The sequence below is a fragment of the Mesocricetus auratus genome, unplaced genomic scaffold (assembly GCF_017639785.1).
Source record: "Mesocricetus auratus isolate SY011 unplaced genomic scaffold, BCM_Maur_2.0 Super-Scaffold_100001, whole genome shotgun sequence".
NCBI lineage: Eukaryota > Metazoa > Chordata > Mammalia > Rodentia > Cricetidae > Mesocricetus > Mesocricetus auratus.
The window spans coordinates 5,374,786-5,518,274 of record NW_024429187.1 but is presented as its reverse complement, the minus strand read 5'-3'; the positions used below and the strand labels follow the sequence as shown (position 1 = coordinate 5,518,274).

General features: G+C 45.8%; 6 protein-coding genes and 1 long non-coding RNA gene across 12 annotated transcripts in view; 4 read left to right on the top strand and 3 right to left on the bottom strand.

Moving 5' to 3' along the window:
* The window catches only part of CUNH12orf60 (chromosome unknown C12orf60 homolog), a 21,785-nt gene extending 6,637 nt beyond the window's left edge, over positions 1-15,148 (bottom strand). Inside the window, exons 1-2 of one of the 4 annotated variants that reach the window (XM_040743438.1) lie at positions 14,529-15,148; positions 3,235-3,378 (exon numbers count right to left, since the gene is read on the bottom strand). The gene's annotated coding sequence lies outside the window, so the exon portion shown is untranslated. Of the gene's footprint in view, positions 1-3,234; positions 3,379-5,527; positions 5,547-14,528 lie in introns of those variants that run through there. The other 3 variants (XM_040743440.1, XM_040743439.1, XM_040743437.1) reach the window with 3 other exon arrangements.
* Positions 6,601-13,449, top strand: Smco3 (single-pass membrane protein with coiled-coil domains 3). 3 transcript variants are annotated; one of them, XM_040743442.1, is made up of 3 exons: positions 6,601-6,743; positions 7,055-7,231; positions 12,232-13,449. In XM_040743442.1, exon 3 carries the CDS (start codon positions 12,248-12,250, stop codon positions 12,923-12,925), a length of 678 nt encoding a protein of 225 aa, XP_040599376.1. In that variant the 5' UTR covers positions 6,601-6,743; positions 7,055-7,231; positions 12,232-12,247; the 3' UTR covers positions 12,926-13,449. The 3 variants fall into 3 exon arrangements, with proteins under 3 accessions (XP_040599376.1, XP_005072951.1, XP_021084518.1); XM_005072894.4 differs by lacking the exon at positions 7,055-7,231 and having other exon boundaries at positions 6,604-6,743; XM_021228859.2 differs by lacking the exon at positions 6,601-6,743 and having other exon boundaries at positions 6,753-7,231.
* A 148-nt stretch (positions 15,149-15,296) lies between the features above and the next one.
* Positions 15,297-28,476, top strand: Wbp11 (WW domain binding protein 11). Its single transcript, XM_013115530.3, is given in 14 exon segments — positions 15,297-15,436; positions 16,003-16,156; positions 17,069-17,180; positions 17,690-17,721; positions 18,842-18,935; positions 19,843-20,039; positions 20,826-20,959; positions 21,142-21,341; positions 21,790-21,981; positions 24,152-24,253; positions 25,248-25,538; positions 26,069-26,202; positions 26,204-26,252; positions 27,506-28,476. Coding segments are annotated over 12 exon segments (1,920 nt in total). The 5' UTR covers positions 15,297-15,436; positions 16,003-16,156; positions 17,069-17,116; the 3' UTR covers positions 27,937-28,476.
* Positions 28,477-32,885: 4,409 nt separating this feature from the next.
* Positions 32,886-33,437, bottom strand: LOC101826184 (histone H2A.J). The gene has a single exon (XM_005072892.4). It carries the CDS (start codon positions 33,331-33,333, stop codon positions 32,944-32,946), a length of 390 nt encoding a protein of 129 aa, XP_005072949.1. The 5' UTR covers positions 33,334-33,437; the 3' UTR covers positions 32,886-32,943.
* A 2,983-nt stretch (positions 33,438-36,420) lies between these two features.
* Positions 36,421-38,423, top strand: LOC101825928 (histone H4). The gene has a single exon (XM_040743436.1). It carries the CDS (start codon positions 36,471-36,473, stop codon positions 36,780-36,782), a length of 312 nt encoding a protein of 103 aa, XP_040599370.1. The 5' UTR covers positions 36,421-36,470; the 3' UTR covers positions 36,783-38,423.
* Positions 38,424-60,475: 22,052 nt separating this feature from the next.
* On the top strand, positions 60,476-141,527 carry Gucy2c (guanylate cyclase 2C). The gene is made up of 27 exons (XM_005072889.4): positions 60,476-60,901; positions 72,250-72,362; positions 76,690-76,754; positions 87,908-88,123; positions 89,373-89,494; positions 91,789-91,885; positions 94,049-94,166; positions 96,614-96,749; positions 98,793-98,878; positions 99,151-99,262; positions 103,680-103,761; positions 107,081-107,186; positions 109,878-109,940; positions 110,729-110,800; positions 111,221-111,325; positions 115,983-116,069; positions 117,246-117,378; positions 118,740-118,877; positions 120,609-120,697; positions 122,730-122,821; positions 126,079-126,237; positions 128,898-129,090; positions 130,307-130,481; positions 134,215-134,313; positions 135,744-135,838; positions 138,276-138,352; positions 140,801-141,527. The coding sequence occupies exons 1-27, from the start codon at positions 60,685-60,687 to the stop codon at positions 140,973-140,975; spliced, it is 3,222 nt and encodes a 1,073-aa protein (XP_005072946.1). The 5' UTR covers positions 60,476-60,684; the 3' UTR covers positions 140,976-141,527.
* Positions 134,665-135,810, bottom strand: LOC121139682. The gene is made up of 2 exons (XR_005876579.1): positions 135,727-135,810; positions 134,665-135,214 (listed from the first exon to the last, which is right to left on the bottom strand). It is a non-coding gene; the product is annotated as an uncharacterized LOC121139682 (long non-coding RNA).
* Positions 141,528-143,489: the final 1,962 nt, after the last annotated feature.

The window sequence follows — 143,489 nt, the reverse complement described above, 5'->3', positions numbered from 1 at the left end:
GCTACAATTACCTTGGTACCTAAGCCACACAAAAACACAATTAAGAAAGAGAACTACAGACCAATTTCCCTCATGAACATTGATACAAAAATACTCAATAAAATACTAACAAATCGAATCCAAGAACACATCAGAAAAATCATCCACCGTGATCACATAGGCTTCATCCCAGGGATGCAGGGATGGTTCAACATACGAAAATCTATCAAAATCCACCATATAAACAAACTACAAAGGAAAAACCACATGATCACCTCACTAGATGCTGAAAAAGCCTTTGACAAAATCCAACACTCCTTCACGATAAAGGTCTTAGAGAGATCAGGGATAACAGGAACATACCTGAACATAATAAAAGCAAAATGCAATAAACCAACAGCTAACATCAAACTAAATGGAGAGAATCTCAACGCAATCTCTCTAAAATCAGGAACAAGACAAGGCTGTCCACTCTCTCCATATCTCTTCAATATTGTACTTGAAGTTCTAGCAAGAGCAATAAGACAACAAAAAGAGATCAAGAGGATACAAATTGGAAAGAAAGAAGTCAAACTTTCACTATTTGCAGATGATATGATAGCTTACAAAGTGACTGGAAAAACTCTGCAAGGGAACTCCTACAGCTGATAAACACCTTCAGCAAAGTGGCAGGATACAAGGTTAACTCAAAAATGTCAGTAGCCTTATTATACATAGATGATAAATGGCTGAGAAAGAAATCAGAGAAACATCACTCTTTACAATAGCCACAAACAGCATTAAATATCTGGGGATAATGCTAACCAAACAAGTGAAAGACCTATATAGCAAGAACTTTGAGTCTCTAAAGAAAGAAATTAAAGATACCAGAAAATGGAAAGATCTCCCACGCTCTTTGATTGGTAGGATCAACATAATAAAAATGACAATCTTGCCAAAATCAATCTACAGATTCAATGCAATCCCCATCAAAATACTGGCACAATTATTCACAGACCTTGAAAGAACAATAATCAACCTTATATGGAAAAACAAAAGACCCAGGATAGCCAAAACAACCCTGTACAATAAAGGAACTTCCAGAGGCATCACCATCCCTGACTTCAAGCCCTATTATCGAGCTATTGTCCTGAAAACAGTCTGGTGTTGGCACAAAATTAGACAGGTAGACTAATGGAATCGAATTGAAAACCCTATTTTAACCCACACACCTATGAACAATTGATTTTTTACAAAGAAGCTAAAATTATACAATGGAAAAAAGAAAACATCTTCAACAAATGGTGATGGCATAACTGGATGCTGGCATGCAGAAGACTGCAGATAGATCTATGTCTATTGCCATGCACAAAACTTATGTCCAAATGAATCAAAGACCTCAACATAAATCCAGCCACACTGAAACATTTAGAAGAGAAAGTGGGAGTTACCCTTGAACTAATTGATACAGGAGACTGCTTCCTGAACATAACACCAGTGGCACAGGCACTGACATCCACAATTAACAAATGGGACCTCCTGAAACTAAGAAGCTTCTGTAAGGCAAAGGACACAGTCAACAAGACAAAAAAGGCAGCCCACAGAATGGGAAAAGATGTCACTAACCCCATATCTGACAGAGGGCTGATCTCCAAAATTTACAAAGAACTCAAGAAGCAAGTCTCCAAAACACCAAAGGATTCAATTAAAACTTGAGGTACAGAATTAAATAGAGAATTCTCAATAGAGGAGTCTAAAATGACTGAGAGACACTTGAGAAAGTGCTCAACATCCTTAGCCATCAGGGAAATGCAAATTACAACAACTCTGAGTTACCATCTTACTCCTCTCAGAATGACTAAAATCAAAAACACTAATGACAATTTATGCTGGAGAGGATTTGGAGAAAGGGGAACACTCCTCCACTGCTGGTGGGAGTGCCAACTCATACACCCACTTTGGAAATCAGTATGGAGATTCCTCAGAAAAATGGGACTAAGTCTACCATAAGACCCACCAATTCCACTCTTAGGCATATATCCAAAAGATGCAAATTCATACAACAAGAACATCTGTTCCACTATGTTCATAGTAGCATTATTTGTAATAGCCAGAACTTGGAACCAACATAGATGCCCCTCAACTGAAGAGTGGATAGAGAAAATGTGGTACATTTACACAATGGAGTACTACTCAGCAGAAAAAAAAACAATGGAATCTTGAAATTTGCAGGCAAATGGACAGCACTAGAAGAAACCATCCTGACTGAAGTAACCCAGTCACAAAAAGACAAATACGGATTTTGGAAATGGATCAGGGGAGTGCCAGCCTACAGCTCCACTGACATGGGGAACAGGAAAGAACCTAAGAGAGATATGCATGGTACCCCAGAGATGAAGAATGAGCCATGATCTCCTGAGCAGATTGGGAGCAGGGTGGGGGACAGGAGCAGGAGCGGGGGGGAAAAAGAGAGAGGGAGAAGAGGAAGAAAGAGGAGGTAATGGGGGAGCAAGAAGATTGAGTTGGGGGAAGAATAGGGGAGAACAGGATGAGAATAATAGAGGGAGTCATTATACGTTTGAAGAGAGATCTGGCACCAGTGAGATCTCTAGTGATCTACAAGGATGACAACAACTGGCAAACTAAGCAATAGTGGAGAGAGTATCTTAAATGCCCATCCCTGATAATGAGTTTGACAATTACTTTATATGCCATCCTAGAACCTTCATTCAGTGACTGATGGAAGCAGAGGCTAACACCCACAGCTAAACACTGAACTGAACCCCTGGAACCCAGTGACAGAGAGGGAGGAGTGATGAGCAAATGGGTAAAGAATGGGCTGGTGAAACCAGCAGAAACAGCTGACCTGAACAAGAGGGACCTCTTGGACCCCAGACTGACAGAATGGGAATGATCCAGGCCCCCTGAATGTGAGTGTCAGTGAGGAGGCCTGGACCACCTATGGGGCCCTAGGCAGTGGATCAGTGTTTATCCCTGGCATACAATGGACTTTGTGTGTCCATAACACAGAGAGGGATGCTCTGTCAGCCTGGACTCTTGGGGGAGGGCCAGGACCCTGCCCTGAACAAAACAATGGGCTCTGGAGATCCCCTGTGTAGAAGGGAGTGGGGATAGAGTGAGAAGCTGGGGGGGGGGCGGATGGTGGAGGGGTGCAGGAGGAGGGGAGGGAGCTGGGATTGACACGTGAAGCAAGCTTTTTTTCTAAAAAATGTAATAAAATATAATGAAAAAATAATATAAATTATAAAGACGTACTATTGTCCTTTCCTTAAGGAGTTGATCCAGTTGAGTTTATTGATCACTGGTGACCTCAGTTTGATCCCGGGTCTCTGGTGGAAGGAGAGAAGGGACCCCTGAGAGGTCTCCCATGTGCACCTATAGCGAGTGCATGCCTCCACACTACCAACAATGAAAATAACGGTGAAAATAAAAATCACCTTTTAAAATGAGAAAGTTGTGAAAGGAATATTTGGTATTTATTGATAATATATGCTACTATAAGGTTTGCAGACCTTTATTATCAAACCTGAGTTGTACCTCAGAATGTGTAACTTTTCTTTTCCTACTTTCTCTTCCCTTGTTCTGAATACTGACAACAAACCCTAGTCCTGCTTGCCTTGACACTCCAGTCCCTCCCTCCCTCCCTCCCTCCCTCCCACCCTCCCTCCCTCCCTCTCCCTCCACTCCCCCTCCCAATACAAATGCTCACAAACTTATTTCTAACTCAAAAGCGGGATTCTCTCTCTTCTTCCTACCCATCTTCCCTATCTTAGCTCCTTCCTGTTGATGTGGTGCAATTTCTGGGACAGAGGACTTGTCTTAGCTCTGTGGACAGGCTGTCAGTGTGGAGATGTCACAGAAGCAGGAGCTCCAGACAAGCAGAGCACAAGCTTGTACTCAGTTCACTCTCTCCACTCTTACACAGTCCAGGATCTAGGGCATGGTGCCACTCACAGTGGGTCTTCCCTCCTTTGTATCTCTGGTGATCCTAGATTCTGCCAAGTTGACAGCATTCAACACAACATCCCTTCTCCTGGAAGCTGTCAAGATTTACAACTTGTCCTCTCTCCTCTCTCTCTCTCTCTCTCTCTCTCTCTCTCTCTCTCTCTCTCTCTCTCTAATTAAATTGTTCTCAACTTTTCTTCTGGCTTCCTTTTTTAAATTATTTTATCTCTGAGACTAAGAAGCCACAAAACAGTCCCACCACACTCTTTGGTAACATACACAATCAACTATCATGTAGTGTCCCAAATACAAATTCACTTGGAGCTGGAGGGCAGAACCCCACAGGAGCCCCAACAGTCCAGAGACTATCAGTCTATGCCACCTCTTTCCTCTTCATTCCTGTCTGGCTTACAGTGCCTTGTGGGTGTGCCGGATAGTGTGCCTAGATCCCCTCCCCTGCCATGCAGGACAAGGACAATGCAACACAGAGACCAGTGGGTACTACACAAGTCCTTTGATTAGACCAGGAGGTAACTCCCAGACAAGTCCTGCACTTAAGGCAGAACGTGACTGATCTACAGTTGCTGAGTCAAACCATAACAAGCCTGCAAGATGCACGAATTTGCAGTCCTGATGGGGACTCATGCATCATTGGTAATGTGGAGCTGCCCAACCACTACCAGCCAGGGGCAACCATGTAGGTAAACAAGATGGTGGTACCCACATGGGCATAGGCATGGTGGTGCTAATGATGATAACGATGCTTATGTGGCTGTCTCGGATCTACACTTCATGCAGCCACTGGCTCCTGTAGGACCATCATACTCTCTCTCTCTCTCTATATATATATATATCTGGATCTACACTTCATGCAGCCACTGGCTCCTCTAGGACCATCATACTCTCTCTCTCTCTCTCTATATATATATATATATATATATATATATATATATATATATATCTGGATCTACACTTCATGCAGCCACTGGCTCCTCTAGGACCATCATACTCTCTCTCTCTCTCTCTCTCTCTCTATATATATATATATATATATATATATATATATATATATCTGGATCTACACTTTATCCAGCCACTGGCTCCTCTAGGATCATCATACTCCATGTTTACCTACACAAACATCTGCTCACCCATCCCTACACTCTTACCTTCCTCATTTCCTCCCTTTTTACTTCTTGCACCTTCCTGAAGTCCCACTAGGACAATGGAAACAGCAGACCAGACATCACAGGCTTGGACACAGAGACTGCCATAGCTGTGATGGCAACTACTGCCTGTGTCTTCACACTCAAGACAATCTCCCCACAGACCAGCAGGGTCCCCACACCTGAATGCTTATCTTACCTATCCTAAAGGGCCAATCCCTTCTGTGAGTGGGGCTTTGAAATATGGGGCACAGATGCCAAAAAGCAAGATGTGGCAGAAGGGGCAGTCTGGGGGCAGGGTCAAGCTGAATACTGTCCAGAGTCTAAATGCCTGAGACCTTACTGGGCAACAAGGAACACCAGCATGCTGTGTGTTGGGGAGGGAGGGGCCTCTCCCTTTCAAGTCTCCTGGTTAAGTTTGTTCTGTGCTTTCTTACCTTGGCACTGACTCCCTTCTCTTTCATCACACTCTAATGCTATCATCAAGGCCTCTCAATCCAGTCCCTTGAGTAATAACACTTTTCCTTGGGCATGAGGTCCGAAGTAGTGTGGGAAGTACTGCCCACCTTCAATTTTAGCCTACAAATACAACGTCAATAGGCACACTGGGTTAGAGAGATGCTCAGTGCTTAAGAGCATCAGGTGCTCTTCCAAAGGATCTGGGTTCAGTTAGCAGTACCTACATGGCAGTTTATATCTGCCCGTAACTCCACTCCCATGGGGTCCAATGCCCTCTTCTGACCTCTGCTGCCTCCTGCACACGCTGTGCTCATGAACACACAGGCTCGCATGTACACACATATACGTAAAATAAAAAAAGAATGTTGAGAACTGATATGAGAAGAAATACTATTCCCCAGGAATGAGCCACCTGACTATCCAATACCAATTGTTACGGACTGAAATCATATACATACAAGCAACACTAAATGGAGTAGCAGGTTGTATTTATATATTTAGAGGTGTGTGTGTGTGTACATGTAGCAATTGCAGCCCAAGAAACAGAAGCCATGATTTCAAGAGGGATCAAAGGGGACTGCAAGGGAGGGAGTACAGGGAGGGAAGGGACATCCAGTCACTGAATCTTCAGGACCAGTGTACCTCTGTTAAGAAGATATCAAGTGACGAAGAGCAGAACTCCTAGCCCGGAGAATACAAGCTCCTGTATACATTTTTGGATGTATCTGGTTTTGTACGTCCTGAGAATCTGAACAAAGACACCAGCAACAAACAAAAAGGCTTAAATGCAGCAGAAGTCAAAGAAAATAGATCAGGAAGAGTTGATAAGATGGACTCTCAGAGCTACAACCAAAGAGTCATCATCTCTACTGAACTGGTTTTGTAGCAATGTTTAATAAAAAGAAAAACTCACTAAAGAACAGAAAATAGACAAGCAAATTCTGCCAATTTATTAATCTCTCAAATTACATTGCTTATGACATCAGCAGATTGTATTGTAGGAAACTGAAGGATTCTAGGAACTAAGCCAGGCAGATGTGGCTATAAACCAGACAGGCATAGGGACCCAGCAGAGACTAGCAAAGCCTGAAGTCATCACATTCCACCAGAAGCTTCCAGATGAAACCACATGGAAAAGCCCTTCAACAATACTCCAAAACAACAGAGGTTCACAGACTCAGGAACGCCAACAAGGTAAGGGACACGGAAAGTCCTACGAGCATTATAACCCTGAGTGCCAAGGGTGAAGGGCTCTGGAATATGCCAGTTGTGAGCAGCCACACACAGGGCCAGCTTTGTTTTGAGAGGCTCATAGGGCATGCATTGGCGATTACATCCTTGAAGACACCAGGGAAGGCAGACTTTTACCGAAAGAAGAGTGAGGCTCTGAGGGAGAGAAGCAAAGAAGACACTAGTTTCAGGGCGGCTGGGGATGTCATCCACATGTGTGAAAGTGTGTTGCTTGGGTGGATGATGATAGGTACTTTCTATGTCACGGATATCAGAGTCACAACCCGGATTTGAAAGAATGAAGGTGAGCTCTTGCTTTAGCTAATGCACAGCACTTGCTTGTCCTCCACGAGGTCAACCGCACTAAGATACACCATGTGCCTCTGAACAGCCTTTGACGGGGAAGAGCACCATTTTCTCAGAAATGTCTCAAGTGCACAATGGAACCTTTGGTAAGTGGAATGGGTAAACTTGATAGCCTGCTTTCTGCATGAAATCACTAGTGAATTTTGTTCAAGGTATTTCTCAGAGGAATTGGTATCAGAAAAGTATCATCGCATCACAATGAACTTAAAAATTGAACACCAGGGCTTTGATTTGAAGGGAGGTTCAGGACTAGAGAGCAGCTGCTCTTTCCTTCTGCAAGGCTCTGGCCTTATTTTTATGTTGTCTCCACTCACAAGTGGACAGTGAGGAGCTGGGACAGCAGTGCATACTGAGAAAACACTAGTAACAACATTGGAGCCTTGGCCCTACCTCCTGTCTGTCTGTGTGTGTGTGTGTGTGTGTGTGTGTGTGAGAGAGAGAGAGAGAGAGAGAGGAGAGAGAGAGAGAGAGAGAGAGAGGGGGGGGCACGATGTAACACATAATTACTATGGACAAAGTCCAGATCTACACAGCGGTGATTGCGCTGGCATAATGAGTTTGCATGTACTATCCTTCAACCTTCAAGCCAGCTGTAGAAAGACAGAACAAGGCCCATCTTATTTTTTCTATGACCCTGCCCTACTATTTCTTCCAGTTTAGTGACAAATAAACCCAGGGGTCTTATCACTTCATCTTAAATGTCCTAAATGTATTCCTAAAGGGAGAACTCTTTCTGAAATGTATCCTATGTCCTCCAAGTCAATACCATTTCAAAAAGACCACCTTGGGGAGAGATCAGTATCATGGCATAAAAATTTACTTTGGGTGTCAGCATAAAAGCTTCAGAAATGCAATTTGAATATGTATCAAAGGCAATAAAAAATTAGGATCAATAAGATGAAAAGCAAAAGTGTGTGTTTCCAAGCCTGACAGCCTGAGTTTGACCCCAGAACCTACGAGGTGGAAGGAGAGGATTGACTTTTACTTCCGCGTGAAAATAATTCCTAGTATGTCATTTTCCTACCTATTTTTTTAAAGATTTATTTATTACATATACAGTGTTCTGTCTACATGCCAGAAGAGGGCACCAGATCTCATTACAGATGGTTGTGAGCCACCATGTGGTTGCTGGGAATTGAACTCAGGACCTCTGGAAGAGCAGTCAGTGCTCCTAACCTCTGAGCCATCTCTCCAGCCCTTTCTACCTATTTATTACAAGAAAATAACACAGCTGATGGAGGAAAAATAAACTATCCATATAAACATTACAAGTGACATAATTTGAGATTTAATGAATTACGATAAAGATTTGGAATAGTTTATGTAGTAAAGTGCTTATAAAATTAGAAGTATAGGAAAATGAGCTAAAATAGGAATTTTATTATTACTACAATTTTACTGTTACTATAACTTTGTAAAGATTCTTATGCCCATAGATAATTTTTAGAAATAACAAAGATTGCAGATATCTTTTTTGTATAAAAGTTCATAGATTAGCATAATGGTTTTATATGTAAAATATTCTATCAGTTACTATTTTTAATTTCTCAGCATTATAATCTGGGCATCTAACAAAACACAAATCATATGAGGCTTTCTCTGTGAAGTTTACTACAGTCAGTGCCCTTAATCTTAATTTCTCTCTTTAAATTCTTGTAGCTCCTGGCAGACAATGTACTGGCATTGTTCATAAAGTACCCTAAAAAGTTTTATTTGAAAATGTGTCAGCAAGAAGCGACAGAACAGTGAGGGAGGGGTGAATAAGTGGAGTGGCATCTTGTTCCTCCAACAGACTTGAGGTACATGCCTTAGGGTGTGGCTTCAGTGTGCGGACATGATCCCTTTTATAAGAGGGGCCTTGATCTCTCTCTTGGGTGGTGGTCTGAGCATCCTGCCTGGCAGTGTCGTGTGCCTCCAAGGGCAGAAGACGGCTATTTATTCACTCCCCAAATAAATATCTAAGAGTGAAGCATAATGAGATGTATGTATAAAATGTCATAATGAAGACCATTACTTTGAATGCTAACTTTAAATTTTAATTTAAATTGGTATTTTAAAGCACAATAAATCTGGAGTGGTGGCTCATGCCTTTAATCCTACCACATAGAAGGCAAAAACAAGAGGATCTCTACGAGTTCAAAGCCAACCTGGCTTACATCAAGAGTTCCATGCCAGCCAGAGATATTAAAACTAATAAAAACCCTGACAGTTAGAACCCTTTCTCTTGTAATGTGGTTCTTTTCCAGCAAAACTAAACCACTTGCATATCATGAAATTAACTCTTTCATATTTCTGCCCCACCCTGTCCCCTTTTAGACAGTCTCAGATAACCCAGGTTGGCCTTGAACTCACTGTAATTGAGTCTGCCCTTGAACTCCTGATCCTCCTGCCCCTGCCTTTTAAATTCTATGATTTTAGTTAGCTATGCACACCTACTCTTGGACTCAAAATCCTGTTTTTACCACCAAACACTCACATCAAACAAAATCTTACCCCCTACAGCTCAAATGGAGACCAAGCAAAGCAAAATTGCATCAGCAAAGGCTGGGAGTAGATGGGACTCCCAGGAGCCACGAGCTCCACCTGCTGGCTAGCAAGTCCCCAGCAGGCTGCTGCAGGACTCTTCACAACTTGACTACTTGGGGTGACATCAGGCTGTAGAACTGGAGAGTGACTCCCCAAACATAACTTTTTCACTGGCAGGAAGCACTGGCTATGTGATAACTAAGATTTTATGAAAGTCCAAATCTGCCATACAGAGGTGTATGTGTGTGAACTGTGTCCAACTCACCTCTGAGGAGTCTACAGGCATTTCAAAATGTAATAAAAGTGTCAAAAATGTAATTAAGTGTTAGCAAATCTATGGCCCAGAATGCCTCTTGGGCATAGCAGCGTGTCATCGGTGGGCATCAGTGACCTTTAAGACGTTCGACTGATTGCAGGGCTTCTGTTCTGCCGAGTAGAGCAATCAGATTGCGATTTGGAAGCAAACAGTTGAAAACCAGACCGGAAGCACAACACAGTACAACTCTCAGTCCTCCATGCAGCGCCGAGTCTCCCCTTAACTATCAAATGCACATGTAAAGGGACAATTCAAAGGCCCATGAGTGTGACTCTCCCTGAGTGACCCGCTGTCTCCACCTGGGGCAATGTTAAAACAGAGTAATAAAAGGTGTGACTTGTTTAAAAATCGACTTCACACAAGTCAAACGCAAATCTTGTATAACCATTTTTTTCAATTTGACATCGTAGTTATAAATGTCTTCACTTGCTAATCTGATTAGAAATGCCAAGAAAGCAGGGCATCACCAACTGTTTCTTCTTTGTGTGTCAGAGTCAAAGAAAAGCGCTCTTGTAAATTGTGCCAAACACAAACTACAAAAGCAGTTCAAAGATGTTAACCAGCTTCAGTTTCAGTGTTAGGATAGACAACATCACATTCTTTTAAGTGTGTTCTGAAGCACTGGACACAAGGTAATTGTTCTTTAAACAGAAAAGGATGGAAGCAAGAAGAAACAAGATGGGAATACAGGTTGGTCAGGTCATTTACTTATCTTGTAAAACAGAAACAGGAAGACAGACTTATAACACAGACAGCAGAGAAATGATTGTTTGGTAAACCTCATATACAGTGTGTGTGTGTGTGTGTGTGTGTGTGTGTGTGTGTGTGTGTGTGTGTGTTAGAGAGATGGCTCTGAGGTTAAGAGCACTGGATGCTCTTTCCAAAGGACCCAGCTCAGTTACCAGCACCCACACAGAGGTTCATAACTGTCTCTAACTAAGTTCTAAGGGAACCAGTGTCTTCTTCTGGCCTTAGAGGGCACTAGGCACACACAGGATGCACAGACATACATATATGCAGGCAAAACACTCACGCCTGAAAATAAAAATAATTATAAAACTAACCATTGCAGAGTTTAACAGGAAAGTCAAAGTGCTGGCCGGGCACACAGAAAGATGATTTAAAGTGTGCACATACAGTAGTTCTCTCTTTTTCTGTGCTCAGTTTTTCAGTAAAATAAATGCAGAAAAGTATGGTTGTTTCCTCTCAAGAAGTCCTGTCCCAGTTAGCTCTACTATTTCCAGTGTGCTTTTGCTACTTCCCAAGGCTTTTGTGAGATGCTGTTAGCCTCTTCTGGATACTCAATCTAGCCTCTTTTTTTGTTGTTGTTGTTTTGTTTTTTTGTTTGTTTTTTTGAGACAGGGTTTCTCTGTATCGTTTTGGAGGCTGTCCTGGAACTTGCTCTGTAGACCAGGCTGGCCTCAAACTCATAGAGATCTGCCTGCCTCTGCCTCCCAAGAGACCTTTAATCCAGGACTTTTTTAGGATTCTAGTATCACATGGGTGTTGTTTTTGGGTAGTCTTTGCTTTAAAAGCAATATGCCCATAGAGATATAAAACATTGTATTCCCCTTTTTAAAATTTTAAAACTATTTATTGGGGAGGGGTGAGGTAGTGATGGGTGAGCATGTGAATGCCACCTTAGGTGTGTAACTCAAAGGACATCTTACAAGAGTCAGATCTCTCACTATCATGTGGGTCCCAGGGACCAAACTCAGGTTTTCAGGTTTGTAAAGCAAGCACTGGTGCCAACGAAGCCATCTCGCCAACCCTGGTGTGGAATATTCTAAATTATCAAACACATGCATACTAGATTTATATCAGGGTTGCTGTAAACCAGAGATCTTTATACTACTAACCTGAGAAATATACCTGGTAGACACATTTAGAGCAGTGGCTAGGGACTGGAGGGAGAAGTAATGGTCGTCCGGAGCTAACCCCTGACGGTGAGGACTTAACTCAGTTTGTGGAATGCTTGTGCTGAATTCATCAAGCTCTGGGTTTGGTCCCCAGCACCGAATACACCAGGCGGGGAGGGGGGGGGCACAGGCCTGTAATCAGCTCATGGGAGGCTAGGCTGGAAGGTCAGAATTCAGACCTACTGTGGGCTACATGAGATCCTGTCTCAAACAAACACATCAACCCTGATGAGTTCTCAGAGAAAGCCTTTAGCTGTGGCTACTTTGAAGGCCTCCTGAGTAGAGTCATCAGGTACTCTGTGACAATTTCCTTTTGATTTTTCAGACACTGTAGCTGAAATATGGCTCAGAGTGACTTCCTCTACCCAGAAAACCCAAGGAGGCGGCAGGAAGTGAACCGCCTTCACCAGCAGCTCCTGGACTGTTTGTCTGACAGCTTCCAGGTCACCAACAAGCTGACAGGGGTTCTGAACACCCACTTGGGCTGTAGGCTGGCCTTCATTGAAATGAAAAGAGATGGGACCATCAAAGAAAACTGTGACATCATCATCCAAGCCGTGATGAAAATCCAAGAGGAACTACAAAAGGTGGACACAGCACTGAAAGACAGACTGGAGCCAACCCTTTACAGGAGGCTCCAGGACATCAAGGAAAGGGAGACCGAGAAGATCGCCATTGTGCAAAGGGTCATTTCTGTCATCCTGGGGGAGGCAACATCCGCAGCCAGTGCCGTGGCTGTTAAACTCGTGGGCTCCGACGTCACAAGCGGCATAATGAACAAGCTGGTCACTGTGCTAGCTCGCATCGGGACTTCTCTCCTTGGCAGCATTGGCGTTGCTGTGCTTGGCCTTGGCATAGATATAATCATTCATGCCATCTTGGGAGCAGTGGAGAGGACACAGCTTCAAGCAGCCATCAAAAGTTATGAGAAGCATCTGGTGGAGTTCAAGGCAGCCTCAGAAAGGTACCACGACGCCATCACTGAAGTCACCAGGGCCGTGAAGTGCCAGATAAGATGAAGTCTCGAGTCCACCACTGGGATAGCTCTGTGCTTCTTTCTTTAGTTTCCTGCCATATGCCTCTGATGCGGACAGGGACACGGTAAAAGATATGGAATGCTTGGGCTCTGTGACCCTCAGTTGTACTGGACCCTCGAGGGATAAGTTTCTGTCTGGAGTTTTCTTCCCCTGCTGTCATAACCATGTCGTAGAAAGACATCACAGAGCAGCAGGTACAGAATTGTTTTCTTGTTCCCAATCAATGTCCTCAAACATCCTGTATAAATGCAGAGACCATTCCTATTGCTTGTTTCAAGCATCACTTAATTCGGACATACACCTATGGCCTTCAAATGAACCAGAAATACTTCCATATTTTTACCGCTAAGTAAAATCCAATTGTCTGTAAACTGGAAATGACTGGTAACAACAACATTTTCTTCAAGAATAAAAGGAGGCAATGGATCTGTGAGCTTCTACTAATTACTAAGTGTGAATGGGTGGATTTGGAAAAGGATAAAATAAAACTTGTTTCTATAATGCAATTAACATTGACCAAATGTTGTCTATCACTTCAGCAGTAGAACACTCTGGAACATTAAAAAACACACACACACACACACACACACGCACGCGCGCGCGCACACACACACACACACGCACGCGCGCGCGCACACACACACACACACGCACGCACGCACGCACACACACACGCACACACGCACGCACGCACGCACACACACACACACACGCACACACGCACACACGCACGCACGCACGCACACACGCAATAAACCCCAGATGTCCATGCATAGAACATATCCGGGTGAGGAAGAAGAGTGTACCTTTTAGGAATTTGTTATTTACTATCCAATTCCAGAGGCTAATGGAGACCTATGGATACAACTTAATTTCTGTAGATACAGCATTTGTTTTCTAAATCCTTCAACTAACAACTCCCATTGAGCCATTTTCAGGGTCTACTTTGAAAATTAATATACTGTTAATGCTGAAATAAAATACTCTGTATCTCTCAAAAATCTCTTACAAGTAGATGAAAATTTTTAACTGGCCATATGACTTTCAAATATATTTTTTTCTGCGTTATCACTGCTTTTATAAATTAGTTTCAACTTACCACAATTTGGGTCACCTTCAGGGTTTTTCGTTATTATTATTACCTGGTTTGTAAGTTTTGAACGACCAGATCTTGCTATTGCTGACACAGAGTAATCAAATTTAGTAGGCCACCAAGCGTTTAATAAGACACCCAGGCACGGTGGCTCATGCCTGTAACTTCATCAGTCAAGACAACGAGGCAGAAGGATGGGGAGGTGGAGGTCTACTTACTGAATACGCAAGTCTGGGCTTCACACGGATCCTATCTCGAAATTTAGTTTTTCTTTCTACTACAGCAAAGCTTAGCCTAAGTATGCGACTTGATATTACTGTTCGGGGACACACCCAAAACATTCTAGACATTAACATACATCTCTATCAATAAGTTATGAAATACCTGGTACCAAAAATTCCCTTACAACCCTCTTCTGTGAAGGATACTCAGGTGAAGCTGAAAAAAACCACCAAGCGAGCGCTTTACCAAGATTTCATTTTCAATGCTTACCTTTAAGGGGGGAAAGGGTGGGGAGGAGTCTTAAGGAACGGGGGTGTGGGAGGGAAGGAAAAGACGAAGATGAGAAAGAATTCCGAGTGTGTAATGACATCATAAAGGACTCCGGGCTGATGAAAAAACGGATCGGAAGGGGAGCGTTATGTGCCAACTCCTCTGGAAAAATCTAAAGCGCAACCCTGCTTCTCTTTTAAACTATCTCTCTCTCTCTCTCTCTCTCTCTCTGTGTGTGTGTGTGTGTGTGTGTGTATTGTAACTTCGTGAGTTTCGCTAGGAAATGACTTTTTCGCTCAGGTCTACACACTGTGGGTGTTCGGGGCCCCTGCTGGCGCCCGCTGAGCACTTTAAACTCGGCGCCAGTGTCACTGGGGATCTCGTCTTCACACGGAGGCAATCGCTGAGGCCAGCACCCCTGACACCCAACACAACCTGTGGCAAAAAACCAACGCACGACCCTGCCCGGCGGACGCGCCGCTACCCGGCGTCTCAACGCAACGAGCTTCCGGGAACGACGTCAGAATTCCGAGCGGTAAAGCAATCGGCCAATCAAAGAGCGGCTCCCTCCTTTTCTTCTTACGGGGCGACAAACGTGTCAATCTACAATGCTCCAGAGCGAGGCGGGTTCTTGGCCGACAGCCAACCAATCGGATGTGGGGTTGAGAGCGGAAGCAACTCTGGCCCCGACGTTATTGTGTCCTCTCGATGGTCCCGGGCCTCGGCAACGCGGGGAGAGCGTCGGCCGCGGGTGCCGGAAGTGACGCGGGGATGGCGGAGGGGCGCGAGGTTTCAAGATGGCGGTGGCTGGGTGGCTGACCGAGAGGCGGAGGTGAAGGCCCGGTCGCGGAAAGCGCGGTGGGGCCGCCCGCTACCCGGCCTCGCCGACCCGGGAGCCCCGCAGTGGCGTAAGTGTGCGCGGTCGCGGCGCTCCGTGTCCCGCGGCCGCCTCCGGGGCCTGCGCAGCCGCCTCAGACGCCGGGCCCCGGGGGCCGCGCTCTGCCTCCACTGGGCCGGGAGTCGCTGCCGCTGCGGGCTGGAGACGGGCTCCGGGGCCCGGAGTGGTGCGGCGGCCGACGGCCGAGCCCGCCCGGTGCGCCGGGTGCGCTTCCTGGGCGCGGCGGGCGGCTTGGGTTGACGCGCAGCCGCTCGAGTCGGGGTCAACCGTCGCCATGGTTTCGGCAGTTGCGCCTGAGGCCGGCCGCCTGCCGTGGACCTGGGCCGGGCGGGCGTGCGGGCGGGCGGCGCTCGTGCTGTCCGGGTCCCCACGGCCCGTAGCCCCGTTCTCTCCCCGATGCACGTAGGACAGTCGCTCTTGTAGACGAAGGCCTGGCGGTCCTGTAAAAACTCCCAGGGCCCCGTGGCTGCCGCGTTTTCGGTTGTGGAAGGGGGCGAGGAAAGGTCAGAGCACGAACCTGAAGGACGACCAACGCAGCTACTCTATATCCGTGCTTTTTTTTTCTTTCTTTCCTAGTTCTCCGTCATCAGTGCCCTCCTCTTCCCTTCCTCCCGTCAGCCTGCCCCTCTTGTTTTCGGATAGCGAAACATCTTCCATTGAAAGAATAGTCGCCACCGAACGGTTCCGAACCACCTAGGAAGTACAGAGTAGCCGGGCAGTCGATCACTTGGTGAGAGAAGCATTAACTAAAAGAGACAACCAAAAAACCCCCTACGAAGTCTAAACAGAGGAGCCAAGGGAATTGCAGTTGTGGGGTCTCTTAAGTTTATCTCAGGATCTGCCCCTTCCCTACCATTAGAGGTGTCTCCTCAAGAAAGAAGGTAGATTAGTGTGCAAAGGGGATATCCACATGGTTTCAGCGGGAAACATTTGTTACTTTATTATTGGAAAGGTTAAATTTTAAGGTTAACAGTCATTCATTTTCAATAGAAGAGGAAGAATTGACACTAACAAAAACTTTGAGATTATTTTTCTACTGTGACTGCCAGTTTTAATTACCTTTTTTTTTACTTGAGAGTCGTGAATCATATTCGACTTGGTATTAAGTCTAAATTAAATATGTTTAAATTAATTACCTTTTATCGTCTGTGGGGTGTTGAATAAACAGTACATATGCCAAGGAGAAAAGTAGAGAACATTGTCTTTGAGCCCAGAGCTGTTGTCTCTACTTGTGTTTGACTTCACCTTATGTATAAAGGGGAAAGGACTATTGACTGCTTATACCCATGGTTTGTATCATATTATTAAAACATTTTCTGGTTAGTTCTTTTTGTTTTGTTTTGAGATAGCCTTATGGCTCAGTCCACATTCCAAGTGCAGACTCCTGGTTGATTTTTTTAGTTGACAGTGCTACATAATCCATAGCAGAGTGTTATATTGGTGAGTTAATGGTATCTCATTGCCTTGACTAATACAGATGCTAGCTTTTCTGGGGTGAAGAAAGGCAAAAAGTTCAAAACTAAAGAGCAAGTTCTTACAAAATTAGTAATCAGAGGGTTATTTCCAGAAATTGATGAAAACTCTGAAAAGGAAGACATGTTAAACATACAGGAAGACTGAGTTTGTTTGTTTTTTATTTCAGGTTTTGTTTTCTTTTTTAATGAAGAAGTAAGTCATACAAATTGTCACCATGGGACGGAGATCGACATCCTCCACCAAGAGTGGGAAGTTTATGAACCCCACAGACCAAGCTCGTAAGTGCCATCGGTGTGAAATGGTAACACAGGAGAGTTAAAGGTGGCAAAGATAGTTCCCATGCTTAAGCAAGTTCAGATTGGTAGAAGTGACTTGTGTGAGGTCATGTTGAATTTAATTAAAATTAATTCACATGACAAAAATGTTGAGAGTATAAGTCAGTTAAAACCATGTTGTTTGTCAAACTTTGCTGGCTTGCAGGATAAAATTGGTTTGTTTTTCGTTTTGTGTTGGAACTTTTAAACAAATGAGTTTTTAAGTGCTAGTTTGGTATTTGAGAATCTCTTTTTCTCATTGGTTCATTTATTTTTCTGTGAAAAGAAACAATTTAGCATTTGGAGTTGTAAGGATTAGAGGTGCCACAGTTGTCTGTAGGTCAAAGCCACCGATGCCAGTGCATATCCCTGTGTTGCATAGGAGAGCCTCAGAAGAAAAATGTGTGTGTGTTGTCTTATGGTGATGTCAATGTTGAAGATCTGAGGTGTATGGTCTCTTTCCCTCTCTTTAGGAAAGGAAGCCCGGAAAAGAGAATTGAAAAAGGTATGAATTCAGATGCATTCTGTGTACTGAGATTTGTGAATGGAAAACATTTAAATTATATGCTAGAAAAAATGCTTTATACTTCTAATGAAAACCAGTTTACTATGTTTAAAAACTGATATGACTAATAGAACCTTGGAGATTCAATTCATGGTGGCTTGTATGACGTTGTTTGATTCTCCTATCCCATAAGTTAAAAAAAGAAAATTCGTTGGGGGCTGGAGTAATGCCTCAGTAGAGGACAGCATTGTGTACTGCTTTACAGAGGATCTGAGTTCCATCCCCGGCATTCAAGTTGGGTAGCTCATAGCCATTGTTCCTCAATCTCCCAGGAATCCAACACCCTCTTCTGATCTCCACAAGAACTCATAAGCACATGATTGCACATTCACACAAAATAAAATTGTTTTTAAATGCCTTTGGATCACACAAAATAAAATTGTTTTTAAATGCCTTTGGAAATAGTTCTTAAGATGATTGCGGTAGCACATGCATGCCTGTAATCCCAGCACTTGGGATGTGGAGATCAGAGTTAAGAGTGTCAGGAGTTCAAGGCGGGTCTGGTCTAGATCAGACCCGGTCTTGAGAAAGTAATTATTTTTACCACTTATCAAAATGTGGCTGCTTTGTTAAAAACTATTGGATGAATGCCAATAAATGTGTTACTGGATATCTTTGTATATCTCATTAGCTATTGAATTTTGACAGTAATTAAAGGGATAAATATTTGGTATCACTCTTCAATGCATTCAGGGGTTTTACAATTAGTCTCTGGTATGCTCTTGAATCTTTCAGAAATGTCCCTATCCAGTATCGTATTTCTTTCTTTTTTTTTTTTTTTCATTTAACTGCAGCCCTTGTTTTTTGTTTTTAAAAAAGTTGTTCCTGTGGTAGTTGCTAACAGTCTAACTGGGCTGAAAGAAGTACTTCCTAAGAAAGCACACCTTCTTAGTAATGTCCACACATTGTTGAGAACAAGAATCTCAGCTCTTCCTGGTGGTGTAAACACATGATTAGAAACAAAGGAAAATGTGAAATTATTTAGATTCTTGATGCAAATTGAAGTGAAAATGTCCTGAGAATCCAGCCTCTCAGTAGTCTTCCCTTTTGTTTTTCTAAGAACAAAAAACAACGAATGATGGTCCGAGCTGCAGTGTTGAAGATGAAAGATCCCAAACAGATTATCCGGGACATGGAGAAGTTAGATGAAATGGGTAAGAGTGTATGAAAAGACCAGATCTATTAACAGCTATAATAGTGTGTCGTACCCAGCGGCAAGCAGCATAGGCCTGAGAAAACAAAGCAACCCGATGGCATTGGACATGACATTTTGTTTTAATGTTTGGAAATAAAGTGAAGAGATAAGATCTATTGCAAGCTGGAGATCACATATCCGAGAAGAGAGAAACCGTCATTCAGTTGAAATCACTTACTGTTATTAGGTAACAAAGGCTGAGTCTGACCAGCTCACTTTATAATTGTTCAGATTTAATTATATTTTCCCTTTGCCGTTATAAGTTAGCAGAATTTTAAAAAAAGGTATGCGCTCAAATTCTTAGTTACTAGGAATGATGCAATAATATATCTTCTAGATTTGAGTGAATCGGTTAATAGGAAGATTCAGGGAAAGACTTTAATTCAACTGGTACTTGAAGAAAAGGGGGGGGGAGTCTTAATCATCAGGGCCCTAGTTCATTTATAAAAATCTGAACTAATTAAAATAGAAAGGTGTGCCTTGGCTTCCATAACTGAGACATCCCTAGAAAGTTGTCTGTAGGAGGAAGCCCAGAAATTCTCCCCAGGACTGTTGTCTGTCTGCTCTCCTGCACAGCTGTGGTGAGCAGCTGCATGGGGCAGAAAGTGGAGGTGTGTGTGCACTTGGTGGTGGCGGGAGAAAGGCCGCGGCGTCTCAGCAGACTGGGGAAGCTTTCGTTTGCAGTCCCAGGGAGGGCTAGGAATGCAGCTCAGCAGACAGCATGCTTGTGAGTCTGATCTTTGGAGGAAGATGTGACTGCCTGGGAGTCTATCCCCGTGAGCACAGAGGACTCAGAAATGAAATGTGGAGGTTGTTATGATGAAGCAGCTCTTCATTTACCGTTCTATTATCTGCTTTTCTCCCAGAGTTTAACCCAGTGCAACAACCACAGTTAAATGAGAAAGTACTGAAAGACAAGCGTAAAAAGCTGCGGGAAACCTTTGAACGAATTCTACGACTTTATGAAAAAGAAAACCCAGATATTTACAAAGAATTGAGAAAGCTAGAGGTAGAATATGAGCAGAAGAGGGCCCAACTGAGCCAGTATTTTGACGCTGTTAAGGTAAGCTGCTCTTGAGAGGGGCCACATGTGTTGTAGTCGGCTCTTAAAGTTGACGGGGGATTGATGGCTCCCAGGCTCTTCTTTTTTGCAGTTGTTGTTTAAATTAAGTGTGCACCTTATGCTCTAGCAGAAATTATTTGTACAGTAAATCTATTGATAATACAGAGAAACAGCACATGATGAAAATTAGTAGTGTGAGCCAACCATGGTGATGCCCACCTTTAATCTTGCCTGGGATTGAAGACTCTTTCAAAGAACATGGGTGAGGCAAAAACAGGTCTGTTAACACTGACTGACTATAAGGCATCAAAGGTTGATTGCGGAGTAGGATATGTCCACTTGTGTGAGCTTTTATAGTTTATTACAAATTTTCCTTTACTGGGGCAGAACATCAAAAACCCAAATAGAATGATTTGGTGAAGTAGATGGCTTGTTTCTAACAGCTCAGGACAGATTCCCGAGAAAGGCATGTGGGTTTAGAGACTGTGCTCTTTGTCAACAGATGTGTTACTGCCCAGAGTATTGCAGTAGCCCTGCCCCTTTGAACAGTTGGATTTCTTTAAAACCGAGGCTTTTTCAAATCATACTGAAAAGAAATGAGCTGGTTATAGGGATTTTGAAAGAAAGTATAAGCTGTATTTGGATTCGGGTTTCTTTCATTCCCTGGGCAGTTTTGGCCTGAGGCGTTCGACTGTTTCCCATGGTCTCTCTGTTAGTTGGAAAACAAATGCAGGGTGTCCGCAGGGGGCGGGTCCGCAGGGGCTGTACAGCTGGTCTCTGTTGCAGAACGCTCAGCATGTGGAAGTGGACAGCATCCCTCTGCCAGACATGCCGCACGCTCCCTCCAACATCTTGATCCAGGACATTCCGCTTCCGGGTGCCCAGCCGCCTTCCATCCTTAAGAAAACCTCGGCATATGGGTAAGGAAGCCTGTCGTAACGGCAGCTTTTGACTGAGGTACCACAGCGAGCACATTGAAGGCCGTGAGGGTGTAATTAGTGTGAGATGCAGTGAGATGTGAAAGCGAGCATTGAAACTGCAGGGAATCATGCGTTCTCGTTGCACTGTAGACATAGGTAACTCAGTCAAGTTCTCTTTACAGGCCTCCAACTCGGGCTGTTTCTATCCTTCCGCTCCTCGGACATGGTGTTCCTCGTTTGCCCCCTGGCAGAAAACCACCGGGCCCTCCACCTGGCCCACCTCCCCCTCAGGTTCTGCAGATGTATGGCCGTAAAGTGGGTTTTGCTCTAGATCTTCCACCTCGTAGACGAGATGAAGACATGATGTATAGTCCAGAACTAGGTATGAAGGGGCAGGGTTTTTTACTTTTGTCCTTCTCAGGATTGTGTCTATGTTGGTCATACTTAGCGAGCACAAGAATGAGGACACCATGTACTTACTGTGTGTGTCCCCATGGGTAATTGACCAGATCTGCCTGGTGAGAGCATGTTGCTTACATAGAGATGTCACTACAGATCCCTATTCAATTGATTGAATTGCTCTTCCTAGTTGTATTTTCAACTGACTAGAATTACTGATTATGCATAATTGCTTCTAATACAGTGTGTTTGGACTTCTTACAGGAAAGCAAAACAGTACTTAAGACAACCCAGTGAAATTATCGTAGTACGTGATAGCTGACATTGCATACAGAATTTTTTCTACGTTTTATAGAGTTAAAATAGCATAAGTTTGTGTTTCTGGTTACTGTGAAGGCCACATACTATTGTTCCTTGTTCTCTGTCATCAGCTCAACGAGGTCATGATGAAGACGTGTCCAGTACCAGCGAAGACGATGGCTACCCTGAGGACATGGATCAGGACAAGCACGAGGACAGTACTGATGACAGTGACACCGACAGATCTGATGCAGAGAGTGAGGGGGATGAGTTTGGGCACCGCGACGACGGTGAGCGAGACAACCCTGAGGAGAAGAAGTCAGGTGCGTGCAGGGTGCTGTGCGTGGTGCGGTCAGCACACAGCCGAGCGAGCCCGAGGAGAGTCAGTCATGGCGAGCGAGCGCCTCTGCTGTGCAATTTGAGGTGGTGTCTGTGGTTTACTGTTGTTATTACGTGTGTCTTGTGTATGCATGTGTTTGTGTGCATTCTTGAATGTGTGTATATGCCAGGGCACATATGTGGAAGTCACGGTTGGTTCTCTCAGTCGACCATATTTGTCTGGCAATTCAGCGTGGGAAGTTTGTTTGATGACAAACACCCTTATCTCCTGAGCCAATCAGGACCAGCTTTTAATCCCAGTTTGATTTGGTTTGGTTTGCTTTTGAGACAAGTGTCACTGACCTCTGCTTCATCCTCCCACATTTGGGAATTACAAATGTAAGCCCCCGTGCCTAGCCATTTGTCTTAATAGTTTGGAAAGTTTTGATGCATTATTCTACAGATATTTGTGAGGTTTAAGGAAAAATCTACACTGGAAGCCTTTTAGATTTTCTATTTTTAATGGTGTCTTATAAAAGCCAGGTTCATAACTGCAGTTCAGGTGTATCTATAATTTAGAATCATGGCCTATCTTTTTCTTTTAAAAATGTTTATTAGCCTTGGTGCCATGTCTTGGTTGAGCAAAGCACCTGTTTAGCAAACACACATGGAAAGCAAACCTTTCTCCAGATGAGCTGTGAAGCCTCTTTCAGAAAGGTTTGTGTGTGCGCTTCTGGGGAGTAAACTAGGACTTTGTGTGTGCAAAATACATCCTGCTGCGCTGAGTCCCCAGTTTTATGCAAACAGTGTGTTATGTTTTGTCAGAATTGAATGCATTGTGTTTAAAGGGCACACTGGCTCTATCAAAGCCCAGGAGTTGGGAGGCTTTGGGCACTGTTGGTGTGGTCTGCAGTGTGGTGTCTGTATACTGTATTTGTATTTAGGAATACAGCAGATGTTTGTCCTAGCTTTCTTTTTTTTAAGGTGCGTGTGTGTGCTTGTCAGCCTCTACATGGGTGTGTGGATGAATGTGTCAGGGTGCTCCAGTAGGCCAGAAGATGACATTAGGTCTCTGGGAGCTGGGTTTTCCAGGCCCCTCAGGGTTACACAGTGGCTCTTAACCACTGAACCATCTTTAGCTCTTTCCTAGTGTTTCTTAATCATGATTACAAATGAAATAAAATCTGTCACAAATAGTAACAGGATGAGCCTGTGTTATAAAATATAGAAGACTATTACAGAGGAACTGATCTTATACAGCAGAGAGGAGCTAGAGCCCCATGAACTGCATTTTCCTGAAAAGCTACCTGGTCTCTCCTTTTCTGCTGCCAGCTGTTGTTTGGGTTTTTGTGGGTAGGGAGGGGCGGGGTCTATCTGTAGTTGGCTAGCACAGGACTCACTGAACCAGGCTGGCCTGCACTCTGGAAGAAAGATGGTGCCACTAGCTTGTTTTTTCTTGTATGTTCAGCAGCATGCATGTTCCTCAGATGGCTGTCCCAGCGTCTCATTTTTCATCAGACATTTATTGCATGTACCGTATTCAAGCCATTTTTCTGGGTACTGAACCTGCAAGATAAACTACAGTTTGTCCCACATAGAAAATGTGGTGTTTGACTGTCTCCAGTAGGTAGTCTGTCAGTGGAAGAAGTCTATTTCTAGTTTGCTAAGAGATTTTTTTTTTCTGGTGGAACTGGGGGTACTAGGGAGTAATCATAGTTTTTAAGTGCCTGATAGGGTATTACTAAGATTTTCCCATCTTTTAGGTGGCCTATTGTTGTAGATTACATTGCTGATTTTCTAGTGCTAAACCACCTTGCACGTTTGGTGCACCCTGCATGCTTATGAAGTATTTTCCTTTTACAGCACTGTTGGGCTCAGTTTTCTTTGAGTTAGTGAGATGGTGTTTCATGAGTGGGACAGCTTTCGTCTTTCCTATGACTTATGTTTGACTGAACTGCTAAAGAAAATTGTTGCTTTGAGGCACATGTATCATAACGTTTTCAAAATTTGTAAGTTTTAAACCATCATAGTATATATGCCACCAATTAACACAGCACTGATTATCTAATATGTCTCTCCTGCACTTCTCTTCTGTCATGGGTTGTGGTCATACCTAGTATTTATAGTGTCTGCATTGTAGTGAACATTATCTCATTTCCTTCTTTGGCCGTTTAGGTCTGAGTGTCCGATTTGCTGATATGCCTGGAAAATCAAGGAAGAAGAAGAAGAGCATGAAGGAGCTGACACCTCTTCAAGCCATGATGCTTCGAATGGCAGGTCAGAAGCGAGAATGAATGACTGTTTCCTTGGGCCACTTGCTTAGCATACATTCTTCCATAAAGTCAGCAGCTCTGAAGTAAGTCCAGCTCTGCCTTCTATAAAACTGAAGGTGTGCTGCCTTTGGGCTGCCCAGAGTTTCACTGCCAGGGAGCTGTGGAAACTAGTTTTGGGTGCCCGTATGTTCTCAAGCTGGTGTGTAGAGGTAGGAGGACAACTTGGGGGAGTCTGGCTCTCTGCGGCCACTGATGGATCCCATAAATTGAACTCTGATTATCGGGCGTAGGGGCAAGCCATCTTGCCAGCCCTGAATGACATCTAATTCCAAATCTATCTTTTTCTAACAGCCTGGGCTTATTATATTGCCACACTAGTTACAGATGAACAGAATACTACTTGATTGTTGTGTATTCATATAGTAGGAAAAAGGCTTTTAGGTTGGTGGCTTTTAAGAATTAAGTATTCTTATTTTTATGTATTATACTTAACTTGGTTTGGAGAGACAGGGTCTGTCTATGTAGCTTTGCCCATCCTAGAACTCACTCTGTAGACGAAGCTGACCAAAGTCAGAGATCAGCTTGCTATTGCCTCCCAAGTGCTGGGATCAAGGACATGTGCCACCACACCCAGCTATAGTGTATTCTCAGTCACTGTTCTCCAAGCTATAAAGCCACAAGTCTGTATCTGTAGCTGGTCTTTCTCTGTCTTGCCAGCCAGCTCCCAAATCATGACATGGGGACTTATTATTAATTATGAAAGCTTGGCCGGTAGCTTGGACTTGTTTCTAACTAGACCTTATGACTTAAATTAACCCATTTCTATTCTCCATGTCCTGCACTCTGCATGTGGCTGGCAACTCCACCCTTCTTCCAGTGTTGTCTTTTCATAGCTATTGCCATTGATCTTTTTACTAACTAATCTGAGTAGCACATCCTCACAGTGTACAAAAAGACACAAGTCACCTCTGTTTCCCTGTTTTACAACATTCTTCCAGGTCAGGAAATCCCTGAGGAAGGACGGGAAGTGGAGGAGTTTTCAGAGGAGGACGATGACGACGAGTCTGATGACTCGGAAGCAGAAAAGCAGTCGCAGAAGCAGCATAAGGAGGACTCCCACGCTGACGGCACATCCGCCACTTCTCAGCAGCAGGCACCTCCACAGTCTGTGCCCTCTTCCCAGATACAGGCGCCTCCCATGCCAGGACCACCGCCTCTTGGACCTCCGCCTGCCCCACCCTTACGGCCTCCTGGGCCACCTACCGGCCTCCCTCCTGGGCCACCTCCAGGTAAGCTCCCCCAGAATGAGGGGTAGGCATTTTGTTTCAGTGAAGCCAGTGTGAAATTATTCCCCCAAAACAGCATGTGTCATCAGTACTGGTGTGTTCTGTTTCCTCCTGATTACAACTCTAAGCTATCAAGGATTCCTGAAGAGGGGATGAAAAGCGCCCCCTTCTGTGAGCATGGCAGCTACGAGTTGTGACAGCTGCCTGTTTTGTCCAGAGCTCTCTGTTAGGGTCTTTATCGCTGATTATGTAAGCCGGATGCCTGAACAGATTGTGCTTCCTTTCGTACTTTAAAGTGACAGTGCAGGCCAGTCTGCGTTGGTGTCAGGGAATGCCTTCTCATGGGTTAGAGCCGGGAACTAAAGGGATAGATCAGTAACAGATCTGATGCCCTTTGTCTAGTGCTCAAATGTGCTGAATGAATTTATAGCACACTTTTGTGTATAAAAAGTGATCTGGATTCTGAATGCAATGGTTATGTGAATTGCTTTTATACCACCATTATTTGTTTGACGTTTTTTTTCTCCTTTCAGGGGCTCCTCCATTCCTGAGACCACCTGGAATGCCAGGAATCCGAGGGCCTTTACCAAGGCTTTTACCTCCAGGACCACCACCAGGCCGACCCCCTGGCCCTCCCCCAGGTCCGCCTCCAGGCCTTCCCCCTGGCCCCCCCTCCTCGAGGACCCCCACCAAGGCTACCTCCTCCTGCACCTCCAGGTAAAATTTTCCGTTTGTATAGCGGAAACCAGCCTGGTTTGTACTGTAGGGTGTGTTGTGTCTGAGGGAATCTGAGAGCCCTTCCAGCGGGTCACACGGAATGTGTTCGTCAGTAGGCTTTTACACTTTTTTCTCTCATCACTTGCCTTCCCCAAGCAAATCAACACTTTACAAAGGCTCTAGTTTTGCTGAGTACAGGTACAGTTGTGCCCCATGGGTCCTCAAAATTACCATCTTCAAGCTTCAGTCACAAGGGAGGCTCCCTCCTCTCCCCATTGTCCAACTTAGACACACAGATTCCATTATGGGCTTTTAGCGTGGCCACACTGTTCTTTACCACATTGAGTGTTCTGTTTTAATGTGAAGGTTTCTTTTAAAACTCAGCAGCTGACGCCTTGTCTTTGTCTTGGTGTAAGGAGTAACTGAGTGTATAGTCAGCACTTTAGATTTGATGCAGTTTGCTACTTTAAATTCACTCTTAAGTGACTTTTGAAGAAAGTAAAAATCTGTGGGGCTGGAGAGATGGCACAGCGGTTAAGAGCACTGATGGCTCTTCCAAAAGACCCAGGTTCAATATCAGCATCCACATGGCAGCTCATAATTCTGTAACTCCAAAATCTGATACCTTCACACAGACCCACATGCAGGCAAAACACCAATGCACATAAAATAAAAATAAATTATTTTTTAAAAAAAGGTGTGTGCCTCAAGATCCAGCTGTTTAATTAAAAGGAAAGTAGAAATCTGATGTGAGGTATGTGTGTGTCGTAGCTGTCAGAAGTGGTGAACTTTAAAAAGACAGAGCATAGTTAGTCTCCTTCCATTACCAGTTAATGAGCCAGGACCAAGACTATTCCTTGTTCACTGTGTGAGAGTGGTAGAAGCTGTTACTAGTGCAGGGGAATCAACCCCACCCTTGGCCTTAATAACATCACACTAGGTAGCCAGGGTAGCATCCTAGGACAGCCAGAGTGGAGATGTGTGTGAAACCGGTGTGTCAGCTTGATGTTACGCTTTTCATGTAAGACAGTATTTGGAGGGAGAAAACCTTGTGAGCACGGTACTACAGACTAGAAGTGAACATTACTTTATAGTATCCTACTCCTGTCTATCAGAGTATATGCCTAACTTAGCAGGTTCTGTAAATTCATCTTATTTCCTGTAAATTACCTGCTTAAAAGACAGTATCAGCCTGTGTTTAAACATCCTTAGTGGCAGTTAAGTGGCATTAATTAGTTCTGTCCACCTCTTAGGTATCCCTCCTCCTCGTCCTGGCATGATGCGCCCACCCTTGGTGCCTCCCCTCGGACCTGCCCCACCTGGGCTTTTCCCACCAGCTCCCTTGCCCAACCCAGGGGTGTTGAGTGCCCCGCCCAGTCTCATTCAGCGGCCGAAGGCGGATGATGCCAGTGCGGCCACCATCGAGAAGAAAGCCACAGCGACTATCAGTGCCAAGCCCCAGATTACCAACCCCAAGGCAGAGGTCACGCGGTTTGTGCCTACCGCACTGAGAGTGCGCAGGGAGAATAAGGGGGCTACTGCTGTTCCCCAAAGAAGGTCAGAGGATGACTCGGCTGTGCCTGTCGCCAAAGCGGCCCCCAGATCTGGCCCTGTTCCTGTCTCGGTACAAACCAAGGACGATGTTTATGAAGCGTTTATGAAGGAGATGGAAGGGCTGCTGTGACAGGCTCGTGCTGCCTCAGGCTTCTGTTGAGCACTGGTTTGTGGAACAAGAGGCTCCGGTTAAACTTAGGCAAGAGCGCCGTCCCCTGTCGGTGTTTCCCACGCCCAGTTCCGGGAGCCTCCTAACACTTGCCTTGCTGGGATTCCTGCACGGGGTGTTTCTTTAGTAGACCAGGATGGAAGCACTGCTGCAAACGCCCGTTCCCTTGATGACGCCACCTCAGCCCTTCCTAACCTTCTCCATTTGGGATTGTATCAGAGAAGTCCTAGTTATTTGTTTGACTCGTGCTATGGGCACTGGAGTAGAGATTTCTGGGGGGGGGAAAGGTTTATTTCATCTTGACTTTTGTGTTTGAGTTATTTTTAATATTTTCCTGTAAATATTTTGTAATATTTTACTTATAGCGAAATGGATTACAATGTCATTTCCTATTTCAAAGCAGGATATGTGGGAAGAAAATGTACAATTCTTGGATTAAAATTATTTCCCACGACCTAAACTCTTGAGTGTTTGATGGAGAAATAAAATGTTCCATACCAAGATACCGTCTCTGTTTCATGGTGATGTGTAAACTTCTGGTTTGTGGACGGAAACAAAGCACGGGTTTACCGCATTGCTTCTCAGGAACTGCCCTACCTCATGCATGTGGGAATGAATTTTATTAGAAACACAAAAAGTAACTGAAATCTAAAGGGATAAAGAGGAAGAATTCCTTCAAGATTATATTGGCTTCCCAGGAATTCAGAGGTATGAACAGTGTCTCCCCTTTGCTTAGATGGGGCTCCAAAGAAACCTTAGAGCTGTGGTTGTGGTGGTCAAGTAAGAATGGCCCTCAGAGGCTCATGTACTTGGACACTTTTTCCCCGGTTCTTGGCGCTATGGGGCAGGCCTTGTTGGAGGAACTTTGTCTTGGAGGCAGGCTAAGATTCCCCTTCCAGATGCTCTTTCTGCTTTGTACTTGGTTTCAAGATGTGAACTCACAGCTTGTTGCTCCTGCTGCCATGCTGACACTGTAAACCTAAATACACACTACCGTAAGTTGCCCTGGTCATGGTGCTTTGCCACAGCAACAGAAAACATCTAATAGCACAACGTTGACTCTAGTGCAGAAACAGTGCTCACGTGACTCCACGGCAGGCACACCTTCGGTGCCCACTGCATGTCCTGCAAATCTACAGCGAGCGGTAAAGAGAAGATTTCTACGGTGCTGTGCTAAGGTTCATGCTCCGAGTTGAGTTCACTGCATTTCAGGGTTGGATTCTGAAGTTTGGTGTGACTGGCACTGTTGTTTGACAGGTTAAGACAAATCCTGACAAAGTAATAGTTTTCCATTGGGGGTTTTAGTGTACTTAAGAAAAGCCAGCAGTGAATTTGACCACTTCAATGCCAGGATGAAGCAGTTTATTATCCAGTTAGCATGGTAAGCACATTTCTGCATAAATAGAATTGCTCTCCAGAATATGGTCAGAGTCAATGATTATATAAGAAAGTTTTTGATTGCCAAAACATTTTTAGATGTGTTGCTAATTTTATATGAAAATTGTAGTTATACAGCCTGACGCTGAATACATGAGCTCCATCTGCAGCAGAGGGAGAAGGCCGACAATTGGATTTGGTTTCTTTTCATGGTCATAACTGGTGTTGCGGATTCCCAGAGATAGCACTGGCTGCTGTCAAGTTGATTAAAGAAAGCCTCCTGAGTCCTGTCAGTCCCCTTAGCTACCTCAGTCTCTTGAGCTTGCTTCAGTCCTTCCTGCTTCCCTTCACAGAAAGCAAAGCCATTTAGTGGCTTTAAATGAGCCTTAGTTGGTGCAGAATTTCCAAACCAGGCAGCTGAGGAACATTCCGATTGGAATGACAATAGCCCCCACAGGCTCAAATTTTTAAATGCTTGGTGTCTGGTTGGCAGGAATGTGTCTGGGAAGGACGCATTAGGTGTGGCCTTATTGGAGGTGTGTCACTTGGGATTTGAAATCTCAAAATCCCCACTCCAGGCCCAGCCTGTCTCTGCCTCCTGCTAGTGGATCAGTTGTAAGCTCTCTGCTACTGAGCCATCACCATGCCAGTGGCTGCCATGGTCATGGAGTCGCCCTTTGAAACTGTAAGCAAGCCCCCAATTAGATGCTTTTTAAGTTGCCTTGGTCATGGTGTCTCAGAGATAGAGAAGTACCTGTGCCAGAGCCTCATCTTAATCACCATAACGTTTGCCCTTTGGCTTTGTGGGTTCACATTTAGCATGGCCAGTCAATGCCAACCACAGCATGGGCTAGACCTTTTCATTCCAGAAGTACAAAACTGAACAGACCAGTTTTCTGGGATCCAAAATCAAAACTGGCTTTGTAGGGAAGCAGCAAACAAACCCTGGCCACACTGCACCTGTGCCACTGAACGGCATTTCTCTGCAGGAAAAGTGGCAGCATGCCAGTAAAACCAAGCAACGTATGCAATCCCATCTGACTTGAGGCCATAGGGAAAGGTGCTAGGCTGTCTTCATCCAGTCTCGCACTTGAAACATTGACCTTTTAAATCAGCCTTAAGAACTTGATCCAGGGTCACAAGCTGGATGGTTCTACAGAATTGTTTGTCAATAAACCATTCCGGCTTATAAAAGCTCTCATCAGAAATGATGAAGTGCAGAAGTATTTGGAAGGAGCCGGGCGTTGGTGGCACACGCCTTTAATCCCAGCACTCGGGAGGCAGAGGCAGGTGGATCTCTGTGAGTTCAAGGCCAGGCTGGACCGACAGCCTCCAAAACAATACAGAGAAACCCTGTCTCATAAAAAAGAAGTATTTGGAAGGCTCCTGCATATTTCTGGAGCAGTGGCAGTGCTTAGGTGGAAACGGCAGTCACCATCTTGTATCTTGTTTATCTTGCTCTCCCGGTAACATTTCTCACGTTGGGAATCACGAGAAAAAGAGATGGGTTAGGCTTTGCCACCTTTGTCCTTTTGGAAGTCCCAGGTGTCTCATCTCTAGAAAATGAGACTCAAGCATCAAACCAGCACTTAAAACCTAGATATGTTTGAGTCTGTAAATATGGAACTCATGGATATACAAGCGTGGCTGAATGTATATTGGCTCCAAGTGATCACTCAACTAATTCTAACAAGTGACTTACTGTTTTGAGACAGTCTCCCTGTGCAGCCTTATCTTTCCTGGAACATGTAGCTGAGACAGGCCTTTGAATTCAGGGTCTTCCCTCAGTCTCCCAAGTGGTGGAATTAGAATTGTAAGCCACACTTGGCTAGTTTTTCAAAACTGCACAAGACAGGACCCACTAACTTTGTCCCAAGTCCCCCCACTTCCTTAGCCTCCCCAGGATTTAGTTACTATTTTCTTCAATGGTATAGCCTCCAGTGTCGCCTTATACTTTAAGGAGTGAGCCCTAATTAAACTCACTGGTTCACCAAGCTACCTTGGGTGATATTTCTATTCCTGCCATCCGTGCCCCACAGGCTGAGTGGCTATATGTACACATTAATACCTACTCCTGTTTATTAAGTCACAGGGCAAACCCTTAGTTCTTGTAGATGGCATATGTCAATGTACCTAGTGCTAATATACGGCACTAAAACCATCTTAGTCCTCCAAACAGGTATTATGGAGTTTACTTCCAGAAATTGCCCATAATGCCACTGGAGTCTGTTCTCAGGTGTTAGAGGAAGCAATCTGCCTCTTTATGAGAGAGGCGTGTGTGACCTGATCCTTGTACTTCTTTCAAGGGGACCAAGAAGACTAATTCCCACATCCATTCAACAGCAGAGACGCAAATACAGACACTCATTTGTAATGCATTATTTATTTGTCCTTTTTCCTGTCTTCAGGAACCATGAAAAAAAAATGTGGGTTTCAGGGCAGTGGCAACCTAGGGGGCCGACTCTCCCGATGTACTCTTCTCCACACTAATGCACGAGCTGAGGCCAGTCAACACTGGGGGTGGGGGAATGGGCCAGCCGCTGTAAAGGAAGAGGAAGACCGCAACTCCGACTCCCAGGGAAACATGAACCCACAGGGACACCTACCCTGGCGAGGTTTCTGTGGGTACTGTGGGCAGAGTGAGTTACTGAGGATGGAATGGCATGGGATGGGATGGCCAAGAGAGAAGAACATTCCCAGGGGCCTGCATGTTTCTCCCCGCTCTTAACTGTCCTTACCGAGCCACCACCCTGAAGCTAGTGAAAACGGGACTCCGGGCAAGTTACTAGTTAGCCCTAAAAGTAGGGTTAAAGTTTTAAGTGAAGTCAAGCCAATTTCCAGAAGCAATGCTGAAGAGGTTGTTATGAAACTAAAATTTGAGGGGAAAACATATGTACATTATTTTGAGACACACTCCTAAAGTAGCTCGGGAATGACCTCGAACTCACTAGCCACGAATGACGTTTTACCCCACCCATGAGCAGCACGAGAAAATAATTTTAAAAGCTGCTAAGCATACACTAAGGACCGAGGGCCCCAATGTTATGCAATACCGTCCAGGGAGCAAACTTCATGACTCACTTCCGTATTGCACAAATTACCTCATTTTCAAGAAACGTGGAGACAAGGGTGTGAGGTGAAGACGGCTGGTACTAAGATCATGAATACATAGTCTCTATTACTTAAAAGACTGTCGATCTTAAATTACTAAGTCCCTATGCTCCTCTCTTTTCCAAGTAGTTCAACCTCCCTAAAGATGGCCAGCGAGGCAACTTGTCTGCGCGCTCAAAACCTCTCCTACCACTCCTCGCTGCGAAAGCCTGGGTAGCTAGGCAAAATTAATTCCACAGTAGCCTCCCCTGCCCACTGCGGTGCTCAAGGAAGAAGTGCTCAAGGGAGAGCTCCTAACCGAAGCGCTGGGTCCCCTCCGGCTCCCACACGGCCTCAAGGGTGGCCCGCGTCCAGCTCAAGTTCGGGACGCGTCCCCACCCAGCCACCCGTCGGTCCCGCGACTACACAGCTCTCCGAGTTACTCGCTTTTACACCGACTTTATTGGCTGCGGGCTGCGGCGGGCTCTGCACCCGTAGGGGTCACTTGCTCTTCACCTTCTGACTCTCGGTCTTCTTGGGGAGCAGCACGGCCTGGATGTTGGGCAGGACGCCGCCCTGCGCGATGGTCACCCGGCCCAGCAGCTTGTTGAGCTCCTCGTCGTTGCGGATGGCCAGCTGCAGGTGGCGCGGGATGATGCGCGTCTTCTTGTTGTCGCGCGCCGCGTTGCCCGCCAGCTCCAGGATCTCGGCCGTCAGGTACTCCAGCACCGCCGCCAGGTACACCGGCGCGCCCGCGCCCACGCGCTCCGCGTAGTTGCCCTTGCGCAGCAGCCGGTGCACGCGACCCACGGGGAACTGCAGGCCCGCGCGCGACGAGCGCGACTTAGCCTTGGCGCGCACCTTGCCGCCCTGCTTGCCTCGACCCGACATGCTCGACCGCGCGCCCGGAGCTCCAACACCGGCACTCTCAGTTCCGGGACGCCGTGCGCCACTCCGGAACTACCTCGCCAAACTCTGCCGCCGCTGCTGCCGCCTGTGACGGGCAGGAGCCGCGCCCAATCAGCTCGCCCGCGAGCAGAGCGCCCGCCTTCCCACATTCGGACCAATCCAAAGCGCAGATTCCTAGTCCCAATTTACATAGTTCACTGGCTCTCCGTCCTGTTGGGGAAGGCTGCAAACTGGATGGTTAATGTCTGTAATCCTGCTTCTAGGGTAGACGAGGAAGGAAGATCGCCAGAAGCCTGAGGTCGGCCCTACCTATTCTGAGATCCAAACCAGCCTGATAGGAAGGAGAGGAGGGAGGGAAGGAAAAAAGGGGAATTAAGGAAAGCCTCGCACATGGCGCACATCTGTAATCCCACTTCTTGGAGATGGAGATGGAGGTCGTTGCTCAGTGCTCCTAGACTTTAGAATACTCCAAAATAGGCCTAGCCGCTGGAGGAAGAATGCTTAGGCTTCTTAAATATTCAAATTATAGGCCCGTGGCATTTGAAATAAGGTGATTTTTACTTGATTAGCGATTACTTTCCACTGCGGTACTTCAATTTACCACATTTTCTGAAATTACGCAAGTGGTTGAAATGCCATGTAGATTTTTTTAAGTACCCATTTAGTTAAAAGATCACTAATTTAACCTCTCCCTGATTACTTTTTTATTTCATTGGTATAAAGTTCACAGAGTGTGGTAGGGCCTGTTGTTCTTTTGCAAAAGCTTAAAAATTAGAAAAAAAGGCAAAAGGGCGCGAGATGGAACCGGGACCGGAGCGATGGAACACGAGCCATAGAGAGCACAAGCTATTGTTTACAGCAGCGGCGGGAGAGCGAGAGAGGGGAGACGATATGAGAAACGAGAAAAGGGGGGTAGAGAGAAGAACGTGGGAACGTAACTCAGTGTAGAGGAAGAGAGTGTAAATGGGTGGGGGTTTGTCTCTTAAAGGGGTCCTTCGCACCTACCTACAGGCTGTACTCAAGGAACCGTGGACCGACCAGAGTGCTGCCTGAGTGCGTTCTGCCAGGTGACAGGGCAGGCCAGTGTAATGTCTGAACCTTTCAGGGCCTGCCTGTGATCTTAAATATTAAGAAGGTGTAGACAGGAGAATGGGTTCAAGATAATCGTTAGCAACAGAGTCACCGCCCAGCCTGAGCTACATAGGATCCTGTCCCAAACACAAAACACACACACACACACACACACACACACACACATACACACACACACACACACACACACACACACACACGAAAACAGTGTTTACATGTATTTGTGTATGTCTTTATTGCCTAGCACAATGATGAACAAACAGTAGCTGGGGTCTCAAATACACTCTTTGGTTCTGAGCAATATATCCTGCTACCATAAAGGGGATCCATCATCTTGGAGCCAGACAACTTCCCCCCAATCCTGGCTTTATCACCTATTAGCTGACTTGGATACATTATTTAATGTCCCTAAGCATTCAACAAGATATATATACTGAGTCAATGCCTATGGAAGCCTCTGGTGCAGTTACTGGAATGACTTCTACAAACCAGCTTAAATTTGTGCTTATATAATATAAAAGTCCTTTTCTTTAAACCTTTTTTTTTTCTTGAGACAGGGCTTTACAGAGTTTGAGAAAGTATTCTAGATGCAGCTTTGCCTTATTTTTTTAAGAATTCTAAAGAGCCAAGGATTTAAAATCATGAGATAAAATTTAATGATTCAGGCTCTTTTCCCTCCAGTTAGCCTAGAACTCAATTAATCTTTAACTGGTAGGGACAACAACAAATAATGTTTGCTTTATGGGGATTGATGAAGATTGAAACGTCCTGGAGATTAAAAACATTTAGAAATACAAAAATTTAGGAAACCATTTTCCTGCTGGGAGACATATCTTCAAGACTACAGGTCAACAACAGTGTACTAAAATGCTCGGTACTCAACACGCTCATTAAGCACCTAGGTACTGTGTGAATCCTTCCTTAAATCCTACTGTCTTCTTCAGTGCAGTAAACCCCAGGGCAGTCTTTCTTAAAAACAGAAACACCACCTGGTAGTGGTGGCATTAGCTTTTAATTTCAGCACTAGGGAAACAGAGACAGGTGGATCTCTGGGTGTTTGAGGCCAGCCTGATCTACAAAGTTTGTTCCAGGACAGTAAGGGCTGTTACACAGAGAAACCCAGTTTCGGGAAAAGAACAAAACAAAACACCGAGAGCCCCTTTCTGTTTTGGGGATTTGCAGTAAAAGTCTACTCAAAGTTATGCTCTGAGTAGACAGATGTCACCTTACAAGGCCTTTGAACAGGGAGGGGGTGAAATATCTAGCTGAGCCTCAGTTCGCGGCAATTCTCCTACCGCAATCTCCAGAGACCTGTGATTACACGTGTGAGTCACTACACCTGGAGAGAACTCTTAGGTTTTAAATGCAAGCTATGAGATGCAAGCTTATCTAAGCGACACGTTACAATAGTCCAGCTAAGAAGCTATAAAAACAAACAGTTGAAAAGAAAATACTAATACTTGCTGGGCAGGCAGGAGAAGCGGAAAAATCCACACTGCAGAAAAACACTTGAGAAAACAAACAGGAAAAGGGGAGTAAATAAGTTTCTTAGCTTGGTAACAAGAGAAAGTGACCATCCACTTCTCCATCCACTCAAAAGACCGACGCGTGAAAATGCAAGTCGCTTTACCGTGAGCTAAATTTCTACTGCTAGTTCCTATGCATTTTCGCACTACTTTGCAGTAGTGTAAGAGCAAGCATTCTGCTTAGAAAATAACGACTCGGAGCGTGATGAAGATAGCAAGCATGATGCGGCCTTTTTATTTGCGCTAAGGAAGAGAAAAATAAATTGTTACCTTATATTGTTTAAAATTTCAAATACGCTTTTCAGATTTGGGGGGAACGAAAAGTCTTTTCCGATCTTAATTGGAGCTACGGTAGCCGGGAGTAGAGTCGGGGGGTGGAGCCTATAGCTCCGCCCGCTCGTGGCTGCTTTCAAACAGGTCCGCTCCCAGGGAATATAAGCTCTGGCTTGGGCGCTCAGCATCGCAGTTCTCGCTTGCTCCACTAGCGATCAGCTGTTCACCATGTCTGGACGTGGCAAAGGCGGCAAGGGGCTCGGGAAAGGCGGCGCCAAGCGCCACCGCAAGGTTCTGCGCGACAACATCCAGGGCATCACGAAGCCCGCCATCCGGCGCTTGGCTCGGCGCGGCGGCGTCAAACGCATCTCGGGGCTGATCTACGAGGAGACTCGCGGTGTGCTCAAAGTGTTTCTGGAGAACGTGATCCGCGACGCGGTCACCTACACCGAGCACGCCAAGCGCAAGACGGTCACGGCCATGGACGTGGTCTACGCGCTCAAGCGCCAGGGCCGCACTCTTTACGGCTTCGGCGGCTGAGCGCGGCGTCTGCTCTGGGCCATCTTCTTGGCCTCTTGCAAATTCAACCCAAAGGCCCTTTTCAGGGCCCCCAAAGGATCGGGAAGGAGCTGGCGCACTTTATCAGTCGGGTTCTGAGGCCGGGCTGGGTTACCGTAAGGGAGGCTGGGGGCGCCTAGGCGGCGAGAGCCAGCCTTCAGCGACTCGCATTGTCGCATATGCAAATTGAGCCGCCTGAAACGCAGGTTCTCATTGGAGCGGTGGCCCCCGCGGCTCCGCCCACCTATGGAGAAAGTGGTCGGCATGCTTGCTGCGTGCTGTTGGTCCGCGTGAATGGATTTTTTTTCTCGGATTGTTTCTGGGTTCCAAGCTGAAAGCTGGAACTCCGGGGTGCTCGGTGGCTGTGTCCCGCTTTGCAACCTCTAGACCTCGGGAGAGGCGGCCTGTAGCGGGTGCTCTCGAGAGGGAGGTTAAAGACTCCGGTTCCTTACGGGCAATAGGAAACTTGAGGCTTGGGACCCCAAAATAGGAGGTGTATCTGCAGTGTAAACGGCTTTCTCAGCAGTACCTAATTTCCTGCCTTAACGATGTGTCCTTTGAGGAAAGGGGGACTCGTGGTCCACCTTTAGGTTAGGGTGGTCAGCTTCCCGAGTTCGGATTCCTCAGACCAGGGGCTGTTTGCAAGTCTCTTTTTGTTTGTTTTTGTTTTTTCTTTTTTGGTTTTTCGAGACAGGGTTTCTCTGTAGTTAGGAAGGCTGTCCTGGAACTCGCTCTGTAGACCAGGCTGATCTGGAACTCACAGAAATCAGCCTGCCTCTGCCTCCCGAGTGCTGGGATTAAAGACGTGCACCACCAACGCCCGGCACTGTTAAGTCTCATTTTTAAGAATGTTTTTTAATCTGTTCTTATAGAAGATCTGGTTTCTCAACGCATGGGTGGGTTAGCTCAGAATCACCTGCAATTCCAGCTCCAGGGAATCAAGGTGCCTTTGGCTTCCTTGGACACGCGGACTCAGATCTGCACATCCGTTCTTATATATAACTAAGCACAGTAATTTTTTTTCAATGCCCTAGTTCTTTGACGTTTGAAGTTCCTTACTCGTCTCACTCACTGGCTTAGGGAATAGGAGCTGATCCTGGGGTTCCCTCCAGGAACCTGGCATGTCTTTAGGAACGGTTATCTCGTGAGACACCTTCTATGTAACAGGTATTATGTGCCATCTTTCAGCAGATTTAAGTGTTGTTCAATTTAAGTTTATAGCTTGGACAGGACGACGAAGACTAAAAAACTGGAGGCTGGGTTTGAACTCGGCCCTGTGAGGTTTTTACACAGCTTCGTCCTTGTGCCACTGTTTTTGTCAGTCAGGCTCCCGTGCCTCCGTTGCTGATACTCACTTCCGCCTTCTGAGCACACATAACGCTGGTGTTGATTGATCTAACGATCTCATTTCCTTCAACCAAGTGAAAAACTGAATTGCTTATTTTTCTTTAGAAATATTTTCAGCTACAGTTACTTGGCTTCATATTTTCAAACTCATTTTTCTTTTTGTCCAGTGAACTATTTTCCTAAATTACTTTTGGCGATTTTTATTTTCTTGTAAAGCCATGTTTTATCAACGTATTAAACACAGAAAATGCAATTAAAAAGTGTTTATCACCCCAATCAAATGCCTACATCTATTACTAGCAAAGAGAAATAAAATAAAAGTGCCACTTAATGTTACACAAATTTTAAAGAGTTGTGTTGGTGCAGTCACTGTAGAAACCCCATGAAAGTTTCTCATAAAGCTTAAACTAGAACTGCCATGTGACCCTGCTGGCCCACTCTTGGGTTTGTGCACAAAAGAGTCTCAGACACCATACCTGTCATACATGGGCATCCATATTCATTGCTTAATCATGATAGTCAATGGGGATACAATATATTTATTTACCAGAGAGAGAGAGAGAATAACACAAGCTAGGAGTCAGAAGCGTGGCCGGCTTCCAAAAGAGGAGGTGTGTGTGTGTGTGTGTGTGTGTGTGTGTGTGTGTGTGTGTGTGTGTGTGTGTGTGTGTGTGTAGGTCATGAAACTAGAAGAGATGCCAGAGGAGGCATGGAAAACACAGCGAGAGAGAGGTCAGTTATGCTATGGAACACACTAATGATCGTGTATGAAAACACCATCCTGAGTTGCATTGTTACCATTTATTACATCTCTCACCTTTAATTTGTGATAATCATCTTTTCTCTACTTGGTGGAAATCATGGCCATATAATGCTCATTATTAAAGAAGTTGAACAGCCAGCACTCAGGAGGCAGAAGTAGGTGGATCTCTGTGAGTTTCAGGTCAGCTTGCTCTACAGAGTGAGTTCCAGGACAGCCAGGGCTACACAGAGAAACCCTGCCTCAAAAAAAAACAAAAAACAGCAAAGGAAAAGTTGAATACTAACGAGCTTGGGTGTTCATGAGGCGCTATATCTGAGTAGTCAACACTCAGACATACTTTGTGAGGGAAAAGGTGCTGTGGTGTTACCGGTTTAGGGTTTGGTTGCGGTCTCTGATTTTACTATGTCTGGTCATTTTAAGAATGAATCGTGGGCTTGAGAGAAGACTCAGTGGTTAAGAGTACTGGCTGCCCTTCTGAAGGCCAGAGTTTGGTTCCCAGAACCCACGTCAGGACTCCATACAACTGCCTGTGACTCCAGCTCCGAGAGCTCCTGTGCTCCTACTGGCATACCCCCCCACACAAAGAGTGACCACACATGACAGACCAGGCATTGCAGTCCAGTACCAGGTCTTAAAGTGAGGCTTTCGTGTAAGAAGGTTTAGGAGTGTCCTACACCTGCAGCCGTGATAATACCCTGAAAACAAGCAGCTTAGGGGAGAAAGGGTTTACTTGACTGGCAATCTCAGGGGACAGTCCATTATTGCAAGGAAATTAAGGCCAGAACGCAAAGCATATTCAGCTGGCTTTCTGTACCCTTCCCCACCTAGGACATGGTGCCACCTACCTCAGTAACAACCAAGGCAGTATCTGCCACAGCCATACAACCAGCCTGATTTAGACAATGTCTCAGTTGAAACCCTCTTTCCTGGCTATTCACGGTTGTGTAGGTTCTAAACGATTGACCTGTTCTTCTGGCAGCAAGCAGCATGCTCCTGGGCCTGGTGAAACAAAAGGCCATCTGTCTCCTCTCTCCCCACCATGAGCTCAAGTCGGGCTACATTGCTCAGTGGGGACACGGATTTGTATGAAAGTAACCCTTCAAGGGGCTGGAGAGGTGGCTCAGAGGTTAAGAGCACTGACTGTTCTTCCAGAGGTCCTGAGTTCAATTCCCGGCAAACAACAAAGAAATTTCTACAGCATAACCCTTCAGAGGTTGAAGGGGACCTCATCTAAGCCTTCCTCTTCCACTTTCAAATTTATGGGTGGTAATGGGTAGGTATGTAACCCTCCCACTCACTCTGCCCCACTTGAGTGAGTTTCAGAGTTACAGAAAGAAGTACATGATTTGTTCTCGCTCATTACCCTGAGTTCGGGGTTGGTGATGTAGCTCAGTGGTAAAACCCTTACCTAGGATGTGTGAAGTTCTAGCTTCAATTCCCAGCACCAACCAAAAGTAAAATAATGGCCGGGCAGTGGTGGCGCATGCCTTTAATCCCAGCACTCGGGAGGCAGAGGCAGGCGGATCTCTGTGAGTTCGAGGCCAGGCTGGACTGACAGCCTCCAAAACAATACAGAGAACCCCTGTCTTGTAAAAAAAAAAAAACAAAAACAAAAAAACAAAAGCAAAAGTAAAATAATGAACATTCATCTTACTGCATTAATTTATCACCACTTCAAAGATGGTTTGTAGTGTGTCTCTCACCTAACCCTTTTTTGTAACCCATATATTCAGTTACCAAATTAAAAGCAAACTATCTGTGTTTTCACTGTTAATGACCAGGACCCCATAGGCGGCAAAAGCATTCTGCCCCTGCCATCACCCCAGTCCTTTCAGACTTATTTACTTTTTACGTATTCCTCCTGAGACAAGACCTAGCTGTAGCCCAAGCTGTCCTCATCCTCATGACCTCTGCCTCTGCCTCCAAAAGCTGGGATCATAGGCCACCACTACCATATCCACGGTTTTACTTGGTTTAGATCTGCTTAAATTGTCTTTAGTTTTTACTTTTATTGTTGATTCTTATTTGAAGTTTTGGAGATCAGTAGCACTATATGAACTCATAAACACACCCTGTTGCCTGGAATGCTGGGAATTCTCCTCTTACAATTCTAGTGTATTTGTATCGTAACTGATTTTAACAAAATGAAACATTTTATTTAGGACAAGTGGCTGGGTGGTGGCACACGCCTTTAGTCCCAGCATTCCGGAGGCCAAGGCAGGTGGATCTCTGAGTTCAAGGCCAGCCTGGTCTACAGAGTGAGTTTCAGGACAGCCAAGGTTATGTAGAGAGACCCTGTCTCAAAACAACAACAAAACAAACAAAAAACATACACAAGATGAATGTTTGCTATTCGAACAACTTGGGTGTCAGGGACAGCTTTCTCGAACCCAACAGATAGGCTCTGACCCTGAAGCCCCAACTGCCAGGCCCTATTCCCAGACTTCTCTGTCATAATGGCCATTCCCTAATGGCTATAACAGTCACTCTCAGCCTTCTGACGTGGAAGAGTGGCCAGGTCCCACCCTATAGAAAACAAAAACAAAAACAAAACCACCATTCTGGATCTTGCCCCAAGATCAAACCACATAATCCCTCCAATCTCAGGTCACCCTGGAAAGTCACTCCCCACCCCCACTCCTCACACCCTCCACCCCCCCAGCCCCCAGCCCCTCCAAGAAACTCAATCTGGTCTTATACTCAGTTCTCTGCTGATTCTCACCTGAGCAGAATCAGCCACCGGACTGGGTTTCCCCCTCCCAATATATCTCTTGTGTTTCTTACCTTGACTCCCAACTGTGACATTTACAATGACTTGCAGGTAAAGGCACCTCCTGCACCACCTCATGACCTGAGTTTGATTCCAGAGACCCAAACTCTGCAAATTGTCCTCTGGCTTCTGCATGGTCACATAGTGTCCTCTCCCCAATAAATAAATAAATGAAATAAGATATGTATTTTTTAAAAGAATACTTTTAATACTGGGGGTGTGGTTCGTGGATGTGGCAGGGGCTCAGTAAAGAAACTGCCAGGACTGCAGTTCCATCATTAGGTGGGGGGACGGGGGTTACTGTGAGCAAAGGAGAGAGACATCCAGAAACGCTGGAAGAGCCTGGAGCAGAGAGAAACAGAAGTGGGCTGGACAGGACAGGGAGGCAGAGTGGAGAGAGTACTGAGGGTAGCCAGAGATACCGCGTATGGGCGCTGGGGGTGCCTGAGGGGTGGGGACGGGACGGGATCCGGAGGCCAGCATGGACTTTGGTATACTGTCACATGAAGAGCCATATGCCGCTTCTTCCAGAGGCAAAGGAAACAACTCCTTTGGGGGGTGGAAAACCCATTTCACAAGTTCCTAAGGAATGCAGGCTGTTATCTAACTGCTCTTAGGCCTTCTGTAGTCTAGCTTGAGCTCTTTTCTAGACATAAGGACTTCCAGAGAACTGCTTGGTAAGGCCTTTGTTTTACACGTGTGAGGCCCAAAACTCTAAGAGTTTAGTCTTAATAAATCCAGTTATTTTACAAAGTACTTAATGAAAATGAGCAACCGCTGCTGTCCCTCTCCCTCCCCAGGTGTCTGCTCTGGAGAAATCAAAGCCACTGAATCACACAATGTGCCCTATCTATTTAAAAACAAATTCTTTCCCCCACACACTTAGTTTTTTTCTTTGCTCCCTGAAAGGTAGGTATTGGGGGTTCTTGCATCTTCAGCCGCCCCCTGTCAGTTTAGAATTGACTTTCAAAAAGTGCAAGCCCCTTGAATTCACGTTGATAACACTGACAGCCCACCTGTTTTTAGCAAGCAACAATTCACCCAGCTCTCTGTTCCTTTGATCACTTCTTAATCCAGTTCCTCCCACCGACTTCTAGCGGCCCTTCAGTGGCAGCTAGTACCCAGCATCGAGCTGAGTACGCGGTCTGCTTTACCGTGGTCCTCATCATAACCTGTTTGGGCCCTTGGTAAATACTGTATATTCTTAGTACCATATTAATAAAATGATAAGCTACTTGCAATCTTAGGAAGAAGAGCAATTTGATTCGGTATTTTTAAAATGTCTGTTGGCCACTGTGTAGGAAACGAGTTGTAAGAGACAGAAGCAGGGAGAGCAGTCAGGAGGCTCTGACGGCATACTAGCTCAGAGAAAGCATTGTGAACTGGCGTGTCAACAGGAAAGAGGCACGGAGAGGCGTTCTTAGAAATATTCCGTCTGCAGAGCCGCCAAGCACTCTGAGCAGAAGCAACTTGGGAAGGAAAGGGTTTATTTGACTTACATTTCTAGGTCACTGTGCTGATATCCTGGCTTCTCCCTCTCCCTGGGTCCTGGGCAACATGGCCCTGTTTCTGCTCCCGACTTCTCTTCTTCTCCCGCCCCAGTGGCTTCTCCTCAGTACCTGCCTGTCACTCCACACCAGCCCTCTCCTGGGCCTGGGCCTTCCTTCTCCTTAGGGAACCTTTCCTGGTCACTGGGTCTCTCTAATCCTCAGACTCTCTCCCTACCCACCCAGGATCGCTATTCTCCAGGCGACCTTCCCTCCTCCCGAGATCGTCTTTGACAGGTGATTGCTCCTACTGACAGCTCCAAGGCTGTCAAAGGTTGCGTGGTGCATGTGTTAGGTGGCTGCATGAGGACTCTGCACACAGAAACCGTGTGGAGCTGGGCCAGGGGCAGCTCCATGACTCCAGTTTCAAGAGCCCCAACTGCTGAATCCTTCTAAAGCGCTCCCGTTCCCTTTATAAGCAAGCGCCTCCTGTCTGTTCTCTCTCTTCTTTCTGCCTCTGCTCCTGATCAACTGACACCTACCCCTCCCTTTGCTCCCTTTCCCAATAAACTCCGTGTGGGTCTGTTGAGTTTGGTGGATCTTGTTTCATCCGCCCGAAGCTGCAACAAAGAACAATACAGAGCCCATCGTTGAGACAAGTCAGGGCAGGGCTCCAAGCAGAAGCATGAAGCAGAAGCCAGGGAAGAACGCTGCTTACTGACAGCCCAGGGACACCTGCCTAGGGATAGTGGCTCCCACAGTGGCTGGCCCCTCCTATACCATTAACAATTGAGATAATCCCCCACAGACCCATAATGGGGGAAGTCCTTCTGTGTATATGTTTGTCTTATTGGTTATTGGCCAATAGGGAAGCAAGATAGGTGTGACTACGAGTCGAGGAGGATTCTGGGAAATGTAGTCAAGGGTAGAGAGTCGCCATGTGATCCTGGGGAGAGAGGACACATCAGGATGGTGTCCTCAGTAAGATAAGTCCTTATAGAAATATATATTAGTAGTCATGGGTTAATACTTAAGACTGCATTAGCCTATGAGAAGCCCTGGACATTGCCTGACAGCACTGTAACTAATAGAGTCTCTGTGTGTTATTTTGGGGGCTAAAGCGGTGATGGGACCCAGGCAGGAATCCCGTAACAGACCCAGATACAGGCCAATTGATCGAGGCAATTCCTTGGTGGAGGGTTTCCTCTCAGAAGATGCTAGGCTGTCAGGCTGACAGTTAAAGCTAACTAAGACGGACAGTACAGGTTGGAAGAGGAGAAAGGCAGAAGGTTAGTCGTCTGGGGCCCCGGTCTGGGCGTCTGTATGGGTCTCAGTTCCACATCTCCATAGAGATGTCACGACACAGCAGGTTCCTTGTTGCTGTTGTTGTTAAATTGGTTTGAGAATTATTTTATTCTATGTGTATGGTCATTTTGTTTTGCATATATATACATATGTGCATATATACACATGGTGCACAGATGTATGTATGCAAGCTTGAGTGTGTGTGTGTGTGTGTGTGTGTGTGCATACGTGTTCGTTTGCACTCTGAGCATATGGGTATGTGCAGTGCCCAAGTAGGCTAGAAGAGGTCATCAGATCCCTGCAGCTGACTGGAGTTGTATAGACTGTTGTGAGGTGTCATGTGGGCTTGGATTCTTGAACATAAGAGTTCAGAAAGGGACCATAAGGTTCAAGATATAAACTTAAGATCTACATAAAAAGAGTTAATGATCCAAGAAAAAAGTGAAAGTGGCTACTGGTGCGAACCTATAGCTCTTATTTTTTATTTCTAAAATGGTTGCTATTTCATATAAGCTAAAGATAGCAGTACAAAGTATGTGATCATAGCCTTACCTAGTGCACATCCGCGCCATTTCCTCTTCCCTGTTTTGATGTCTTAGATCCCTGTTGTCCCTTATAGTGAATGTGTCAGATTGTCTTCATTTCCCCAACCCTCTTCACTTTGTTATTTAAGTTGCGTTAATGTCATGTTTTTGAAGCCAATCCCAGACCAGCAGTCTCCAGATCCTCTCTACAGAAAGTTCCAAGGAAAAGATTCTGAAACATGCCAGAACTAATGGAAACACTGGCTCAACCACTCACCACTGTGTGAGTCTCAGTCACTCCACTGTGTGAGACTCACCACTCACCACTGTGTGAGACTCACCACTCACCGCTGTGCAAGGCTCAGTCACTCACCACTGTGTGAGGCTGTCACTCCACTGTGTGAGTCTCAGTCACTCCACTGTGTGAGACTCACCACTCACCACTGTGTGAGACTCACCACTCACCGCTGTGTGAGACTCAGTCACTCACTACCATGTGAGGCTCAGTCAGTCACTCCACTGTGTGAGTCTCAGTCACTCCACTGTGTGAGACTCACCACTCACCACTGTGTGAGACTCACCACTCACCACTGTGTGAGACTCACCACTCACTACCATGTGAGGCTCAGTCAGTCACTCCACTGTGTGAGGCTCATCACTAGACACTGTGTGAGCTTACTTCCTCCATTAAACAAGGAGAGGGTAATAAAACCCTCTGAAATGCAGCTGGGAAAGTTAAACAGGATGCTAGGTGTCAGAAGCAGGGTGTGAGCAGTGAGCTCTCCGTAGGTGATCGGGAATCGCTGAGGTTGATCCACCTGACACAGCGAGTTCTTCCTCACACTCACGCCAGAGGCACTTCTGTCGTCTTCCACCTCTCACTGAGTCCCCGGGAGCTGTTCAATGAGTGGGAGACGCTCGTTTTCACACCCGTGAACTTCCACTCTCTCCCACCTCCACGGCCCTGTGGGAATGCCCAGCTCTTATCTTCAGAGCTAGCACTTTCTGTTGCCAGTGCAGACTCCTGGCTCACCTCAGAGACACACATGTAGGTAGCAATGCTGTTGTAACCCAGGCAAACCTGAGCCGGCCTCTGCGCATGGCAGGTGTACTTACCCTGGCCCTCGGCTGCCTCCCCTCTCTTTCAGCCGTCTCTCTGAGGAGGCAGACAGATCCCTGTCTGCTCCGTCTCTACCCCACCCCTCGTTTCTCTCTTCCCTCTCTCCCTCTTCCCCCACACCCCCTTCACAACACAACTTCCTTTCCATATACGTTCTGCCTGATGGCGCATTTGTCCCCCACCACGGGATCCTCCCTGGTCCCACCTCACACTGTATTATAACAAATACTAACCCAGGAGGCTAGGTCCAACACGTCAAACCTTGTCCTCTCATCAGGCCTTATTAGTTTCATGATTTTCCTCCATCAAACTTTCCTGAGTTTCCCAGGTTCTCCCAGACCCAGCCCCTTCATCCCCCCCTTACCCTTAGCCCCCAGCCCCACCCCTCAAGCCCCACACCCCATCCCCTCAGTGTGATCTCCACCAGGCTCTTCCTCCTCCTGACATACTTCCCCACCCTGGCACAGCGGATTAAGCCTCTGGCCACCACACTGAGCTGATCGCTACCTTCTCTTCGTATGTTCTGACTGGAGTTGTTGTTTTTCCCCGCGTGGATACATCACCCCCAGGAACTGTGCATCTGGGATAAGGAGCAAAACCAGAGTCCGACTCGCTGCCATTGCCTCCTCCTTTTTAAAGTCAAACGCATTAAAGTGTAAAGTGATTTTGGTGTTCCTTGACATCCCTTTCTCCAGAGCACATCCGGACTTAGAAAAACACGAGCCACCACAATTTTTCTGTGGAGTGGTAGGGTCCACAGCAAGAACACACAGACACCTACTTGATGGCTAAGGACCCTGTGGCTCATGATGTTACTGGAAGAATAAGACAGGGATGTGGGGCACAGAGAGAAAGAGAGGGAGGGAGGGAGGGAGGGAGAGAGAGAGAGAGACAGAAAGAGACAGAGACACAGAGACACAGAGACAGAGAGACAGAGACAGAGACAGAGAGACTTATTCTTGTAATAAACACAAAGGAGCCAAAGTGAGAAATAACGAAAGCATACTCAGGTAAGTGGGGAGACTTATGACCTGCCTGTCACCCAGTGTCAGCATCTTCACGTGTGCAGGTGGAGTGCCGGCCGCGTCTGTGCCAGCGCCCTCCCATGTGCCACGCTCCTGTTTGTCCTGTCTCCTTGGAAGGTTAAGTCGACACCTCGGGGTTGGAGTTTTACCGTTTTAATGAAATAAGGGCTGCACCTAGGTGATTTTTCTAGGATTTCACTGTTGTCTTAAACCAGCTTCCAATTAAATGTCTTAAACGCTACTTCAATATATTGCTCATGGCAACTTGTTTTTCTCATTTCCGTTGGCCTCCCATGGCTTCCTGTTTCCTGCAGGCTCGTTGACCAATAGTGTTTGAAGATGGATTCGACCCCATTTGTGTTTCCTTTGCCTCTCATCAGCTGCTGTCCCTCTGAGTTTGGAAGCTGAATCGTCTCACTGTGACCTCTGTTCCTCCGCGTTCTCAGAGCAGAAACAAGACCCGGCATCCCACAGCCCGTCAGCCTCCTTGTCGCTCACTGCATCCCCAGCCTTGCCAGACTCATGTGGACCCCAGCTGCTCTCAAGCCACTGGTAACCCCTGCACCTGATTCGGGGACATCAGTGCTGCTGTGTGTAGACAGGGCGAGGTGTTCCAACCCGGGTTTGTTCCTCATGAGGTAGCGACCTTTTTACTACATCCTGTTTCCTATAAAATGCATAAGGGATGATAAAATCCAACAACTAGGAAAAACAAATCAGCATGACGGCCATCACACCTACCGTTTTTATACCACTGTTTCAATCTGTCTCTGCAGCTTTCTTGACGACTAAAATTAAAAAATTTAACGGGTTTTATTTACTCAGAGAAAGAGAACATGGGTATGCAGTGACACGGTGTGTGTGTGTGTGTGTGTGTCTGTCTGTCTGTCTGTCTGTCTGTCTGTCTGTCTATGTGTAGGTCGGAGGACAACTTGAAAGAGTGCTTTCTCCTTCTGTCATATTGGTTTCAGAGTCAAATGCCTTTATCAATTGAGCTATCTTGCCAGCTCTGGAATAGCTTTTTAGGTCACATCTTGCCCTAGCCTTGTTTCTTATTCTTTTAAATATATATATATATATATATAATTTTTTTTTGTTTTTCAAGACAAGGTTTCTCTGGAACTAGCTCTTGTAGACCAGGCTGGTCTCGAACTCACAGAGATCGGCCTGCCTCTGCCTCCCAAGTGCTGGGATTAAAGGCATGCACCACCACTGCCCGGCAATATATTTAACTTTTAAAAATATAAGGGTACATGCCCAATTGTGTTGGCGGAGTTTCTCTGTTTTTCAGCAGCTTTTCCCCAAATAAACAGAGACTTAATATTAATTATAAATGCTTGGCCAATAGATCTGGCTTGTTACTAGCTAACTCTTACATTTTAAACTAACTATATTTCTTATCTACCCACTGCCACGTTGCAGTACTTTCTTTCAACACGGCACCTTTATCTTGCTTCTCTCTGCCTCTACTTGAGAATCTGAGGCTCTGCCTGTAGCATTCTAATTGGTCTTAATAATAAAAACCCGGAGTCAGATATCAAGGTTAATGCTGAAAGGTCAGAGAAGGAACCATCTACAAGAGAGACCGCTCACCTCTACTGAAATCTTAGAGCAAAGGGGCTAGCCTGTCCCTGTGAATCCTCACAATGAGTGCAATGAGCTTCTGTCCTCTCCTGCCTTGTATAGTCCTCTATCCACCCAGCCATGACACTCCTGTCTACACTTCCCTAGTGCTGGGCTTAAAGGTGTGAGCCACCACCACCTGACTCTGTTTCTCTTTTAGACTGGATCAATCTCGTGTATCCCAGGGTGGCCTTGAACTCGCAGAGATCTGTAGGAGGAAGCCTGTATGCCGCCATTAACCATGTGACTTACTAGAGGCGCATACAGATGAGGTAATAAAAGAGCGGTTTACCACACTGCTAAACACACCCACTTTAGGCATGACTAAAGACGTATACGGACGGACGTAAAGACGTAGGCGGTGAACTACGGTCACTAGCCAGGCCCACTTTTGGGCATGGCTAGGGGGCATTACAGGGGAAGGCATAAAAGACAGCACACAGGAAGTCTTGGTCTCTTTTCCCGGATTTCGGCTTTCGGTTCGGCAGCGGAAAACTACTGGGCTCATCTGGGTTACTTGTTTGGTATCTTGTGAGTAATTTCTACAATAAATACTTAGTTTTACTTTCAGTAAGTGTGTCGCTTATCGTTACAGCGTCATTTGGAGCCTCAGAGATCCACCTGCCCCTGCCTCCTGAGTGATGGGATTAAAGGTGTGTGCTACCACTGCCTGGCCTCTATGACTAACTAGTGGCTAGCTCCACACTCCCATCTTCAGGCAAGCTTTATTTGTTAAAGCACAAACAAAATATCGCCATATCCTTCTTCCTCCCAGCATCCTCTGCCTGGCTGTCCTGCCTATAACTTCTGCCTAGCCACTGGCCAGTTAGTTCTTTTATTAAACCAATCAGAAGGTGCCTTGGCTAAGACCCATCTTCACAGTGCACAAGAAGATTATTCCTTAGCAGGTGCCTGTGGAGGCCAGAGATGTCAAATCACTCCGGAGCTGGATGTGGGGGTGGCTGTGAGCTGCTTGACATGGGTCCTGGGATCCAAACTCAGATCCTTCTTGAGAACAGCATGAACTCCTATCTGCTGAGCCATGTCTCTCCCATCCCCATCATCATTTCTTGAGTAGGACTGAAATTTCTTCCCACTATTACTCTGTTACGCTTGAGTTGGCATTTTCTCTAAACTTTCAGTTAAATTGACTTCAGTTGAATACACTTTAAATTAAAATTACAGACAATACAGCTACTATACACACAGGAAGGAGAAATTAATTCTGCTGTTTAAAGGGGGCTTAAAGAATACCAACGACAGTGGAGTTGGGGTGAGGCTCAATGGGTTTCCCCTCTCTTGCATTAAACCCCGGGTTCCATCCTTGCACCACACAAGCCAAATGTGGTGTGACAAGCCTGTAATTCCAGCTGCCTGTAAACAGTTCAAGATCACCCTTGGCCAGCCTGGGAGGGGAAGATTCACTGAACACCTACTGAGCACCAAGTACTTCACAATACTGTGATTTACCTGAATTAATACAAACTTCCTTACCTGGGATCTGACCTTTGCTGCATTATCAGTAGCTCGCCTCGCCTGGCAGCTGCGGTATTTCCTGAAGTTTCGCCAGTGAGCCTACTTCTGCGGTGTTCTGCTATGGCTGGCTGAGCGGGAGGATCTCCAGAGGACAGCCCTGCCACAAGCAGGGGCCAACTGTTGTTACACTGTGGTCCCCCCTCGCATGCTGCCATAGTTTTTCCAGCTCCTGACCCTGGAATCTCAAAGTGACAGAGCAGATGGTAGTAGTCTTTGAGCAAGCGGGGGCTGTCACCTTCTGTGTGTGATGGAGCCTGTTAGATGCAAAGATAACTCTGATTTAGTAGTATCCAGGGAGCGCTCTGTCAGGACATTCCTTTGGGGTTTTGCTGTTGTTATTACTGTTGGTTTAAATGCCAGGCTCTGTCCCCCTGGGCTGTGGCATTCATCTACAGAGCTGGACTAGAGACAAATTTGCATCATTTGGCAATTGAGTGCAATAGTCCAGTGCTTGGCTGTTTCCCTGGGAAACGGTGGCTTGCCTCCCAGGTGGCACCTCAGTCCCATGTAAGTAAGTGGCTTCTCTCTGAGTAAATCCCGTTAGCCAGCTGGCTCACCTGCCCACGTCCAAACTCCAGCGCCAGTTGTGGCTTCATATTCAAGCTGTCCAATGTGCTAGAATAGACATTAGATTCACCTTGGAAAGCAGAGAGCTGAACACTGGCAAATTTTGGCAACCTGCCGCCATTCATACGCTTCGCAAACAGCCAAATAAGGGTCAAGTCCCACACCCCATGATGCATTTACTAAGGGTGTCAAGCTGCCTTCTGGAACTTTGGAAAGTTCCTCACTGTCCCAAGACACACCGCACCATTCCGATGCTTTTCCTGCGTTTGTAGACACCTACTAAGGATGCATCCCTGAACTGGGCTAGCAATGCCTCTGTCTGTGCTTCAGAGAGCACACCTAGCTGCTTCACTGCTTTCCCAAGCTGCCCTTTAGTAACTGAGAAAGTAATCCTTCAGGCACTCCATGGGACAAGAGCTAAAGTAAAATCTGGCTTTTCCACAAGCAGGCAGAGATCTCATCAGGATTGAAGGATCACCCCAGCTAACTATCAATGAAGCCCATATCACTGTTTCCTTCCATCCCGTTGGAGATAAGACAACAGAGCTATTTGCAAGGCCCAGGGATCTTTATTACAGCTCAACGACATCATGGCCACCTCCAGCTTATACTTGCCATAGTACATAAGCACAGCCGGCTGAGCAGAGAGGAGGCAGGAGGAGGGAGCACCAACAGAAGGAGGGAGCACGGGAGACATCACAGTGATCATGGCAAGTGCAGCAGTCACCGGCTTCAGCTCTGCCAAGGCACGCATGGATGCCGTACAGGGTGGAGCTGTGAAATCCAGGCAGACATTCTTCATAGGACAGATAGAGGAAAGGGAGAAAGGAAACAGACCACCAAGGGACAGAGACAAGCCTTTCACCCTGAAACGTCACAGGCACAGGTGCTGGCTTCCATGCATAATGCCGACCAATAAGAATGTTTGGTTGTTTGTCCCTTGCTATCGACTTAGACAAGACTCCTCCATAATATTCCAAACTCACCAGAATCCTACTGGTCATCTTCATTACTTTTTATTAAATCGCTGGTCTTTGTTAAAATGCATTTTTGTTGTTTGTTAATATTTTCGCATATAAAATAATGGGTTTCATCTATCCATCTATCTATCTATCTATCTATCTATCTATCTATCTATCTATCTATCTGTCTATCATCTGTGTATCTACACTTCATGCTACCTTGATCATGTTAGTCCCCAGCCCTTCTCCTCCTTCTCTCCTATTCTCACTGGTTTAAATCCTTAACTGTCTTGTTATTGTTGTTTTTTTCGTTTTGAGTCAGGGAGTCACATTGTAACCCAGTCTGGCCCATAACTCACTATAGCCCAGGTTGGTGTTGATCTTGTGACAATCTCCTGCCTCAGCCACCCAAGTGCTAGGATTGCAAGTGTAAGTCACCATGTCAGGCGTCAAACCTCAGGAGTCACCCTGATTGCTCCGACTTCCGGCAGCTGCCTTTGCAGATCTCCTGATATCCTGCTACTGTCTGTAGTCTATCAGTCAGGTGATGGGAGATGTCTCTTATTGGTTGTTGAATAAAGCACTGTTGGCCAATAGGAAAGCAAGATAGGTAGGACTAGGAGTCAAGGAGGATTCTGGGAAAGAGAGGCAGAGAGAGAGACACCATGTAGGCGGCCAGAGGAGTAAGAGGTCCAGACCCTTTCTCCAGTAAGAGAAATACTTAGATTAACAATTATGGGTTAAATACTTAAGTCAGAGCTAGCCCGTAAGAAGCCAAGCAAACAGCCAACAGCTTCATAATTAATATAGTGTCCCGTGTGTTATTTGAGGGTTCAGACAGTGCTACAGGGCCCAGGCGACTGGCAAGGAAGACTACACTCTACAGGCAGGCACAGATCTTGACATCTTCTCATACTCCCACAAATTAGGCACAGGATACAAGGCACAGGTTTGAAGGATTTGGGAGTGGGGGGTGTTTTAAGTTACCATGTGATTGGTTTAAATACAATCACAATGGCAGGTTTGTTCGTTCATGCTATGCACCTACATCTGTTCACAGAAATACAACAAACTTCCTTAGGGAAGCAAGTTCTTGTTTATTTTACACACCAGTTTTTTTAGTGTCGCCAGACTCCAGACCAGGGGGTCTCCCCTGACCAGTTCTGTCTGGGCAGATCCCAGCCTCTCGATATTCTCCTGTTTCTACTCTTTCCTGCTGCACTCAAAATTGCTAGTTTTACTTATTTTTTCATTCATTCATTCATTCACTCATTCATTTATTCTCTCACTCACTTAACTGGAGATTGAACATAGGGCCTCGCGGATGCTCTACCTCTGGGAATTCTTAAATTTTCCTTTTTTGTTACATAAAAATGTTGTGTCTGTATATCTAATTTGGAAAGTTGTGTGTCCAGCCCAGGTGTGGTGGCACATATGTGTAATCCCAGAATTTGAGAGGCAGAGACAGAGCAATAAGAAGGTCAAAGCCACCCTCAGCTACGTAGGAAGTAAGTCTGAACTACATTAGACCCTGTTTTCTTACCACCTAAGGAAGGAAGGAAGGAAGGAAGGAAGGAAGGAAGGAAGGAAGGAAGGAAGGAAGAAAAGAAGGCTGCATGTCTAAACCCAAACTGGCATTAGGCTTCCCTACATAATTAGTATGTAAAAATAAGTATTTCATCCACAGAAAACATTAATTTGCTAATGTGGGAATTGCAGCTAGGCATGGGGTTCATGTTTGTAATCTGAGTACCAGAGAGCCTGGGGCAGAAGGATCTCAAGTTCAAAGCCAGCCTGGGTTAGAGTCAGTTCAGGTCCAGTCTAGGAAACTTAGCAAAGACCTGTCTTAAACTTTACTATTTGAAGTAAATAAAAGGGATAAGGGTATAGTTCAGAGGTAGAGCATCCACGAGGCTCTATGTTCAATCTCCAGTGAATGAGTGAGTGAATAAATGAGTGAGTTAATGAATGAAAAAATAAGTAAAACTAGCATATTTGAGTGCACAGGGAGCCTTAGTAAGCACACAATGTGTATGGAAGGAACAAATCCCAGGCATCCCTGGCTACAGGCAGTCACTGCCCGCTGTGGCTAACCTATGAGTCCATCAGGCAATCCGCTAGACCCCGTCACCGAAGCATTCTTCCTCTACAGGTTCAGAACAGGATCTCTGTGGCACTCACCACAGAGTCGTCAAGTCTTATTTTCGGTATTCTTGAGGGTTCTGGGCTGAACAATTGTGTCCTTCAGGTGCAAATACGGGAGGAGCATTGCAGCAGAAGCTCCCTCTCACGCCTTGCAATACCAAATGCCGGTAGTTTGCCACGCCCAGCCTCCACGCGGAGCCCTGCTCTCTGCATCTGTCTACCTATGTGACCTCACACTGGTGGAAAGGGAAGAGGTCTCTGTGGACACTGCTCTGCTCTTGGGCCTCCATCCCCGCGACGTAATCACCTCCCAAAGTCCCCAGTGCCTGACGTCATCACCTTGAAGTGCAGGGAGGTAAGCATGCAGGTCACGGAGCACACTGCTGTCGAACACTCCAGCCCACGATTCCACTGTTCAGGTCTGACCTTGAAGCTCTCTTAGCACAACCTACCTCCCTTCATTACAACCTATGTGTTAATAGTTTTATGACATAAAGACATATAATTTAGTCTTAAAGGACTCAGGGGAAACTGTTATCTAGGTCTTTCACATTTGAAGCTCTTGTCCCAGCCACACAGTATCTCCGGAGGGTTCCAGCACTGCCTTCCATTGCTGTCATTCTTTAGGCTTCCCTTTTGCTCCTCCTTGCTCTTTGCATTTGACTTCCTCCTCCGCCCCGACATGGCTTCCCTCCACACTTGTAATTTCCAGGAGAAATTTAAAAAAAAAAATGAGTGTGTGTGTCCACTTCTTCTCCTGCCCCCAAAAGTGAGGAGCTCAATGGACTGATAAAAAACGAGCCCGGTATCTCACGAGCCGTCGCCCACAGCAAGGGCGCCCACGCGCTTCTTCAGGTGAATGCACGCACACTTCCTACAGTCTGTGATCACTTTGCAAACACCCACCAAAGCGTTCATTTTGTTGCCATGACAACGCCTGGCGGGCACATCTTAAAGAGGAGGGAGGACGGTATTTGGCTGGCTGTGTGAGGGTATAATCCAGCATGGTGGGGAAGCTGTGCCACCCATGAGGAGGAGCTCCAGGCAGCATGGCAGGAGCCGGTCACACGGTGTCAGTACTCAGGGACCAACCAGATAGAGAGTACCCCATCTCCAGCTACTGTCTCCGTTGTAGTCCATCCAGGGCCCAGGGATGGTAACACTCAGTCTGCCAACAGGTCTTCTCTGCTCAGTTAGTCCCCTTAAAGACACGCCCAGATGCTTTCTAAACGTCCCATCCAGATGTTTCCCGATGATTCTGAACCCCCACCAAGTAAACAACGGAGATGAACCACCACAAGTCCAGGTCTTGCCAACTTGTCACTTTTAAAGCATAGTATTCCACCGCTCCCATGCCTACAGTCTCACGATCTTATAATGCAAAACGAGAGACGGTGTCTCTAAATGCCGTAATAGTTCCGAAATTGTTCGAAAGACCCCAAGACTCTTGTGAGACTCGCGGCAATCTCTTAACCATAAAGCTATGTAAAAGTCAAGCAGTAAGCTGCCCCTCCGTTAAATAATATTAATTAAACATTCCATTACAAAAGGAAAGAGTGGGGAGCATAGCAAGGACTATCACGCCCAAGCATAATAAAAGCCAGCAGGACAACACCAAATCCGACAGCCCCCAGGTTCGTTATAGCCACGCCCCTCCGGCTCATGTGACCTCTCCAACGTAGCTTTTCCTAGCAGACAGGCCACAACGCTGGCCCCTCCAACACCCTGGTAGTCTCCTCTGCAACTCAAGCCTCACCTTTCCCGTTTCCTGAAGTGGCCTTGCGGAGCCTTGTTGCTGAGAATCTGACTGTCCCACATATCGCTTGGCCTCAGAGGTTTTCTGGGACCTTGGTGCACACCTCCACGGCCTCCTTAATCTCACATCTTCCACACCTGTAAAGCCATTTCGGAGCGGGAGGAGGGTCCCCTCGGGTGGCAGCCCCGACTGATGCTCTCTTCTATCAGATTAATTTGATGACAACCTGGAACCATTTGAAGGCGGGGTCTTGGACTCACACCTCCTTACGGTCCCGGTGCAGAGCCAAGTTTCCCTTTATGATTCTAATCCCTTTACTAATACGGCTGCTTTATTGGAACCCTTCTTGTCTGCGATTTTAAGGTCACTCGTTTTCCTTCCCTCGTCAACGGTACATCTTTCTGCTGTTTCATTGCAACTCTGTCTTAGAACAGTGAGCAATAATCATGCCACAACCCGATGCTATACTGTGTTGAAGTCTCCTCCACCAAAGAACCTGGTGGGCCCTTGCTCTCGAATTTAGCCTTCCTCAAGGCTGACTTCAGGACCCTGCAGAATAAAGTCCGATTCTTCTCTGTAATATAGCATAAATGACCTCTCCTCTTTTTTTTTTTTTTTTATTGTGTATACAATCTTCTGCCTGCATGCCAGCAGAGGGCACCAGATCTCATTCAAGACCAGATCTCATTCAAGGTGGTTGTGAGCCACCATGTGGTTGCTGGGAATTGAACTCAAGACCTCTGGAGGAGCAGTAGTGCTCTTAACCTCTGAGCCATCTCTCCAGCCCAATGACCTCTACTCTTATTCTCAATGGAGGCCTTTTTTTCCCTTTGAAACTTCATGAGCCGGGCTCCCACCGTCTGAACTTATCACAGCATTCTCGTCCTCTAGACTCCCGCGGCAGTGGCTGTTAAGTTCTCCCTGCAGCATCCAGGGCGTCTGTGGGTCAGCAGCTGCGGGCTCTCCACAGTGTCTCCAGACTGGCTCTCGGGGCCTCAGAACCACCTGGCCAGCTTTACCACAGCCACGGCCCTACTTTAGTACCAAGAGTCCACGGCACCTCCTGTCCCGTCGCTGTGGCAAAATACCGAACAAAGGCAACTTCAGGAGAGACGCGTTTATTGGCTTGTTAGCTTCAGGGCATAGCCAATCAGAGTGGGACAGGCATGGTGATGAGAAGAGCTTAAATTGTCCCCGAGATGAGGAGGAGGAGGAGGAGGAGGAGGAGGAGGAGGAGGAGGAGGAGGAGGAGGAGGCTGGTGACACTGTGTCCAGGGTTGGGAAGGACAGCAGAATGAGTGCCCATGTTCCAGTCCTTTCTCCTCTCCGCTCAGTCCGGGACCCCGGGAACCCACTTCCAAAGTGAGCCTGCCTGCCCGGTTAATCCTTTCTGGAAATGCCCTTCTAGTGGTCTGTCTTCTAGGTGAATCGGAGTCCCACCGAGTCAATACACAAGACTGGCCATCACACTCTCCAAGGGCCGTGCCCTCCGCCCATCATGCAGCACAGCCCCCTCCACCCTGTAAAGTAACCGCAGCAGCCTCCTCTTCCATGGAGACTGAGCCCCGTGAAGCCTGAGCACCCACACGCCCTCTCTGGGAGGCTTGGGATTGAACCCGACCACGCCCAGAGCTCCAGCCTTTGGTACCGAATCTCCTCCAGCCTCATCATACTGCTCTTTCTCCTTCCCCATCCCTTGCCTCCCGTCCTTGTCCAGTCACCTGTGACCTCAGGATCACCTGTGCCCCAACCAGCAAATACCTTGTTATGGTTTATGTCTTCATGGGTTGTTTTCTACACCCATTGGCTATCCCAGCAGGAAAAGGAGAAGTCTTAGGGATATGGCGCATAGGGGTGCAAAGGTCGCAGGAGTAGTTTATATCCTAGGTGTTGGGAATGTGGGCACGTGAGTCTTCATTTTTGCTCTCAGTGTGCGCATGCTCACTGCCATTCTTCCAAGCTGCCTGTGTACCCTTTGTGCACTGATGCGCTTTGTCATTTGAAAGGGGTTATTTAAAACGCAGCCTCGGGTCTTTGATCTTTTACGAGGTGGTCACCACTCTCTGGCCCTGTCTGTGAACTGCTGTGATCTCTGCAGTCCCTGCTGTCCCCAGTGCTCTCGTGCATGGTGTGGTCTCCCCTCTAGCAAGAGCCTGCTGTTCGTCTCACGGGTGTTCTTGCCAACTGGGTGGCCTGCTCAACAAACCAGACTCCTAATTCCTTCAGCCCCTTTATTCAAACTTGCTGCCCTCCACCAGCTCAGTCAGCCATCCTGGGGTATTCAAATCAGTAACGCAGAACACTCACCACCTGCCTGAGACACTACCATCCGGGCCACCGCCGCGTTGGTTTCTCCACGGTGCCCCGAGTCTTCGCATCACGGGCTCTTCAGTCCTGTGTCTCCTCTTCCACGCATTTTCCTCAGCCCCTGGCTGCACCCACTGCCCGCCTCATCCAGTCGTTTGTAGTTGCTGGGCTTTTCAGACAGGGCCTTGCAATGTAACTCAGGCTGGCCTCGCCTCACAAGCCTCCTCCACCCGCCCAACGCTGGGACGGCTGTGTCCCACTATGCCACATCCATCCACCCACCCCCCCCACACCCAACGCTGGGACGGCTGTATCTCACTGTGCCTAGCTCTTCATTCGCTTTGATATTGCAGTCTGCCTCCTTGGATTCTCCTTTTTTCCCCCAATTTTTCAAACCCACTAATATTTCATTGTGCCTTTCTAGAAATTTTCCACTCCTAAATAGGTCCAGTCACTCACTTCCCTGTGCCTATTCCTAAGCAGTTGAACTTTGCTAGAGAAGAATCATGAAACCGAATGACAGGCGTCAGTGAATTCAGAGTCACTGGCCTCACTGCTCACATCTACACAGCCTTGGTGGCGAGCCTCACCTCGTAGTCCCATCACAGTTTTCCAGGTCTCCCTTTCTCTCTAAGCCTGCGGATGGCTACTCAAGCTTGCCTTGACTCTCACCACATAACTGGCCTCCTCCTTCAGGAGGTGAATTTAAACCGACACCCTCCCTTTACACCAGCTCTTTCTGGTCATTTAGACAATCCAGCTTCTAACGTAGTAACACACCCCCTGAACTGAGGTCCGCTTTCCAGTCAGCACTCCGTTCCCCCTCCGCTTTTGGCAGGAGAGACGGCTCTTTTCACAGCTGAGTAGACTTCTGGGACCAGCCTGGTTTGCAGGTTCGTGGCTACTGTGAACAGAGAGGGATCGTGAGTGCATGGGCTTGGAGAGCTGGATCAGCAGGTGAAAGGGCTTTCGGCTCCTGCAGAAAAGCACACAGTCACTGTAACTCTGGGGCCAGGGGACCTGACACTCTCCCCTGGCCTCTGTGGGTACCTGGACGCACGTGTTGCACATAACTCATGAAGGTACGCACACACAGATGAATAAATAAACAAACAAACAAATACATCTTTAAAAAAATGAGTCCAGTGCGTAGTGACATTTATTTTTACTAATCCTATCCACGGCTGTTTGCTTTTAGGAACATCTCACAAGGTGCTTTTACCTGTAGTAACCATACCTGGACCAAACACCAGAACCAGTTAGGCTAGGGCAAGCAGTGCTACAAGGACATCACCTCCTTGACACGTGAATGGTCTTCTCAAAAGTCACATGACAGGCTGGGGACTTGGCTCAGTAAGTAAGGAGCTTGCACACATTGTGAGAACTTGAGTTTCGGTCCCCAGGACCCACGTGCAGTCAGACACAGCAGTGTGCATATGCAACCCCAGCGTGGCCACAGAGGAGCTCCCAGGCCAGCTGGCCTACTGGACACAGGTGCAAACGAAGAGACCCTGTCTGGAGATGGAAGATCAGTGCCAACAGTAACTGCTGCTCTCCGGCCACTTCGAGTGCGCCACGGTATGTCCGCAGACACACACAAACATACAGATGTTTTTTTTTTAAGTTATTTGATTCATGTAGGGGACTAGGTTACATCCTCAGCGTCACAAATTTTAAAAAGTAAAAAATTCCCCCGTGTGAAGTCCCCTCTGTGACTTTTGGAATACAGCCTCCACCCCCAAGGTCCAGTCCATGGCCTGCCACCGGCCATCTGTCTGATGCCCATTGCCACCCGACTGTAGCTCGCTGCACGCCAGCCATGCTGTGTCTCCAACACACCTCGCCCCTTCCCACCTCTGTGTCTTTGCAGGGTCCATCCCCTGCCTAGCAAATGCTCTCTGCCTTCCCATTCAGCTAACGACACTTATGGTCTCAGGGAAGCTTCCTTCACCTTCTAGAATAGGTTATGCTAATTTTCCGTGTGTTCCCAGATCACTCTATAGTTTTCTTCATTGTTGACCTTAGCAGTCCACCAGCCCAATGTTTGTCCACCCCGTTAGAAGGAATGCCTGATCCACAAGGACATCCATGTATCTGCATCGTTCGTGATTATGTCCCCAGAGTCTTGCTACTGTCCAACGCACAGTGAAGTGTTGATAAGCAGGGTCTCCCTGGACGCGTGGCTCTTCCCCGTAGAGGTTTCCATGTTGATGAGCAGCTACAGCTGGAGTACTGATGGGCCGTCACGTGTGTGCTTTCCACAAGCCCTTCGACCTTTATTTTCCATTTCATAAAGCCTGTTATGTAAAATATACTGCTCCCTTCCTCTTTTCCGTCTTCCCAGCGATGTGTCACAAACTGGTGTATTTTTATTGGACGAGGCCCTGGTAATCCTGCTGTTTATAGCTCTGACCTTTCTGTGTGCAAACACACCGGGTGAACTTTGCTTTACCTCCGACCATAATGTACCTGCTAATTACTGGCAGGCAGGCTGAGTCTCACGGGCCCCTGTGACCATTGTGGCAAGACCAGAAAGGTGTGTGGGGAAGAGAGGACCAAGGGACTCTGTCTAGCGGCTGTCCAGAGGGGCTCACTGCGTCTCCACAAGCAATCCACCCCAGGGGCATGGTGCTGAGGTGAGCGGGTCATGAAGACCTCACTGCTGGCCTTGGCTGCCTGGTTAATGCTCTTCCAGCCCGGGCGGACATTCTGGACCTCCCAGACGAGGAAGAACTGCCGCGATGGCACCTACCACATCAGTGTCCTGATGATGAACAATTCGGCCTACAAGGAACCCTTGGAAAACTTGAGCGATGCAGTCAACGAAGGCCTGGACATAGTGCGCCAGCGCCTGAGTGAAGCCGGTAAGAATGCGGCCAAGGGCTCCTCCTTTCTCTGACCCACCCCTTGCTAGGCTTCTGGCTGAGACCTTGCAGACTTTGCCTGATCGTCCAAACTCCTCTACATTTATCTCCAAACCCCTTCCTTTGCTTCCTGGGGAGTGGGGCTGGAGGCAGCTGATGATCCTGTGGGAAGCCAAGGCAAAGCCCTCACAGCAGGGACACACGCCACTGAAAACTGGGTCTCTTGCCCAGCCTGAGCTACCATGCTTCCCTTCTGTAGCTGTTCAGATGCAAGATGTGGGATGGACCCGAGGTCCCAGAGGGTTTCTGGTCAAGAAGGGAGAAACTCACACCGGTATCCAGCCTTCCTCTGTACTTCTTGTCCATAGCAAGATTTTTCTCCGGCCTCTCTCTCATTATCGGATACAGCCAGGGTTATGTTTGCCATCGAATTAATTGTTGTTTTCTTGACTTTATCTTTTACTCATAAAAATCAATTTTTTTAATTTGACGTAAAACATGTAAAGAAAATGAAAAAAAAATCAACAGGGGCCTCATGAGTCAATAAGTACTTGATCCTTCCTAATGGTTACTTTGGGTCTTAAAGATGGCATGTATTAATTTCTGTTTAAAATCTCTTGGGGTTGAGAACTTACTTCTGTGCATATATGTCATTTTCCCAGTTGTATCCAAACTAGATTCAGATGCCCATGAACCTGTCTGATCCACACCTGTGATAGAACTAGGAGGCTGTATGATAGCATGTACATATTTATTGGCAACACACATGTTTACTGAGAGACAGTGTGGTCCAATGGGAAGGACGCTGGGTTTGAAATCTAAGAACTTGGGTTAAGATTCTCTGTGTAACCCTGGGTGTTAAGCATCTCCATATCTCTGAGTATCTGTCACGTGCCAGGGAAGTTCTGGAGAGTTCCACCACACCATTTCTTCAGTGACTGCAACTCTGTGGGGTTGCCATGGCAGACACTGATTTCACTGCAGATGTCAATCATTTTACATAAGGTCCATTTAAATGAGATGTTGATCTATTTCTGGCTGAGTCCCACGAGTGTATCATACTGCCACTGTAAATGACCCACCATTGGATACACTTTTCATTAAGACAAAGCAATGGGATATTATCGGCAGAGTTGTGATAGAACTTGGTTTATATTCCTGACTATTTACCTTCTGTGCAACCCAAAGCAAGTCGCCTAACCTCGCTGAAGCTCAGTTTCGCCACCTAGGCAACCAGGATAAACGGCAGTCGTGGCCTGTGGGTAAAGTGAGAAAACCTATGGAAGTGCTTCTGGCACTGGGGCACACCAGCGCTCAGTAAAAGCTGTTGGTAGCACCTTTGCAAATACTATTGATGGCATTAAGAGAACATGTTGCCTGACACATCAAAGAAGCAGTGAAGGGCATCGGTTCACATCTTGGTAGCTAAGTTCATACAACCTGACTTTGAAATTCTGCTCCACTACCTAGCAACTGAGTGATGATTCCATACACTCATCTTTTTATTCATTTATTTTTTACATTCCAGTCCCAGCCCCCCCTCCCTCCTTTCCTCCTACTCCTTCCACTCCCCCTCCTCCCATCTGCTCTATGGAGAGGGTGAGTTCTCCCCCTAGGAAGTCTATCAAGTCTGTCCCATCATCTCCTTGAGGCAGGACCAAGGCACCTCTCCACCCCACACCCCTGTGTCTAAACTGAGCAAGGCATCTCTCCATATAGAATGGGCTCCACTAAGTCAGTTTGTGCATTAGAGTTAGGTCTTGGACACACTGCCAGTGGCCTCATATATTGTCCCAGTCACACCATTGTCACCTATATTAAAGGAGTCTAGTTCTGTCTTGTGCAGATTCCCCAATTTGTCAGACCTAAGTCATTGATCTCTCACTAGCTGGGGTCAGCTGATTCTGTGGGTTTCCCCATCATGGTCTTGACTCCTTTGTCCATATTATCGCTCCTCCCTCACTTCGATTGTACTCCAGGAGCTTGGCCCATTGGTTAGTCGTGGGTTCCTGCATCTGCCTCCATCTGGCTGTACCAGCACTTTTTTATCGTTAAGATGTGGTACATAGCAACCCCCAGGAATTTTAGCATCATGCCTTTGTCTTCACCTAAATATAGGAACTCTTTGTTATCTAAACACCCCAAGCAGGGATGAACACAGGTCACTTGACTTCAGGAAATGCCTAATATAAAAAGTGACGTTCTAAGCCAGGCATAGTGGCACATGCGTTTAATATCAGCACTCACAAGGCAGAGGCAGGTGACTCTCTATTGCGTTTGCAACCAGCCTGGTCTGCAGAGTGAGTTCCAGGACAGCCAGAGCTGTTACACAGAGAAACCCTGTCTTGAAAACAAACCAAAGAGTGGAGTTCTTAGGCTGTGAGATGGCTCAGACTTTAAGCACACTTGCTGCTCTTGCAGAAGATCTGGGTTCAGTTCCCAACACCCAGAGCAACTCCCCACTATCTGAAACCCCAGTTCCAGGGCATCCTATGCCCTCTTCTGGCCTCTGGGGGTGCAAGTCCAGACAACCGTGGTTTCAATGTCAACGTCCATCTTTTATTAATACACATGGAACAATGGGATGCAGTCCCCATTGCAGCTTTTGGCCTAGACCTTGTGTTGTCTGAAAAGAGGTTTTCTTGTATTCCAGGTTGACATGCATTCCAGATCCTCCGTTCTCCACTTCTCAGGTGTGAGGCTTATGATGTCTGGCTTCCTGTAGTCTGAGTTTCTGTCCTCCAGGTCCCACCACCCTTCAACCCCAAATAAACACACAGAGACATATTAATTATTAAAGTGTTGACTGATGGCTCGGGATTCTTACTGGCTAGGTCTCTCTTAATTATTAACCCGTAACTACTAATCTATGTGTTTCTACATGGTTTTATCTTACCAGAGAACTTCTGGCGTCCTCTCTTCCCAGTAGCTACATGGTGTCTCTTCCTGATGGCTTCTTTCTGCCTCCCCCTCCCCAGCACTATCCTCATCTGGTAGCCCCACCTATATTTCCTGCGTGGCTACTGGACGATCAGTGTTTTATTCATCAACCAATAAGAGAAACATACATACAGAAGGACGTCCGCCTTTAGCTTCCCACCAAAGAAAGTTCTTGATCCTTCTTCAGCACTCTTCACTCACAAACATGCCCTTCCTTCCCTTATTCGTTCCTTCATTCGCCAGTAACGGTCCCCATTACCCACTTCCTCAGAAGTAACACTACCCATTATCCACGTCCTCAGAACAAAAATATTGGAGACACCTGCATCCTCTTTTTCTTTTTTTAAAATTTAAATTAGAAACAAGCTTGCTTCACATTTCAATCCCAGCTCCCTCTCCTTCTCCTCCTCCCCCACCCCTCACCAGCCCCCATCCCAGTCCCCACTCTGTTCCCCAGGGAGGGTGAGGACCTCCATGGGGATCTCCAGAGTCTGTCATTTCGATCAGGGCAGGGCCTAGGCCCTCCCCCAAGAGTCCCGGCTGAGAGAGCATCCCTCACTATGGGATGGGCACCCAAAGTCCATTTGTATGCCAGGGATAAATACTGGTCCCATAGATTGCCTAGGCCTCCTCACTGACACCCACATTCAGGGGGGTCTGGATCAGTCCCATGCTGGATTCCCAGCCATCAGTCTGGGGTCCAAGAGCTTCCCCCTTGTTCAGGTCAGCTGCTTCTCTGGGTTTCACCAACCCAGTCTTAACCCCTTTGCTCATCACTCCTCTCTCTCTGTCACTGGGTTCCAGGGGTTCATATCAGTGTTTAGCTGTGGGTGTTTGCCTCTTCTTCCAACAGTCACTGGATGAAGGTTCTAGGATGGCATATAAGGTAGAGTTGTCAAACTCATTATCAGGGATGGGCATTTAAGATACTCTCTCCACTATTGCTTAGTTTGCCAGTTGTTGTCATCCTTGTAGATCGCTAGAGATCTCACTGGTGCCAGATCTCTCTTCAAACCTATAATGACTCCCTCTATTATTCTCATCCTGTTCTCCCCAATTCTTCTCCCAACTCAATCTTCTTGCTCCCCCATTACCTCCTCTCTCTTCCTCTTCTCCCTCTCTCTTCCCCCCCACTCCTGCTCCCGTCCCCCACCCTGCTCACAATCTGCTCAGGAGATCTTGCCTCATTCTTCATCTCTGGGGTACCATGCATATCTCTCTTAGGTTCTTTCCTGCTCCCCAGACTCTGTCAGTGGAGTTGTAGGCTGGCACTCCCCTGATCCATGTCTAAAATCCGTATATGAGTGAGTACATGCCATGTTTGTCTTTTTGTGACTGGGCTACATCACTCAGGATGGTTTCTTCTAGTGCCGTCCATTTGCCTGTAAATTTCAAGATTCCATTGTTTTTTCTGCTGAGTAGCACTCAATTGTGTAAATGTACCACATTTTCTCTATCCACTCTTCAGTTGACGGGCATCTAGGTTGCTCCCAGGTTCTGGCTATTACAAATAATGCTGCTATGAACATAGTGGAACAGATGTCCTTGTTGTATGAATTTGTATCTTGTGGTAGACTGATTCCGCTTTTCCTGAGGAATCTCCATACTTATTTCCAAAGTGGCTGTATGAGCTGACACTCCCACCAGCAGTGGAGGAGTGTTCCCCTTTCTCCACATCCTCTCTAGCATAAACGGTCATTGGAGTTTTTGATTTTAGCCATTCTGACAGGAGTGAGATGGTATCTCAGAGTTGTTTTGATTTGCATTTCCCTGATGACTAACGATGTTGAACACTTTAAGTGTCTCTCAGTCATTTTAGACTCCTCTATTGAGAATTCTCTATTTAGTTCTGTACCCCACTTTTTAATTTGGAGACTTGCTTCTTGAGTTCTTTGTAATTTTGGAGATCAGCCCTCTGTCAGATGTGAGGTTGATGAATATCTTTTCCCATTCTGTGGGATGCCTTTTTGTCTTGTTGACTGTGTCCTTTGCCTTACAGAAGCTTCTTAGTTTCAGGAGGTCCCATTTATTAATTGTAGATCTCGGTGACTGTGTTACTGGTGTTATGTTCAGGAAGCGGTCTCCTGTATCAATTCATTCAAGGGTACCACCCACTTTCTCTTCTAAGAGGTTCAGTGTGGTTGGATTTATGTTGAGGTCTTTGATCCATTTGAACTTAAGTTTTGTGCATGGCAATAGACATAGATCTATCTGCAGTCTTCTGCATGCCAATATCTAGTTATGCCAGCACCATTTGTTGAAGATGTCTTCTTTGTTCCATTGTATAATTTTAGCTTCTTTGTCAAAGTTCAGGTGTTCATACATGTATGGGTTAATATTGAGGTGTTCAAGTCTATTTTTGTGGCAATACCAAGCTGTTTTCAGGACTACAGCTCGATAATAGAGCTTGAAGTCAGGGATGGTGATGCCTCCGGACGTTGCTTTGTTGACCAAGGTTGTTTTGGCTATCCTGGGTCTTTTATTTTTCCATATAAAGTTGACAATTGTTCTTTCAAGGTCTGTGAAGAATTGTGCTGGGATTTTAATGGGAATTGCATTTGAATCTGTAGATTGCTTTTGGCAAGATTGCCATTTTTACTACATTGATCCTACCTATCCAAGAGCATGGGAGATCCTTTCCATTTTCTGGTGTTTTCTTTAATTTCCTTCTTTAAAGACTCAAAGTTCTTGCAAAACAGGTCTTTCACTTGTTTGGTTAAAGTTACCCCAAGGTATTTTATGTTGTTTGTGGCAATTGTAAAGGGTGATGTTTCTCTGATTTCTTTCCCAGCCCTTTTATCATCTGTATATAGTAGGGCTACTGATTTTTTTTTTAGTTGATCTTGTATCCTGCCACTTTGCTGAAGGTATTTATCAGCTGTAGGAGTTCCCTGTTAGAGTTCTTTGGGTTACTTATGTAAACTATCATATCATCTGCAAATAGTGAAAGTTTGACCTCTTCCTTTCCTGTTTGTATCCCCTTTGTAAAGAGAAGCTTCTTCTTTGCTAGCCGCTTTGGTTTATCCCCCGCCAGCTGCCTGGGCTCTGCCGCCTTGTAGTCCCCAAATAAACGCACAAGACGCTGTATTAATTATGAACTGTTGGCCTTGCTTGTTTCTTACTGGCTAGCTCTGACTTAAGTAATTACCCCATAATTGTTAATCTAAGTATGTTTCTTACCGGAGAATAGTTCCGGGCTCCTACCCCATGGCGTTACATGTCGACTCTCTTGTGTTTCTCCTTCCCAGAATCCTCCTGGACTCCTAGTCCCACCTATCTAGATTTCTATTGGCTCAACAGTGCTTTATTAACAAATGTACAGGACTTCCCCCATCACCCCTTGATCTCCTTTTGTTGCCTTATTGCTCTAGCTAGTGTTGTGCCAGGTTCGTGGAATCCCAGAGACTAACCCAAGGAGTTGACACTCTGATGCACAAGCAAAAGGTTCCATTTATTGTTCAGCTGGCCAGCCGGATCTCTTTCCAAGGTGGAGGAAATGAGATGCCCACCAGCCAAAAACAGAAGCTCTTAAAGGGGCAGACCATAAGGCTGAAGGCCACAAATTTCAGTTTTCATGGTTACTTAAGGTCATACAAAGTACAGAGTAAAGCAGTAACTATATATTTTAAGCAAGATACATTTGAGTAAGATAAGACAGGGCATGGGCTTGTAGGGTTACAGGGATCACAGGGTCTGTCAGCTATCCCCTGGGCCTGGGGATCTTTACAGCTGGCTGGGGATCTTTATGACCAACAATTAGCAAGGAATGTTAGCAGGAGTGGTGGACAGTTACCTCCCCTTCTCTGAGAGCAGGGGCTCAGGCACCAGCCATGGCACCCCTGATTTAAAGAGCTTCCTTTTCCATTGGAAGTTCCCTTTCTCTGCATAGATTTAGGGCCCAGGTTTTTAAACTTTTATTAATTTTAATTTTTGATCCCTCACTAGAACTTCAAGTACAATATTGAAGAGTATGGAGAGAGTGGACAGCCTTGTCTTGTTCCTGATTCTAGAGGAATCACATTGAGTTTCTCTCCATTTAGTTTGATGTTGGATATTGGTTTGCTGTATATAGCTTTTATTATGTTTAGGTATTTTCCTGTTATCCCTGATCTCTCCAAGACCTTTATCATGAATGAGTGTTGGATTTTGTCAAAGGCTTTTTCAGTACCTAGTGAGATGATCATGTGATTTTTGTTTCTCAGCTTGTTTATATGGTGGATTATGTTAATGGATTTTCATATGTTGAACCGTCCCTGCATCCCTGTGATGAAGCCTACTTGATCATGGTGGATGATTTTTCTGATGTGTTCTCAGATCCAGTTTGCTTCATTTTATTGAGTATTTTTGCATTAATGATCATGAGGGATATTCATCTGAAGTTCCCTTTCTTAGTTGTGTCTTTGTGTGGCTTGGGTATCAAAGTTATTGAAGACTCATAAAAAAGAGTTTTGCAAAGACCCTTCTGCTTCTATTTCCTTAGGGGTTATAGGTCTTTTTAAACTGCTTATCTGTTCTTGATTTAATTTTGGTAAGTGATATCTATCCAGAAAATTCCTTTAAATTTACAAATTTTGTGGAATACAGGTTTTCAAAGTATAACCTGATGATTCTCTGGATTTCCTCAGTATCCATTGTTATGTCTCCCTTTTCATTTCTGATTTTGTTAATTTGCATGGTCACACTCTGCTGTTTGGTAAGTTCGGATAAAGGCTTGTCTATTTTGTTGATTTTCTCGAAGAACCAACTCTTCATTACATTGATTCTTTGTATTGTTTCCCTAGTTTCTACTTTATTGATTGCAGCCCTCAATTTGATTATTTCCTGGCATCTTCTTCTCCGGGGTGACTTTTCTTCCTTTTGTTCTAGAGCTTTCAGTTGTGCTGTTAATTCTCTTGTGTGACTATTCTCCAATATCTTCATGTGGGCACTTAGTGTTATGAACTTTCCTCTTAGCACTGCTTTCAAAGTGTCCCATAAGTTTGGGTATGTTGTGTCTTCATTCTCATTGAATTCTATGAAGTCTTTAATTTCTTTTTTATTTCTTCTTTGACCCAGGGATGGTGCAATTGCGCATTATTCAATTTCCATGAGTTTGCAGGGTTTCTGCAATTTGTGTTGTTGTTGAATTCTAACTTTAAATGGAGGTATGATAAGATACATGGAGGTATTCCAGTTTTTTTGCACCTGTTGAAATTTGCTATGTTGCCAAGTATGTAGTCAGTTTTTGAGAAGGTTCCATGTGGCACTGAGAAGATGGTATATCCTTTTGTGTTTGGATGGAATGTTCTATAGATGTCTGTTAAACCCAATTGGGTCATAACTTCTATTAGTTCCTTTCTTTGTTAAGTTTCTGTCTTGTGGTCCTGTCTAGTGGTAAGAGTGGGGTGTTGAAGTTCCCCCACTATAAGTGTGTGAGATTTTATATGTGATTTGAGTTTTAGTAATGTTTCTTTTACAAATGTGGATGCCTTTGTATTTTGGGCATAGATGTTCAAAATTGAGATTTCATTTTGGTGGATTTCCCCTGTGACGAGTGAAAAATGACCTCCTTCATCTCTTTTGATTGATTTTTGTTTAACGTCTAATTAGTTAGATATTAGGATTGCTACCCCTGCTTATTTCTTGGATTCATTTGGTTGGAAAATCTTTTCCCAATCCTTAACTCTGAAGTAACGTCTGTCTTTGAAGTTGAGGTGTGCTTCTTGTATGCAGCAGAAAGATGGATTCTGTCTTGGAATCCATTCTGTTAGCCTGTGTCTTTTTATGGGCAAGTTAAGACCATTAATTTTGAGATTTTGAGGGATATTAATGACCATTGATAGCTCATTCTTGTTTGTTTTGGAATGGATATTGGTAGTGGAATTGTATGTGCATTTCCACCCCTTTTTTCTTTTGGCTGTTGGTAGAGTGGGATTATCTATTACCTATGTTTTTCTGGTTGTAGTTAACTTCTTTGGGTTGGAGTTTTCCTTCCAGAACTTTCTGTAGGGCTGGGTTAGTGGATATGTATTGTTTACTTGGTTTTGTCATGGAATATCTTGTTTTCTCCATCTATAGTGATTGAAAGCTTTGCTGGGTATAGTAGTCTGGGCTGGCATTCTTGGTCTCTTAGTGTTGGTAGAACATCTATCCAGGGCCTTCTGGCTTTCAGAGTTTCCATGGAGAAATCAGGTATAATTCTGATAGGTTTGCCTTTATATGTTGCTTGGTCTTTTTCCTTATATGCTCTTAATATTATTTCTTTATTCTGTATGTTTGGGGTCTTGATTATTATGTGGCAAGGGGACTTTTTTTTGTCCACTCTATTTGGTGTTCTGTAAGCTTCTTGTACCTTCATTGGCATGTCTTTCTTTAGATTGGGAAAGTTTTCTTCTATAATTTTGTTGAATATGTTTTCTGCCCTCCCTTTGAGGTGGTTTTCTTCACCTTCTTCTTTACCTATTGTTCTTAGGCTTGGTCTTTTCACGGTGTCTCATATTTCCTGGTTATTTTGTGTTAGGGATTTGTTGACTTAAGATTTTCTTTGGTCAATGAATCTATTTATCCTAGTATATCTTCAATGCCTGAGATTTTCTCTCCATCTCTTTTGTTCTGTTGGTTATGCTTGCAAGAAGTCTGTAGTACCTGACTGTTTGCCTGGCTTTTCTATTTCCAGCATTTCTTCAGACTGTGTTTTTTTTTTTATTGTCTCTGTTTCAGCTTTCAACCCTTGCACTGTTTGGACTGTTTCTTGCAATTTTTGCTTTGTCTTTTCCTCCATTTCTTACATTTTTTTGTATTTTTTTGGTTTGTTTTTTCTTCCATTTCTTGCATTTTTGGTTTGATATGTCTTCCAGCTCTTTAAGGGATTCTCTCATATCCTCTTTGAGGACCTCTATCATTTTCATGAAGTTATTTTTAAGGTCATTTTCTTCTGCTTCATATGCATTGGAATGTTCAAGTCTTGCTAGTGTAGAATCTCTAGACTCTGGCGGTGTCATACTTGTTTTTCTGTTGCTGAGTTTGTTTTGTATTTTCTCCTTCCCATCCCTTCTTCCAGTGGGTACAAAAAGAGCCCCTTCCTCTCCTGGTGGGTAGGGAACCAGGGTTCCCTTTTGGTGGGTGCAAGCAGGTCCAACACTCTGGTAGTTCTCCTTTCCTGGTCCTGGTCCTGGTCCTGTGGGTGTGTTGACTCCCACCGGGATGGGAGCTGCAGTCCTTCTTTTTCTTAAATATCATCCATCAGCAATTTCTTACTGGCCCCACCCTCAGACCGCATTCAAAATGCAACCACTTATTGCCTCCAATATGCCACCACTAGTTTATTCCAAGATAGTCTAAGCTGTCAGTAGTCCTCTAACTAGTCTTTCTGCTTTTTTCTCTTCTTGTTCTCTACAATCTACTCCCACACCGGAAATCCTTTGAAAACGATAGTGAGATATCATAATTTCTTTACTCAAAATGCTCCAGAACTATTCCATTCTACAATGAAATGCACACACATGCCTGATACGATCTTTCAGTATCTCCCACATCTATTCTTCCCCTCGATCACTAACAGCAAGTACACAGGCTTCCCTGGTGCTTCTGAGACATGTCAAGGATGATTCTTGACTGTTCTTTGATTTTTCCCTACCTAGAAACTGTACATATGTGTGGCTCACATTCTTACCTCTCTCGGGTCCTGGCACCCCGAGTGGGGCTCCTTTCACTATGCCATTGGCAATAACACCATCCTGTGTGATCTCCCAGGGAATATGTAGACCTCAGGGAGCCAGGGTCTGGTTTTCCTCAATGCTGTATCAAGAACTCATAGAAGAGTGCAGGGGATATTGCAGAATGGAGTAGCCATGTGTTGACTGTTGCGTGGATGATAATCAGAGCCCAAGATGTAAGACCACAAATTCAGGATTGTTCAGTCCATGAGACTAGAGTCTCAGCAGTCCCAGTCTGGTGCTGGAGTCCCAAGGAGTCCTGGAGAGCTGCTGGCCTCCAGTCTACATTAAATCCTGAAGATGTTGGGTCTAACACAAGTGAAGGAATGGATGAGGATGGATGGGTTTGGCAGTGAGAATAGAGGCAGGAAGAAAGGAAGGAAGGAAGAAATAAAGAAAGAAGGGAAGGGAAAAAAGGCACATACTTGCTGTCTCTGTTCTTTGTGTGGGTTGCCACCAGAAGGAGTGACCCAGATTTAGGGTGGATCTTATGACCTGTGATCTGAAATCAAGTAATTCAACCAAGAGAAATCCTTCACAGGCATGCCTAGCTACTTGGTTTTAGTTATTTCCAAATATGGTCAAGTTAACAACCAAGATTAGCTCCTTCCCCTCCACCCCCAAAATCCATTAGTGAGGGCAGTGTCTCACAGCTGGGTAAATTGTAGAAGCATAACACTGATTTCTGATTTTCCCCCCAATTTCTGGTAACAGGCCTAAATGTGACTGTGAATGCAACATTCATGTACTCCGATGGTCTGATTCATAAGTCAGGTGACTGCCGGAGCAGCACCTGTGAAGGCCTTGACCTGCTCAGGGAAATCACAGTAAGTGCCTTCTTTTCCTGGATAGGTCATATATTCACAGTGTGAAATGTAGGCATATTTATTCAAAACATCTACTGCATCATTTTTGGTCATGCTGTTGTATGATCTGATGCCAGGGTACCCTGACTTTGTACCAGAGAGTTCCCAAGGAATGGGGGATCTCCTGGAACATTCTATGTATACACTGTGGTATAAAGGGAATTTTCATTTTAAAAGTTTCAAATTTTTGTCTTGTTAAAGATTTAGTATTTTGGATAGGTGTTTAAATGTTTATTTGTACCATTGTATATGACTTCAATATCCTACTCTTACTAATAGACAGATCATCCTGGGTGGGGGCAATGAACAGGGAAGGGAGTTGGTGGTGAACACCTTTGAGCCCAGCACTCAGAAGGCAGCCTGGTCTATACAGCAAGTTCCAGGACAGTCGGAGCTGTTATACAGAGAAGCCCTGTCTCAGAAAAACAAACAAACAGGAAATCAGCACAGTTAAATGTTTAATAGATTAAATGGACCTAAAAAGCATATAAAGAGCATTCCACACTAACACTGCAGAGTGTATTCACCTCAGTAACCCATGGAATATTCTCTAACATAGGTAACACGTTAGGACACAAAGCAAGTCTCAACAATATAAGAAACCTAAAATAGCTTCTTATATTCTAACACAAATGGAATATGGCTAGAAGTCTACAGCAAGAGAAACTACAGAAAATTGACAGACCTATGGAGATTAAACAATACACTACTATGTAATGAATGGATTATTGAAGACATTAAGAAGGAATCTGTTTAATATCCCTAGAATCAACTGAAAATTAAAATGCAACATGACAAAGTCTGGGATAGAATGAACGCATTCCTAAGAGGGAAATTCATAACCCTGAGTGCTTACACTAAAGCACCAGAGAGATCACACAAAAAATAACTCAATGATGCCTCTCAGAGCCTTTGAGACGCAGGAGCAAGGGGTAGACAAGAGTAATTAAGATCCGAACTCACATTAATTAAGTAGAAATGGGAAAAATACAAGAATCTATTAAACAGTAAGTTAGCTCTCTAAAAAGGCAAACAAAATCAGCAAGATCTTAGCCAAACTAACTGAAAGAGAGCTAAACCAAATTAATAAGCTTGGTGTTGGCAATGGAGACATCACAACACATAAGCAATGAAATTCAGAAAGCTGCAGGGACATACTTGGAACACTAGTTCCATCAACTGGAAAATCTACGAAGTTTAGGTAAATTTCTAGATGTACATGGCCCACAGGGTGAGACAAAGATGAGATAAACAGTTTAAACAGGTCTGCGACAAGCAATGGGACCAAAGCAACAACTACAACTAAAATCTCCTAACTAAAAGGAGTCCAGGCCCAGATGGATTCAATGTAGGAGTCTACCAGGCCTTGAAAGAACTAACATTGACCTTTCTCAAATTATTCCACAAAACAGAAAGAGAGTCAACACTTGCAAACTCTTTGTATGAAGCCAATCTCTGATACCAAAACCAGATAAAGATAAAACAACATTGCAGCCCAATCTCCCCCATAAACACAAAGATTCGACAAACAAACAAAAATCCCTGTAAACTAAATTCAAGAACACAGTAGAGGACTACGGAGGTGGCTCCATCAGTCTGTAAGCATGAGACCTGAGTCTGGTTCCTAGAACTCCCTGTCATGACAGTGTGTGCATGTAATTCTAACACTGGAGACGTAGAGGCAGGGGGATCCTGTGGCTTGCTTGAGAGACAGCTTAGAAGAACTAATAAACTCCAGGTTTAGTGAATAATCATATCTCATAAGACCAAATCCAGAGAGACTGAGGAAGGTATTCGATGTCGATTTCAGGCTTCTATATGTACCTGCAGTACCGGGTATGCACAAACACACACACACACACACACACACACACACACACACACACACACGAGATCCATCAGAAAGATCATTCACAATGATCAAGATAGCTTCATTCTAGAGGTACATGGGTTAGTTCAAAAATAAGCCAATAAATAATTTTAAAAAAGCAATAAACAACACATCACACAGGGACTCAAGCCTAGAAGTCATAGTACCATTTAAATAGACACTTTTGAAAAAAATCCAGCATCCCTTCATGATAAATGCCTTGCAGATACTAGAAGTGGAGCAGATATAGCTCAACACAACCATATATATATATGTATAATATATATGTATAACATGTTTATATTACATACAGTTGACATCATAAAAATGAATAAAAAAACATTTCTACAAAGATGAGAAACAAAGAGGCAATGATGTGACCTTTTTCCATTCTTGTTGCTAAAATGTTGAACGTCTTAGTTGCAGGAATAAGACAAGAGAGGGAAATAAACGTGGTCCTAACAGGAAAGAAAGAAGTCAAAGCATTCTATTTGTAAATGGGAGGGTTCCATATGTGAGAGCCCTGAAGATTCTTCCAGAAGACTCTAGAGCCGCTGCACACTTTCAGTAAAGTGTCAGAACACAAAATAGCATGAACCCAGCAGTCTTTTTACATGCTGGCAGAAATGCATACAAGAAATCAGGAAAACACAATCATAAAACTCACAAATTCACAAGAACATAAACCTTGAAATAAATTTAAGTAAGTGAAAAGCCTCTACCACATTAACTAAAAGCCCTGAAGAAAGTTAAAATGGACACAAGAAAACCGGAAAACCTCAAGTGCTCAATGATCAAAAGAATAAACTTTGTAAAAACATCTTGTTTTTTCTCAAGGCAGGGTTTCTCTGTGCAATAGCCCTGGCTATCCTGGAACTCGCTTTGTAGACCAAGCTGGCCTCAAACTCACAAAGATCCACCTGCTTCTGCCTCCCGAGTGCTAGGACTAAAGACGTGCACCACCACTGCCTGGCAAAATATCTCTTTTATAAAAAAAATTTAACACAATCCACATCAAAAGTACAATGCCATTCTTCACAGAAATAAGGGGGGGGGTTAAAATTTTATATGGAGGCACAAAGACCCCAGATAATGAAAATGACCAAGAAGAATAATGCTAGACATGTCAGCACATCTAATTTAAGTGACCCTACTGAGTCACCCTAAGAAAAACAGCATGGTACCCACACAAAAGCAGACACCCCGATCAATGGGATGGCATAGAAGACCCAGATGTAAAGCCCACAGCTGTCGTCACCTGACTTCAGAGATGTGAAAATGCACACTGGAGAAAAGACAGAAGGCAGCCTCCCCAACAGACGGTGCTGGGAAATTGTGTGTCCACCTGCAGACAAATGAAACTAGACACAAAAATCCACTCTACATAGACCCAAGACCTGTGTGTAAAACAGGAAGCTCTGAAACTCATAGTGGGGAAAGTAGAGGAAACACTCCTAGATACTGATATAGGCAGGGACTTCCTGAACAGGGTTCTGGTTGTTCAAGAATTGAGACTATATTCAACGAACGAAAATTCACAAACTTAAAAGTATTTCTGGGCCGGGTGTTGGTGGCGCACGCCTTTAATCCCAGCACTCGAGAGGCAGAAGCAGGCGGATCTCTGTAAGTTCGAGACCAGCCTGGACTACCAAGGGAGTTCCAGGACAGCCTCCAAAGCCACAGAGAAACCCTGTCTCGAAAAAACCAAAAAAAAAAAAGTATTTCTACAGGAAAGGAAACAGTCAGGTGAAGAGTCAGTCTTTGGAATAAGAGAAATTCATTGCTAACTAAAATTTAACAGAGGATTAATAGCTTTCATATACAAAGAACTAAGAATACTAAATACCAAAAAAAAAAACCAACCCAAACAATTAATGGACTAAAGAAATGAACAGACATATCTCAAAAGATGTAATCTAAATAGCCGATAAGCACCACACACCATTTCTTCCCCTTGGATTTACTTCATTATCCTTACATTGGAATCTTCCCAGCCTCCCAAGAATAAGAGTAAATATGATACCCATGTAGTGGATGTGGTATACCCATCCTGACCCATGTGGTATACCCATGAAACTACCCATCAGGTCACTGTGAAACTTCTAGAATTATAGCCCCACAGTCTGGAAGCCCTTTTATAAGACGCCTGGAGGAGGGGGTGTCTTGCATGCCCACGTGGTTTTGGAGAGCCTGTAATTCTCGTTTAAAACCCCATTTGGGGTCAGAGCTAGCAATGGGGAGGAGGGCTAGGCAAGCCTCTTCCTCCTCTGTTCCCATCATTTGAGCAGCTTCTCCCTATTCCTCATACAGACTCTTGGGGATCCCGTTTCTCGTAGTGTTCCTACCCACCTCTTTTCTGCCTATTGGTTGGTGACTGGATTTCTTTTAGGTCTCAGTAATTTTCTTTTTCTCCCACAGAGAGAGCATAATATGGGCTGCGTCCTCATGGGGCCCTCGTGCACGTACTCCACCTTCCAGATGTAGTAAGTACTTTGGCTGAGTGTTAAACGGTTAGGCAAACAAACACCCGTGTTGTCAAGGCAACACAAAGAGGCACCCCAGGCCCCTCGTATTTTGCCATCTCTGTACGGTCGCTGTTGCCCTTCCCGGGCACCTCCTCTGTGATGACTACAGTAGCTGCTCAGGCACAGCCTTTCATGTGTGGGTGTGAGAGGCTTTGTGAGTGAGAGTGCCGTCAGGAAAAAGGAAAGTCTGCAGCCTTGAACACTCAGGAGTCTGAGCAGAGGGTACGACCCAGAGGAGGGAGAGGCTTACAGCTCTGTGCTGTCATTAGTTTGCAGATGTGGGAAAACAACTGACCACTGTATCTCCTGAACTTATTTGAGATGGAGAGTGAAAGAGACCCCCAAACACTTGGGGCTTCCTCACAGACCCCGGATTAGGCACAAGCCACACCCGAACACTCATTTTCACAGAGGTATCCTGTATTAAGCAGAGAAGAAAAGTTAAAGTGGCTGTTTTCTGACCCAGGCAGAAAATAAAAAAGCAGCAGCAAATGACGCTGCAGGCATCATTTTAAGAGAAGAAGGTGATGTTTGTGCTAGAATGGGCTAGGATGGGTGGTAAAGGGCATAGGGGGTGATGGGGAAGGGGACAAGAGGAAGATGACAGGGATATTTTTCCCAGAGAGACAAAGGACGGCCTCTGGATAGAGAGGAGGCAGATGTGGCCCATAGTCAAATGATAGCTTATAAAGGCAAAAATGGGAAACCCCATGTTAGGATGAGGTGTTTAATTTTAACTGGGCATGTTAATTAGATGAGCCAAAGGGGGCCTTTGATAGCTGGCGGTCAGCCTCAGGAGGAGAGAGTGGTCAATTAAGGGACTAGACCTTGGTGGCTAGCTTCAGGGATGGAATCTGGGAATGGGGCAGAAAGGCAAGGCCTGCCAGAGCCACATACTCCAGTGGGCTTTGTCCCTTCAAATAGAAATAACACGTTGGAGTTCTCTGTGTGGCACACTTAGCGGCTTAGAGAAAAGCCTTCGCTCTCTTCTAGAATGGAAACTCTTTCTCTGGCTTTGGAATCTTGGCCCCAGGTCATCATTCCCCGTCAAAACTCCTCCCACAGCCCTCCTCACCCTTGCTCAGTTTCCTGAATTAAGAAATGCCATTTGCTGACCCAGAGGAAAACACACTAGGGTACGTTCCATGGGGCCCGACATGAACCTGAGATTTCTACTGAAAGTCAGTGTGTTACCTCATGCTCAGCGACACAGCAGCCCCAGAAGCTCAGGCCCACCACACACACTACAGAAGCGCTTTCTGGTCAAGCTCCCGCCCCCAAACAGACACAAGTGGAATCTTGTCCTTCCTTATCTCACAGATCATATACTGATATTGCTCAGAATGAAAGGGGCATCCAGAAAACTGATTCACCACTATGGAAGCCTTCTACCCATACATATTTCGGTTTTGCTAGGCAGAAAAAAAATTTGAGTAGAATATTCCCCTCCAAATAGAGGAGGTGACAGCGACACTGGCCAGTACGAGGCAGAGGGAGAGAGGCTCCTTCACAGAGGGACAAATCAGAGGGTCCAGAAGGTGCAGAAGGTAACGGCCACCCCTGGGTGAGGACTGAGCTTTCATGAAGAAAGCCGCCCGAGTTTTGTGTTGGGGACAGATAGTGACTTAGTTAGGGTCACCATTGCTGTGATGAAACACCATGACCAAAAGCCACTTGGAGAAGAGTTGATTTGATTGACATATCTTGAGTCAGTCTGTTGAGGGAAGTCAAAGTAGGAATTCAAACTGAGTGGGAGCCTGGAGCCAGGAGCCAAGACAGAGGCCTTGGAGCGATGCTGCTCACTGCCTAGCTCCCCATGGCCTGTCAGTCTGCTTTCTCATAGCACCAATGATCACCAGCCCAGGGATGGCACCACCCCAACCACTAATTAAGAAAATTCCCGACAGGTCCTCCCACAGTCAGATACTATGGAGGCATTTTCTCAGTTCAGGCTCCCTCCTCTCAGATGACTGTAGCTTGTGTCAAGTTGGCATAAAACTGGCCAACACAGGTAAGATTTCAAGGGAAGAGGAGAGGTAATGGCTTTTCAGCCAGGCAGAGGAAAAAGTGAATGTAAAACAAAGAATTAGGGTGATGAACAAAGTTTGCAAGTGTTTATAGTTACTGCAGTCTGGGATATACACAGAAGGATTGTTGGCTTTACAGACGCTGTAACGATACGCGACACACAATTAAGGAAAGTGAAGCTAAGTATTTAATTTAGAAAATTACTCACAAGATACCAAACCCCGAGAAGCCCAGCAGATCTCCGCTAGCGACTGGACCGGAAGCCGAACTCCAGGAAAAGAGAGCGAGACTTCCTGTGCGCTGTCTTTTATGCCTTCCCCCGTAACGCCCCTAGCCATGCCCAAAAGTGGGCTTGGCTAGTGACGTAGTTCCGCCTACGTACGTATACGTCTTTACGTCCAGCCGTATACGTCTTTAGTCCTGCCTAAAGTGGGTGTGGTTAGCGGTGTGGTAAACCGCCCTTTTATTACCTCATCTGTATGCGCCTCTAGTAAGTCACATGTTTAATGGCGGCATCAGACTTCCTCCTACAATTCCCCTTTTAGTCTAAAAAAAGACAACTAACTTGTGTCCATGAACAAAATGTATCAAACATCTATTCTATCTAAACCTAAACTTATCTTAAAGAAACACCCAAATATGAACACCTCTTTCCAATCCCAACTCTAAAATAATGGAAAACTAACACTAACAGGTGTAAACTTATAATATCAATAGTAGGGAGAGGGGGCGTGGAATTCTCAAAACTACTTCCTGCTGAGATGGGACGATGATAATCTCATGGGGACCTGTGAAAAGAAAATGTTAGTATAACAAAATCTCAGTAGATCAGACAGTCTCAGTATGGCAGGAGATGCTTGATTGAAGTTCCTGACTGGGGTTCTAGTGTTGATTGAAGCTCTTATCTTGAAGCTCTGGTCAGATTGTAGAAGATGTGCTGTTTCAGTTTCTTGGTCCGGAGTTGTGTAGAGTGATGTAGTTTCAAGCCAGTTTCAGGATAGTGCTTGTCAGGTGGAGTCAATGATGTGGGGCAATTCAGATGCCTCCAGTCGAATCAGGTGAAGTCAAGGAAGTGGATCCTCATTCTCTTTCGGAAGCAGTTGAAGATTGCTGTCAGGAAATCCCTTGTTCTCTGGAAAACTCGAACATTACTGTTAACAAAGAAATATTTTAACTTTCACATGTAAGCATACAGAAGAGGTGACAATAGGGAAGATGGAAAACCTGGAGGAAATTAGACTGTTCAGAAAAAGAAATCCATAGATAACAGTCCCTCATTTTATTTCTTCTGTCTTATATCAATGGCTCTTTGATATAATACAGAAATTCTGAATTGTATTTAAATAACATGCTTGGGTTTAGAGTAGGAGAGCCAATCCAACTCCAAAGCCAGCTTCAGTTAAATGAATGGGAACTGAGGTATGTGAAGAAATAAAGATAAAAGTGTACTATGAAAAAGCAATATAGAGAGATTTAGACTTTGATACCACACAGTGTGTGTTTGATGGTCCTCAGGGTAGCTATTCATTCTTCTACAGGAATCCATGTGTCCAGTATTCTTTGCTGAGTTTACCTGTGAGGACAAAAACAAAGCACTTCTCTTTCCTTTTAGGAGGTCACTTTACCCATTGTGGACTATGAATTTGTAGATGGGCTGTTATCTTCCTCCTCCTGAGATGTTTTCTGTTCTGATCGAATTTTAATTAATTTTGATGGAACCCAAACCTTTTCTTCTCCTGTGGAAACAAAAGCATAACCCCTTCCCCAACGTAACACATATCCTGGTTTCCAGACTGAGGTCATAACATCCTTAAAATACACCGGTTGGTTCAGTTCAGAAGTCTTCTCTGTAGTCCAGTGTCTTTCTGCTGCAGTTTGTCCTTTTTCATCAGCATTAAGAAAATTCAACGTTAGTAAAGCATTGTGTAACCTGTGTCTAGGTGTCTTTGTTTTCCCTGGCTGTTTATGAAGCATCTCTTTTAAGGTTCGGTTAGACCTTTCAATTATTGCTTGTCCTGTGGGATTGTAAGGTATACCAGTTACATGTTTTATATTATAATATTTGAAGAATTGTTCCAATTTACTGGAGACATATGCTGGACCATTGTCAGTTTTTATTGTTTTAGGTATACCCATAACAGCCATTACCTCTAAGAGGTGTGTAATAACAGAGTCAGCTTTTTCAGAGCTGAGGGCAGTAGCCCATTGGAAGCCTGAGTACGTGTCTATAGTATGGTGTACATATTTCAAACTGCCAAATTCTGGGAAGTGAAATACATCCATTTGCAAAAGTTCATTTCTGTGAACACCTTTAGGATTACAACCTGCTGGTAATGGAGTTTGAGTGTACAATGAGCAACTGGGACAATTTCTTACTATTTCTTTGGCTTGTTGCCAGGTGATAGAAAAATCCTTCTTTAAACCTTTGCTGTTAACATGGTGTTTCTTATGAAATTCTGAAGCTTCCAACACATTACCTACTAATAAACGATCAATTTCATCATTGCCTTGTGCCAGAGGACCTGGCAGACCTGTATGGGATCTGATGTGTGTTATATATATAGGATGAGTCCTGTTTCTGATGATTTCCTGCAATTGTAAAAACAATGAGGTTAATTCTGTATTATCAGGAACAAATTCTGCAGTCTCAATGTGCAGGACAACTCTTTCTGCATACTGAGAATCCGTGACTATATTGAGAGGCTCTGTAAAGTCTTTAAGTACCATGAGAATGGCATATAACTCTGCCTTTTGTACGGAGTTGTAAGGGCTTTGAACTACTTTACTTATATTTCCTGATTTATACCCTGCCTTACCTGATTTGTTTGCATCCGTGTAGAAGGTAAGAACTCCAGAAATAGGTGTTTGCCTCACGATACGTGGAAGAATCCAAATTGTTTTCTTTATGAATTTGATTCTCTCTGTTTTGGGATAGTTATTACTAATACTTCCCAAAAAGTCACTGCAAGCTATTTGCCAATACTCATTATCCTTCCATAAGGAGGAAATTTCCTCATTCGTTAAAGGTACAATAATTTCAGCTGGGTCTTTCCCAGTCAGTTGACGAAGCCTTAATTTACCTTTTAATATCAAATCTGAGACCTTTTCTATATAGGTTTTCAATTTTTTATTCTGTTTATGTGGCAGAAATACCCATTCTAGAATGATGTCGTCCCTCTGCATTAATATTCCTGAGGGGTATTCTCTAGATGGTAAAATAACCAGAATACAGTCCAGATTTGGATCCACACGGTCCACATGTGCTTCTAATATTCTCTTTTCTACCCATTCTAATTCTTTTTCAGCCTCAGCTGATAGTACTCGTGGGCTGTTTAGGTCTTTATCTCCTTTTAAAGCCATTTTCAGGTGTTTTAAATCATGCCCTTCTACACCAATAATCGTCTGTAATTGAGAGATTTCTCCTAATAGTTTTTGAAGATCATTAAGAGTCCGGTAACGATCTCTTCTGATCTGTACTTTCTGTGGTCTAATTTTCTGAGCATCTATTTTATAACCTAAATAGTTAATAGAATCTCCTCTTTGTATTTTTTCTGGGGCAATTTGTAATCCCCAGCGAGGCAAAATTTCCTTTACTGCCTCAAACATCTTTTCCAAAGTATCCTTATTTGAATCAGACAATAATATGTCATCCATATAATGATATATTAACGAATGTGGAAATTTTTTACGAATTATTTCTAGAGGTTTATTCACAAAATATTGACACAAAGTTGGACTGTTTAACATACCTTGAGGTAGTACCTTCCACTGGAATCTCTGTACCGGACGGGAATTATTATAGGTAGGTACTGTGAAGGCAAACTTTTCTCTGTCGTTTTCTTGTAACGGTATGGTGAAGAAACAATCTTTTAAGTCTATAACTATAATTGGCCAATCCTTAGGAATTAGAGAAGGTAACGGCATCCCAGGTTGTAGAGACCCCATAGGCTGAATTACCTTGTTGATGGCTCTAAGATCAGTAACCATTCTCCACTTACCAGACTTCTTCTTGACAACAAAAACAGGCGAATTCCATGCACTAGTTGATTCCTCAATATGTCCAGCATCTAGCTGTTCCTGAACTAACTTCTCCAAAGCCTCTAACTTCTCAGATGTCATAGGCCATTGACCCACCCAGACGGGTTCATCTGTCAGCCATTTTAATGGTAGAGCTTTTGGTTGCTCTGTAGGTTTGGCACTAGCATCTTGCTTCTGCACAGCCTGTACATTTGGCATCTGTTTTCTGTACTGTCTTACTATATTCTTACTACCACTAAGAGCTTGTCTATAATTCCTAGCTGATACAGGAGGAATTTTAATCTGCGTATTCCATTGCTGGAGTAGATCACGACCCCAGAGGTTTATAGCAATATCTGCAACGTATGGCTTTAACCTTCCTCTCTGTCCTTCTGGCCCAATAAAGTCAATCCATCTAACGCTCTGTTTAACTTCAGATAGGGTTCCGATCCCTAAGAATTGAACATTAACCTCTTTTAAAGCCCAGTTTTGTGGCCAGGACTGCTGATTAAGGATAGTGACGTCACTTCCGGTGTCCAGTAATCCGTAAATCACCCTATTATTTACCTTAACCGGAAGTTTGGGTCTATGATATTGTATAGAAGTTTGCCAAAATATATGTTTTGTATCTCCTCCTGATGTAATTGATTCATCCTCTGGAGCTAATGTATTATCCAGTGCCGTATTATTTACAATGGGCAGTGGATCTTCTAATTGTCCTGGGAGAGGCTGTCCTCCACTGTCACTGGGAATGACCGGATAATCTTCCTCTTCGGGGCTCCATGGAGCCCCGGAAGCCCGTTTCCCTGCTGTAAAGATCTACCTTGTCTGTCTATTGTGGAAAAGCATTCATCAGTCCAATGGCGCCCCTTCCCACACCTCCTGCATAGACCAGGAGGCTTAGGCCTTCTGTTTGATACATTCCTGGTAAAAGCATTATTTCTAGGAATGCGTTGTCTACAGTTCCTACTAAGATGTCCTATTCTACCACAGTTAAAGCATTTTGCATCTTTACGCCTATTTAAATTCTTTGAGATTGCCTTCCCTACCCATGCCTCTATATCATCACAGGTAGGGTATTTGGCATCCTGGTGCCTCCTCAAACCTGTAGAAATAGCTTCACCTACCCAAGCTCCTGTATCCTGACTTTTACATTCCAGGTTCGCTGTATGCAGAACCCATTCCTCCAATGGCGCTGATCTTATTTTTAATGGCCAAATTACCTGCCTGCATTGAGGATTCGCGTTCTCATACGCCAAAGATTCTATAAGGAGACGCCTGGATTCTGGGTTCGCTACCTGTACCTCTACTGCTCTGGATAATCTCTCTAAAAATTCAGTGAACCTTTCCCTTGGGCCCTGTAATACCTTGGTGTAGGGTTGCATTATCTCTCCTGTTTCACAAACCTTATCCAAGGCATTTAAAGCAGCTGTACGGCACAAAGACAACATGTGCTCGTCATATGCAGATTGAACCTGCGTGTCAGCGTAAGGACCCTCCCCAAGAATCTTGTCTTGGGGTACTTCATGACCGTTCTGCAATTCCTGAATCTCAATTGCTTTTGCTTCTTGCCTCCACAAAGCTCTCCATTGAATTTGGCAAGAATTTTCGAGTACTGCAGAGGCTAATTGGGCCCAGTCTTTTGGGGTTACTTTATTTACAGTAGCCCATGAGGTTAGGAGCTCTCTGACAAAGGGAGAATGAAGACCATACATGACAATGGCCTCCTTAATATTTTTTAGATCCTTCATCTGTATAGGCTCCCAGTGATAAGCAATGGGACCATTTGATTGTTTTTCGTTGCTGGTTTTTCTGATACAGATACTGGAAAAACCATAGGGGAACGCATAGCAACCTTAGGGAAATCATTCCGGCATTTGAGAAGCTTTGGGAAACTCCTGTCCTGACCTGTTGCCTGTATTTCTGATTCTGAAGTATCAGATTGAGCGTCTTCTAAATCCTGCAGTCTATTCATCATTGTTTCTCTGAGCTCTTGAAGTTCTTGGGACAAATGATTTTCTAAGGATGTCATGGAATCTTTCATTTTCTTACATTCATCATTTACATGTGATTCCAAATTTCTAATATTCTCATCCTTAGCAAGTACCTCAATAGCATGTAAACTGCCTTCTACAAATGATATTCTATCAGTTAATTTATCATTGCTCTCAGACATGGAACAATTCTTTTCTGCTAGCATTTCAATTTTATGTTCCAGTCTTTGTAATTTGCTAGTGAAATCATCAAACATGGAACCGTGTTTGTCGTTAAATGTTTCCACATTATGTTCCAATTTTTCAATTCTATCTATGGAACACATTTTTCCTGAAAATAATTCAATTTTGTGTTCCGTCTCTTTAAACCTGTTCGTCAGACCTACATTATCATTTTTAATATCCTGAATATTTTCTACCAACCCTTTCTTACTCTCCTGCAATGAATTTTGCATTTCCTGAATCCTTTGTATTAAGATTTCAAAACTATCCTGCGATGACTGCATGACCTGTATAAGTTTATTCCTATTTTTGAGCCATTTCATTAACAAAATTATATTGATTATGAAGCTAATAATCACCATCGTGGGTAGGAAGTACCTTTCAGGTAGGTCCTCAACCCTTTCTAAAATCCCATCCATACAAAAAACAAGAAAATTCTTAACATCCTGCATCATAGTGTTAGCTGTTGACATTGTATAAAGCAGTTACGTTTGTTACCAATGGAGTAATTCAGGCCAAAATCAACAGGCTGCCAGCGAAAGAGCACGTGGCCGGAGTCAGCTGGCCGCCAGTAAAACAGCACGTGGCCGCGAGAGAAACCTTGGAATTCCGCCTAACCTTACCGGCAGGTAGAAGGTGCTGGTTCCTGGCGGCAGGAATCGTGCCTTGCCGAGCGAAGTAGTGAGGAACTTAGCGAAAGGAGAGTCCACGTGTGCCTGGTCGGGCCAAGAGAAGCCGCTTTTCCGGGGGCGCCTGGATCCGGATTTCAATCCCGCTCCCGACACCAAATTGTTGGCTTTACGGACGCTGTAACGATACGCGACACACAATTAAGGAAAATAAGGCTCAGTATTTTATATAGAAAATTACTCACAAGATACCAAACCCCGAGAAGCCCAGCAGATCTCCGCTAGCGACTGGACCGGAAGCCGAACTCCAGGAAAAGAGAGCGAGACTTCCTGTGCGCTGTCTTTTATGCCTTCCCCCGTAACGCCCCCTAGCCATGCCCAAAAGTGGGCTTGGCTAGTGACGTAGTTCCGCCTACGTACGTATACGTCTTTACGTCCAGCCGTATACGTCTTTAGTCCTGCCTAAAGTGGGTGTGGTTAGCGGTGTGGTAAACCGCCCTTTTATTACCTCATCTGTATGCGCCTCTAGTAAGTCACATGTTTAATGGCGGCATCAGACTTCCTCCTACAAAGGATAATAAAAGTTAGGAAAATTTCATTGGCCATGTTCGGGAGTTATGCAATAGCATCATTGAGTTACACTTAATGAGAATGGCAACAGACATCACTAAGATTTTGAACATGGGAGGGCTATGAAAAGCTCGTTTGTTACCTTGACAGCACTGTAGTTTGTGAAATCACTCATTTTAAATTGACTTTATTAACTGCTTACAGTTAATAAAAACTGCCAATGGTGTAGGTGAAACCACAGCAGAGACCGACAATAGAAAAGACCACAGGAAACAAGAGGGGCCTGACTTAGCCAAAACCAGAAAGCAGGAGAGCCCAGCTAAAGCTGTAGAACCAATAGCATTGACAGCACTGCATGTGGAGGTGAGATGTAATCAGAGAAGTCTTAGGGATGTTAAAATGCTGAAAGAAATGGGAATGCCATTGAGCTAAAGTTTTGAGGAACAGCAGGAAGAAAGGATGACATTGACTAGAACGTGAGCTTGAGAGGCAGGCAGGCAGCCTGTGGTAGGTGGGGCAGAGCTCCTCCTCCCATCCTTCCTTACACAGATCCCCAGCACCTGTGTGAGCTGGGCAGCCAGGGGTGAGTCAGCCAGCCCAGAAACCCCCATTCAAGGAACTTCCAGGGGAGGGGAGGGAACAGCATCAACAGCCACTCACTCAACATAACCTCCTGGTCTCGGGTCAGGGAGAGTTTCCGTCAAGCACCTGAGTGTTTAGTAAGTCAGTCAGGAAGCCAGGTCAGGTCTTGGCTTAGTTGAGTTGCTGACTAGAAGAGAGCTTGGTATGTTTTACATACTTACATACATACATACATACATACATACATACATACATACATACAAACAAACACGCCTCCTATCTGATATCCCTCTCAAAGGCAGAGTCAAAAAGGCATAGGTCCTCTTCTAGTTTTATCCCAATTATGACGGTTCTTCAAGTTTGCCTTTTGTTGCCTCGATAAACTCCATGACCAAAAGCAACTTGGGAAGGAAAGGGTTTATTTGAGCTCATAGTGCATAATGGAGAGAAGCCAGGACAGGAACTCAGGGCAGGAACCTGGAGGCAGGAGCTGACACAGAGGCCGTGGAGGATGCTGCTTACTGGCTTGCTCGCCATGGCTTGTTCAGCCTGCTTTCTTTTAGAACCCAGGACCACCTACTCCTGGGTGCTACCACCCACACTGGCCTGGGTTCTCCCTATCAGTAATCAATCAAGAAAGTGCCTCACAGACTTGCCTATAGTCCAATCTGATGGAGGCAATTCCTCAGTTGTCGTCCCTTCTTCTCGGATGGCTCTAGCTTGTGTGAAAGTGGACAAATAAAAGAACCTGACTTTGCCGTGGTTGTTTAATCTGTAGTTTTCACTCCTCCCCGCCCCAACACTCACAGCTCTCAGTCAAGACAGTGTGAGAAGTCATTCAGAAATAGATCAAGACGGGCAAGTCATGCAGTCGTTTTTCTCTAAGCACAGATTATGACCCATCAGTGTTATTTTTACATCACCTGTGTGAGCGGGTTACCCATACACTGTTTTGCCAGCTCTATTCCAGCCTTGCCATTTATACACAATGTGTAGGAGGAGGAAGGGGGCTCTTCTCTGCACTACTGGGCTGACCTTGGCATTGGCTCTTCTCTCCCCTTTGACGCAGCCTCGACACACAGTTGAGCTATCCCATGATCTCGGCCGGAAGTTTCGGATTGTCCTGTGACTATAAGGAAACCCTAACCAGGGTGCTGCCTCCAGCCAGAAAGCTGATGTACTTCTTGGTTGATTTCTGGAAAGTCAACAATGCACCATTCAAAATCTTCTCCTGGGACTCTTCCTATGTCTACAAGAACGGTTCAGAGCCTGAAGACTGCTTCTGGTAAGGAAGGCTGTCAATGAGTGCAGGCCATGAAGAAATGCTACCCTTTTATCTGGGGCTGTGTTGGAATGGACACCAGTCCTCGTCAAAGGCACAAGATGAATATCCCTAGAATGCTCAGCATAGCTGCATTTGGGGCACTCTGTCTGGGTTTGAAAGTGATCTTGTTAGTCTTAGTGATTCCCCTGGGAAATCCTCTAAAGACCAATACATGTGATCTTGTATATAGATAATAAATAATGAAAGAAACTAGAAGTTAATGTTTCCATACTAGTGTGGAAGATTTAACACTGGAGGCTGTTCCTTCTGCCTAAACCCAGAAGCAGTTAGAAATTATATCACTCACATTTTCTTAGCCGGATAGGGAGACAGGAGAATGAAGGGACGATGGGTCCTATTAAAAACCATAGGTCTGGGCCCGAAGGATGGCTAAACATCTAAAGGTACTTGCTGCCAAACCCGATGACCTGACTTGGATCCCTGGGACTCGCTTGGTAGAAGGAGAGAACCATTTCTTACAAGTTGTCATCTGATTGCCACATATGTGCTGAGACACAAGCATGTGTGTTTACCCATGCACACAAACCACATAACATAATAAGATATAACTTTAAAAAAATCATAAGTTCATGCAACTCTAGTAAAAAATGGTGGACATAGCGTTTGGTTATGGTGACCCGGGATGCCAGCTAGTTCTACCCTCTCTCTCCACAGAGGACTTGTTTGATGGTTTAAGACGGGGGGGGGGGGGGTTGTCACCAGGCTCGAACATCTGGAAACCCCTGGCAAACCAGCCCCAGGAGCTCACCCTAGAAACCTTGGTCTGACACTGGAATATATTAGTGTCCAATTCACACAGGAGCAGGCATCATCTCACCAGTTCCGAAGTTTTGTACTATAGCTTCAGAGGCTTCTGGTTTATAGTACAGGCTAGAACCTTCTTGCCATAGCAGTAGAGAAACAGCACAAGGGACCCCTCCAGTGTCTACAATTTGTACATACATATCAAGGGTCTCTAAAAACTGCCCCATGCTCTGCCTCCCTTTGCTAACCACAATCCAAAGCAATGGTGTTGTGATGTGTACTGTCTGTTCACAGGGGACCTGAATGTGAGATAAAGATTCCAGCACAGAAATAGACAGACAGACAGACAGACAGACAGACAGACAGACAGATGATAATGAGACTAAACGTGGGGAGGCCATGATGAAACAAAGCCAGTTCTAAGCTCCTATTCCTCCCGTTCCAGGTACCTCAATGCTCTGGAGGCTAGTGTGTCCTATTTTTCTGAGATGCTCAGCTTCAAGGATGTATTGAGACGCAGTGAACAGTTCCAGGAAATCTTAAGCGGCCTGAACAGGAAGAGCAATGGTAAAATGGCGCACAGCCTTCCTCAGGGTGGCCACTTCCTTCCCGGTCCTTCAGGCTAATCTGTCCCCAGAGAGCTGCCTTCGCTGTCTGCCTACAAGCTGTGTGTATTTGCAAACAGCTTCATCATATTGTGGTTTCTGGTTGACTGAAACCTAACTCTCTCAGAGAGAAGTGGCAAAGTCTCACAAAGCAAACATGGATGTAAGGAGAATAGATGGCAATGCCAACTGTCAGAGCTTACAAACCCAGCATGTGGCCCACTACGAGTAAACCACTTTTCAATTCATTTCAACCTGTAACAGGGAAAAGGTTTCTGTATCATGTCTCAGCTGAAGCTTTCTTTGGTTTCTACCCCCTGCCCATGATCTTTAAGATCATGAATGGTTTTATGCCTCCACCCCATCCCCAGATCTTGGTTGACTGGTAGGTTATTGAAATAACAAATCCTTGGGCATGGCAGCAAATGGTCATTTGAAGGATGTCTGTAACCGGCCTAATGGGTGTCTTCCCTTATGGGACATTACCACAATCTGTTCTTTATTTCTGATATGTTCTTGATTGGGAAGGCACCCAACCTTGATCTGGAAATTCAGGGTCTAAGTGCCCCAGCTAACTGCATGTTCTTGGCTGTGGTTAAGCTGCTTGCTTCTCCCTGCAGCTGCCAACCAGGAGGTAGTTTTTCTGTGTTCTTTGCCTTTAAAAACTCCCTGTAACGTGCATCAGAGTGACTTTGTGAGAAGTGTTGCTCTCCAGGCAGTCTCTCAATTCAAACATTGGTGGTGCTGAGTGGTCTTAAGGTCTTGACCCCATAACACATCCAGTGCTTTACTGGACTTGTGACTAGACCTCAAATGTCTTCAACTGTGATCTGGTGACCGAGACTACTGTTACATAGCCCCTCAGACAGAATCACAAGGCAAGCAAAGGTGATTTCACTTCCTTATTTTTCTGATCCAGATCTCACCTGTCCAATGAGCTAAAGGGTAGGTGTGAAAGGCTAGTGGATAAAAGCATTCTTACCAAACTGTTGAGTGATCTGCTGTACTTTGCAGGGAATTCCCTTCCTAAGGACGTCAGAAATAAAGAGCGGAATGTGGTAATCTCCCATAAGGGAAGACCCTCACTTGGCAGGTTACTGACATCATTCAAATGATCATTTGCTGACATGACCAAGGATTTGCTATTTTAAGAATGTACCAGTTAACCAAGATGTGGTGGGGGGTGGGGGAGCATAAAACCATTCATAATCCTAAAGAGTTTACAGTTCACCTGGGTGACATAGCATTCAAAAAGATCTAACAAAAGCCTGTGTGGTAGTGCTTCCCTTTCTTTAATCCCAGGATTTCAGAGACAGTGTGAGGCCAGGCTGGTCTATGTAGCAGGTTCCAGGACAGTCATGGCTGCATACTGAGATCCTATCTCTAAACAATAGCAAAAATCCAAGGAAGTGTCCCCTATAGCTCTTCCCACACTTGAACCACACATTCAGGCAGTGACTAGATTAGAGTTAGAGGCTCCAAGTAATTCTGTCATTCCAGTTACTAAGTCTGGGTTCTGAGTTAAGGAACTACAGGCAGGAACCAAAGATGGTTGCTTAGGTGTACTATAAACTATTCTCACATCCCCTTTTCTTTGTATTTTTCAAACACAAATGATGAGATGTGGGCAACTCATTGATGAAAATAGCATATGAAATCACCCCACCCAGTGCGATAGAATACACATTTGAGCAGGGCTCATTAACATGCATCCTATTCAGGAACTTTCTCTTCTTTTAGCCCTTAGACCCTATGGTATTGGCTTCTATTTTAAAGATTCTACACAGTTCTATTCTGACTCTGTAATTATATGTAAAATGGGGCAGAGGAGATTTGGGAAACTGGAGTCAGTCTTTAAAAAGGTAACATGAGAGACAGGTGTGGTGTCTCGTGCCTATAATCATAGTGCTCAGAAGCTGAGGCAGGAGGATTGACATAAATTAAAAGCCAGCCTGGACTATGTAGTGAGTTCAAGTCTGGAATACACACTGAAACCCTGTTTCGGAAAAAGGGGGAAGGGAGAGGGGGAGAAAGAGAGGGAGGGAGAGAGGGAGGAAGGAGGAAAGGAAGGAGGAAGGAAGGAAGGAAGGGAGGGAGGGAGGGAGGGAAGGAGGGAGGGAGGGAGGGAAGGAGGGAGGGAGGGAGGGAAACGTAACAACAATAAATAACATGAATAGGCTGGTTTCAAGTTCAGGAAGCTGGTGAGTCCTGGTTGGTGAGCACATGGTCTCCATCATTCTTGTTTTCTCACTTCAGTGATTGTTATGTGTGGCACACCAGAAAGCTTCTATAACGTGAAGGGCGACGTCACAGTGGCTGAAGACACTGTGGTAATCCTGGTAGATCTGTTCAGGTTGGTATAATGACGTTCTTGGGAAAGCCTCCTCCCTTCAGAAGGGAAGCATGCTGATGGCTACCAGCACACATTCCTCTCGCTGTGTTAGGCAGCCTCCCTGATGATCACATTTGAACTAAAGTGTCATCCTTTGTCGTAGCTCATGTTTACCTAGTCATCTGCGGTCTTAGCAGAAATGCCTTCCTTGACGCATGCCTTGCATCTATAGCCCTAACCCATGCATCTCTGAGGTCTACGCAGTACACAGAATCCTGAGCCCCAGGCTGATCTTAAGATCCTTGGTCAAGAAACAATCAAGTAGAAACTCCACAATCGTTCCCCTGGAAGTGTAGATCTTGCTTCTTTGCTTTAGTTGCTAGTGGTGTTTGGCTTCAGATGATTTTCTCGTCAGCCATCTTTGGCAAGTCTGAAGTTGCGGTCAACGGGATCTGATTTACACAGTCATTCTTTGTCCTTCACGGCACTCAGTGTTGGCAACCTTGAGAAAACCACGAGAAAGAGAGAGAGAGAGAACCACTATACTAACATACTCTACCAAAACTACACTTAAGCTACCCTAAGAGGAGGTGTCACTGGTCCACCTGTACCCCTTGTCCCATAAGTACATCATCGACCCATGAATCTACCTAGATCATTAATCATTACCTGCGTACCAGAGTCACACACTGCTGCGATGCTCCCTTACTCACCTACCCATCACTCGATACTAAACCTGCTTTTCCCAGCATGAAGGGGAAGGGAGTATACTGCAAGCGCGGGCCTGACGGACGGTCAAGTGTACATGAACGCAAACGATCCGCCGTCTAGCTCCCTGGCTGTGCCAGCATAGGAGAGACAGCGATGTTACCAGCTTTTGCGCCGTCTAGCTCCCTGGCTGTGCCAGCGTAGGAGAGACAGCGATGTTACCAGCTTTTGCTCCCGCCCTCACGTTGATTTCAGCAGCTGACTTGCTCTGGGGAAGGAGTCACAGTGTGGCTAATTTGGTACAATTTATTTTCAGTCACCTTTACTGGTTTTCCTTGTGACTCCTGCCCAAGGGACAAATGGCTAAGTTAAAAGAACGATGTGAGATTCAAAACCAAACCTAATGGTGCTCAACTTTAATTCTGACATGGGATTCTGTGTGGTGTTGGTTAGCATGTTGAGTTTAAGTCGCATTGTGTAGCTTTTAGGGTGAGGCCAATAATATTAACACAGGAGCCAATGCGGTGGTCAGCACAGAACAGACTGAGAGATGATGGCCATTCTAGTTACAGCAGTTCACTGTGTTACAGCCTTTGCATACTACAGCACCCACATGGCTAGGAAGCACAGACACCCCAGGATGCTCAGAGCAGTCTCAGTCTGCAGTGTGCCGAGCGTTGTCTATGAGTCAGTAATGCATATTCTGTGAGCTGCTTAGTCCCATGTCCAGAATCTTACAGCCACAATGAAAAAAGATCCATCTCAAACAAGTTAGAAGGCGTGGACTGATGCTTGGGGTTGTCCTCTGACCTCCAGGTGTGCCTTGGTACAAATGTATCAGTATTCACACACGTGTACATACACACGCGAATATATATACAGTACATACACTGTACATACGGTACAAATGTATCAGCATTCACACACGTGAGTGTACATACCCACAAGAATATATATGCACACACATTGTACATATCCCCCAACCCCGACATATGCACATGCCAAGAGGTTTGCCATGATAGAGACGATATGTAGCAGTTCTGTGCCATCGCCTGCCATCATCAGCTCGGCCCTGAGCACGTGATAGCATCTTACATGACCGGAGTACCAAGAGTAACCCCATACCCCATGTCCCATATCCCAGCGTTTCCCACTGGTTTTGGACATTTAAGCAAAAGGAAGTTTTCCAGCAGAGATCAAGGAGTTGGGCCTCCTTAGCAGCAAACACAGACGCTCCCTCAAAGCATCGGGGTGCTGAGCTGTCTGTCTTCAGTTAGTGAGGAGAGTGGCCTGAGTTCTGTTACTCATTTTAGTAGGTGGAGGAGGAGATCAGAGCTGGGGAAGGTGGAAAGCTTTGCTGAGGGCTAAACTTAAACAATGCAACTTTCAAAGCCTGCACTGTGGCTGGAATGGGTTATAATGTTGTCCATCCCTGTTGGGTGCTAAGTTAACAAGGAACCTGTGCTTTTACTGCAGTAACCATTACTTTGAGGACGGCGTCACAGCTCCTGAATATATGAATAATGTCCTCGTTCTGACACTGCCTCCTCAGAACTCCAGCTCAAACTCCTCTTTCTCTGAGCGGTTTTCACGGGTGAGTTAGTTTTGTGTGTGTGTGTGTGCGCGCGCGCATGCATGTGTGTGTGTGTATGTGTGTGTGTGTTTATGTAAGTATTCATTAAGGATAACACAGGGCATGGCAATTAGTCTCTTATTTGAACCCAGATTCTTACATTTGTAAGTAATTTTTGCATGTGTGTGTGCATGTGTGTGTGTGTGTGTGTGTGTGTGTGTTGGTGTGTGTGCACATGAATGAAGAAGGCATGGTGAATATTGTCTTCTTTTACTGATTGCCACTTTTTTATTATTTTATTTGTGTGTGAGAGAGAGAGTGAAGAGGGAGTGTTTGTGTGTGCGCCATGTGGGTGAGAGTGCTTACCACGGCCAGAAGATGGCATCAGATCCCTCGGAACTGGAGTTATAGGCAGTTGTGAGCTCATGGGGCTCTTGGAACTGGACTTAGGTCCTCTATAAGAGCAACCAGTGCTGTTAACTGCTGAGCAATCTCTCTGGCCCTCTGTACTTTATTTTTTGAGGCAGGCTCTCTCAGTGGACCTGATACAGAGGTCTTTAGAGCTCACTGATGTGGCTGAACCAGCTGGCCAAAGAGCTCCAGAGAGTTACCTGATCCTAGCCCTGCACTGGTCCCAAAGTCCACCCACCAAGTGCCGGGATTACAGGAGTGTACCATGACACCCAGCCCTTTACACATATGCTGGGATCTGAACTCAGGACCTCATGTCCTTTATAGGAGCCATCTCCTCAGCCCCTGCAAGCACTTTTACCAGGTACTTCAGTAGATGTCACTGACTCCTGCTATGTGCCGAGCTTTTGCAAGCACAGGCACCTCATCAAACCTCATACTGTAGGTTTGACCACAAGAGCCGCAGACACTTCCACGGCATCGGCGTGACAGTCCCCATATGGGAATATAGAAGAAGAAGCCTTGTTACTGAGAGTCAGTCTCACACTTAGGAGAAGGAGAAATTAAACAGCATAAAGTAACTAAAGAGGTACCAGGACGTTCTCTCTATCCTAAAGCAATGCGCTCCTGTGGCTAGTACCCACATTCTTTGTTTTGAAATAGATACTCCTAGGTGAAGACCTTACAGTATCATCCATCATAATGAAGAAGTCGACCACTGTCCAGAGGTGTGCCAGGAGGATGCTAATATATTCTGATTGTCTCAATATCCTATCTGGTTTGGCACTTGTCCCAGAAAAGGGCCTCCACTTCCCATTAAATCATGGTCACCTTATTATGCTGTGAAGATCTGATGACACCCTAGACTCTGCCAGTCACTGAGTTTTAATTGGATGCAGTTTGTCATCTGCCTTCTTCTCTCAGTTGAGAGCAATTTGTGATAAAGTGGGGGCAATCCAAAGATCCCCCCAAACAACTTTTCAATGGCAAGAGAAGGGCAAGTCCCTAAGTGCTGTAAGATCGTGTGAACATCACTCATTCACCTAGACCATCTGTTCCAAGTGCTCCAGTTCATGGCCCTGTCAAAATAAGAGGCTTTAAGGCCCTTTTAATGCAAGATCTTAACTGGGTTCTGTTCATCCCATGAAATGATGATTTTTGTGGGCTCTTCACATAGTTCAGTGGATAAAGACACCTGCCACCAAGCTTAATCAGTTGAGTCTGATCCGAGGGTCCCACATGGTAGACCCTGAGTCCCAGAAGTTGTCCTCTGACCACTATATGCAGGTCCCCAACAAATAAATAAATGTAATGTAATGAAATGAAATGATTTCAGCACAAGAAACGGGAATTGTTTTTCCTGTTACTGTTTCTGTGAAGTGTAATTCCAGGTGCATTGAACGTGAGTTGTGTCTTGGCTCGGGCAGAAGGGAGTTCCGAAGTGCTTGAGGAAAAAGAACCTATCTGGTTCAGGGGGACAAGCAAGAGTTTTCCATTCACAATCCTGCAATGGCCATCATGTAGGTGGATACAGAAGCGGAGATTGAGGTGGTAACTCTCTTTTATTTTGTCAGGACAGACGTTAGGGGACTGAAGCGACACTCGGTCAGATCCATCTTCAAAGCACGTCCGGTGGTATCAACCAATCCCAGTTCCTCACATCCCACGCTGGATACTGAGGCAGGGGTTGTTTTCTGGGATTTGATTTTCTCTTTTACATTGTGAAGAAAACTTTAACTTAAAGCAAACAGTATTTCTTTGTGAAGTCCTATAAGCAGGAAAATGCTGGATGTTGACTTCCTGAACTACATTGTGCAATCCTCCATCATGAGAAGGAAGTATAAAGGTCTCTAAAGGCCAGGTTCTTGTTTTTTGATCCCATGAAAAAGCAAAATTGTGACAACAGAGCACGGACCCAAGGAGGTGTTCCCTGTCCCCTGTTATTATTTTATGTTTCCAGTTATTCACTCCTCCCAAGAACATTTATTTGGCTCCAGGCTCAAGACCAGGAACCCATGCCCCTTTTCCCATTAAAAGATTTTTTCTATCTCATTCAGGGAAGAAACGACTTCTCTCTCGCTTACTTGGAAGGAACCTTGCTGTTTGGGCACATGCTGAAGATATTTCTTGAAAATGGAGAAAACGTCACCTCTCACAAATTTGCTCATGCATTCAGGAATCTCACCTTTCAAGGTACTTGGTCTCTTTAAGAGCAAACAACAGGGCTGAAAAGATGGCTCAGAGGTTAAGCACTGCTCTTCCAGAGGTCCTTAGTTCAAATCCCAGCAACCACATGGTGGCTCACAACCATCTGTAGTGAGATTTGTGCCCTCTTCTGGCCTGCAGGCATGCATGAGACAGAATACTTTAATAATAACAAATAATAAATAAATAAATCTTTAAAAAGAGCAAGCAACCAAACAACAATAAAGTTGAAGAAATTCAGGCTGCAAGGGGGAGAGGGGGGAGGTGTTCTGGGAGACCAAGAGAGGCTTCAGCGTTTGATGCTTCAATTGCTAAAGACCCTGAAACTCGATGAGAGGAAATGTCATTGCATAAACTTTGTAGGACGTTGTGATACATATAACTGGCTGCAGTTTATGCTACTGACTTGTGTACTCTTGGGAATGTTGCAGAATGGGCGTGTAGCTTGCAGGCTGTATCTACAAGTGGCCGTTCACAGAGTATTGTTATAAGTAGTGGTGTGCTGCCTCGGCCTGGAGATTAGCAAGAAGAGAAACACTCGCAATCTATTTTTATTTTTAAAATTGGCATGCAAAATATAGTTGCAGCATTTTCAGATGGCGTGTGTTTTAATACAGTCTCTTCTCCACTCAGCTCCTCTGTCTCCTGGTCCTCCAAACCCACCTTGTGACCTGTCCCCTGGTCTCCTTTCTGCTATCATGTCACAGACTCACATTTGTCATTTTAATTTTACCTCTCTATATCATGATATCTCTCCCCCACCTCCTGTGTTAAGCCTCTGTTTCCCAAACCCTTCATGACAATACCACCCAGAAGAGCACGTCACACCCCCCCCTCCCCGCCAGCTGTCGGATTGACACCGCCATCCTTCACGCTGTTCTTGAAACTCCCCTTTCATGGCTCAGGGCTCAGGCAGGGCTATAAGGAGATTCTGTGTAAGAAATTATCTTAATCTTGCCCTGGGAAACTTTTGTCTGAGCCTAAGTGAGCCTCTTTTCAGCTCTGCAAGGCAGAAAATGGTTAACCATCTTTCTGAGAGCTGTGCCTGTGGTTTCCACAGGGAGAGGTGGAGATGGTTTCTGCTTCCCCCAGAGAAGCAGGCAGAGACATGGACTGATAGTCCGTGTGTCCTGAGTTCTGCCAGACACTTATGGAGTCATAGTCATGGTCATAGTCAAGTATCCCAATGACCACTGTCACAGTCTCAGAGCCAGAAGACATGTATTAGTCCTAGCTTGGTCATTTATCACTCTGCAATAAAATAAGAATGTAGAGAGCAGAAAATGACAAATGTGTGTGATTCATTTAGCACAGAGCTAGTGTCTAGCAAACATGCACTAAGTGTTGGACTTAAAATTGCATTTATTTACTTGGGGCTATACACACACACACACACACACACACACAAGCATTCATGTGTGCATGCCACAGGATACAGAGGCCACGAGGTGACTTGTGGGAGTTGGGCCTCTCCTTCTACCATGTGGGTTCTGGGGACTGAACTTGGGTTCTCAGGAAGCACCCTTCCCACCTGAACTGTCTGGGCAGCCCAGATGTTAGCTCTTATGTTGAGCATGTAAACATTTCCCACCTAACCGCACGTTCTGTATGGTCAGTCTACAAGGCTATTATTTTGTAGTTGGAAAGTTGAGATATAAACAACTTAAGTACCTTGTTTCAGTGTTCTAACCAAAGAATAACAGTGAAGCAAGTTTTGCTCTTTGTGTAATGTAGACTGTACACGCCCCATACATCTGCTGTGCAACTGATTTAGCTAGTGTTTTTAGTAAATATGTATCATGGACAATCGAGCGATTTATTAACCTGCCACATCCGCAATGAAAGAAAGGGGATTTTCCTTCTAAATGAACATGAAAAATATCCTTCACAACTCACAGGTGAGAAGCAATTAAGGGCCGCCTGATAGGAATACAATAGGGTTTGAATCCGTTTTAAGTGCCCATAAGGATCCTTCTGGTGTCAGGCCTAAAGGCAACGGTGCTCGCCAGCATGCTCTCTCTCTCCCTTTAGGCTTGGCAGGACCCGTGACTCTGGATGACAGCGGGGACATTGACAACATAATGTGTCTTCTGTATGTGTCTATGGATACCAGGAAAGTATGTCTGATCCCTTGTTAGGAAATGTGGGGAGATGAGACTGGGTGGTTAACCTGGACCGGGGCCAACCCTGAAGACATCTATGGACACTAAGGGATTGTGTTGGAGGCTGAGACAGGAGGATTAAGAGTTCAGGATCAGACTTAGCTACGATATTGAGATCCTACACATACACACCCCCAGAGCGACACACAAATGTAGTCAGTCTCATCATAAACTGCTCTAAATGTCTTCATATTTTTCTTTTCTTCTTTTTTTATGCCTCAACACAGTACAAGACTCTTATGGCATATGACACCCGTAAGAATGCAACCATCCCAATGGATACGCACCCCAACTTCATCTGGAAGGACCACAGGCTCCCTAATGATGTTCCTGGGCTGGGTAAGACATTCCTACTGGGTTTTCTTTCCCCAACATGGTTTCCATGTAAGCTTTATGGAGAAGCTTGTTTTTCTTTTCTTCTCAATCTCACGTGGGCCTTCTGGGCTTGTAAATGTGGGTTTTACAAGTCCAGGGAGCTACATAAATATAGCCGCATTTTAAGTTAGCTAACCCTGTTTTGAAGATGGATCCCACATAAGCAGTTCCCCTAGAAAGCAAAAACATAAAGTTCGCAAAACTTAAACAATCATGGAAATATGTGCTGTACTCTGTATGCATTTGAATGCAACAGACTCTGTATGCATTTGAATGCAACAGACTCAAGGAACATTCTCTATATTTTAGCAAAGAATATTTGCTACATCAGGTTGAGAGATAATCGGTGATCATGGCCCTGAAAGCCTCCTCCATTCCTTCACAGGACATGCATTAGGTGACAATGATGGTGACACACAGGAGATGAGATTCTAAAACCCTTAACATGGCCTGGCCTTCTTGTTTGAAAGACACAGTGACAATGCTGGACATTAACCTTCCTTGCCTTCAGCAGCACATTCTGTCTGTGACTGGCTTGGCCAGTACTTATTGTAATGATCAATAATTCTGGGTCACTAATCTAGCATCTTTTAGACAATGGTCTTAAATTAGGGCACACATTTATACTCAAAGACATGAAAATACCATTAATGGGTTCCTAAAAACTTATGATGTATTTTTAAGTTCAACACTATGCAACCAGCTGGAATTTACTCTTTGAAAAGAATTTAAGTGATAGGAGAACTAGTGACGTTGAAGAATAAAAAAATGCAACTCTTTATTTAACAAGACCCTAATTTTTTAGAAATAGAACCAAAAAGAAATTTCAGTATTAGTTACCATTGAGTAATAAGACCCTGAAAGAATTTTTCCCTTTTACTTATTTCTGAATTTTCAATTCTTTTCAACAATGTTTGTATTTATTTATCACTTTCTAAAGTATTAAAAAACTGCGTTAGAAACATTGCTCTGTGGCCAGGAACTTGAGTTTGATCCGCTTTTAAGAGAAATAGTGGTCCAATGATCTTGCTCATTTAAAACTACAGCTGTCTCTAAGCTTCTTTTGCTCTGTGACTCCTACTAAATGGAGATGGTTGACTTAAAGCTGTGAGGAAGGTGTAGGGTGGTACATCCTACGGAACAGAAGATGACCCAGAGACCACTGTAGATTCAGAGCTGTCTCATGCCTCCAACACTTTAAACCCGACACTTCAGTCATCTCTGCCTCTCTGTCCCTGTGTCTCTCTGTCTCTGTCTCTAATCCTGTCTCTCCCTCTCTCCCTCCCCTACTTTCCCTCTCCTTCTCTCAGCAGGGGAGAGGGCTCAAGATGGCTCATGGGCCAAGTGCTTGCTGAGGGGCCTGAGTTTGGATACACACACACACACACACACTCATACACACATGCACACATACATACACACACATTGACAGACACACACTCATACACATATACATGCACACATACACATACACACACATACACATACTCACACACATACACACATGCACACATACATACACACTGACACACAGACACACACACTCATACCCATACACATATATACATGCACACATACACACACTCATACACACATACACACATGCAGTGCCCACCTTAAAAAAAAAGCTGCAAACACAGAGGTGTGCATCTGTGACCCCAGGGCTGGAACAGATGGAGGCAGGCAAATGCCAGTGAGCTCCAGGTTCAGGGAGAGATTCTGTCTCAAAAATATAGTGGCAGGTGACAGAGGACATTCAGTGTTGACCTATGACCTGCACGAGAGAGAGAGAGAGAGAGAGAGAGAGAGAGAGAGAGAGAGAGAGAGAGAGAGGGAGAAGGAAGGAGAGGGGAGAGGGAACGGGAGGAGGGAATTTATCTTTTTCACAGGCTCTTGCAATTAAATATCTAATATGTAAATGAGTAAGAATACATCTGTAAACACAGTTCTACTGTGGACGCAGCACTAATACATCCTGTTGATTAGGAGAAGAATGTCATTTCCAGGGGAGCATAGTAGAAGACTATTGCGTTAACATGATTCCATTTGTTTTTATTCTGTAACTAAAAGCTTCTCCCTCTGTTTAAAGCTGGAGCTCGCTCACATTCATTGTCAAGCCGGCAGACTATACTAACCATAGTAGCCACTAGAGGGCAGCATAAGGTTTGCCTTAGAATTAACCAAGCAGCAAAGTGAAGACAACTACAGTTAGCCAGGCAGGGTAGCTCGCACCTGTAATCACAGCACTTGGAATACTGAAGTTGGAAGACTGCCGTGGTGTTGAAGCAATCCTGTGCTACAAAGTGAGTTCCAGGCCAGCCTAGACTACAGAATGTGACCCCGCCTCAGCAGCAATGAGCCTATTTGGTTTAAATAGTCTACTTATTAAATATCTAATTATGGTAACTATGTCCAGCACAGTGAAGTGCTCATTATGCAGTCAGAGAGGGACTGAAGTGACCCGAGCCCCTCAAACTCATGTTCTGGTGTGGAGGTTTGTAATTCTACACTGTGGGCATTGTATTTCTTCTACAGGCTTATTTTGTTGTTGTCGTTGCTGTTTTGTTTTTGTGTCTTGGTGTGGGGTTAGGGGTGTGTTACAGTAGGAGTGTGATGGTGGTGGGTACGGTTGAACTCCCCACCACAGTCATGTCAGAATCCATCCAAAGAAATACGACCACGAGGGCTGGAGAGATGGCTCAGCCGTTAAAGGCTAGGCTCACAACCAAAAATATAAGAAATACTACCACGAGGGCATGAGCCCTCAGCTGAGAGTGTTTGTCTGCCGAGATGAGAGGAGAAATATCACCTAAAAATAAGGCAATGAGCAAAGGCACGCACTTGCAAAGCAGCCTTCACCAAAAGCTGCTTCAGTTTTCGCCTCGAGCTAAATCTCTGCTTGGGGGTGTGAGAGGGAGAGGGAGAGAGGGGAGAGGGGAGAGACAAAGAGACAGAGAGAGGAGAGAGAGAGAAGACAGAGAGGACTAAAACACATGTAACATAAGTTTATTGTAGAGGAGTTTCTTAGTATATTTTACTATTTGGGCACCTTTTATCATTTCAGTAAAATAAGGAGGGACAAACTTTTATTCAAAATGTTCATGCATTGTAGTTAATTAACTCATGATGGGTGCAGAGAAACTGCTGCCCTAAGGGTTCTGTGTGTCCTGGTGCCATGTTAGAGACTCCTGGGGGTGCACGCTGCTTTAACAGGAAAATCTATTGTCTCTTTTCCTGGAGCAGCATGCACTATTCAGAAGTGATCTCCTGCCTTCTCTTAAACACTTTCCCTAAGCGTGCTCTCTCTCTCTCTCTCTCTCTCTCTCTCTCTCTCTCTCTCTCTCTCTCTCTAGTCTTCTTTACCACATATGCATTGTCTTCCAGTTTCTTACACACTTGGGTGTCACCTGAGTCCTTCTGCTGAACCCACAGACCTTCCTGTCTAGACGGGAAGCTCTGCTGCGCTTGTGAGCCAGGGCCGTCCTAGGAGGCTTGCTGCTGTGGACTTCTCACTCCCTGCTGTCCCCTTGCATCCTCAGATGTCTTTCCACGGCTTCCTTGGGTTAGATTTCCATTTTCCTGGATTCCACTTACCCTTCTGAGAATCTATGAACTTACAACACCTACTCAACACACACACACACACACACACACACATACACACACACACTACAACAAATAAATCACGTTATTATCTTCCGCCAATATTCTGGAAAGCTCAGAAAGGAATAGCATACAGCATTGTGGTTTCTTAGAACATGAGCCCTGCATTTGAAAATAGCCATCATTTTCTTCCTGCAGAGAACCTCCTTGGGCCCACAAGTCGGGAGAACGGTAGGTAGGCTTAGATCCTCCCAAATTGTGTGTGTTGGATACCACTTAATGCTCTTATGACAGTGGCGCTACATAACTGTGCCTGTTTCGTGTACCCAACCCTACAATCCTAGCACACTAAAGAGAACTACAAGCGATGCTGAAAGGAATCCAAAGGTTGGTTGGTTGCTTCTGGTTTTCTTGTTTGCTTGGTTTTTGTTTTGTTTTGTTTTGGTTTGGTTTTGATTTTTCAAGACAGGGTGCTTCCATGTAGCCCAGATGGGCAGTGAACTCACAGAGATCCACCTGCCTCTGCCTCTACCATCGGGCATGCACCACCACCACCCGGCTAGGTATCCACTTTTCCTGGGCACACACACAGCAGCTTTCCTCAGAGCCTGGGATTGCTGGATGTGTATCACCAATGAAGAGATTAATAAAAGATGAGGATTTTTCAAAGGGCTCTTCCTTCTCCTGTCCTCAGATTACCTTACAGCAGAAGCTTTGGGATGTGTTGACACCCATCTGTGGTTCTGCTAACGCATTGCCATTGCCTTCCTTCCCACAGGTCCTCAAGTCCTGATGATCGCTGTCTTCACGCTGGCGGGGATTGTGGTCCTGCTGCTGTTGATAGCTCTGCTGGTGCTGAGGTACCGCCTTCCCACAGGCTTTCCCTCCTGGTAGGGAGGAGAGAGTGGATAAGTCTGGTGTCCACTGGCAATGCCTGATACCAAAGGCAGACCCGGGGTCTTGAAGGGATTCTGCATCAAAAACCGTGTCAAAGGCAGAACCTGATAAGGGTAGAATAGAATCCCAAATTAAGGGATCTGCCTGTGTGAGGTCTTGTGTATGCTGGGGAAGATTGCAAACGCCCAAGTGTCCAGACGACCACATCATAAGCAGTGTGTAACTAGCTAGCTTGTTACAGAGTTCTGTTGGTGTGTTGTGAGAGATCATAGAATTGTTGTACAGAATACTGTGGAGGCTATAAGAAGCTTACAAACCATCCATGTCACTAGGTGTGGTGGTCCATGCTTGTAATCCCAAGCTAAGGCCAGAGGGTGTAAGTTTGAGGCCAACTTGCATGATGTAGTAAGACCCTGTCTCAAACAAGCAGAAACAGTAACAACAAAGAAATGCTCTCCTCCAAATGTTCAGAGTGTCCAGAGCATGAGGAAAGAGAAACATAGACTCAGTCCACCAGGTGGTGACCTCCACAGTGACACACTTCCTCCAAGCCAGCTGGACAGTTGACTTTCCATCCAAAATTAAAATTAAAACGACCTAGTACAATATACAGAGATATAGCCCATTCCATGTGGAGCTTTGGCGTTAAGGTCCTACATGAGAAAACCAAACTTCAAAATGGATACAGGTGGCTTTATGGAGAGCAGTTCTGAGTTGAGATCAAGAAGAAAGTCATAGAAGAAAAATGAATAACTATGAGATGATAAAATTAAAATTTTCTATACAACAAAATTAAAGAAGCAGTGACATAGAAGAAAATATTTGCTACACAAAAGGAGATAGAATTTGTTTTTTCATAACATAAATAAATTCTGTTTTTCTCTTTGAGGCAGGGTTTCTCTGTGGCTTTGGAGACTGTTCTGGAATGTGCTCTTGTAGACTAGGCTGGTCTCAAACTCACAGAGATCCACCTGCCTCTGCCTCCTGAGTGCTGGGATTAAAGATGTGCGCCACCACCACCCGGCCAACATAAATAAATTCTTACAAGGGCCTGGGGAGATGGCTCAGTGGGCAAACGGAATTGTGCAAGTATGAGGACTTGAGTTCAAATCCCCGAAGCCCATGTGGGGTAGTTTGAATGGAACTGGCCCCAACACGCTAACAGGGAGTGACATTATTAGGAGGTGTGGCCTTGTTAGGGTGTGTGGCCTTGTTAGGAGGTGTGGCCTTGTTGGAGTAGGTGTGGTCCTGCTGGAGGAAGTGTGTCACTGTGGAGGTGGGCTTTGAGTTCTCATATACACTCAAGATACTTCCCAGTGTCTCAAACTACTTCCTGTTACCTTCTGATCAAGATGTAGCCAGCACCATGTCTGCCTGAACACCATTATGTCCCACCATGCTGATAATGGACTGAACCTCTGAAAATGTAAGCTTCCACTTCAATTAAATGTTTTCCTTATAAGAGTTGCCATGGTCATGGTGTCTTTTCATAGAAATAGAAACCCTAAGACACCACATAAAACCAGGGACAGTGTGCATATCTGTACATTGTCACAGAGAGATGGGAAAGGGAAACAGGAAAAGTTCCAGATGCTCACAGACCATACAGAGCACAGCAAGAGCACCTACATCAAACAAGTGAAAGGTGAGGGTCAGATGCCAAGGTGGTCCTCTAATCCCCACAAGAACTCTGTGCACACATGAAACACACACATCAATCCACACACACCAATCCACAGACACAGTCACACAATCACCAATCCACAGACACACACACACCATACCAATTCCCATAGACACACACATGCTCACATGCTCTGTCACATATACATCATCCCCCACCAATTCATAAACACACACACATACACACATGCTCACACACATCATTCGACATAGACACATACACATGGATACACAACAGTCCACATACACATATACACACATACATACACCAGTTCATACACATACACACATATACCAACCCATATAGACACACACAGAAGAGAGATGAAGATTCATGTAAATTAATAAAAGAAATGTTATGATAATAAAACTGAGAAAAATCACAAATCTATTCAACTCTTTGATGCTATATATTCTATAATAGCTGGTGAATTTTTTGGAGATATCCTCTCCATAGAAATCAAACAAACAAAATAAAGCAACAATGAGCCACCATTTTGTACACATCATAAATGTTTAAAATGTGTGACAATATTAAGAATATTGGAAATGAACGTTCTCAGGTTGGGAAATTGGCACATCACTTTGGAAAAGGATTTCATGGTATCAGTGAATTGAAGTGTGTTTCTCCATTGTAACCCAAGAAGGTATCACATGTAGTACCTAAAGGAAGGAATCAGAAAACTATCTTTATATGTTGGGATAAATGTTGAAATAGAACCTCATATAGCTCAAACTGGCCTTGAAATTGCTATGTAGCCAAAGCTGATCTTGAACTCCTCATCTTCCTGCCTCCACCCCCCAAATGCTGGGTTCCAGGTGCGATCCTCTTGGCATGGATTAAACTTACTGTTTAAAGAGCAAAGCATGAAAAGGAACTGGGTTATTTAGGAGTATAGTGGAATAACGGTATTTTCAAAGTTTACATTTTTTGCCTCTCAAGATTGTCAGGGTTTTGTTTGTTTCTGGTTTTGCTTTTATTGTCTTTCATTATTTTCACCATCCTTTATTGTACCGAATAACTGTCTGAGTGAAGAGCTTGGGAAGGTGAAATGAAGAGAACAGAAAGGTCCACAGTAGTCCACCTAGCAGTTGGAAGAGCAGGGAGCCACACCTCAGTGTCTGCTGGTCTGAAGACAGCAAAGTCAAGGTCCTAAGTTTTTCCTAGTTTGTCTAGGTTCCAAATAGAATGGATGTTGTAGTTTGAATGTAATGGCCAGCATAAGCTTATAGGGAGTAGTACTATTAGGAGGTGTGGCTTTGTTGAAGTAGGTATGACCTTGATGGAGGAAGTGTGTCACTGTGGAAGCAGGCTTTGAGGTCTCATACATGCTCAAGACACACCTAATGTCTCAGTTCACTTCCTGTTGCTTTTGGATAAAGATGGAGAATTCTCAGCTACTTCTCCAGAACAACGCCCACCTCCATGCCTCGATGTCCTACCATGATAAGAGTGAACTAAACCTCTGACCTGTAAACAACACCAATTAAATGTTTTCCTTTATAAGAGTTTCTATGGTCACGGTGTCTCTTCACAGCAATGGAAACCCTAAGACAAATGTTTATAAACACCTCCTGGTGGTTCTCTTCCTTTTACAGAAAATACAGGAGAGATAATGAACTTCGACAGAAGAAGTGGTCCCACATTCCTTCTGAAAGCATCTTTCCTCTGGAGACTAATGAGACCAACCAGATCAGCCTGAAGGTAAGCCAGGCACACTCTACCTGTTGATGAGTATCTCAAAGAACTTTGGTAGCATGTGTACCAAGCATGGACACTTCGGTTAATTTGGGAATGCAAGATTTAGATGTTTGCAACTTAAAGGAGGAAGGATGGTTTTGTCTCATGGTTTCAGGACCACTGGTGTCTTTTATAGTGGCGGCTGGCTGCATAACTTTCCCATAAGTCAATGGGTCAGCAAAGAGAGAGCAGTCAGATCTGGGAAATTCTGATGTATAAGAATTGTCCCACCCCTTTCCTTCCAGCAGCCCACTTTCTCAAGCTAAGCCCCACCTCTTAAAGGTTCTAGAACATCCCAGAATGATATCACCGGCTGAGCACCAGGTATTCAAACACATGAGCCCATGGGAGGCAGTCCACTTTCAACCACAACAGTGTGTCAGTCTTCTTTGCATCTGACCTGGAAGAGAAATGCCTGTGGGCTCCTCTCACCCTCGATACTCATCTCCTCACACTAAGTAGTTGCCATAGGTTTCGGCCATTGCTGAAGTGGCCTCTGCTGAGATTTGTCTAGAAATGCAAATTGTGGCCAGTGTGAACAACTCACCCACATTTACTGAAGCCAGGAATGCAAAGTCCCCCAAAAGAGCCTCTAATTAAGCTTTATTGTCATGCCTCTGCAGATGACACTGAAAGACAAAGGATTGAGAAGCTGTGTAGAGTCACAAAGAGATAGTAAGGTATGATAGATAGATAGATAGATAGATAGATAGATAGATAGATAGATAGATATGTATAGATAGATGATGATGATGATGAAGATAGACAGACAGACAGATAGATAGATAATGATGATGATAGGTAGGTAGGTAAGTAGATAGTAGGTATATAGGTAGATAGATAATAGGTAAGTAGGTAGATAGATGATAGATAGATTGATTGATAGATAGACAGACACAACTATAAGCACTTACTGAGAACTTTTATGCCAGGTGCATTATTACTCTGCTTCTGCTTCATCTTCTCCTGAGCCCATCAAGTAACAGGACTGGAATTCCAGAAATGTGACTACAGTTTGAATCTAAATTAATTGTAGACTTGAAGACCTTGCCTCCAGACACATACCACAGAATTATCAGTATTTCTACACGAAAGCACAGAGATGCTCTCAAGCCAGGGAAGAGCTGACAGGCAGGGGTAAAATCACATCACGCTTTGGAGCTTCCTTGCCGGCAACGTGGTCTCACCACACACAGGAAGCAGAGACAGAGAACAGGAAGTGGTGACGAGCTTTATGGGGATCCCACCTCCACATCCTGAACGCTGCCTTCTGGTGGCTTGGATCTACTCCCAAAGACAAAGTACACTGGCTTAAATTACTGAATTGGTTCACACAGTGTCTTGAGAAAAGCTTTGGACACATTAAATTCTGAGGTGACATTTACCATCATTTAGCCCTCAAGTAATACATTTATAAAATGAAAAATACATGGGAGAGAGAAGGAGGAAGAAGACGAAGAAGGAAAGGAGGAGAGAAAGAGTCAGGGAGCTCGGGAGGAGGAGGAAGAGGAAGAGGAACCCTCAACTGCTGATACCAAGCAAGGCTTACTGCTGTAGCTCCAAGATGTTTCATAAAGAAAAGACTTAGTTGCATGGCCCTGACCAGCAAGGACCGGGCTAGAGTCAAGTCTGCCTGCCTGTGGGCTTTATCGGGAGTACATGGGGAGAGGAGAGAGGCTGATTGCTAGACGGCTGAGTAGGTGCCCTGCACACTGTGCCTCTTTGCAAATCTCTTGTTTCTATCGGGGGATGGGCAGCTGTTTTGCTCCACTCTGAGGCTAAAAATCACCTCCTCAAGAGGCTACCTCCCTCTGTACATGTGCTGAACAGCTCATCCCAGAGTCCTGGAGTGGATTCTGGGGGCTTTCCTCAAAAATCAGTTGTAAAACTTTGTTATTTGGGTGAGGATTTTCTATCAAGACCATGGCCCATTTCAGTGTTTATTAATAGGTGGTGTACCAGTAGTCATCCTTGGAAATTGATCGAACTATTTCAGTTACATTTAAGGATAGCCTCATGCATTTAGCAAGGATGATAATTCACCTGTCCTAGCTAGGGTTACTATTGTTGTGACAAAACACCATGACCACAAGCAGCTCGGGGAGAAAAGGGATTATTTGGCTATGCATCCATGTCACTGCCCATCACTGAAGGAAGTCAGGACAGGAACTCTGGCAGGGCAGGAACCTGGAGGCAGGAGCTGATGCAGAGGCCATGGGGGAGTGCCGCTCACTGGCTCGCTCTCCATACATTATTACAACCTGACATCTTATAGAACCCAGGACCACTGGCCTTCCCCTGCCATCCTGCCTACAGTTGGAAAATGCACACGCACATCACAGAAGCAGCCAGCCTTCCCAGGAGGCGACTTTAGCCTCATAATCTCAAATTGCCTTTGCAGAACATAATAGCTTCGCCCTCCCAAAGGAAACACGAGACTTGCACAGAGCCTTGGTGTCCAGGGACTCCTGTTCAGAAAGATCCCCAAATCTTTCTCTCTCTTTTTTTTTTAAGTTTAAAGTCTCCACTGTGGGCTCCTGCCCAGCAGTCTAGGAACACTCAGCAGACACGCCCCCTGGAAGCCTCGTAGCCTTTGGCTGTGTGGGGATGAGGGATGGATGGGAGGTTCTCTAGCATTGTTCTTTTCTCTGCCAGATTGACGACGACAGGAGACGAGATACAATCCAGAGACTACGACAGTGTAAATACGACAAAAAGGTTGGTATAGTAATCCCCGGCCCTGCACCCAGTGTCCTGAAGCCTCTCAGTAAACCCTGTCAGTTTGTACAGCTGTCATCATTGCCATTGTTGTCCCTGCCTCCCTACTCTCCTAAACCCTTTGGGTTGGTACAGCCCCCCCCCCCCCCGCCCCACCTCACCCCTGCTCCCCTGAACCCTGTCGGTAGTTAGAATAGCCCTCACTGCCCTGACCCGTGTATGCTGGGTGTTCTGACACACAGCTGCCCTGGGCCCTGACCTTGGCCATGGGACGGTAGAGGGGCCCAGGTAGCTGCAAGAGTTCCTTCCACATGGAAGGGAGGGCTCTGGGGACATGAAGAACAAATGAGACATTCTTGTGAGACGTGGAGAACAGGAAGGAAAAGGAAACCTGAGGTTCGGCTCACTCAGGGAAGCCCTTATACTTCATTCTCAAGACTTCCCTGTCAGGGAGGGCCTCCGTCCTTCCTTCCTCGTTTTTCCTTCCTGTTTCTTCCCTTCCCACTTCTCGTTTTCTCCTTCCCTCCCTCCTCCTCCCTTCCATGTCCCCTGGTCACTCTACATGAAACGTTCAAGCCCCAAGCCCGCTACATCCCGGTTACCAGGCCCCAGAGCTGGAAGCCTGCAGCTGCTCCAGGAGGTTTACGATACTCTGGGGCCTCACTCGAACTTCTGAGCTATGCACTTAAAGAATTGCACTCTGCCATCTGTGGCTCGGCTGGGTTGGAGACTGCCCGGAAAAGACTCACGCTACAGCAATCCCCCCTTTCCGCAATTGATCTCTGCAGAAAGTGATTCTGAAGGACCTCAAGCACAGCGATGGCAACTTCACAGAGAAGCAGAAGATCGAGTTGAACAAGGTACGGGCCCGGTAACGCTCCATCGCATTCCCCGGACCCCGAGGTCCCCAGCCTTGCCACCGCCCACCGCCTGCAGGCTAGGAAAGGGTGCCTAGGCTTCCCTCTTGTTGACAATCTACCAAGGGAGGCTGGAGAGTGAGGCCTGACATGCCGGGTATCATGTAAGAGTATTTAGACTGTTAGTGCGCTCGAGGAAGATGTAATGCGTGTGGGAAGAGGGATTCGCAGCTGGGTTCTTCTGCCCATAGACCTCAGAGGGAGCTGGGGCATAAATCTCCACCCTGGCACCCCCACGCCCACCTGCTCCCTGCCGCCTAGCTTTGTACCGAGCCTAGTGGCCTGTTCACCCCCGCCCCACCCCCACCCCACCCCACCCCCTCGGCTCTGCTTTGTAACCAGCCTAGTGGCCTGCTCTCCTAGTTGCTGCAGTCGGACTACTACAACCTGACCAAGTTCTACGGCACCGTGAAGCTGGACACCAGGATCTTTGGTGTGGTTGAATACTGTGAGAGAGGGTCCCTCCGGGTAAGGAACCATGATCACTTCCTATTGCCTCAGTGGTCCACCGTGTGAAAAAGAAAAGAAAAGAAAAAAGCGCCCGTAACTCCAATTCCGGGGGGAACTAACGCCCCCTTCTGGTCTCTGTGGGCTCCCGCACACATGTGATGGACATACACGCATGCAGACAAAGCGCTCACACGCATAAAATAAATTAAAAATTGTACTCAATGGAACGACACCAGAGAGCTGTCAGGAATGGTGATCAGGGCCATCGGATTGCATCACTCGTTCCTATGACATCATTACGAGCAAGCCAAAAATATTCAGGCTAGCAGAGTAGGCAAAGGAGCAAAGAGGGGGACCTGCTTTGAGGTGCCTTTTGCATTGCTTCGCTTGCTTTTGAGCGGAATGCACAAGGGACGGGTGCTCGGGTGCTCGGGTGCTCGGGTGTTCGGGTGCTCGGATGGCATCAGATGGGCTGTTGTAAATCCTGCTGCTGCTCGATCCAGTTCTCACCCCACTCCCTCTCAGCAGGAGTGGAAGCTGACTCAGCAGGGGCCGGCTCTGCTATTCAGGATGAGCAGGTCCAGGGCTGAGAAAGAGAAGGATGGGGCCGGGTCAGGTTTCCAGAAGAAGCGAGCTTTAAGCTAGGACCCTCAAGCCACTGAGCACCCTGAAGACTGGGGTGCAGGCAACGGCAGCGCTCAGGGCGCCGGCTCCGGTGACTGCCGGTGCACTCTGGAGGTCCATGGAGAAAGCGCTCATCACATGGGTGTTAGCAGTGCTCTTTTCCTGCCTCTTCCATTTTCCTCTGTCGGAAATGGCACGGGTTTTAGCAGCTGGTTGCCAGGAACTAGGCACGGGAAGACCAAACATATTTCCTGTTTTACCACCTGTCACCTCATCAACAAGAAAGGACTAAATTGCAATTCCCACACAAAGACTATCAGCTCAGCTCTTCTAAACTTAGATGACAATTCCTGTTGTCTATGCAAATACTGCTTGAAAGTTAAAAGCTAACACCCTCCAGACTCATTGACCACCTAACAAGACTAGCGTAAGACTGACTACAGCCCAGCTATAGTTAGGACCTTACACAGGAAAATGTCTATGAAATGCTGTAATAGGAAACTGTGCTGCGATGTTAAACTAGTTGTATACAAAACAAGCAATAGAACTTGGTTAATTCTGCCTGTAGTAAAATTAAGATAATGTATCATACAAAAGGTTTCTTAACAATCATATGCTCTGATTGTGTGTGATATGAACTGAGGGTGTGTGCGGTGTGGGGGGTATATGTGGGTGTGGTGTGTATGTTGTTTTGTGTGTATATGTGTTGTGTGTGTATTGTTTGTGTATGTGACTTAGGTGTTGTGCATATGGCATGTGTGCTGTGTGTTGTGTATGTATGTGTGTGTGTAGAGGTGTGTGTGTGGTGTGTGTGTAGAGGTGTGTGGTGTGTGTGTGTAGAGGTGTGTATGTGTAGAGGTGTGTGTGGTGTGTGTGTGTGTAGAGGTGTGTATGTGTAGAGGTGTGTGTGTGTGGTGTGTGTGTAGAGGTGTGTGTGTGTAGAGGTGTGTGGTGTGTGTGTAGAGGTATGTGTGTGTAGAGGTATGTGTGTGTAGAGGTGTGTGGTGTGTCTGTGTAGAGGTGTGTGGTGTGTGTGTGTAGAGGTGTGTGGTGTGTGTGTAGAGGTGTGTGGTGTGTGTGTGTGTAGAGGTGTGTGTGTGGTGTGTGTGTAGAGGTGTGTGGTGTGTAGAGGTGTGTGGTGTGTAGAGGTGTGTGTGTGTAGAGGTGTGTGGTGTGTGTGTAGAGGTATGTGTGTGTAGAGGTGTGTGTGTGTAGAGGTGTGTGTGTGTGTGTGTAGAGGTGTGTGGTGTCTGTGTGTAGAGGTGTGTGGTGTGTGTGTGTAGAGGTGTGGTGTGTGTGTGTAGAGGTGTGTGTGTGTGTGTGTGTGCAAGCGTGGAGGTCAGAGGCTGATGCCAGGCATATTCTTTGATGACTCCCCATCTTGTATATTGAGGCAGGGTCTCTCGCTTGAACAGAGTCCATGATTTCAACAGGCCATCGAGTCACCCTGCTGCAGGCTGTCAGCCTCCGCCTGTGCTGGGCTTGCAACAGGCCCCCGTGCTGCCTGCCGTCTGTGTGGGTGTTAGGCATCTGAACCCCCAGTCTCACACTTACATGGAGTGCTTTAGCCAGGCTAGCCCCCTCAGCCTCCATGTGGCCCTGTTAACGGACCTGAAAGTGGCAGCTTTACCTGGTATACTGACAAAACGAATATGATATTAATGACTTCCCAGCCTTTAACAGCTGGAACTATTGAAATAGCATAGGAAGTGGGTGGCGCGCAAGCCTTCATATCTGACTTTATAGATCAGGGGCGAGTGCTTCCTGATAATATACATTAAAGGATAGAAGAGAAATCCTTAAATGACAATAGGTCAGGTGATGTAGCCAGTGGTAATTTTCTTTTCTACCCTTTGATATTTTTAAAAATTCTGTTCACACTTCATGCAAGATACTGTTGGGTCCTGGAATTACACAAATAACAGAATCAGACTACCGAAGTCTATTAACCAGAAGCAACTTTACTCAAAAACACGAAGGTGGGGGTGAGGAGGATGACAACTTCTAACTAGTTAGGGCTGCAGAGAATAATTTGACTCTGCTATCCATAGAAAGGGCTGCAAGCTCCTTTTTTATAGCCAAAGGTTATACACAGGCCAGAGAGTACACATTGGGATTACGGCCTTCCGGGTGTCTCCGTGTATCTCCAGGCACACCTGAGATTGGAGGGGATTCTGGGGTTTACAACTTCTGATTACAGGGTAGTTCAAAATGTTTACATGGTGGTGGATTTGCCTTTCCTTTGCCTGAGAGAATGCAGGGCAAGGGTTCAAAGTGACTATCAGCCCTACTACACTCGGAAATACATGGATAGGCTCTAAACGTACAACTTTTTCATATTCCTGGGCCTTCCAATCCTGTATTCTTTTTTATTCAAAACAGAGTCCCACCCAGGGGAAGCAAAGGGAGAAAGGAGAGAGTTACTGCAATCCTCCTGCCCCAAGCCATATCTCAAATGACTAATAACTCAAGACCCTCTTGAGAAATGATTGGTGTCACACCCAAAGTAAACCAAGACTCCAATCAGGCTTTTTCCTAAAACAAGAAACAGTTGTTCCCCTCCAGGCTCCACTGCAGACAGTTGCTTGCTGGTTTAACGAAAACCTGCATCTTTATAGTGACCACTCCAGTGCCTCAAGGCCTCCCGCCTCCAATTCCTAGGAAAGTCAAGAGCTCCCCCTTGGGGACAAAAATTTTAGCTGACTTAAAACCCAGAGCAATTAAGTCAGTTGAAGTAATTGACATTGAGCAGAGGCAGGAGCCTAACGAAGAAATTCCCAGCAGCAATCCCTGCTTTAAAACACTGGTGCAGCCGGGCGTGGTGACACACCTGTAATCCCAGCTCTCTGGGGCCAGATGAGGAGAAACACAACTTCAAGGCAGCATAGGGACTTCTGCCTCCTCCGTGCTGGGTGTGCCAGACACACAGGATGCTTCAGGTCTTGTGGACTACCAAGGGAGAGCCTGCCTCAAAAGCAAAGTGTTTAAAAACATGCAAACCAAATACACTCGTCTGGTCTTCGTGACATGGAGCAGGCAGGGCAGGCTCCCCAAGGCCAGTGTCCAGACAGCATCCGCTCATCTTTCTCCCCTACCTGATGGGAAATCCACCCAATACCTGTTTTGTTTGTGTGGAGGTTTTGAGATAGTCTCATAGCCCAGGCTGACCTCCTACTAATTATGTAGCCCAGGTTGCCCTTGAAATTCTGATCCTCCTGCCTCCACCTCCTAATACAGTGCATATCTGATAATGACAACCAATGGCTATGTTTCTGGTCTATGTGTTTACTGTACTGTTGCTTTATTGTTAGTTTAGGTTACTATGTTGCAGTGTTATCGTAGGATATATTTCCATAGATTAAAAAAAAAAACCCTTACTGCAGAACAGCATGCCATGTTGGTCAGCAACACAGTACATCTCATCTTTCCTTTCCTTCCTTCTTTCTTCCCTCCCTCCCTTTCTTCCTTCTCTTTTTTCCTTTCTTGAGAGAGGGTCTCACTATGTAGCTCAGGCTGACCTCAAACTGGTAGAAACTCTCCTGTTTAAGACTCCTGAGTCATTTTGATGGTATTTGATTTATCCTTGTGTTGTGTTGTTTTGTTCCTCGTGACCCTGGAGGCAAGATTGTGGAGAGACAGAGAGACAGAAAGAGAGGGGGGGGGGGGGGGGAGAGAGAGAGAGTGTGTGTGTGTGTGTGTGTGTGTTTGGCTGTGTCTGTGCCTGTGTCAGAGCGTGGCAAGAATACCATTCTGCACTAAGCATGTCGGTGATATACAGGCCTTGTTCCCTGTGGCCTGGACTTTGAAGGTCCTAGGCCCTAGGTTTGTGCGAGGACTCCATGACAGTCACACAACAAAATGGTCTAACATACTTCTCAGACTGTAGCTCTGTCAAACAACCCGTGATGATAAAACGTGGTGGTGGTGTCCCAGTTTATTCCTGACTCAAGAGTCTCATGGTTGGATTATTTGACTCATCTCTACATGACATCTTTCCCTGATGCCTTTCCCCTTTTTAATTGTGTGTATGTGTGTTTTCTCTCCTATTCAGGAAGTTTTAAATGACACCATTTCCTACCCTGATGGCACATTCATGGATTGGGAGTTCAAGATCTCTGTTTTATATGATGTTGCTAAGGTAAGAGACCAGTGTACACACACACACACACACACACACACACACACAAACAAAATAGTGTAACAAGCTGCTGGGCATCATTCATGGTGGTTTTATCTGTAAATGGCAACAATGGTAGCTATGCCATATATAGGACTTGAAATAATGTGTGTGCTCACAAATTCTCTTAGATTTGTCATAAAGAAAATCCCATATGAAATAATTTCCAAATCTGCTAGATCTCTGACCTTAGGAAATAATTCAGTCCAGTCATTCCTGTCATAAATGTAAGGTTGACTTATCAGTATTTTTAGATCAAGGCACCAGAGAGCTAGAGACGTGTCCAAATAAGCAGTAAGTGAAAGCATGTAAACAATAAAGGCAGGGTTGACCAGATGCCTCACTAGGTACAGTGCTTGCCTCTCACATAGAAGAACAGAATCTAATTCTCAGAACCCATGTAAAACTCATCTGTACGGTGACGCAACTCTGCAGTTCTAGACCCAGAGAGGAGGAGATAGGCAGATTCCCCGGGGCTCACAGACCAATCAGCCTGGCCTAATTGGCAAGCTCTGGCCCCAGAGAGAGACTGTCTCACAAGGTGGGGGCTTTCCAGAGGGCTCAGGGAATGACTCACTTGTCACACAAGCCTGACAATATAAGTGCCATCCCCAGAACCCACAGCGGAAAGAGAACAAACTCCTGAAATGTTTTCTGACCCCCTTACATGTACTGTGGCAGGCTTGTACCCACACACATGCATCAAACACAGAACAGCAAAATAAAACCAAAAATTAAAAAAAAAATAACAAGGTGTATGGACCCAAGTAACAACATAATCAGAGACTGACCTCTGACCTTCCCGCCTTCCCACCGTCCCCCATATACCACGCCCCCCCCACACAAACGATCACAAAGCCCTGTGCTTTGTATTGCTTGTAGCTAGCTACTCAACTAGGGTTTACATTCAAATGCCTTTTTATTTTTGTTGTTGTTATGGACCTGTGCCTCACAGCATATAGGCAAGCACTGTGGTTTTCACAGTACCTTTAAAGCAAGGTTCACAGCATGGATTTTAAATTGGCTAGCATGGCAACATGTACAGAGAAATAGATTGAAAATGTCACTTCTATCAAATGGTCATTCAGCCAAAGCGTGTGATGGCTCTTTGTTCTCCCGCCATCTGAAAACTTACAGGGGATGTCATACCTGCACTCCAGCAAGATTGAGGTCCATGGGCGTCTGAAGTCCACCAACTGTGTGGTGGACAGCCGAATGGTGGTGAAGATCACAGATTTCGGGTGCAACTCCATCCTACCTCCAAAAAAAGGTCTGTGCCTCTTTTGCTAGCACTTTTTCCCCTTTTTTGAAATTTTTACCTCGCCTCTCTGTCAGTCAATGAATGCTTTAAAAAGGGGCGGGGCGTGTTTCGTTTCGTATTTTTAGTTTCATGGGTATGAGTGTTTTGCCTGTGTGAACGTCTGTGCACATGGAGGCCAGAGGAGGGCATCAGATCCCCTGGACCTGGAGTTACAGCTGGCTGTGACAGGAGCTGAAGTCAGGTTCCTTGTATAATGTTCTTAACCACTGAGCCATCTCTCCAGCCCCTCAACAAATGCTCTTTGAGTTACACAGGTATCCTCCTCCATGGATGATGTCCTCAGTATTCATCTGTGTGTCTCCGGAGATGAGTGAAAAAGTTTGAGGAAGGAACTTACAGACTTGGAGAAGCTAGAACAGGAAGAACTGTAGAACCATCTCATTGAACTTATCCTTTGTAGGATAGGGGAGAGAGATTACAGCTGGAGTTTTGCTCAAGAAGATAGCATACAGAGGAGGAGACCCAGTTCCCATGTGGATGTCACCACTCACTTATCTGTGATGACAAGATACACACACACACACACACACACACACACACACACACACACACGTGAAATTAAACCTCCTTTGTCAGTTCCAGAAAAGGAACACAAAGACACACCAGTTATATGAGGGCAAGCATGCAAGCATTTCTCCTCCATTCTTTAAGTCACAATTAAGTGGCCTCAGAGTCCAGAACTCACTGTTTCCGTACACTTTCTAGCTCCAAAAGTGAAGGTCTTATTTCCAATTCTGTGTCTCAATCCTTTGGGTTTTACCCTCCTAAATAGGAGAAAATTATAATTCTGCCTCTCTCCACAATCCCGTGAAGTTTAGCATGACCCTGTGTGGGAGCACATACAGGTGTGTGCTGAGCCGAAGCCTGAGGCTATGTCAGGAGCCATCAATCACTCCCCAGTTTGTTCTCTGAGTCAGTCTCATGCACATCTAAACCTGACCTTGTCGGTAAGGCCATTCTGACCAGCCAGCTTGCCCTGGGGAATTTGTCTCCACATTCTGAACATTGGAATGGCATGCGGTCACCACACCGACCCACTGTTCACAGGGGTTCTGGGGCATCCGAACTCTGGCCCTCACATTTACACAAGTGCTTTGCCCACTGGGCCAACCTTCTGTGCCCCAATGAGTTCTTATTAAGGACCTGTTGGGTGCCAAGTTGGTTCATAAAGCAAAGAAACAGAACTTTAATCAGATGAGACACAGCCCATCCTCAGCTGGATCTGATGTTCGTGGATGCCTGTTAATTGAACTTTCCACCTAAGTAAAACCACCTCCCCCAACTCTGTCCTGTTGATGTCTCACACACAGACCTGTGGACCGCTCCTGAGCACCTGCGGCAAGCCAGCGTCTCTCAGAAAGGAGATGTGTACAGCTTCGGGATCATTGCCCAGGAGATCATCCTTCGTAAGGAAACTTTCTACACGCAGAGCTGCCGGGACCAGAACGGTGAGTCAGACCTCCCTCACAGCCAGGCACGAACCAGACATCTGCCTTCTGGACTCAGTGGCCAGCCAGTCTCTGGTCCCACATCCCAGGCCTCTCATCTGCTAAGGGAGTGGCTCCATCTCTGAGTTGCACAGGATTGCCAAGGCTCAGTGTTAGAGAGCTCACCCAGGTGCCATTGTCATGCACATTGCTTATCGGTGTTAAAGGATGTTCCTCACCTGCTAGCTGTGGTGGTCCACACCTGTGATCCTAACACTTGGGAGGTGGAGTGTCTTATTAGTGTTTTCTATTGCTGTGATGAGACACCATGACTCTGATAAAGAAAACAATTAATTGGGGTGGCTTACTTACAGTTCCAGGGGTTCAGTCTGCTATCATAATGACTGGGAGCATGGAGACATGCAGGCAGACAGTAGCTGAGAGTCCTGCATCTTGCAGGCAACAGGAAGTTGACTGACAGTCACACTGAGGGAAGCTTGAGCAAAAGAGACCTCAAAGCCCGCCTTCACAGTGACATACTTCCATCAACAAGACCACACCTCCTGATAGTGATGTTCCCTTTGGGAGCCATTTTCTTTCAAACCACCTCATGTGTAGATGGAAGTTTCTGTCCCACAGTCATTTAGTCCCAAATAAACATACAGAGGCTTATATTTATTATAAACTGTTTGACTGATGGCAAAGGCTTCTTATTGGCTAGCTCTTTCTTAATTATTAACCCATTTCTATTCATCTATGTATCTCCATGAGGTCTTGGCTTACCGGAGAATGCCCAGGCATCCTATCTTCCTGGTATCCACACAGCATCTCCCTGACAACCCACTCCTGCCTTCCTCTTCCCAACTTTCTCCTAGTCTGGTAGCCCTGCCTATACTTCCTGCCTGGCTACACCCTGCCTGTCCATTAGCAGAAACAGCTTTATTCATCAACCAATAACAATATTCACAGCATACAGAAGGGCATCCCCCATCACACATGGAGACAGGAGAGTCAGGAGTTCCTAACCACTTTAAAGCCAGCCTGGTCTGCATGAGACCCTCCTGTCTTAAAAGGGCCAACAAGCAAAGCCTCTTTGTAGCACTCTTCGGCTCTCCTCCTAATCACAGAAGGGGAAGTATCTGCTTACCAGCTAAACTAGCACACTCTAGTGAGATCACAGAAGCGAAGTTTCCTGCTTACCAGCTAAACTAGCACACACTAGTGAGATCACAGAAGCGAAGTTTCCTGCTTACCAGCTAAACTAGCACACACTAGTGAGATCACAGAAGCGAAGTTTCCTGCTTACCAGCTAAACTAGCACACACTAGTGAGACAGCACACTCACTTCATTCTCATTTGGAAGTACTGCTAAGTTTTCTGTCACGTTCTCACTGAAGGAAAGCCTTGGCTCCATTCATTCGGTCTTCACTCTCTGAACACTAACTCATGCACTAACTCACGACTGTGTTGGAGGTCAGGTGATTGAGACATCTGGGAGTCAGGGGATGGAGTGTGGGACAGAGAGAGCCTGGTGTAATCTAATCCGAGGTATTCACATGTCAGCTGTCTACCTGCACAGCCACTCCTGGGTTGTCGATGGGAGAAGGCTCCTCCCACGGTACTCACATCTGTAGAGAGGCTCTGCCACAGTCCTATTGGACTATAGAGTCGTCGAGGGCTGAGTCAATTCAGATGTGCTCAACAGTCCACACTGGGGTTCTCCTTGTAATGTAATCATTCTCGCCCAACCAGAGAAGATTTTCAGAGTGGAAAACTCAGATGGGATAAAACCTTTCCGCCCAGATCTGTTCCTGGAAACTGTAGATGAAAAGGAGCTGGAGGTAAGTTGGCCAGTATCCCTGGTATTCAGTTATCTGTCTGCTCTAACCATCTACCACAAAGTGTGTGTGTGACACAGCAAAGATGCATTCACATAGAGAAACTGTGCTCAACTCCAGGTTCCTTGGAGGTCGACCATTCTTCCTTCACAAGCTCCTGGTGGCTCCCCTTGTTTTGTAGCCCCCCCCAGTCACATCCTTGCCTCCCCTGTCTTGCTCGTTCTCGTCTCTTCTTACAATAAGAGCCTGATGACTCCATTTGGATCCCCCGGGTAACCCAGTACCACTGCCCTCTCTCAAGATTTTTCAGCTAATCACAGTTGAAAAGATCAAATAGTCCCCATTGTTGACAGTTTTTTTTTCTTTGTGGTCTGACACCAAATGACGCTGTAACGATAAGCGACACACTTACTGAAAGTAAAACTAAGTATTCATTGTAGAAATTACTCACAAGATACCAAACAAGTAACCCAGATGAGCCCAGTAGTTTTCCGCCGCCGAACTGGAAGCTGAAAGCTGGAAAAAAGAGACCAAGACTTCCGTTGTTCAGTCTTTTATGCCTTCCCCCATAACGTCCCTAGCCATGCCCAAAAGTGGGCCTGGCTAGTGACGTAGTTCACCGCCTACGTCCGTATACGTCTTTACGTCTGTCCGTATATGTCTTTAGTCATGCCTAAAGTGGGTGTGGTTAGCAGTGTGGTAAACAGCTCTTTTATTACCTCATCTGTATGCGCCTCTAGTAAGTCACATGGTTAATGGCAGCATTGTTTTCTTCCTACAGTTTCAGTTACCAGAAATCACTGAGGCCCAAGTGACTAAATGGAAAATTCCAGAGTAAACTATTTATAAATCTTAAGTTGTGCAGCACGTTAAAACTTCATGTCATTTTGCTCTGTTCTACTGAGACATAAACCATCCCTCTATCTATCTCTGTATATGCTCTCTTCCCATTAGTCACTCAGTGGGCATCAAGTCTATATGATTGCTGTTGAGGTGGTGAATGAAGAGTTCAAGCAACCCTGTTACTTAATAATGGCCCTCAAGTACATGTGCAGTGGTGCCAGCAAATATTATTTAGTATATTATCATAAGCCTGAAGCCCACCCCTCACCAGTGCCCAAGGCTCGATCTGTGTTTGCTCGCCAGAGCTGTGCAGCCCGAGCTAAGGCAGGGGCATCACCCAGAGGCTAGGTAAGCAGACGGAGGCGGTTGTGGCCTTAGGTCCCTCCCAGGTGCCGTTTTCCTTAGAGCGGGAATGTGTGCTGAACCACTTACCAGCCTGTGTTCAACCGGAGTGGGGAGCAAACTTTATTTAAATAGATGACTGTCACCTCCCCTTTGAGCCAAGTCACAAGCACTGTGGCAGACGAGGCGATGGCCCCACAGACTTCCCCTCATCTACCCTTCCTCTCCACCTCCCTTTTCTCTGTGCCTCTTCACCACGACAGCTGTGCACCAGTGCACGAGGGACACTTAGACACACATGCATGTTCACAATTGAGATGGGGTCTGCACACAGAAGTCTCCTGCATGGTCCTCAGGGGACTGACTCCACTGCAGCAGAGAGGAGACCACCGGGCTTTGTTCTTATGGAGACCCACTTGCCTCATTTATGCCGAGACGCGTTAACTTTTACTTATTACACCTCTGTGTGTGTGTGTGTGTGTGTGTGTGTGCGCGCATGTGCTGCCTAACTTGGTAAGTCGTCTTGCTAGCTGGAGGCTCGTTCCTGTCTTTTTACCCTCCCCGAATCCTAAACACCACGCATTCTCGTAAAGCATTTGGCCCCTCCAATAAACCCAGCCTTATCCAAACGGTGACCACGCTTTAAAGAATTGCACTGGAGAGACCGGCTGGGTGTGGTAGTATAGGTGGCAGAGTCCACACCATGGAAAGGACAGAGCTGCTGACTGGTCCTCATGTAGATCCTTGTGAGATATCCCCGCCTTGATCATGCCAATCGTGAAGGAGAACAGAGAGACTTGATCCTGGAGTTTAGCCTGCCAGAGCTAAGCCTCCCGATTCTTCTTTGCAGGTCTACTTACTCGTCAAAAGCTGCTGGGAGGAAGACCCAGAAAAGAGGCCGGATTTCAAGAAAATCGAGAGCACACTGGCCAAGATATTTGGGTATTGCTGACATTTTTACCTTTTGTTCCCAGTTTTGGATTCCTTAATGATAGCTGCTATTTAGTGACACCAAGGACTGAAAATGCTTATGCCAATAAAATTCTCAGGCTGTAACACACCTGTTACATAAAATTCAAATGATTCAGAGATGGGGGGGGGAGAGAGAGACATACAAAGTTAAACACGCAAGGACAAAGGGCAAAATAAATCATAATCAATCATACTTTTTTAATTAAAAATAGTTTCCAGAGTCTAGAAGAGGGCTCATCAGTTAAGAACGTACTGTTCTTGCAGAGGACCCAAGTTTGGTTCCGATAACCCCGCATCAGGAGGCTCACAACACATTTAGCTCCCCTCCTAGTGGTAGGATGCCTCTGGACTTCCTGGGCAACTGTGTTCAAGGGCACAGTTCCTCCACCACACACACACACACACACACACACACACACACACACACACACACACACATATATAAGTCAAAATTAAAATCTTAAAAACATAAAGTTTCCAAGAGAACATAAAAGTTGGGGTGCATGGGCAAGTGGAGAGTACCTGGGAGGAGTTAAGGGAGGGGGGAAACATGCTCAAAATATATTGTATGAAAAAATGTAAACATATAATTTCCAGACCCTTCTGTAAGTCTAACCTGGATCCCGAGAGTCTACAAAGCTCCTGGGCAATTCTTTTTGTAGAACCTATTTATTTTATACATATGGGCGTTCTGCTTGCATGTGTGTCTGTGTGTCTGTGTGTCTGTGTGTCTGTGTGCAGCACTCATAGAGGAGAGAAAAGGTGTCTGACCCTGGGACTGAAGTCACACACAGTTGTGAGCTGTCACAAGGGTGCTGGGAATCAAACCCAGGTCCTTTGAATCACCCAGTGTTCTTAATCGCCCACCCGTCTCTCTGGGCCCAGATGGGTAATTTTTGGTTATTGTTCTGTTTTTGTTTTTTGAGACAGGGTTTCTCTGTGTAGCTTTGGAGCCTGTACTGGAACTCGCTCTGTAGACCAGGCTGGCCTCAAACTCCCAGAGATCCGCCTGCCTCTGCCTCCCAAGTGCTGGGATAAAAGGTGTGCACCACCACCACCCAGCAAGGGTAATTATTAAGATTAGCAAATTCTTAGATTTTTGAAGATCTAGTTTTCATTTTTAATTATTTGTGCTTGTGTGGGTTTGTGCACACTTGTGCAGGTGCCCAAGGACAATAAAGGCATCGGACTCCCTGGGACTGAGCTAGGATTGCAGGAGGCTGGGAGCCACCTGATGGGGTGCTGGGAGAAGAGCTCGGGTCCTCTGGAAAATCAGAACAGGCCCTTACTGAGCCGACTCTGCAGCCCCCGAGCTCAGCAAGTTTAAAGATCTTCAAAATCACCAGCTATGCCCTAGACACTTTAGATTTGCATTTCTGAATCAGAACAACATTCAAAGTCGAAGTGGGGGATTGTACCCTGCTATCCAGCGACACTGTAGTAGAGATAATAAAAACCTAGCGACAAGTGCTGGGGTTTAAGCTGAAGATCAGGAAAGCAAAGCAGCCAGCCACAGCTCTCACTTCTCCCTCAGACTTAAAGGGCAATCCCATCTCCAAGAATCCTCATCGTGGCTGGAGACTGAACCCCAGCTCCTGTCTTACCTCTGAGTATTGGGATTAAAGGCGTGGGATCCCAAGTACTGAGATCACCTTTGTGTGAGCTCCGTTTCTCGTTTTAGACTGATTCACTCTCGTGTAGCCCAGGGTGGCCCTGGACTCACAGAGATCTGTCTGTCTCTGTCTCCTGAGTCCTGGGATTAAAGGTGTGTGCCACCACTGCCTGGCCTCTATGTCTGTGGCTAGCTTTGCATTCTGCTCTCCTATCAAGCTTTATTGGTTCATAAACAATGTATCACCACACCATGCTGTGTGCTTTCAGTCAACTCCAGCAGGTGGGAGAAGAGAAAGTGGCGTGAGAGCTGGGAGACCAGGTCTCCATGGGAGGACACCATAATGGCTAGCCGGGGGACAGAGGGCAAAACACCTCCCGTACAGGTTACCAACCTCCTCAGTCATAAAACTGCAGTGAGCTGGATGGCGTCTACCATTCCTTCCATCTCTGACGTGCTGGAGGTATCCTAGGTGCAAAGATTCAGATACCTGCTGAGGTGGAGATCCAAGGCTGGGATGAGAGCTGAAGTTAGTTGCCACCATGGTCTGATTGACAGTAGTGGCCACTGTTTGAACAACATATTAAATTCCTGCCTTCTCACTCCTTCTTCCCTAACCTTTCGCTGGGGTCAGAGGGGAGGCTGTGCAGTATCAACGACATGGACCCTCGTGCTGATGCAGGGGCCCCTCCCTAGTCTTTAGCCTTGACTGGGTTTTCAAACATGGCTGCACATGTGAAATTCCCCTGAGGAGCCTTAGGAAACAGTGTCCCCGAATTCTCCCCTACAGCAGTTGATGCAACTGGTCTCGGGTGTAACCTGGCATTCCAGGGGCAACCTGATCTCGGGTATAATCTGGCACTCTAGAAGTAACCTGGTCTCAGGTGTAACCAGCATTGGAAGTTGTAATAGTTCCCCAGGTGATGAAGATTCAGTCAAGGCGGGGAAAACTTTTAATTGAATCTATTCACAGGGGATTAACAGTCATTAGTCCTTGCACCTGCTCCTGGTCCCATTCAGCTCAACTAACCTCTACTGGTGGGGTCAAGTAAGAATCCCTTGGGGGCAGGGCAGTGGTGGCACATGCCTTTAATAACTCAGGAGGCAGGAGGCAGAGACAGGCGGATCTCTGTGAGTGCAAGGTGAGCTTGGCCTACAGAGCAAGTTCCAGGACACAGAGAATCACTGCCTCAAAAAAAAAAAAAAAAAAAAAAAAAAAGAATTCCTTGGGAGCTTGTTAAAAAAATTTCTCTCTTGGGACTGTTGAGACAGCGGATCATTTCAAGACTCTTGCCACACAAGACTAGACACCTGAGTTCAATTCCCAGAAAAACCAGGTTATCCTCTGACTTCCTCTAAACCCACACCAAGGCACTCACTCATACACACACACACACACACACACACACACACACACACACACACACACACACACACACACACAGCAAGCCATCTCCTGGGGGCAGAAGTGGGAACTTGTCAACGGTGTGGCACCTCAGAGTTTCCCCCATGCCTTCGCATGTGTAAGCATTATCATAGTGCGCACAACGCCGTGCGGACCCCACGTGCCCCTCGCTGAGATATGTACGAGCTCTTTGTCTGTTACTACCTGCAGCCTCTTTCATGACCAAAAAAATGAATCTTACATGGACACCTTGATCCGGCGTCTACAGCTGTATTCTCGAAACCTGGAACACCTGGTGGAGGAAAGGACCCAGCTGTACAAGGCAGAGAGGGACAGGGCTGACCGCCTTAACTTTATGCTGCTCCCACGGTAAGGCGCGCTTCCTGCAGATGTGGCTCCCCGTGGTTTCACAGCCAGGCTCCTTGGCTCCCAGCTGAAGCCATGAGCATGCCTGCCTCTCACCATGGCTGGTTTTGTTCTGGATTTCGTCTGGCCTTGCATTTGCTTGGGACTCTATAGGATGGCTTTCTTTTAGAGACCCATGAGCAGATTATTGGGGTTGAAGATGTCTGTGCCTTGCTGAACCCCCTTCTGATTTCACTCTGAAATCGCAGACTGAGCAGATGGTTTGTGAGTTCTAACGCCTCGCTGAGCTCACAGCCTACAGTCACCAGGCAAGTCGCTGCCTGTCTGTCCTCAGTCTCCAAACAGAAACTCAAGCCTGCCTGTGCAGTGTGTGACCCTCGACACTTTCAGGCATTGAGCATTAGCTTCTTTGCTTTTCTTCTTTATATTGCAAGAGAACTCCAAGTTATAAGCAGAAGCTGTCAGTGGGAGAGAAGATGGGTAGCACTCATTAGATGTCTCACCACCCAGGCATCCACGGGCCAACATCAACCTCCTCTTTGTGAAGTTATGGCATAGTCAGAACAGAAGAAAGAGGGCAATGATACGGAAATCCCAAGATAGCTTAATGTTTTCCAAACACTGGTGCCTGAATAAGTTCCTGGGGGATGTTAAGATGAACAAGGTATTGCACCATGGTGGTTTGGCCCCTGGCTTTGTACAAGCACGAAGTAATGGTCTCTTCCCATTAATGTGTGTTACTTCAGTGTAAGGAGAGGCTTTAGTAAAACCATGGGAACGGAGGCCAGCACTGCAGAAAAGAAACATCACTTACCTGTGACATGCATGCTGGACTACACAGTAATGGTGGCTTGCCCGGGTTATTCCTCTCCCAGTCCTTCCTAGATCCACTTCCTCCCAGACTAATGACTGTTTTCCCAAAAAAAGAGTAGTTTCTTCTCTATTAGCCTGGGCGAAGAGGTAGAGGACACACACATGCCTCACTTGGTCCCTAGAACTAGAAAAAGCCTAATCAGAGCCATGGGTCATTCAGCTCCTACACACAGGCTGGAAGGACACTCTGAGAATACACTAGAAGCCCCCACCCACCCACCACCTCACTAATCAGAGCCATGGGTCATTCAGCTCCTACACACAGGCTGGAAGGACACTCTGAGAATACACTAGAAGCCCCCACCCACCCACCACCTCACTAATCAGAGCCATGGGTCATTCAGCTCCTACACACAGGCTGGAAGGACACTCTGAGAAGAATACACTAGAAGCCCCACCACCACCACCACCTCTGGGTCAAAGGGGGTAGGTGTTGCCTGAGCCTCATAACCTGATTGTATTATGCAGAATTGCTTGTCTGGAGAGTACTGCCTAGTTGGAAAAGATAATACCTTGGTTGCCTGGCTGATTGGCATGGGTTTCCTGGAGGATTCACAGGCATTCTGTAATTGTTATTCTCGCCTCCAAATCTTCTCCGCCTCCCTGAACACCCAGGGCCTGGGTCGCAGAAGGCTCACAGTGCACAGGATTGGTGCTGCTCCGTTCTAGTAACAGCTCTGTCCAATGGGATCACCAGAAATTCCCACTTCCTTTTAAGTCCTTTGTTTCCTTAATCTATTTAAAAATGAAAGACTCAGGGACTGGAGAGATTTAGGGTTAGGAGCATTTGCTGCTCTCGCAAAAGACCTGAGTTCCCAGTACACACATGGAGATTCACAACCCTCTCTAACGCCGGTCCCAGAGGATCCTGCGCCCTCTTCTGGCCTCTGCAGGGACCAGGCACGTGTGTAAGACATACATACATGCAAGTAAACATGTGTACAAAATAGAGTAAAATGGGGGATTTGTTCTCATAGACGGCTGTAGCATTTCCTGTGGCTCACTTTCCCCTGGCTGATTCTAAGGTTCCGTGTCTCTACTCAGGCTCCCTTCAAAAACGACCACAATGGCAGCAGAGACTGCCCGGCCCCAGGCAGCCCCAGGCCCCTTCCTCCACAGGAAAGGCAACTTGTCCTAGTCCCCGCTCTGAGAAGCCGCACCTTCCATCTCGTCAGTGGGGGCTTCCTTTGCCGTACTCACAACTTATACACAGTATAGTTGCCTTTACTTTTCAAAGGGCCCAAATCTAGTTCAAAATATCCAACACATTCTGATTAGAATCTATTAAAATTTACATCGAGTGCATTATTCATTTGGCGTGATGCCGTGAAATGCGGGAGAGGAGCAGAGCCGTTGGCTCTGACCAGAGAAGCAGTGCTGGTGGCCTTGGAGTCAGTCTCTTACGTGGTGACACACTCTTCGTCTAGCCTGAATGTGGAGCTGTGCTTGTGTGAGGTTCATTATCAATGGAGAGGTAAAGAGTGACCATGTGTAAGTGTTAGAGCTAGACAGAGGTTAGGGTTGTGAGTGTATGTATACTATTGATAATCTAAGTTAATGCTGAAAATGCTTGTATCCATCCAAGTTCAAATCCATACACGCATGTGTGGGCAATGTATTCGTACAAATGTTATGTGCAATCTGTTCTTTTGCTTCCTAGATACTCACTGGAATTTATTAGAAATCTCAAAAATTTGAATTCTGTTGACAGTTGCTACAATCTGAATTGTTCCTATAAAGCAAGAAAACTCTACAGAGGTTAAAAGTGGTCTCCCCCCTCCTTCGTCTAGGCTGGTGGTAAAGTCCCTGAAGGAGAAAGGTGTTGTGGAACCAGAGCTGTACGAAGAGGTCACAATCTATTTCAGTGACATTGTGGGTTTCACCACTATCTGCAAGTACAGCACCCCCATGGAGGTGGTGGACATGCTAAATGACATCTACAAGAGCTTTGACCAGATCGTGGATCACCACGACGTCTACAAGGTAACTGATTTGTCCTCAGGCTGAGACAGTTGGGCGGTCCCAGGCCACCAGAGCCTGGCACAGCTGCTCCTGTTATTTGCAACTCCTGTTACTCACAAATAACAAGAGACGAATAATGCTTCCTGTTGGTGCAGAGGTCCTGAGTTTGGTCCCCAGCACTCAAGTCAGGGGGCTCAGCACTGTCTGTAACTCTAGCTCCAAGGGATCTGTCACCATCTTCTAGCCTCCCCAGGCACCTGCATGTATGTCACAGAGCCACAGATAGGCACATACAAGCATGCACACAAAAATAAATAAATCTTGGACACTTATTGAAGAGGTGGTTGGATCCAAGCTGAAATGAAAGAGATCTGGAATAATTAAGAAAGGTCAAATGTCAAGATGACTCCCCATCCCACCCCACCCCACCCCCAGTTTTAAGAAGTAGCATGGAGGAACAAATGATAGCAAAAATGAATTTGAGGTGGCAAATGTAGAGAAAATGGCAGAGTTTCAAATCGCCTCCAAAGCAATGGACAACATTTAAGTCGACTGCAAATGAAGCAGAGACCGTGGGCTTATGATAAACACGGCACAAGACTGTAGACATGCTTGGTAAAATAGAATGTAGAAAATGGTCACAGCAAAGATGACTTGTCTGGCCATTTGGTACATTACTGAAACCACATGGGGTCAGTCAGATGATTTAATTAGTTTTCATTTTAATTGTTAAATGCATGACTGTGTGGGCTTCCTTGTCTGCACCACTCATGTGTAGGTGCCCATGGGGGCCAGAATGGGACATCTAATCCCCTGGAACAGGAGTTACAAGCAGGTGAAAGCCACCATGTGGGTGCTGGGAGCTGCACCCTGGTCTTCTGCAAGAGCAGCAGGTGATCTCGACCACTGAGCCCTATCTGCAGCCCTGCAACCAGATTGTTTGAACATTTACAGAACTGTCACTACATCTGCACAATCTACATAATTATGAAACAATTTTATATTATTAAAAGCTTCCGTAGCTGCTTTGTCATCCAGTTAACTAGACTACTAGGGGAAAACAAAAACAAAAAGCAAAACGGGAGAAACCGGCATAGAACTGCCCTGCACGAGGAGGACAGAACTGTGCTCATACTGAACTCCCAACCCCTTTTTGTAGTAGATTCTATGCAGGCTCCTGTTCAGTTCTGGCGCCTTCCCGCTGGGCAGAGCCACTGATGAGAAAGTGTTCCCACAGGTAGAGACCATTGGTGATGCCTATGTGGTGGCCAGCGGTTTGCCTATGAGAAATGGCAACCGACATGCAGTAGACATTTCCAAGATGGCCCTGGAGATCCTCAGCTTCATGGGGACCTTCGAGTTGGAGCATCTCCCTGGCCTCCCAGTGTGGATTCGCATTGGAGTTCATTCAGGTGAGGAGTTGGGTGTCCTAGAAAGTGGGGATCATTCACAGTAGAACACACAAGAGCATCTTCTTAAATTCTGCATGCCAAATGTGGGGTTCATTACACACATCCTGACACATTTAGACCCAGTCCCCAGAGAACACTTGAAATAATACCATGGATAGCACTGTCGATTGCTGGATATATAAATATTGACCACCCCAGAAAACAAGAAGTTCTGGATTTCCCATTTAAATCATAACATCTGCTGTCTGACTTATCACCTCCCCACACAGAGGCCCAGATCCTATTCATATCCCAATAAAATACTACAGCACTAGGGCTGGAGAGATGCCTCAATAGTTAAGAGAGTATACTCACGCCGGGCGTTGGTGGCTGCATGCCTTTAATCCCAGCACTCAGGAGATTGATCTCTGTGAGTTCGAGGCCAGCCTGGTCTACAGAGCTAGTTCCAGGACAACCTCCAAAACAATAAAGAGAAACCCTGTCTCGAAAGAGAGAAAGAGAGAGAGAGAGAGAGAGAGAGAGAGAGAGAGAGAGAGAGAGAGAGAGAGAGAGAGAGAGAGAGAGAGAGAGAGAGAGAGAACTCACTTGTAGAGGACCTGGGTGTAGTTCCCGGAAGCCATGCTGGCCAGGTTACACCCAACCATAACTCCAGCCCCAAGAGATCTGATGCCCTCTTTCTAGCCTTCTCCACCACCTGCATTCATGTGCACCTACCCACACCCAAATGCACACATGCATGCCAATGAAAAGCAAAATCTTTTTTATGAAATATATAATTCAGAGAAAAATGGCTGGTCAGATTCCTCCAACGTTTACGACTATTCCACCCAGCACTACAGAGAAACATGCGGGTCACATGGAGGACCATGGGAGTGTGATAACCCCAATGAAAGGGGAACCAAGACAAAGCTAATGAGTTTATTCAAGACGTTAACAATTCACAAATTGTGTCCTGAGACACAGCTTGTCCAACAACAGCATGCAATGTGGACAGACAGAACAGAGTGAGGCTGGTGGCCTGGTACCTGCTTGGAATCCTAGCACCACAAGGCCAAGTCAGGAGAATCTCACATCTGAAAGCATGAGGGACCGGGGGGGTCCGAGGTGAGAGGCAGAAAACATCTGATTGGTTAAAGTTCTGAGTTACCAATATCTGAGCATCTGATTGGTTAAAGCTCTACATTATCATCATTTGATCAGTCACCAGTCTATATGACTCACTGGAGCTTAGGGGCTGTGACTGCGTGTGTATAAGTTAGGCTTTTCATTTAGGCAGCAAGTAAGGATATCGTTTGTTACATGGAGATTCAGGGTAGCAAGCTGCCTTGGGCCTCCAGTTTAATTTATAGCTTTGAACATAGAAACGTGAGAAGGTAAGTAACCAGTCTTGTAGAGTCACGTGGTTGGAGGGGAACTCATACCCAACCCCAGTGTCCAACAACAGAGGAATGGGAAAAAAACATGTGGCATGTAAACACAGTGGAGTGTTTAATCAATCATAAAGGAAAAGAAAATTACATTGTAGGGAAACGAATTTACATCATTTAGGGGAAAATGGATACAGCTGGACATAATCATCGTAACTAAACAAATTAAGCTAGTATCAAAAGCCAAAGGCCACGTTTCTCTCGTATGTAGTCCCTAGACTATGTACATATGTAAAGCTGTGTACCTGTACGAACATGAGAGAAGGAGACTGCCTAGAGGGACAAAAGGGACTCATGAGGGAGAACAGGAGAAGGGAGGCTGGCGGTGGGTAAGGGAAGATGATCATGAGCAGTGAGCATGTAGCTATGGAAACTGTGTAACACAGCACCATGTACCATAACATGCAAGACGAAATGGTTTTAGGTCATCCTCACTCATGTTTTGCATGACACATTGTCTTGCTTTTCACACATGCACATGTGCAAGCACACACACATGCAAACACACATACACATGTAAGTCTTCTTCTCTATTCCATCTCTCCTGTGTTTTTGTTAGGGGCTTGTCTGTTTTTGCTTTGTATCAAATCTTATAGCGTAGGGCTCAAGACTCAAGGTAAATTCCAGTATTCTGAACTGGTTTTGGTTTGTTTTGGTCTTCACTGGCAGGATAAATGTACAAAGAGACTCTTGTGCTTTAGGATTTTTAAGTTGCGTGCATGTTTGTAAGTGTCTGTGCACATGAGTGCAAGCAGCTGTGGGTGCTAGAAGAAAGTGCCAGATGCCATGGAGCTGGAGTTGCAGGCAGTTTGTAAACCTCCAAACTTAGAGTCTGGAACCCCACTCAGGTCCCCCCTCTCTGAGAGCAGTGCACATTCAGTCATAATCACAGTGCTCAGGAGGCAGTGGATCTCTGTAAGTCTGAGCTACCCTGGTCTACACAGTGAGTTCCAAGACAGCCAGAATGATGTAGTGAGACCTCTTCTCATTTTGTAAAGCTAATCAGAAAGCCAGTAAGTCCCTCTAGTCCAGTGGTTCTCAACCTGCGGGCCATGATCCACTGGGGGAGAGCACCTGAGACCATCAGAAAGCACAAACATACACATTACAATTCATAACAGTAGAAAAATTGCAATTATGAAGGAGTGATAAAAATAGTGTTATGGTTGGGGTCACCACAACATGAGGCACAGTATTAAAGGTCTGCAGCATTAGGAAGGTTGAGAGCCACTGCTCTAGCTGGAAAGCCAGTCTTCAGTTTCCGTGTCCGTGTTTAGCTCTGCATCCAGTCATCCCCACTAACCCTGATGTGATGACCCTTCTTTCTAATTATCTTTTCCTGGGGGGCCGTGGACATCCACTCAGTGCAGATACCAGGGCGAGCACAGTGACGGCCAAGGAAGCACCGTCACCCACATCTAGCTTGGTTTGGGTGACCCCACATCACTCTAAAGTCCCAGGGATGATGACTCTCTGCAGCTGCATGGATGGTGTCCCTGCTTCAACTGATCTCCCACCTCATACATATATACTGTAGCATCTCCCTAGACCACATGCAACTGGAGCAGAACCACAGAACTGGGGAGGAAGACACAGGAGAGACAGAGGGACAAGGACAGAGGGACGGAGGGAGGGACAGAGGGGCTAGAATCTCAGATAAGGGTCCAAGGATTCTCCTATACAGGATGTCAGCAGCTGCTCCCATCAAGACTATGGCTGTGTAGGCTTAAGGAACCAAAGTCCACAATGCCCACCCATGATGACACAATACACACTCTTGTCTTGGTTTTTGTTCTGCACGTTAGAGCATCCTTGGGCCAGAGACTTAACCCAACAGCGTTTGTGTGGCCCAAAGTGCTTATGGAAGACTCTGCTAAGTCCTTCTGAGCATTCCATTATATGCTACCAATCCTAGAAATAAAACCATGAAACAAACATAGACATGGGCAACTGTGTCTTCCACTCTGTGGTTCTTTCTAGCAATCCAGAGTTCAGGGTTGTGTACTTCAGGACAGCGGGCAAGCTGTGGGGTCACCTGAGCACTTCCCAGAAGCCCTTGATTTTTAATTGTTGGCATTTTTGTGACCTGAACCTCTGAATGCCTTTGTGTTCAGTGAAAACATGTGTTCTTGGCTATAACCAAAACCTGAGAGTGTGCATTCCTTCATTAAAGGAACCACACATTGTTCAGCCACCTCTCCTGCCTTGAAGTATTCAGCCTCCTGACCTGATGTGAGAGAGACTCACCCATCCCAACTCCATTCTTCCATGTGCAATGACGCCTCCTCCTCCTTCCTTCCCTCCAGGCCCCTGTGCTGCTGGTGTTGTGGGCATCAAGATGCCGCGTTATTGCCTGTTTGGAGATACCGTCAATACCGCCTCTAGGATGGAGTCCACTGGCCTCCGTAAGAAGGGGGGTTGCTGTTTTCCAACAGAGATTCTGTCTTCCAGGAGACACGCTTGAAGAGCTCACTATGTAGTGCTTGAGATGCAAAGTGTCAGCAACAGCAACAGACCCCTCACAAGGGCTAGACTTGAGCCTGTGTTAACAGGATTGCCACGTTTGATTTTGTTATATTTACTGCTGGTTGTTTTAGCCTTTGTTTTCTTTCTTCAGTTTTAGACTGTCCCTGTGTTTTTGGTTCATGTGCAGTGAATTCGGGCATGTTCTAGCTGGAACAGTCATGAACTTTAGCACAGATCCACGGAACTGTGTGGTATCCAGTAGGAAAGATATAGACCAATCACACCGTGGCTCGAGTTCATCTTGCCTGTTTATTTGGTTTTTTTTGGAAACCGATTTTAGCAGAGACAAAGTGTCTAGGAATTTGTTACTGCACGAAGGTTCCAGGTTCCTTTCGATTGGATCAGTCTTCTACAGTTTACAAGGCATGTGTCTGGCAAAACTGAAGAACCATGCACTACATACAATAGATGCTCGATCAATATTAATGGTAATGATGAGAATAAAAATGTGTGTTACAGGGAAGAAAAGCTGTGGTAGATTATCGTAAGAGCTGAGAAAAACAGGGCCCAGGACAAGATTTTGGTAGTTAGACTGCCAATCTGTTCTTAGCATGTGCAACGAAATCAAATTATCAAGACAAGAATGAGGTGAAAGTCAAACAGACTTAGACTAAATAGAAACTGTCTTAGCCATCACCTGCATGTGTTAGGGTCAGTTACTCCATCACTCAAGGTCCCAGGAAGATGAACACAGAGGATGACGTGCTAATCTTGTCAGGAGGGTTTCTGGACAGGACTCGGGTGATGCAGTTGTCTGGTCCATGGAGGGCGTCCCCTGTTCTGACCACCATAGTATCTATTGGAATGGCTGTTGAGCACACCACCAGCCTTGGGTGGGACACCTCATCACTTGTTTTTCAGAAGGATAATGGTGCTGCTCAAAAGGAAAGTTTGAGAAAGCCCAGAGCCCAACTCTTCCCCTTGTTCTCAGCACCTTAGCTGTTTACTGGGCTTTAAACTGCAGACCGCTCAGCCAAAGCCCGAGCCCAGGCTCGGCATGAGAAGCCCCATCCAAAGCCAGGTTCAGAGTTCCCACTGTGAGCTGGAAAGAGACTCAGTGGACAGAACTCAGGAGTGACAAAATCCCCAGAAACACAGTGCCAGACCCTTCTGCCTACGTGGGTGGTATTTTCTCCTCTCACCGACACTGTTTTTACAGTTCCATTCACCAAAATAGCCATATATGCTTCTCCACGATGGAGAATAGGTGCTTAGCGTGTTACTGACACCTAGAATCGGAGAGAAACAAGCGTGGCCATATTGGGTTCCCACATGGGGAGATTCTCACCAACCTGGTTTGTGTTTCCAGCCTTGAGGATCCACATGAGCAGCTCCACGATTGCCATCCTGAAGAGAACGGATTGCCAGTTCCTGTATGAAGTGAGAGGGGAAACGTACTTAAAGGTAAGGAGGCTGCAGTCGTGTGAGCACTCAGACACGTGTGGACCACGTGTGAGCAGTCGTGTGAGCAAGCACTCAGACACGTGTGGGCCACGTGTGGCCCTCCACCAAGGAAGTTAGAAAAGACAAAGCTGGAGAGCCCTTCCCATCCCCCCTGCAGGGAGGTCCCTAGCACCATCCTCACTGGAGAGAGAGCATCCACCCAGACGTGTGGACCCAGAACTTAGCATCATCCTCACTAGAGAAAGAGCATCCACCCACCCGTGTGAACCCAGAGCTGCTCTGTGCTCCAGCAAGCCCTTTAGATATTCTGTGCTGTGACCAGTATGCTATGAAGCATTGCTGCCAGGCTGGAGAGGTGGCTCAGAGGTTAAAAGCACTGGCTGCTCTTGCAGAGGAAACAGGTTCAATTCCCAGCACCCAGGTCACCGTCTGTAACTCCAGTTCTAAGGGATCTGATGCCCTCTCTCGATCTCCACAGGTACTGCACACACACGGTGTGCGTACATACATGCGGGCAAAACACTCGTACACATAAAGTAAAATAAATCTAAAAATAATAAAAAATAAGACAACACCAACGACAAGAACAAACCACTCCCCCCATTCCTTCCACACATACGCACGGTCTGTCCCCAGTTCCTCCTCCCGACCCAAGAACCCAAACCAGTCAGGAGTTACTGAAGTCAAAAACCCTGTCCGCTCACCTTTGAATAAAGCTTTCTCGACAGTTGCTTTTATCATTCTGAAGCTCAGGACCATTGGCTACCAAGATGTGGGCCCATACTCCTCCCCGCTGAGTCCCTGTTAAACTGCAGGAGTCCAGACTCCTTGCTGGTCTCATGGGACTCTGAGCAGACAGACAGGCACCCATAGTTTGAACAAGCATTCTGATGTTTGGACACGTAGATGTTTGACGATCAAGGATATAGTCTCACTTTTTCTCTCGTGTGTGTGTGTTGGATGCATGTGCTTATGTGAGGGTACACCTGCATGTGTGTACACTTGCAGTGGAGAGACCTGAAGTTGATGTCGGGTCTCTCCCTTGTTCTTCAAAGCAGAGTCCCTCATTCAGGTCTGAAGATGACTGATACGGCTCCTCTAGACAGCTGGCCTGGCCAGGGCTTCTCTGTCTGTCTTCTGAGGCTGGAGCTATGGGTAGGGTGGACACCCACCCAGCATTCATGTGGGTTTTGGGGTTCAGAGCCTGGTCCTCTTGCCAGTATGACCAGCACTTTAACTACTCAGTCACCTCCCCCACCTTTGTCCTCACTGTTAACACAGCTGCCCCGTGATGCTCTTTAAAAATTATCAGAATCTTTTGACAATTGGTCTGAGGCCAGCAACTGACCAGGCATTATGGTTTTGTCTCTAGGACCCTCAAATTCTGTGGCATGTATATTGGAAAATGTGACCTTTTATGTAAAATTGTCTAAGAGCACACTCAGTTTCTTGTGAGTCTCCCACAAGTACATTTACTAATCCGAGATTGTTTCCCTAAAATACTGTTTATGTTTGTTGGCACAGAACTGTGGGTGGATTTCTCCCTTTTTTTAAAAAGTGTATTTACGTGTGTGAGCCGTGTGTGTGCGTGCGTGCGTGTGTGTGCGTGTGTGTGTGTGCGCGTGCACGCGCACCAGAGGAGACCTCTGTGGAGTCTGTTGTCTCTCTTCCCACCTCTGTGCATGCCCAGGGATGGAATTTGGGCTGCCAGGCCTTCGTGGCCAGTGCCTTTAACACCCGAGCTATCTGTCCTGGTGCCCTCACCTTGTTTTCTGAGGCAGGGTCTCCCACTAAACCTGGGGCTCACTGATTTGACTAGACTGGCTGCTCAGTGAGCGTCAGGAACCCACCTGTCCTTGCCCCCAAAATGGGGGTTGCACCCCGCTTTGTACTGGGGTGCTGGTGATCTGAACTCGGGTCCCCACTCTTTCACAGCAGGAACTTTCCAAGTGAGCCCTCTCCTGGGGCCTGAATTTCTCTATTTTTAAGGTAGGGTTCTGAAAATATCGCTATAATGTAATCTGAAACACCTTCTGGGGGAAAGAAAACTCTATTTTAAAACAGCCAATGTGGCTGGGCATGGTGGCTCATGCCTGAAATCCGGATACTTGGATGTCTGACCCAGGAGACCTGCTGGGATTACACAATGAGCTCCAGACCTGCCGGAACCATGCAGTGAGACCTTGTCTCCAAATAAATAAGTTAGCTGATTAATTAATAATAAGTTTAAAAAACAAACAGAGAGGGGCGGGAGAAGAAAAAGTAAAAAGGCCAGCCTGGTGGAAGACTTACTAAATTTTTCTAAATTTTAGGTGCCTGTGGTGTGCTTAAACACAGGCACTGATGGGCAGTGTGGGGTGGTGGCCTCTTGGAACAGATCATCGTTGGGGCGGTGGGTGAGAGCAGCGCCTTCATGGGACCTTCTTTTGTCTCATAGGGAAGAGGGACAGAGACCACATACTGGCTGACTGGGATGAAGGACCAAGAGTATAACCTGCCAACCCCACCTACTGTGTAAGCTTCTGGGTGTCAGGGAGGGAGCGGAGCCGGAAGCCCTGGGTTTGTGGACACACTGTACTAACTGGCGGAACTCACCCTGACAAGTGCTTAGGGACATGAGAAAGTCTAGAATGGTCCCTTCCCCAGCTGCTGAACTGGGGTGTCCAGAATGCAGTGTCTTCCTGACACTCAGTGACCTAGAATGCCCCTATCTTCCTGACACTCAGTGACCAGGAAGCACCACCTCTGTCGCTCTGCAGTGCTAGGTTTCTCTCATAAGCCAGATGTGTGTTCACACCGGGCTGCTCCTGTCCCCTTGTCCCAGGGACGCTCCAGCTGGGAAAGGGACAGAGGCCACTCTAGAACTGGAAAAGATTCTGTTCTTACTTCATTGATTTTAATTTCATTTTGTGTCACTGGGTTTCCTTCTGTCCTCCTTGTGCCAAGGATGTAGCTGCAAGGCGATAGATTGGTAGATGAAGTAGAGTTCACACACACACACACACACACATACACACACGCACACACACATACACACTCAGCACACAAACTACATACACACATTATACACACACATACACACACATACACACTCAGCACACAAACTACACACACACATTATACACACACATACACACACGCGCGCGTGCACGCGCGCACACACACACACGGAGATACAGACTGAGACATCTCTCAGTCCTGTCTCAGTCTCTCAAATGCTGGTTCTCCAGGCACCTGCCACCATGCCTCACCCAGATACATTTTAAACAGCGTATCTCAATTAAAATCTCCTTAATTTGCCAGGTGTGGTGGCACATACTTTTAATCCGAGCACTCAGGAGGCAGAGGCAAGCAGGTCTCTGTGAGTCTGAGGACAGTCTAATCTGCACAGACACTGTCTCAAAAACAAAGTGGGGCGCGGGGCTGCTGGAGAGATGGCTCAGTGATCAGGACTGAATTCAGTTCCCATCACTGCACTGATTGTGTAACTCTAGTCCAAGGGGATATGATGCCCTCCTCTGGACTCTATGGGCACTGCAATAGTGCCACCCCACCCCCACCCACACATAATTAAAAATAAAACAAATCTTGGAGCTGGAGAGATTACTTAGCAATTAAGAATACTTGCTTCTCTTCCAATGGATCTGAATTTGTTCCCCAACACCCACATCAGGTTATATGGGATATAATCTCCAAGGGATCTGATACTTTATTCCTGGCTTCCACAGACACCCACACACATGTGGCATACATTCACACAGACACAGAAACACACATAAATAAAAATAATGAAAATGCATTCCTTTCACTTGCTGAAAAGCTGGTTAAATTCTGCTCATGAAGAAAGCTATGGTTGTGTTCCTAGCTTCTTCAGGAGAGCATAAGGCAGCTTGGACCTCACTTCATGCCTATTTGCTTCTTAGAAGGAACAGAGAGATGGCTCAGAAGTTAAGAGCCCTAGTTGCTCTTTCAGAGGTCCTGAGTCAAGAGGACCCAGGTTTGGTTCCCAGCACCCACATGGCAGCTCACAACCGTTAGTATCTCCAGTTCCAGACACCCTCTTCTGGCCACCTGGGCACCAGGCACACATGGTACAAGACACACAGGCAGACAAAGCACCCATACACAATAAACAAACAACAATAGGAAGGATAGAAGATTCTGGAAGCAGAGAGGCACTATACATTCCCACTCCTGCCTCCTCCTGTGTGTTGGTGTCCCTACAGAGGATGCCACCAGCCTCGCCTAAAGTCATGGTTCTGGGACTTAACATGGAGCCTGCACTCTCCCTAGATAGGAGGAAGATGTCACATCTACCTAGCAGGTTTCAGTTCTGACGGTGACTCAAGTTGTCCTGCTCCATTGGCAAGCCTCCTGCCTTCAGCTCTGTTGCTGCTGTGTGTAGAGAGCTGTTGGAGGAGCTCGATACGGTTGTCTTGATTGCTTTGGCTGGAGAGACCCTATTGTTCAGAGACCTAGAGGCCAGACAGACAGACGATATAAGCACCAGACAGAAGACAAGACACCAGAGATGTCGAGTCAACCTGGGAAGCCTGACTTCAAACCAGGACTGACCAGATCTTTCCTAAACTTTGGAAGCCTGCTGCCATCATTAGCCTTCTCCAATCCCCACACTCACAGCTACGTGGGGAACCAGGGTGTTTCCAGGGCCGTGTGGCAGAGTCCTGATCTCCCCTCGTTTCTCTCCCCGGATCTCAGTAGACCCTTCACCATGTGCCCCAGTTCTAGCAACGTGTTTCGTCCATTTCCTGCCTGCGACGTATTACACTGACGCACAGCAGGAAGCCAGTTCTGTGCAGTCATTGAAGCGGGGCGGGATTTCGTACTCCGTGCATTCCCTGTGTGTAGCACAGAATAGGCATCCACTACTTCGGGTCTGAAGCTAAGGAACATTCCATGTGGATAGATAACAACGTTTTCTCTCCCCCCCACACTTTCCAGGGAGAACCAACAGCGTCTGCAAGCAGAGTTTTCAGACATGATCATCAGCTCCTTACAGAAAAGAGAGGCCTCGGGCATGAAGAGCCGGAGGCCCACGAGGGTGGCCAGCTACAAAAAAGGCACCTTGGAGTACCTGCAGCTCAACAACTCAGACCACGAGAACACCTACTTTTAGACCTAGGTGAGATCTGAGAACTGACCAGTCACCTCCGATGTTTTCCAGAGACCTCAGCAACACAGACAGGCGCCAAGGCTCACTGCCCTGCTTGGAGCACAGACTTCTTCCACAAGTCACCAGGGTGTTCCGGTTTTGTTTCTTGCTTTCGTTTGTTTTATTGGGCAGAGTCTCGTGGATCCCGGAAGTCCTCAGTCTCACTGTATACAGTGAACTTGTAGCTCCTCCTGCCTCCACCTCCCGAGTGAGGTGCGTTTCCTTGGCAGTGTGACGGCTCTGCACTCTGGAGACATGTCCCACAGTTGCCCAAGGAGCGTCAACCTGGAAGAGGAGGGAGGAATATGCTATATAAAACCTGCAGCTTTGTTCTTACTTCATTTCTTGTTTTGTTTTGTTTACTGGCTCTTCTGTACACATGAGAGAATGTTTTTTAAAGATTGTCTCAATTGTATTTTAAGTAGCATATCTCCATGAAAGTGTGCTGAACTCGTTAATGTTTTGCAGAAATCCTGCTGGATATTAGGTAAAAATAAAAGTCTTTAGAGTCCTGTATGTGTTTCTACTGTCTGCTCTCTCCCTGGGGCTACAAGTCATCAACTCCTGCTTGCTGGAAGACAAGTGGTCCACAGAGAAATAAGACAAGGGTAAAGTTGTTGCTCAGGGGCAAGATCCTTGAAGGTCGCTAGCACTGTTGTCATTTCCGGGCCCCACGGCCACCCACGTGGCCATCAGCATTCAGGCAAAATGGCTAGTCATCCCAGGTGTTAGCATTTCCGGGGTTGGCCACACCTGCACCATCAACATTCAGTCGAAATGCCTAGTCATCCAGGGCCTTATGGGCATGCACAGCGGGGCCACGTAATGTAATGTAGGAGTGGCGTGGCTACGTTAGCCCCCATATGCATGCACTAAGTGACCTTTAGACGCACATACTCCGGACCAACTTCCTCTCTCCCCACGTTTCTTCCAGACAGAGCTGTGCTCACCCCCTCTCCCTACTCTTTGATAATAGAACTCTTCAGTGGGTTGTGGTGTGTATCTTGTGGTCTGCTCTAGCACAGTAACAAGAACGTGGCAATTATTGATTCAAAACAGTGGGTTTGCCTTGGCCTGTCTACTTAGCAACGTGAATGTGCAACTCGTGTCCTGACAGAGACCGAAGAAGGGGCTAGCAGGGGTTCAAATCCTACGCTGCTCTGTTCTGTCTCGGAAGTCACCAGTATCCCTAAGGATCTGCTATCTCTGACAGTGTAGCCCCTTCCATAAGTGACACATGGCTCTCCCTGAGTATATGACAGTTTATACAAATCACATGTGTTACATATAGATACATATGTGTGTATCCTATATATATGTACATGTATGTGTATATATCCTATAATTTTAACATGGGTACACACTCTATATTAGCTACTTTTCATTGCTGTGATAAAATAGCCATAACAAAGGTAACTCATAGAAGAAAGAGTTTATTTTAGCTTATGGTTCCAGAGCCAGAGAGTCCGCAGTGTCAGGATGGCATGGAGAGTCCTCAGTGTCAGGAGGCTGAGAGAGCATATCTTTATCAGCACTCGGGAAGCAGGGAGAGTGGACTCATCCTCAGTGCTGTCCATCCTCCAACAAGGCTCCACCTCCTAGTGCCGCCAACTGGGGACCAAGTGTGTGGCCTACTGGGTGCATTTGTTCAAACCACACACTTACCACACACATTTTTACGTTCAGCTTGTATAAAATCAATATGGACCCATTAGTTGGACATTTTCATGGTAATTCTAAAAGCAGTGTTTTACAGCACAGGCATGATCTGTGTGCTTGTGATAATAAGCAGGTGCATTATGGGAAGGGTCGTGTGCAGTAGGAAAAATGATGTATGACCCAAGCTGTGACCCACGCATTGCCCTTGGTGACCGCTCCTTCTCTTGAGCCCCAAATAAACGAGCCCTAAACAATAATTGGGACTCGTGTGGCCCACTGTCAGTCTGGACAGTGTCTCCCTCTATAAGCTGCACTATCGATTTGCTCCAAACAAAGCTGTCTTGGGTCCTTTGCAAATCTGTGTGGCCCCTTACTTAGAGTTTTTTCCAGCCGAGACCAGCACTGTTGACAACAAAACAGTTTGAAAACACACTACAGACTTTTGTTCTATTTTCTGGCTCCCTCTTCTGGCCTCCTTGGGTGTCTGCATACATGTGAAACACACAAATAAAAATAAAAACACAGATTTTAGAAAAGGAAACCTCAGGTCAGATTGTGGAAGGCCTTGAATCCCAGATCCAAGGATTTGGTTTGTTCTTTGACAGGTCAGGAAATATCATAGAGAAGGAGCATGACACATGGAAACCCGGGAAAAGGCAATCTGACAGAAAGAAACACATGGAAACAAACATGATGGACAGAGAATAAAAGCTTCTCATGTTTGCCTCTAACCGGGAAACTCCAGGAAGCCTGTGGTATTTTGACCTCAGGGTAGGAAAGCAATGATAAGTAGTTTGGGAATTATGTATGAACAAATGG

Bases quoted from the DNA above. Each gene is read 5' to 3' on its own strand.
- LOC101826184 (XM_005072892.4), bottom strand. From the start codon at position 33,333: ATGTCGGGTCGAGGCAAGCAGGGCGGCAAGGTGCGCGCCAAGGCTAAG.
- Smco3 (XM_040743442.1), top strand. From the start codon at position 12,248: ATGGCTCAGAGTGACTTCCTCTACCCAGAAAACCCAAGGAGGCGGCAG.
- Gucy2c (XM_005072889.4), top strand. From the start codon at position 60,685: ATGAAGACCTCACTGCTGGCCTTGGCTGCCTGGTTAATGCTCTTCCAG. The intron at 122,822-126,078 runs GTATTGCTGACA...TACTACCTGCAG, and splicing joins ACACTGGCCAAGATATTTGG to CCTCTTTCATGACCAAAAAA. The intron at 130,482-134,214 runs GTGAGGAGTTGG...CCTTCCCTCCAG, and splicing joins TCGCATTGGAGTTCATTCAG to GCCCCTGTGCTGCTGGTGTT.
- LOC101825928 (XM_040743436.1), top strand. From the start codon at position 36,471: ATGTCTGGACGTGGCAAAGGCGGCAAGGGGCTCGGGAAAGGCGGCGCC.